This window comes from Chlorocebus sabaeus, chromosome X (genome assembly GCF_047675955.1).
Source record: "Chlorocebus sabaeus isolate Y175 chromosome X, mChlSab1.0.hap1, whole genome shotgun sequence".
Lineage (NCBI taxonomy): Eukaryota > Metazoa > Chordata > Mammalia > Primates > Cercopithecidae > Chlorocebus > Chlorocebus sabaeus.
Genome location: NC_132933.1, coordinates 25554102 through 25698280, shown reverse-complemented (window position 1 = coordinate 25698280; position 144179 = coordinate 25554102). Strand labels below are relative to the sequence as shown.

General features: G+C 35.1%; 1 protein-coding gene across 1 annotated transcript; it reads right to left on the bottom strand.

Annotated features, from left to right (window-relative positions):
- Window positions 1-50061: 50061 nt before the first annotated feature.
- On the bottom strand, window positions 50062-51498 carry ACTRT1 (actin related protein T1). The gene has a single exon (XM_007992638.3). The coding sequence runs from the start codon at window positions 51301-51303 to the stop codon at window positions 50176-50178; it is 1128 nt and encodes a 375-aa protein (XP_007990829.1). The 5' UTR covers window positions 51304-51498; the 3' UTR covers window positions 50062-50175.
- Window positions 51499-144179: the final 92681 nt, after the last annotated feature.

Below are 144179 nucleotides of genomic sequence, written 5' to 3'. Positions count from 1 at the left end.
GTAAATTTTCCAAATTTCTGTTTGTGGTTGATTAGAATGTAATTACATTGTGTTCAAAGAACATACTTTCCCTGATTTCAGTTATTTCAAATGTATTGAGTTTTATGGTCCAGCATATGTTCTATCTGTTAAATGTTTCTAAGAGGTAAAGATAAAAAGAAACAAAAATGGTTTTTTTCTCTCTCTCTACTCTGACACTGTATTGGTTAGTTATAACCTATGTATGTTTTATCTCCTTGTTTCTATTGTTTCTTTTTTTTGCCACCTTTTGTTTTAATTAAGCATTTTCGTGGTTCCATTTTATTATCTTTATTGACTTAGTAATGATAACTTGTTTTGTTAATGATCATTTTAGTGATATGTATCATTAACTTAACAAAATCTACCTTTATGTGATATGCCATTATATCTATACTACAAAAACTTTACAATAGTATAATTTCATTCTTCCCCTACCAATTATTGTGCTCAAGTTGTGAAATATTTCCTTCTTATTTATGCTATAAAGCAGATACTATATTGCATTATTTTTATATTACCGAAAATACTATTCTTACTTTTGTATTTTTATCAATTACCTTTTAAAGAGTTAGAAATAATAACAAAACACAAATATATTTACTCATGTTATTATCATTTCCAGTGGACTTCATTTTCTTGTTTAGATACACATTTTCATCTAAAATCATTTTTATTATGCCTAAAGTACTTCCTCTAACATGTCTTATTGTGTTAATGTGCTAGTAATTATTTCAGCTTTTGCATGTCGTAAAAGGCCTTTAATTCACCTTCATTTTTGAAAGGTATTTTTAGTGAGTAAAAAATTCTTGTTTGGACGTTTACTTTACATTTAGTACTTAAAACACATTGTCCCACTCTCTTCTCACATTGTTTCTAAGGAGAAAAATGCTGTCATTTTTGTGTTTCATCATCATTGTTGGAAGCTGCATACTTTGGCCTTTTTATAAACAAACTTTGTTCCAGGCTGCAGTAAAGTTACTTGGAAACAGATTGATCCTATCAGGTCTTGCTCATAAGATTTATCAGGATGACCAGAGATTTATTCAATATAGGATTATTTTCTACTAATGAGACACGTCATCATCAGTTTTCTCAGTCTAACTGATAAGAACTGGAATTATTCCTAGCCCTGTGTGAATATAATGTATGTTTACCTGTCATCCTTTTGTGTTTTCTCTCACCACTCTTGCATATCATTCTCATGTACTTATCATTACTTGTCTGAATGCTCTAGGGGACATGTCTGCAGATCTTCAAATTTCTCCAGGCAGCTCTCTCATCTCTGCTACTCTATACTACAACTCTCATTGCCTTGGTCTCTCCAGATGCTCAATTTAATTTCTTCAACTCATAGTTTCCATAATTGTCATTGGATTCTTCTCCCATTACTATGGTTTGGAAACACAAAAGCCTTCATAAGGCAAAACTCATCTGGTTTCTTAATCTGTGGTATTACTGTCTTTTGTTGCCTGATGTGCAGCATTCAAGATGACATCACACTGGGTGTTCTTCCAATTTCTCAAAGAGGGGCTCTCAAAATTTGAGGTCCCACCATTCTATGCAAAGTGATATGTCTGCCAGGTTAAAGGAATCCAAAACTAGATTTTCCAAACATATGATTATCAAGAGAGAAGGAAGAGAAAGACAGCAGAATACAAGGTTCTACCAATTATCCCACCTGCAAGGATACCAATTTAACAACTACACACACACACACACACACACAAACACCCCTTCATGAAAATCAAAAATCAGGTGAGCTCTAATACTACCTGGTTTTAATTTCACATCACTAAAAGATGTACTGAAGTGATAGAAAGGACACTCTTGAACCACAGATGCCATGCCTCTTCTTTCCTCTGGCAGTGGCAACATGTTGTAGAGAGCCTTCTGTGGGTTGGGAAGACAGAGTTTCACACCTCAGGTACCAGCTCATCCACAGGGATGAGGAGCACCAAGTAGGCTCTTGGAATCCCTGTTTCCAGGACTTGACTCTTAGACAGTATTTCTGGACATGCCCTGGGCCAGAGGGGTGCCCAGAATTCTGAAGGGTGAGTCTTGGATCAAGCAGAATTCACCACAAGCTGACATAAGAGCCCTTGGGCCTTAAGGGAACATTGATGGTATGTCTGGCACCAACCAACCCCCATGACCTGTGGTAGCAATGGCTATGGGATGAAGCTCCTCTGTCTTTGAAAAGGAAAGAGAAGAGTGAGTAAAACTGTGTCTTCTGATTTGAGTGCCAGCTCAGCCACAGTACAATAGAACACAAGGTAGACTTCTAAGGTTTTTGATTCTTGTCCCTAACTCTGGAACGGCACCTCTGGACCCATGCCCAACCTGGGGCAACTTGACACCTTGAAGGGAAGGGCACAGATTTGTCTGGCTTTGACATCTGCTAATTGTAGGGTAACAGGGCCTTGAGCAAACATAGGCAGTAGTAAGGGAGTGGTTATATCAGGCCTTGGGGGAGTCCCAGTGCTGTGCTGTCTTCAGATCTGACCCAGCACTTTTATAGTGATGGTGGTCACAGAGGTACTTGTCACTTAACTTCCATCTTTACATGCATGCCTCAGAACAGAGAGAGGGATTCTGTTTGGGAGAAAAGGAAAAGAGTACACAAAATTCTCTGCCTGCTAACCCAGATAATTCTCCCACATCCTGTCCAAGACCTCTATAAGTCAGCAAGAACCACAGCATTACTGGAATTTGGGTTTCTCCTAAAGCAGATACACCTTAGATCACAACACCCAAGTCCTTTTGAGTATGTGGAAAGTATTTGCAAGAAGGGTGGGTACAAACCAATGCAGACAGTGAAGACTACATTAAATGCCTAACATGTCAATGCCAAGACACTGGAGAATATCTAATAGCATCAACATCAGCCAAGAAAACATGACCTCACTAAGTGAACTAAGTAAGGCACCAGGAACCAATCCTGGATGAAGAGAAATATGTGACCTTTCAATAGAGAATTCAAAATAGCTGTTTTGAGGAACCTCGGAGAAATTCAAGATAAAGAGAGTAGGAATTCAGAATTCTATCAGATACATTTAAATGAAGAGATTGAAATAATTTTTAAAAATCAAGCAGAAATTCTGGAGCTGAAAAACACAATTGGCATAATGAATGCATCAGAGCCTTTTAATAGTAGAATTCATCAAGCAGAAGAAAGAATAAACTTCAAGACAGGCTATTGAAAATAAACAGAGGAGATAAAAAAGAATAAAAACAATAAAGTGTATGTAAAGGATCTAGAAAATAGCCTGAAAAGGGCAAATCTAAGAGTTATTGGCCTTAAAAAGGAGGTAGAGTAAGAGATAGTGGTAAGGAGGTTATTAAAAAGGATAATAACAGAGAACTTCCAAACCTAGACAAAGATATTAATATTCAAAATAAGAATGTTAAAAAACGTCTGGCATATTTAACTAAAAGAAGACTATTTAAGACATTTAATAATCAAACTCCCAAAGATAGAGGATGAAGAAATAATTCTAAAAGCAGTAAGAGGAAAGAAACAAATAACATACAATGGAGATAATAAAAGAGAAATTTCCAAACTTACAGAAAGAAATCAATATCTAAGTACAATAAGGTTATAAAACGAAGATTTAACCCCCAAAGCCAAGAAGGCTACCTCAAGGCATTTAATTATCAAACTCTCTAAGGTCAAGGGTAAAGAAAGTATTGCTAAAAGCAGCAAGAGAAAAGAGAAAAATAACATACACTGTAGCTTCAATATGTCTGGCAGCAGCAGACTTTTCATTGGAAACCTTACAGGCAAGGAAAGAGTGGCATGACGTAGTTGAAGTGCTGAAAGGGTGGGGGGAAAACTATTACACTAATAGTATATCTGGTAAAAACATCCTTCACACCTAAAGAAGAAAAAAATTTCACAGACAAACAAAAGCTGAGGGACTTCGTACAAAACTTACTGGTAAGACTAAGTACACAGAAAAGTCCACAGTCCAAAGTCTCATCTGAGAGAGGGCAAGTCCCTTCCGCCTATAGCCTTTTGAGTCTATTTTCTAGATCCTGGATACATGCTTTATTGTTTTTTATTCTTTTTTAAATCTCCTCTGTTTATTTTCAATTGAAGAGGACACTGTAACTGTAATGTGTAAACTACTCTTATCCTAAGTAGAAAGACTAAACAATGAGCCAATAAAAAATAATTACACAGCATTTCAAGATCCACATAAATGAAATAATAAACAAGGAGGTATTACAATTGATACTGCAGAATTTCAAACAATCATTAGTGGCTACTATCAGCAACTGTATTCTAATAAATTGGTAAATCCAGGAGAAATGGGAAAATTCCTAGAAACATAAAACCCACTAAGATTGAACAAAGAAGATATCCAAATCCTGAACAGACCAATACAAAGTAAAAAGAAAAAAAGCTGTAATGAAAATTCTTTGATTAAAGGAAAGCTCAGAACCTGATGGAGTTACTGCTAATTCTACAAAACATTTATATAAGAACTAATACCAATCCAACTCAAGCTATTATGAAAATAGAGGAGGAGGGAATACTTCCAAACTCATTCTACAAGGCAAATATAACCCTCATACCAAAATCAGACAAAGAGATATCAAAATATAAAAACTGCACATTAATATATCTGATCAATATTGATGCAAAAAACTTCAAGAAAATACTAGCACATCAAATTCAACAATACATTAGAAAGATCATTCATCGTGACCAAGTGGGATTTATCCGTGGGATGCAAGGATGGTTCAACGTAGGCAAATCAATTAACGTGATACATCATATCAACAGAATGAAGGACATAAACTATATGATCATATTAATTGATACTGAAAAAAAGCATTTGAAAAAATTCAACATCCCAGTATAATAAAAGCCCTAAAAAAAATGAGTATAGAAGGAACACACCTCATCATAATAAAGTTGTATATGCGAAATCTACAGTTAGTATCATATGGAATGGGGAAAAAGGAAAAATATTCTCCTAAGACCTGGAATACTACAAGGATGCCAACATTCACCACTATTATTGAATATAGTACTGGAGGTCCCAGCAAGACCAGTCAAACAGGAGAACAGAATAAAGGGCATCCAAATTGGAATGGAAGAAGTCAAAGTACACTTGTTTGCAGATAATGTCATCTTATATTTGGAAAAACCTGAAAGTTCCATTGAAAAATTATTAGAACTGATAAATTTGGTAAATTTTCAGTATATGAAATAAGTATAAAATTGATAGCATTTCTATATACTCACAGTGAAAAGTCTCAAAAAAATTAAAAAGTGATTATTTTTACAACAGCCACAAATAAAATTAAATACCCAGGAATTAACCAAAAAAGTCTAAGATCTTTATAATGAAAACTATAAAACACTGATAAAAAAATTGAAGAAGACAAAAAAAATGGAAAGATATTTCTTATTCATGGATTGGAAGAATCAGTATTGTTTAAATGCCCATACTCCCCAAAGTATTCTATGGATTCAATGCAGTCCCTCTAAAAATATCAATGACATTCTTCACAGAAATAAAAAAAATTCTAAAATTTATATGGAACCACAGAAGTCCTAGAATAATCAAAGCCATCCTAAGTAAAAAACAAAACAAAACAAAACAAAAAAACACACACCAAAAAAAAAAAAAAAACCCACAAAAAACAAAACTGGAGGAATGACATTACCTCACTTCAAATGATACTAATGATATATAGTAACCAAAACAGCATGGTACTGTCATAAAAACACACATAGGAAAATGGAACAGAATATAGAACCCAGAAACAAATCCACACATCTACAGTGAACTCATATTTGACATAGGTGTCAAGAATATACATTTGGGAAAAGACAATCTTTCCAACAAAAATGATGTTGAGAATACTGGACATCCATATGCAGAAGAATGAAACTACACCCTTATCTCTCCCCACATACAAAAATTAAAATAGATTTAAAAATAAAAATTGATTAAAGATATAAATCTAAGACCTCAAACTATGAAACTATACAAAAAATAATTGGGGAAACTCTCCAGGACATCAGTCTGTGCAAAGATTTCTTGAGTAATAACCCACAAGCACAGGCAATAAAAGCAAAAATGGACAAATGGGATCACATCAAGTTTAAAACCTTCTGCACAGCAAAGGAAATAATCAACAAAGTGAGGGAACAATCCACAGAAAGAGAGAAAATACTTGCAAACTACTCATTTCACAAGAGATTCATAACCAGAATATATAAGGAGCTCGAACAGCTTCATAGAAAAAAGTCCAATAATCTCATCCAAAAAAATGTACAAACGATTTGAATAGACATTTTCCAAAAGAAGACATACAAATGAAAAACAGGCATATGAAACAGTGCTTGGCATTATGTATCATCAGACAAATGCAAGTAAAACTACAACATGATATTGTCTAACTACGGTTAAAATGGCTTGTATCCAAAGACGGGCAATAACAAATGCTGGTGAGGATGTGGAGAAAAGGGAACCCTGGTACACTGTTGGTGAAAATGTAAATTAGTGCAGTCACTATGGAGAATAGTTTGGAGGTTCCTTCAAAAAGTAAAAATTGAGCTATTATATGATCCAGAAATCCCACTTCTAGGTGTGTATCAAAAAGAAAGAAAATCAGTATATTGAAGAGACATCTGCACTACTATGTTTGTTGCAGCACTGTTTAAAATAGCTAAGATTTGGAAGCAACCTGTGTCCATCAATAGATAAATGGATAAAGAAAATGAGGTACATGTACACAATGGGGTACTATTCAGCCATAAAAAAGAATTTGATCCAGTCATTTCCAACAACATGGGTGAAACTGGCAATCTTTAGGTTACATTAAAAAAAGCCAGGCACAGGAAGACAAACATTGCATGTTCTCATTTATTTGTGGGATCTAAAAATCAAAACAGTTGAACTCACAGACATAAAGAGAAGAAGGATGGTTATCACAGGCTGGGAAGGGTAATGTGAGAGGAGTTGGGGAAGGTGTGAATGCTTAATGGGTATAAAAAATAGACAGAATGAATAAGACCTACCATTTGATAGTACAGCAGGGTGATTATAGTCAATAATAATGTGCATTCAAAATAACAGAGTATAATTGGATTGTTTATAATACAAAAAATAAATGCTTGAGGGAATGGATACCCCATTGTCTATGATATGATTATTATGCTTTCCATGCCTGTATCAAAACAGGTCATGTATCTCATAAATATATACACCTATTATGCACTCATAAAAATTAAAAATTAAAATAGAAAAGATGACCAAAACTAACATGATTATCAATCAATTAGGAGCTATAATATAATAAAAAATTTGTATAAAGTAGTAAGAAAAAGAAAACCCTATAACATCCTAAAGACAGTAAAAGAAGAGAATTTTCAGTATGGGAACTATATGCTGTGCCTATAATAATTTGTTAATTAACAATGTTAATATCTGACAATCTTAAGGAAGATATAATATATCCATTATATTCTCTTTTATGTAAAATTGAGATATTTCACATGCAAAACAGTGACGTGAAGGCAGAAAAAATAGTGGGGTAATATAACATCAATTTTCGTCATATAACATACACTTAACTGATTGAAATATGGATGAATACATGATTTAACGAATGAGAAGTATATGAAAATTGAAAATATTGAAGTATAAAATTTAATGAAAATGTAATAATGCCCAATTTCTTAATACATTTTTGTATATTTCCCCCTTAGGCTTAATTTTCTAGGTATAATAAGACTGACAGTGCTGCAATATCAGAGCAAGTATATCAGTTTTTGACAACATACAACAGTTCTAGCCTTAGTTCTCAAGAGTCAACCTTCACACTAACTTTGCTTAATCTAATTTAAAATAATCATTTCCTAAGATTGTGTTTATAAAATATTCTATTTTACTAAAGAAGCCATGACTTAATATTTTAACGTATCAGTTTTTTTTTCAATTAGATATTCATTAATAGTGCCTATCAAAGATATTCCTCTATACCTACTGGCTAAGTTTTGATGAATTGAAAATCTTAAAATTATCAATTGAGCTTTGGCAGTATTCTATTTTTTTAAATTCCAGATGCTCCTTTCTTCAGTTTACTACCTTTCAACTCATATTACATCTTGTATTCATGACATCACAAAATCAAACAAATTCTATCATAAACATAATGTATTTAAAAGCTTACCTTTGAAAAATTCCAGTATTGAAGAGTCTTGTATTCAGTGAATTATGACATGTTAAAAAGGAAATTTAAGTCCTTATCTGCCAAAACTTTCTTTTCACACTATCCATGCATCACAGAGTTCCCTTCTCTCTGGTTGGAGATAGTATTAAAATTTTAGTGAAAAGTCACAATGAGATTTTTGATTTCTGGTTTGGCATGTAAAGAGTTTGCAAATCATTATTTCCATACTCATAAAATAAATAAAAGATGAACAAACTAAAAATCAATAACTCTACCTAAACTCATAAGAAAATTGAAATCACAGGACAAACTACTCCTCCAAATTTTGAAAAGACAGATGGAAGGAAACGGGAAATTATCACATACCAAATCAGAATCCCAAAAGCAGAATTGCTAGAGTCAGTACCAGGGAACACATTTGTAGACTGAACTGCCAAATTACTGGATGCTCAGGGTAGACAAACTTGGAAGTTTAAAACTCCAAAAAGACACAGTCTTAAGAGAGGTCCTCAATTTTGTGATTTTTTCTCTTTAGGAGTTCTATTCAATGTGCAGAAAATCAAAGACAAAAAATATCTTGGAATGATATGTGGAGAAAAAAGCTACTTTTGTATAGAGGTATTAATGAAAGTGGACCCCTATCACTCATCACATATAAAAATTAGGACGTATAAAGTCTCGAATGTAAAAGCTAAAACTATAAAAATTCTAGAAAAAAAAAAAGCTATGAAAAACTCTTCTGGACATTGGTCTACACAAAATAATTATGACAATGACTTCAAATGTAAATGCCTCAGAATAAACATTTTCAAAATGTACTTATTTAAATAAAAGAGTTACTGAACAGCAAAGAAAACAATCAACAGAGTAAACAATCAACAGAGTACACAAACCACCTACAGATTAGAGAAAATATTTGTGAACTATGCGTCTGACAAAGAACTTATATACAGAATCCACAGGAGCGTAAATCAGCAAGAAAAAAGAAAGACAAAGTAACCCCATTAAAAAGTGGGCAAAGGACATTAACAGATACTACTCAAAAGAAGATATATAAGTGGACAATAAACATATTTTAAAATGCTCAATATTACTAAATATCAGACAAATGCAAATTAAAACCCAATGGGATACTATCTCGCACTAATCAAAATGGCTATTAAAAAATCAAAAAGTAACAGATGTTAGTGAGGATGTGATGAAAAGACAATGCTTTTATATTGTGGGTGAAACTGTAAAGTAGCTTAACCCCTATGGCAAACAGTATGGAGATTTCTCAAAAGCAACAAACAGAGCTACTATTTGACCCAACTATCCCACTATTGGGTATCTACCCAAAGGAAAAGAAATCATCATATAAAAAGGAAGCTTGCATTTGTATGTTCACTGCAACACTATTCACAATAATAAAGCCACAGAATCAACCTAAGTATCTATAAATGGTTGACTGGATAAAGAAAATGTGGTATATATACACACCATGAAATAATATGCAGTCATAAAAAATAACAAAATCATATCTTTAGCAGCAACATGGATGGGGCTGAAGAACACTATTCTAAATGAAATAACTCAGAAACATAAAATCAAATATTTCATCTTCTTTCTTACAAGTCAGAGCTAAACAATGGGCACATGTTGATATAAAGATAGAAATAATAGACACTCGGGACTCCAAAAAAGGGGAAGGTGGCAGGAAGTGAGGGTTGAAATACTATGTTTTTGGTATTATGTTCACCATTTGGATGATGGCTTCACTAGAAGCCTAAACCTCGGCATTACACAATATACTCATGTAACAAACCTACATATGTACCCCGAATCTAAAATTTAAAAAAGAATTACATTTATCTTCAGTAACCATATAAGCAAGAAGAGAGTGTATTTTAATATTTAAAATGTTGAAACAATAAAAACACCAACTTAGAATTCTGTATACAGAAAAATTATCTTTCAAAGTGAAGAATAAAGATTTTATCGATATAAAAAGTGAGACAATTAGTCTACAAAAGGCTTTTCTGATGGAAAATGTTAAAACTTTTTTAGAAATAATGAAAATGATATACATTATAAATATGGATCTACATAAATAAATGGAGTTAGAGAAGAAATAAAGAAAAAATAAAATACTTTGTCCTAATTGATCTAACAGATAACAGGTTGTTAAACATAATGATACCAACAAAGAATTTAGCGAGTATATTTTGTGGATAAATAAAACCAAGAAGAGCAATAGCATAAAGGAAAGAAAGAAATAATTCATAATACTCTACTGTAAATTACTTGCCCTACCTGTGAACAAGTGTAGTATTATTCAAAAGTGGACTATGAGTAGCTATAAATGTATGTTGCAAACCTTAGAACATCCACTAAAAAAGGGTTTAAAAAGTAGTGTAATTGATATGTTAAGAAAACAGTAAAAATAGAGAATCATATGTTACAGAAGGCTCAATTAAAGACAGGAAAAAAACTAAGATGAAAAAGAGAAACAAAGTAAACAAAAAATGACAAACGTGGCAAGTATCAATCCAAATATATAAATCAACACTGTATATATGTCAATGACCTAAATGTATCAATTAAAAGACAGAAAACATCAAAGCAGATGATAAACAAGGCCCAACTATACATCTAAAAGAAAGACACTTTAAATATAAAGGTATAGATAGATTAAAAGTAAAGTGATGAAGAAAGATATAACCTACTAACACACATGCACACACACACACACATACACACACAGCTGGAGCAGCTATACCAATCACAGACAAAGACTTGAGAGAAAGAAAATTTATCAAGATAGATATTATTATTACATAATAATGAAGGAGTCAATTCATCATGAAAAAAAACCTTTCATGTGTATGTGCCTAATAACAGTGTCAAATAAATGAGAACAAAACTGATAAAATTGCAAAAAGAAGTAGATTAATTCATATTATAGCTTGGGACTTCACATCCCTTAAACATTAATTGACAGATTCAGAAAAAATCAGCTAGGGCTTACTTGAACTGAATGACACCATCAATTAACTGTATTGAATACAGCAACTTCAGAATACACATTCTTTTCATGCTCACATGGGACATTCACCAATACAGACTGGTCACCGTGGTCTGTAAAACACAGCACAACAAATTTTTAATAATAGAAATCATATAAACTATAGTCTCAGACCATAATGAAATTAAGCTAGAAAACAATAAGAGAAAGGTGGAAATTTTCCAAAATATTTGAAGATTAAACAATATTCTCCTAAATAACACGAGTCAAAGAAGTCTCAAGAGAAATTTAATATATACTTAACTAAATGAAAATGCAAAATACAACTTATACAAATCTATGAGATGTAGTGACATTGAGAGGAAGTGCCAGCTGGGCTTCCCGGGTCGAGTGGGGCTCAGAAAGCTGTGAAACTCACTCATTTCCTGCCTCATGATTTACTTCGGTCCTGGATGAATAATATTGAAGATACATGCTTAAAATATTCCTCACACCAGTATTTGTGCATGTGTTTTCTTCCCCAAGAAAGCTATAAACAGCGAAAATTTTTCTGTAAGCTTCCCAGTGTCCTCTCTCCCTTTCCCCTCCCCTAAAACTAAAAGGAATGTTAAAAGCCCATTTTTTCTATGACCAGTGGACCTTATCCATGCTCCCAATTCCAATTCCTTGTAAACATACTTTGTACAGTCCTGTAAGATCCTGTCTCCTTTGTCATGCTGCTGCAAGATCATAAAGTAGATAAAACCTAAGTTACAATTCCGGTTTTCCTCAAAATCTAAGATGTCACAAAATATTTTACTGCCTTTGTTTCTTGCTCTGAAACATCTTCCCGCCGCAAGTATTTCCCACGTTATAGAGTTTAAAAGGCAATCGCCCAAAACCAACAGTGACTACCCACTCAGGACCCCTTCTACCCTGTGGAAGCTTTGTACTGTCACTCTGCTCAATAAAGCCTACAGCTTTTTTTCTCTTGGTTCGTTTCTCCATCACTCGCCGCAGGCAGCCGCCACACCATTTCTTTGGCATGGCTAAGGCAAGAACCTTCAGCGTTACAAAATCAGTGTGTAGTTGAAAATTTATAGCATTGAATGCATATGTTAGAAAATAAGAAAGATCTTAAATCAATAATTGAGATTACACTTTAGGAAACTACAATGGAAGAGAAAATTAAAACTAAAATTGGCCAAAAAATTAATTATAAAATTAGAGTATAACCCCGTGAAATTGAAAACAGGAAACTGATACATCATGACCAAGTGGGATTGATTCCAGTTATACAAAGTAGGTTTAAAATTTGAAAATAAGTCAATGTAACCCACCAGTCAAAAAGACTAAAGAAAAAAATTATAAGATATAAATAGATGCAGAAACACCAGTTGACAAAGTTCAGCACACATTTATGACAAAATATCTCAGTAGACTAGAAATAGAAGGAAACTGCCTTAATTTGATAAAGAACATCTAGACGCCTTCTCACGAAGATCAGGAACAAGACAAATATGTTCCTTCTCACCACTCCTATTCAACATCCTACAGGAATTCTTAGCTAATAAAATAAACAAAACTAGAATAAAGTATATACTGATCAAAAGTATATGTATATTGGGGAGGAAAAAGTAAAACTATTTGTTGATGACAAACTTTTTATGTAGAAAATCTTAAAGAATCAACAAAAAAAACCCATGTGTAGCTATAAATAATTATAACAAGATTGTACGATACAAAGTCTTACAAAGATACAAAAAAATTGTGTCTTTTGCAGCAACATAAACAGAACTGGAGGCCATAGACAAATGTTGATTATTTTCTCACATATCATAAATGATTGAAATTTCAAATGAAAAACAAAATATCATTTAATTTTGCTCTAAGAAAGTGAACTGTGTAGGTATGAATCTAAAAAAAAAACATATCCACAAGAACTCTCAGTAGAAAACTATGAAACTCTGATAAAACAAAGGCAATCTAAATAAATGAAGAGATATTACATGTACATAAATAGGAAGATTAATATTGTCACAATGTCACCTCTTGCCAAGTTGATTCATTGTAATCCACTGAAAATTTCAGAAGTTAATTTGGGTATATTGAAAAACTTATTATAAAGTTTGTGTGGAAAGCAAAGACTCAGATAGCAAACACAATATTAAAGGAGAGGAACAAAGTCAAAGAATGGACAATACTTGACTCTGAGACTTACTACATTTGCATGTCTCTGATGATTGCTGATGATGAGCATTTTTTCACATGCTTGTTGCTCATTTGCATGTCTTCTTTTGAAAAATGTGTAGTCATGTCTTTTGCCTACTTTTTAATGGAATTATTTGGGAATTTTTTTGTTGAGTTGTTTGAGTTCCACGTAAATTCTGGATATTAATTTGCTGTTAAATGCATACTTGGCTAATATTTTCTTCCATACTTCATGTTGAATCATATCTTTTGCAGCCACACAGAACTGGAGGCTGTTACCTTAAGCAAAACAACTCAGACACAGAAAATCAAATATCATATTTTCTCATTTATAAGCAGGAGCTAAATAATGTGTACACATTGATGTAGAGTGTGAAAGACAATGGAGACTTGGAAGTTTTGAAGGGTGGCAAGCGAGTGGTCAATGAGCGATTACTTGGAACAGTACAATGAGTGTTATTCCAACGATAGATCCACTAAAAGCCCTGACTTCAGCACCATGAACTATATCCATGTAACAAAATTATACCTGTACCCCTTAAATTCATACAAATAAAATTTTAAAGAAAGAGTTACTATAAAGCTACATTAATCAAGACAGTGTGGTATTGGCAGAATAATAGACAAATAAAAGTGGGAAAAAATAGAGCCCAGAAAATAGACCTACACAAAATCATCAACTAATCTTTAACAAAGGAGCAATAGAATTTAAAAGGAAATTGGCTAGTCTTTTAAACAAATGATGCCAGAACAGAATAGCTAGACCTTCAAATCTAAAATCAAAACAGTATCTAAACACTGAACTACACTTTCATAAATATATCAAAATTGATGATTTAACTGTTAATTTCAAAGCTCTAAAACTTCTTAAACAGTAGAAAATTTAGGTGACCCCAGGTTTGGTGATAATTTTTTAGATATAATACCCAAAGCATGATCTATAAAATAAAAAAATTGATAATTTGGACTTCATTAAAATTAAAAATGTATGCTCTACAAAAGACACTGGGCCAATGGCAAGAGAATGTAAAGACCAGCCACAGTCTAAGAGAAAGTCATGGCAAAACATGCATCTGATAAAATATTAATATCCAACATATACAAACTCTTAAAACTCTTAATAAGAAAAAACCCCATTTTAAGAATGGGCTAAAGATCTAAAGAGACATCGCTAAAGAAGATATACAGATAGAAGATGAGAAGATGCTCAACATCTTATATCATTAGGAAATAGCAAATTAAACCAATGATGACTTGCCACTATATACCTGTTAGGATAGCTGAAATCCAAAACACTGACAATGCCTAAATGCTGGCAATGGAAACTCTGATTCATTGCTGATGGAAGTCAGCATAATAACTTCAGTGAATAATTATGTATTGCATATTGGAAATTTTCTAAGAGAGCAGATATTAGGTGCTCTTGCCACAAGAAAGGTAACTATGTGAGATGATGGATATATTAATTTCCTTTACTGTAGTATTTCACTATGTATATACATATCAAAACTTCATGTTTCATATCTTAAATATATACAATAAGTAATATTAAAAATAAAATAGCCATAATTTTTAAAAATAAAAATTAAATGCTGTTAATTAAAAATAATCTTAAAAGTCATAGTCATTCTTTTCAAAGACATCAGTAATTTTCATCATAAGGAAATCTATTCTCTCTCAAACCTGCATTTAACACCAATAACATTTCAGAAGAATCATGTGGTTTATATGTTTTACAAATTGATTTGATTATAAGAAAATAAATTAAATTTATAGAAACTGTATAATCCTCTCACATTTATAGTCCTTTCCCAAAAATTACCAGAATAATCAAATATATTTACTTCAAAGTTCTTTATTTTAAACCCCATACTTATGCATTAAACTTTGTAAAGAGTCATTAATTTCACAAATATATTCATAAACAGATGTTTTAAGGAATGAAATGACTCCTCATTTAGGAAAATATGCAGTTTGACTGCCACAGAGTATGGAATCTTGAGAATAAAGAAAATACATTAGATTCTGCTTCCAGGGAAGAAACGAAAAAAGAATTCTGGCTTTAATTTTTTTTTTATTTATTTTTTTACCACTGACCTAACTATGCTAATTCAGAAGAGATATCTACTTATTTTAAAAATTATGTAACTGTATAGCCAGATAATGAATTCTTATAAGAAACCAAGTTATATGTATCCTGTAAATTTAATTATGCTGTTAGGTTTGGGAAACAAATATAAGTATATTTTTGTATTGATTAATCATCTATACAACCACCCCACCCCCAACATCATTACCAGACTCTGGTGACTTATCATTCTACTTTGTATCTCCATGAGTTCATTTTAATTTTAGCTCCCATAAGTAACTGAGAACATGTGATGTTTGTCTTTCTGTGTCTGGCTTATTTCACTTAACATAATAATCTCTAGTTCCACACATGTTGCTGTAAATGACAGAATCTCATTCATTCTATGACTAAATAGTACTTTATTGTGAATATATACTGAATTTTCTTTATTCATTCATCTGTTGATGAACACTGAGTTTGCTTTGAAATCTTGGCTATTGTGAATAGTGCTGTAATAAACATGGGAGTGTGGATATCTCTTCAATATACTGATTTCCTTTATTTTGGGGATATAACTAACAGTAGAGCTGTTGGATGATATGACAGCTCTATTTATAGTTTTTTGAGGAAGTTCTAAACTGTCCTCCATAGTAGTTGTGTTGATTTACATTTCTATCAATAGTGTATAAGAGTTCCCTTTTCTTAAAATCCTCTCTAGCATTTGTTACTGACTGTCTTTTGGATAAAAGCCATTTTAATTGGGATGACATAATATCTCATTGTAGTTTTGATTTTGATTTACTTAATTATCAGTGATGTTGGGTACCTTTTCATATATCTGTTTTCCATTTATATGTTTCCTTTTGATAAATGTATATTCAGATATTTTGTCCATTTTAACTGAATTATTATTTTTTCCTGTAGAGTTGTTTGAGCTTCTTACATATTCTGGTTATTAATCCTTTACATGGTGGATAGTTTGAAAATATTTTCTCAATCATGCTGCTATAAAGACACATGCACACGTATGTTTATTGTGGCACTATTCACAATAGCAAAGACTTGGAATCAACCCAAATGTCCATCAGTGACAGATTGGATTAAGAAAATGTGGCACATATACACCATGGAATACTATGCAGCCATAAAAAAGGATGAGTTTGTGTCCTTTGTAGGGACATGGATGCAGCTGGAAACCATCATTCTTAGCAAACTATCACAAGAACAGAAAACCAAACACCGCATGTTCTCACTCATAGGTGGGAATTGAACAATGAGATCACTTGGACTCTGGAAGGGGAACATCACACACAGGGGCCTATCATGGGGAGGGGGGAGGGGGGAGGGATTGCATTGGGAGTTATACCTGATGTAAATGACGAATTGATGGGTGCTGACGAGTTGATGGGTGCAGCACACCAACATGGCACAAGTATACATATGTAACAAACCTGCACGCTATGCCCATGTACCCTAGAACTTAAAGTATAATAATAATAATAATAAAAGAATAAAAAAAAAAGAAAATATTTTCTCCCATTCTGTGCATTGTCTCTTCACTTAGTCAATTATATCCTTTGCTGTGCAGAAGCTTTTTAGCTTGATGTCATCCCACTTGTCCATTTTTTCTTTGGTTGCCTGTGCATGTGACGTATTATTTAAGAAATCATTGGCCAGTCCAATATCCCAGAGTTCCTCCAATGTTTCCTTTTACTGGTTTTATTATTTGAGGTCTTATAAATAAGTCTTTAATCTATTTTCATTTTATTTTTATATATAACGAGAGACAGTAGTCTAGTTTCATTCTTCTGCATATGGATATCCAGTTTTCCCAGCACCAGTTATTGAAGAGACTATCTTTTCCCCACTGTATGTTCTTGGAATATTATTGAAAAATAGTTCACTGTAGATATATGGATTTTTTTCTGGGTTCTCTATTTTGCTGCGTTATTCTTTTTTTTTTTTTTTTTTTTTTGAGACAGAGTCTCGCTCTGTCGCCCAGGCTGGAGTGCAGTGGCGCAATCTCGGCTCACTGCAAGCTCCGCCTCCCGGGTTCACGCCATTCTCCTACCTCAGCCTCCCGAGTAGCTGGGACTACAGGCGCCCGCCACTGCGCCCGGCTAATTTTTTTCTATTTTTTAGTAGAGACGGGGTTTCACCATGGTCTCGATCTCCTGACCTTGTGATCCGCCCGCCTCGGCCTCCCAAAGTGCTGAGATTACAGGCGTGAGCCACCGCGCCCGGCCTTTGCTGCGTTATTCTAAGTGTCTTTTTAAAATTATTATTTCACTTTTTTATTTTATTAAGACATTTTTTTTGGCCTAGCAAATAACCTAGCCTCGAGAATGATCCACGTGGTAAAGAAACATATTTGTATTCTGCAGCCATTGGATGAAACATTCTGTATATTAGGTCTATTTATTCTATCTTAAAGTTTAAATCTGATGTTTCTTTGTTGATTTTTCTTTCTGAATGATCTCTCCTATGCTGAAAGTGGGGTGTTGAAGTCTTCAGCTATCAGGTCTATCTCTCTCTTTAGCTCTAATAATATTTGCTTTATATATCTGGGTGCTCCAGTTTTGGCTGAATATATATTTAAAATTGTTATATCCTCTTGCTGAATTGAGCCCATTATATATAGCGAGCACCTGTGATGCTTCCTATAGTTTTTGTCTTAAAATTGGCTTTGCCTGATATAAATATAGCTACTCTTGCTACTTTTCAGTTTTCATTCACATAAAATATCTTTTTCTATCCCTTTATCATCAGCGTTTGTCTTTTAGGTGAAGTATGTTTTTTGTATGCAACAGATGAATGAATCTTGGGTTTTTTAAATCCATTCAGCCAGTCTAGGACTTTTGATTGGAGAGTTTAATCCATTTACATGCAATGTTATAACTGATAAGTAAGGACTTATTCCTACCATTTTGTTGTTTTCAAGTTGTTTTGTGGTCTTCTCTTCTTTCTTTCTTTTCTGTCTTGCTTTTACTGGAGGTAATTTTCTCTGGTGGTATGTTTTAATTATTTGCCTGTTATTTCTTATGTATCCATTGTATGTTTTTAGATTTCTTAACTTTTTCAAATAGGACTATGAATGTTTTCTCTGTGTTATCTTGAATTTTATTGAGCTTGCTCAATACAACTATTTTGAATTTTCTGTCTGAAAGGTAACATATCTCTGTCTCTTCTGAATTGTTGACTGGTTCTTTTTTAATTTCATTTGGTGAGTTCATGTTTTCCTGGATGATCTTAATGCTTGTGAGTGCTCATCAGTTTCTGGGCATTAAAATTATGTATTTAATGTATCCTGGCTTTACCTTTTATTTTCTAGGTTGAGCAATTGAAACAATACTTACACAGCAGAAATAGAAGATTTGGATAAAGTGTACATTTGTATTTATATATTCACATATATCTACACACACATACCTTTATATATTAACATACCCATTTATTTGAAGATATGTAAAAACTAACAAGACAAAAATGTTTGTTTTTTCTCATCAGGATCTAGGAAAAAGAAACCTGAGATGTCACCCTGGAATTTGGTCCACTAGGAAAATCTGCTAATTGCATAACACATCTGAATGGCTGTAACTGTAGAGAGAGATTATAAAGGACTCAGGGAAAAGGGGAACAAATGGAAGTTAAGGGATAATTAAAGAATAAAAAAAATTTAAAAAGCACAATCCTTCCTATGTCTTGAAATGTTATTAAAGTCATCCTGTTTAATTGTGTATAATTATAACATCATTTAGAACACCAAATTATATCTACAACCTCTTTGTTCAACATCCACTTCTCAATCATAAGCATTAAAACATGTCAGGAAAGAAGATACGATCAAATCTAAGAAATTGCTGAAGAAAATTAAAACAGATTCAAATACTATTGTAAATGTATTACAACTACAGGATATAATTAACAAGATAACGAGAAAACTGGGAGATTTGCAGATAACCTTTTTAAAAGGACAAATTGGGAATTACAGAAATAAACATAAACTATTTGGAATAAAACATTCATTATATAGACTTAACAGCATACAGAATACCATAGAAGAAGCAGTTATTTAACTTAATAACTGGATAGTATAGACAACATTGAAACTAAATCACAGGGGAATAAAGAAGAGACATGAAATGTACAGGTGATACCAGTATGAGTAATATCAAATATTTTAATACTGTATATGCATAAATAGATTATCAGCAGGAAAGGGGAGCAGCAATAAAAAAGATCAAATGTTTGAAGACATGATAGCTATGTTTTTCCTACAATTGGAGGGACACAACATGCAAATGTATAAAGCTCAGCAATTCAAAGAATAATAAATTTGGTGAAGACAATACCTAGGTATAGCATTGTCAAACTGCAGAAAACTAAAGATGAAAGAAAATCTTAATGAAAGACAAATGACACTGGATGCAGGGAATTAATAATAAAAAATATTGTTAAATTCTTGTGAGACACAATAACAAGAAGAAAGTATAACAAAAATTTTATAAATGTTCAAGTAGGGCAGAGTTGAGGGAGTATCAACTAAGAATTCAATATCCAGGAAAAGTACTCTTGAAAATTAAAAAAATAAAAAACATACAAATAAAACCTGAGAGAATTAATTCCTAAATTGCCACAACTAAAAGATAATTATGAAAGGCAGTCTTCAGTTTGTAAGAAAATGATCCATATTAAATTGTATCTAGAACAATTAATAAAGAGAACTAGAAGCACTATTTATGTGAGTAAATATAAAATAATATCTAAATGACATTTAAAGTGTTGTGAATGTGAAAAAAAAGAATATTCTGAAGATTATAACTTGCATATTTGGATATAAATATAACTATGGTGCATTTTTTATAAGAGGAAGAAATACTATAGTTATCTAAGGTTCTTACGTTGAATGCTATATTAGTCTGTTCCATGCTGCTGGTAAAGACATACCTGAGACTGAGTAATTTATAAAGAAAAGAAATTTAATTGGTTTACAGTTCCACATGACTGAGGCAGCCTCACAATCATGGCAGAGGGTGAAGAAAGAGGAAAGTCACATCTTACATGGCAGCAGGCAAGACAGCATGTGCAGGGGAACTCCCCTTTATAAATCCATCAGATCTTGTGAGACTTATTCACTATCACAAGAACAGCATGGGAAAGACCCATCTCCATGAACCAATAGCCCCCCACCAGGTTCCTCCCATGACATGTGGGGATTATGGGAGCTACAATTCAAGGTGAGATTTGGGTGGGGACATAGTACAACCATATTATTCTGCCCTGGCCCCTCCCAAATCTCATGTCTTCACATTTCAAAGCCAATCATGCCTTCCCAACAGTTCCCCAGAGTCTTAACTCATTTGCATAAACTCATAAAGTCTATAGCACAAAGTCCATACTCGAAAGTCTCATCTGAAACAAGGTAAGTCCCTTCTACCTGTAAGGCTGTAAAATTAGAAGCAAGTTAGTTACTTCCTAGAATGGAGGTACAGACCTTGGGTAAATACAGGCATTCCAAATGGTAGAAATTGGCTAAAACAAAGGGGCTATAGTCCCCATTCAAGTCCTAAGTCCAGTGGGGAAGTCAAATATTAAAGCTAGCTCAAAAGGAACTAATTTGACTCCATGTGTCACATTCAGGTCATGCTGATGCAAAATATGGGTTCCCATGATTTGGGATAGCTCTGCCCCTGTGGCTTTTCAGGTAAAGCTCCCTTCCTGGTTGCTTTCACCAGCTGGTGTTGAATGTTTGCGGCTTTTCCAGGTGCATAGTGCAAACTGTCGGTGGATTCACTATTCTGTGGTCTGGAGTATGGTAGCCCTCTTCTTACAGGTTCACTAAGCAGGGCCCCTGTGGAGACTCTGTATGAGGGCTCCAACCCCACATATCCCATCCACATTGCCCTAGCAGAACTTCTCTATGAGAGTCTTGCACCTGCAGCAAACTTCTGCCTGGACATACAGGCATTTACATACATCCTTTGAAATCTAGGTGGAGGTTCCTAAACCTCAGTTCTTGACTTCTGTCCACCCACAGGCTCAACACCACGTGAAAACTGCCAAGGTTTGAGGCTTGTACCCTCTGAAGCCATGGCCTGAGCTGTACCTTGGCCTTTTAGCCATGGCTGGAGCAGCTGGGATGCAGGGTACCAAGTTCCGAGGCTGCATAGAGCAGGGGGACGCTGGGCCTGGCCCATTAAACCATTTTTCCTCCTAGGCCTCCAGTCCTCTGATGGAAGGAACTGGCACACAGGTCTCTGACATGCACTGGAGACATTTTTGTCATTGTCTTGGAGATTAACATTTTGCTCCTCGTTATTTATGCAAATTTCTGCAGTCAGCTTGAATTTCTCCTTGAGAAATGGGTTTTCCTTTTCTATCACGTTGTCAGGCTGAAACTTTTCCAAACTTTTATGCTCTGCTTCCCTTGTAAATATAAGTTCCAATTCCAAACTGTATCTTTGTGAATACATAAAACTGAATGCTTTTAAAAGCACTCAAATCACCTCTTGAATGATTTGCTCCTTAAAAGTTTCTTCTGCCAAATGCCTGATATCATCTCTCTCAAGTTCAAAGTTCCACAAATCTCTAGGGCAGGAGCAAAACGCCACCAGTCTCTTTGCTAAAGTATAACAACAGTCACCTTTGCTCCAGTTCCCAACAAGTTTCTCATTTCTATCTGAGACCACCTCACCCTGGACTTCATTGTTCACAACACTATCAGCATTTTGGTCAAAGCCATTCAACAATTGTCTAGGAAGTTCCAAACTTTTCCACATTTTCTATCTTCTTCTGAGCCTGCCTAACTGTTCCAACCTCTGTCTGTTACCCAGTTTCAAAGTCACTTTCGCATTTTCTGTATCTTTACAGCAAGCCCCCTACTACCTTTTACCAATTTGCTGTGTTATTCTGTTATCACATTGCTAATAAAGACATACTTGAGACTGGGTAATTTGTAAAGGAAAGAGATTTAATTGACTCACAGTTCTACATGGCCAGGGAGGCCTCACAATCATAGCAGAAGGTGAAGGAAGAGCAAACTCACGTCTGACATGGCAGCAGGGAAGAGAGCATGTGCAGGGGAACTCCCCTGTGTACAATTATCAGATCTCATGAGACTTGTTCACTGTGAGAACAGCACAGGAAAAACTCACCCCTCTGATTCAATTACCTCCTACCAGTTCCCTACAATTCAAGATGAGGTTTAGGTGTGGATACAGCCAACCCATATCAAATGTAAAATTGAATAATATTAATTAATGACAAATTTTAAGTCAGGGTTAAGGGTGTATATTTTAAACCATAGAACCGCCAGTAAAAATAAAGAGTTGAAAGTAAAAAAAAGCAGTTGAGGTAATAAAATGGGATATCAAATCTTAATTATTGAGAATAACAGGAAACGGATCTTTCTGTCTTGCCTTAAACAGCTAAAACATAGGGTAAACTATAAGACACAATTATTTTCAAATCTTGAAGAATAGGCAACTCAAGATAGTGATTCCTGGATGAAGGAAAAGAAACAGGTAAATGCTACAGCTTATTACTTGGAGAAAGTTTCAAAGCCACAGTGCAAATAGGGAAAACACAGAAGGGTTCAGCACTCTCACTGAAGTGAAAAGACATTTGTGAGTCTGGGGAGGTCAAAGTAGCTAAAATTTTCGTTTGGAGTACTGAAGAGTAGAAAGCTATCCACAGATGAAGCTTAGGAGATCTGCAGAAGGTTCCTTTCAGGTCTTCAGCTAAGTACTAATCATGTGAGTAAATTACCCTAAGTCAGAGAAAGAACTACTGAAAATGCCCAGGCAAAAAAATTGGCAGAACTTTTTGTGGGACAGATTGATTGTGTTCCATTAAAGTGGAATGGTTTCCTGGGTTTAGTCCTCAGAAGGGTATTACACCACTAATGTGGTCAAAGGAAACCTAAAGTAAGTGCTTTCCTGAGACTTCCCTATAAAATCATAAAAAGAAGCCACAATAGCATAAAAATGATTATAAAAAACTTAATTGCATCCTGGCCTGAGAAGGGCAACTGTATTAACAAGGGTGCAATAACATTCAGTACTGTAAGCTTGGAAACTGAGGTGGAAGAATTGCTTGAACCCTAGAGATTGAGGCCAGCTTGAGCAACATAGCTAGATTTTATCTCTTAAAAAAAGTCAGCACTAAATTTGTATAAAACAGACAATTAATTTGTAGGGATTAACAAAAAGGCAGCATCTGAAAAGGAATGCAGTTACCTGGATGGGATTTACAGAGATCAGATCTTGTAGAATTAAATATTTGTGAACTTGAAGAAAGCTATCCAGAATGAAACAGAAAGAAAAAAAAAAGACTAGGAATAAAGACATACTGCATCTGTGAGATATGAGCCAATTTCACAGAGCATTACGTTTGTAATAGGAGTTTCAGGAAAAAAAAACAAACATTAAAGATAAAAATGTTTGTGGAAAGAAGAAAAACATTTCCAGATTTGATAAAAACAAAAACCTACAGAGCCAAGAACTCAACAAATTGCAAGCATGAGGAACATAAAGAAAAGCATATCAAAGCAAATAATAATCAAATTGCTGAGGAATAGTAATAAAAATAAAATCTCAAAAGCAATCAGAGTAGAAAAGCTGCATTATATATAGAATAGTAAATACAATAATGGCAGTTGACTTCCTGTAAGAATAAGATGTAATCCAGTGGACAACACGGTGATGTGTCTAAAGTACTGAAATAAAATTATCAACACAGAATTTTATACCTTGAAAATATATGTCAAAAATAGAGACTTAATTATTTTTCAGGCATATCAAGGTTGAGAGAATTTATTGGCAGGACACTGATTGTACAAGAATTTTCAGGTAGAGGAAAAATAATACCAAATGGAAATTTGGATGAACACAAATATATGAAGGGCATTAGAAATTGGAAATATGTAAAGGAATATGAAAAGTTTGTTCTTAACTTTTTAATCTCTTGAGAAGGTATACACTGTTTAAAGCAAAAATATTGTATTTTGGAGTTTATTGTATTGTATACTTCAAAGTACCACAAAGCAAAAATACTGCATAGGTGGGAGGGAGAAATAGAAATATATATGTTAATGCTTTTACAGTACCCATGAAGTGATGTAATAGCATTTCAAACTACACTGAAATAAGTCAAAAGTGTATTTTTAAACTCCAGAAAAATCATTTACAAAAAAAAGCTGTTATATGTAAAGTTAGTAATAGATAAAAATGACATAATAATTTAATCTTAAAGAATAGTGCCACAAATATATGGTCAATTTTAACTAGTGTTGTTGACAATTACATTAAAATATATACAATTAAAATGTAGAGACTGTCAGATTGGCTATACAATTGGTATTCAATTTTTTTGCTAATTATAATAAATATATTTTAAATAGGAAGACACAGACAGGTAAAACATAAAAATACCATGATATGGTAGCACTATTAAAAGAAATTGGAGTAAGTATATTCAAATCAGGTGACATAGATGTCAGAGCTGGCTATTTAACAAGAGATAGAGAAAGTCATTTCATAATGATAAATGGGTTAATTGAGAATGTGTAAAAATGTTACATCTATGCACTAATAACAAAGTTTCAATATTTATATAGCAAACATTAACAGAACTGAAAAAATGGACAAATCTAGAGGAATAGAGATTGCAGCATCCCTCTCTAACCTAATTGATAGTAATATTAGACATAAAATCATTAAATGTATAGTTGACTTAAAAACTATTACCAAATAAGTTAATCTATATGTGATTTCATATAAAAGTCTTATCCCAAAAAAGACAGAATACAAATTTTTTCACGGACAAATGCAACATTATCCAACATAAGCTATCTTTGGAGTCATAAAACATGCCTCAATAAATTTGCAGGAATTGAAATTATGTGACATAAAGTCTCTGTCCACACGAAAATAAATTAGAAATTAACAACAGTGTGTTATGAAGAAATCCATGTGTTTGGAAATTAAACACACCTCTAAATAATCCATGGGTGGAAAAGGAAATCACAAGGGAAGCTAGGGATATTCTCAACTGAATAAAAATAAAATCCCAACATCTAAAAATTTGTAGGATGCTGCCCAAAAGTCCGTAGAGAAAAATGTACAGCGTCAAACACATATATTTAAATAAAATCTCTCAAATGATATAGACTTCCACCTTAAGATAACTAGCAAAAGAAAACAACTGAATTCTAAAGTTAACAAATGGAAATAAATAATACCAATAATAGCAGAAATCAATGACATGGGAAACATAACGCACTAGGCAAAATCAATGAAAACAACAGCATATGATTTGAGAAGATCAAGAAAATCAGCAAACTATCCAGAGTAGTCTTGGAAAAACAGTCTGAGGAAAAAAAGAGAAAGGTATATATTACCCACATCAAGAAAGAAAAAGTATCAGCATACATATTAAAGATATTTTTAAAAGGTTGCTATTTCACGTCAATAAATGTACCAACATAGATAAAATAAAAATTCCTCAAATGATCAAAAATGCCAATGCCCACTAAGAAGAAATAGATAAAATAAATAGCCATACATATATTTAAACATTTGAATTTACAGTAAAAAAAAAAAAAAAAAAACTTCTTAGAAAGGAAAAAAGGAGGCCTAGATGACTTGACTTGTAAAATATGTGTGCTAAACATTTGAAAGATAAATAATACACATTTTATGTAAAGTCAACCAGAATATAGGAGAGGTGACAATTCCCAACTCATTCCATAGAACTATTACCGTTATATCAAAGGGGAAAAAAGACATGAAAAAAAACTGCAACGTGTCATGAACATGGATGCAATTTCTTAACAGTACACTTGGAATTTGAATTCAGCTATATACAAAGGATAAGACATTATAACCAAGTTGGATTTATTCCTAGAATGCAAGTTGGTTTTAGGTTTAAAGATTCAACCATCTTTGACAAACCTGAGAAAAACAAGAAATGGGAAAGGATTCCCTGTTTAATAAATGGTGCTGGGAAAACTGGCTAGCCATAAGTAGAAAGCTGAAACTGGATCCCTTCCTTACTCTTTATACGAAAATTAATTCAAGATGGATTAGAGACTTAAATGTTAGACCTAAAACCATCAAAACCCTAGAAGAAAACCTAGGTAATACCATTCAGGACATAGGCATGGGCAAGGACTTCATGTCTAAAACACCAAAAGCATCGGCAACAAAAGCCAAAATTGACAAATGGGATCTAATTAAACTAAAGAGCTTCTGCATAGCAAAAGAAACTACCATGAGAGTGAACAGGCAACCTACAGAATGGGAGAACATTTTTGCAATCTACTCATCTGACAAAGGGCTAATATCCAGAACCTACAAATAACTCAAACAAATTTACAAGAAAAAAACAAACAACCCCATCAAAAACTGAGCAAAGGATATGAATAGACATTTCTCAAAAGAAGACATGCACACAGCCAACAGGCACATGAAAAAATTCTCGTCATCACTGGCCATCAGAGAAATGCAAATCAAAACCACAATGAGATACCATCTCACACCAGTTAGAATGGCGATCATTAAAAAGTCAGGAAACAACAAGTGCTGGAGAGGATGTGGAGAAATAGGAACACTTTTACACTGTTGGTGGGATTGTAAACTGGTTCAACCATTGTGGAAAACAGTATGGCGATTCCTCAAGGATCTAGAACTAGAAATACCATATGACCCAGCCATCCCATTACTGGGTATATACCCAAAGGATTATAAATCATGCTGCTATAAAGACACATGCACATGTATGTTTATTGTGGCACTATTCACAATAGGAAAGACTTGGAATCAACCCAAATGTCCATCAGTGACAGACTGGATTAAGAAATGTGGCACATATACACCATGGAATACTATGCAGCCATAAAAAAGGATGAGTTCGTGTCCTTTGTAGGGACACGGATGCAGCTGGAAACCATCATTCTCAGCAAACGATCACAAAAACAGAAAACCAAACACCACATGTTCTCACTCATAGGTGGGAATTAAACAATGAGATCACTTGGACTCTGGAAGGGGAACATCACACACCGGGGCCTATTATGGGGAGGGGGGAGTGGGGAGGGATGGCATTGGGAGTTATACCTGATGTAAATGATGAGTTGATGGGTGCTGACGAGTTGATGGGTGCAGCACACCAACATGGCACAAGTATACATATGTAACAAACCTGCACATTGTTCACATGTACCCTAGAACTTAAAGTATATATATAAAAAAAAAGATTCAACCAAAGCAAAGCAGCTTATAAACTAAAAACTAAAATTATGATATTATTTAAATGATGCAGAAAAACATTACAAATAATATTTACTCAATAAAAAACTCTCAGCAGTCTCAAAATATAATAAAATCTATTTGAACTGACAAAGGGCATCTGTGAAAAACTACAACTAGGATGAGATTTAATGTCAAAACATTGAACAAGTTATACCTAAGATAAGAAGCAAGACAAAGACGTCTCCTGTCACCATTTCTATTCAGCATTGTTTTGGAGATTCTGACCAATGCAAAAGGCAAGAAGAAAAATGCATAAGATTATAAGAAGAAAGAATTACATTGCCTTTATTTTCAGATGACACAATTGTATATGCAGAAATTCCTGAAAACTAAAATTTCCAAAACAAAAACACTAGAACTAACAACTGAGATTTGCAAGATCATAGGATAGAGGATCAATATACAAAATCGATTTACTTTTATATACTATTGGTGAATAATAAGAAATTGAAATTTAAAATTTAAAAATATTATTTATATTACTATAAAAGTCTATGGAATACTAAGTAATATATTAAAAATATTTGTATGGTTTGTAGACTGAAAAACACAAAGCATTGCTGAGATAAATTAAGTATTTGGAGAGACAAAAACGAAAAGAAAACCAAACTCTGTAAAGTATTTCAAAGAAGTTTATTCTGAGTCAATATGAGTGACCATGGTCCAGAGAGAAAACAAACCCAAAAAGCCTAGAGTAGTGGTCTTGAAGTAGTCAGACTGCAATTCTGTTTTATACATTTTAGGGAAGCAGAAGTTACAGGCAAAGTCATAAATCCATACATGGAGGTTATACATAGGTAAGTTCACGGATTTCTTAATTTGCAATTGATTAAAGGAACAAAGCTTTGTCTAAAAACTTGAAGGCAGCAGAAAGAAATGTTTGAGTAAAGATAAGAAAATCTATCAGTCATCCTATGATGTTATTCCAGAGTCAAGTTGTGAAAGCAAAACAGTAAAATGAGTCAAAGTGGCCTCAAGGGGTTACCTGACTACACACTTGCCTGGTATGGCCTTAGGTCCTGTTTATAATTTGGTATCCTATTGCCATGAAAGATCTGTTCTATTCTATCAGTCTTATGATCTTTATTTTAACAATGCTGAGCAGTCATTGTGTCTAAACTGCAAAAGGAAGTGGGTATAATATCTATCTAAATTCCTGTCCCATCATAGCCAGGAACTCAATTTTAAGGTTTTTCTGGGGTCCTCTCGGCAAAGAGGGTATTGTGCAAAAGCAATTCTACGAGGGCAATTTACAGCAATAAATGCCTACATCTATAAAGTAGAAAGATCTCAAATGAGAAATACAACACTGCACCTCAATAAACTTGAGAAAAAGAACATAGAAAACCAAAAATTAGTAGATGGAAAGATAAAATAAAGATCAGAGCAGAAATAAATAAAATCGAAATAAAAATAATAACATCATCAAAAAAGATCAATGAAATGAAGATTTTTTTAAAAGAAAACCAACATAACCCACATTGACAAACTTTTACTTTACTAACAGAGAAAAAAATGATTCAAATAAAATCAAAGATGAGAAAGAAAATATTACAACTGGTACTAGATATAAAAAGATTAGAAGAGAATATTATGATCACTGATAGACATGCCAATAAATTTTGAAACCTATAATAAATGAATAGGTTACTGAACACATAAAATCCACAAAGAGTGAATCATAATGAAATAGAAACCCAAACAGAACAGTCACAAGTAACAACATTGAATCAATAATAAGAAGTCTCTCATCAAAGAAAAGCCCAGGTCCTGATAGGTTCACTGCTGAATTCTACAACACATTTAAAAACTTAACACCATTTCTTCTCAAGCTATGCCAAAATAATAATAGTGAATATGAGGAAATTATTTCTAACTTATTATTTGAGGTCAGCATTACCCTGATATCAAAACCAGACAAGGACACAACAAAAAAAGAAAACTACTGGCAAATATTCTTGATAAACAGAAAAACAAAATATTCAACCAAATAATAGCAAACTGAATCCAACAGTGCATTAAAAATATCATTCATCATAATTATGTGAATTCATCTCAGGGCTGAAATAATTGTTGATCATACACATCATAATACAAACCCTCGACAAAGTAATTATAGAATAAACATACCTCAAAACAATAAAAGCAATATGGGACAAACCAACAACTAATGTCATACTGAACAGGGTAAAACTGAAAGCTTTTTCTTTAGTATCTATAGTAAGACAAGGGTTCCCACTTTCATCACTGTTATTGAACATAGTTCTGGAAGCCAGAGCAATAAGGCAAGAGGAAAGGAATAAGGGGTATCCAAGTTTAAAGAGAGGAAATTAAATTATCCTTATTTGCGTATGACATGTTGTGATGTACAAAAATTCTAACTATTCCTTCAAAAACTATTAAAATTAATAAATTTAGTAAAGTTGCAGAATTTAAAATTAATATCTGAAGTCAGTAACATTTCTATACACTAATAGCAAACTATCTGAAATAAAGTCAGAAAGGCAATCCCATTTATAACAGTTACAAAAGAAATAAAATATCAAGGAATAAATTTAACCAAGGAGAAAAATGTCTCTAAATTAAAACTATAAAACATTGGTGAAAGAAATTGAAGAAGACACAAATAAATGGAGGTATTTCACATTTATGGATTAGAAGAATTAACATCTGTACTACCCAAAGCAATCTACAGATTCCATGTAATCTCTGTCAAAATACCAATGACATTATCCACAGAAATGGAAAAAATCTTAAATTTTGTATAGAACAACAAAATACCATAAATAGCTAAAGCAATACTGAGCAAAAGGAACAAAGCTAGAGGTATCATACTATGTGACTTCAAAATATACTACATGTCTATAATAACCAAAACAGCATGGTGTGGGCATAAAAAAAGGCATTGATCAATGGAAGAGAACAGCAAACCCACAAAACAAATTCACACTTCTACAATCAGCTGATTTTCAACAAAGGTACCAAGAATACACACTAGGGAAGGGACAGTTTATTCAATAAATGGTGCTGGGAAAACTGGATATTCACATGCAAAAGAAAAAATCTAGAATCTATTACTGTATGCACAAAGCAACAGAAAATGGGTTAAAGACTTACATGTCAGACCTAAGAGTGTAAAATTATCAGAACTAAATATAAAGAAAGTGCTTCCTGACATTGGTCTGGGCAGAGATTTTAAAAATAAGACCTGAAAAGCACAGTCAACAAAAGGAAAAATAAACAAATGAGATTTCATCAAATTAAAAAGATTCTTCAAGGATCTAGAACTAGATGTACCATATGACCCAGCCATCCCATTACTGGGTATATACCCAAAGGATTATAAATTATGCTGCTATAAGGACACATGCACACGTATGTTTATTGCAGCACTATTCACAATAGCAAAGACTTGGAATCAACCCAAATGTCCATCAGTGACAGATTGGATTAAGAAAATGTGGCACATATACACCATGGAATACTATGCAGCCATAAAAAAGGATGAGTTTGTGTCCTTTGTAGGGACATGGATGCAGCTGGAAACCATCATTCTTAGCAAACTATCACAAGAACAGAAAACCAAACACCGCATGTTCTCACTCGTAGGTGGGAACTGAACAATGAGATCACTTGGACTCGGGAAGGGGAACATCACACACCGGGGCCTATCATGGGGAGGGGGGAGGGGGGAGGGATTGCATTGGGAGTTATACCTGATGTAAATGACGAGTTGATGGGTGCAGCACACCAACATGGCACAAGTATACATATGTAGCAAACCTGCACGTTGTGCACATGTACCCTACAACTTGAAGTTTAATAATAATAAATAAATTAAAAAAAAATAATAATAATAAAAAAAAAAAAAAAAAAAAAAAAAAAAAAAAAAAAAAAAAAAAAACAGATCTGATCTGGAATAAAACCCTGAGGAGGAAAATAATTAACTATGATATCCAGGAACTGTTTTCATAAGCATTTTTATTTTTAAAATGTTAAATCAAAATGCTTTTCTTCCAAATGAGAAAACCCCTATTACATTTCCCATTGTTTCATCACAATTAAAATTGAACATGTGATCCATTTAGCAATTATGCATTCATGCATTTCATCATTCATTTAAAAAATAGTCAAACATTTGTTGCACACTTGCTATGTCTATGGTGCTAGAAAAACAGCATTGATTGTGGCAAGGGGTTGGGGGCAAGAAGTGGTTGAAAGATGTCGTCCCTGACCTCACAGAAATTGCAGGCCATTGTATTGGTCAATTAGGCTGCTCTTGTTAAAAAGAGAGTTGGTTATGATCCAAGCAACCAGCAGCAACCAAAGAGCCTAAGGAAAAACAATTTGGGCACTTATTTGACCATGGCCACGAGAAAAGTGATGATTCTCTAAGTGTGTTACAAAATAAACAGCTCCATTAAATTCAATGTTATTAAACATGAAAAAAAATAAAAAAATAAAAAAAATAAAAAAAAATAAAAAAAATAAAAAGATTCTTCACAGCAAAGGAAACAACAAGCAGAACAAATAAAAAACCTATAGAATGGGGAAAATATTTGCAAACTATGTATCTGACAAGGGGTTAATATCAAAAATATATAAAGTAATCAGGCAAATCAAGAGCAAATAAGCAAATATTTTGATTTTAAAAATGGGCAAAAGACCTAAATAATCATGTCTCAAAAAATACATATAAATGGCAAACAGTTCTATAACATATAAAGCTAAATATCATTAATAATCAGGGAAATACAAATCAAAACCAAAATGCTGTATCATCTCACCCCAGTTAGAATGGTCTATTAGTGCATTTTCACACTGCTGATAAAGACATATCCAAGACTGGGAAATTTACAAAAAAAAAAAAATAAAAGAAAGAAAAAAAGAAAGGGTTTATTGAACTTACAGTTCCACATGGCTGGGGAGGCCTCACAATCATGGAGGAAGGCAAGGAGGAGTCAGTGACATCTTATGTGTATGGCAGCAGGCAAGAAGAGATCTTGTGCCGGAAAATTTTCATTTTTAAAACCATCAGAACTCATGAGACTTATTAAATATCCTGAGAACAGCACAAGAAAGACCCGTCCCCATGATTCAATTACCTCCCACCAAGTCCCTCCCACAACACGTGGGAATTCAAGATGAGATTTGGGTGGGGACACAGCCAAACCATATCATTCTGCCCCAGCCCCTCCCAAATCTCATGTCCTCACATTTCAAACCAATCATGCCTTTCCAATAGTCTCCCAAAGTCTTAACTCATTTCAGTATTAACTCTAGGTCCACAATCCAAAGTCTCGTCTAAGACAAGGCAAGTCCTTCCACCTATGAGCCTGTAAAATCAAAAGCAGGTTAGTTACTTCCTAGATACAGTGAGAGTACAGGCATTGGGTAAATACAGCCATTCCAAATTAGAGAAATTGGCCAGAACAAAGGGGCTACAGGCCCCATGCAAAACTAAAATCCAGTAGGGCAGTCAAATCTTAAAGCTCCAAAATGATCTCCTTTGACTCCATGTCTCATATCAAGGTCATGCTGATGTAAGAGATTAGTTCCCATGGTCTTGGGCAGCTGTGCCCCTGTGGCTTTGTAGAGTACAGCCTCACTCTTGGCTGCTTTCATGGGCTAGCATTGAGTGTCTGCAGCTTATACAGGTGTATGGTGCAAGCTGTCGGTGAAGCTATCATTCTGGGGTCTGGAGTGTGCTGGCCCTCTTCTCACAGCTCCACTAGGCAGCACCCCAGTGGGAATTCTGTGTGGGGGCTCCAACCCCACATTTCTGTTCTGCACTACCCTAGCAGAGGTTTTCCATGAGGGCCCTGACCCTGCAGCAAACTTCTCTGGCATCCAGGCATTTCCATACATCCTCTGAAATCTAGGCAGAGGTTCCCAAACCTTAATTTTTGACTTTCGTGCACCCACAGACTCAACATCTCATGGAAGCTGCCAAGGCTTGGGACTTCCACCCTCTGAAGCAACAGCCTGAGCTGTACCTTGGCCCCTTTTAGTCATGGCTGGAGCAGCTGGGATGCAGGGAACAACATCCCTAGCCTGCACACACAGAGGGATCCTGCGCCCAGCTCAGGAAACCATTTTTTCCTCCTAAACCTCTGGACCTATGATGGGAGGGGCTGCTATGAAGACCACTTACATGCCCTGGAGATATTTTCCCCATTTTCTTGGTGATTAACATTCAGCTCCTTGTTACTTACGCAAACTTCTGCAGCTGGCTTGAATTTCTCCTCTGAAAATGGGATTTTCTTTTCTATCACATTGTCAGGCTATAAATTTTCCAATCTTTTATGCTTCCCTTATGAATCTGAATGCCTTTGACAGCACCCAAATCTCCTCTTGAATGCTTTGCTGCTTATACATTTTTTTCTGCCAAACACCCTAAATAATCTCTCTCAAGTTCAAAGTTCTGCAAATCTCTAGGGCAGGGGCAAAATGCAGCCAGTCTCTTTACTAAAAGATAACAAGAGCCAACTTTATTCCAGTTCCCAACAAGTTCCTCATCTCCATCTGAGAACACCTCAACCCGGACTTTATTGTCCATATTGCTATCGGCATTTGTGAGAAAGCCATTTGAAAAGTCACTAGGAAGTTCCAAACTTTCCCATATTTTTCTGTCTTCTTTGAGCCCTCCAAACTGTTCCAACCTCTGCCTGTTACCCAGTTCCAAAGTTGCTTCCACATTTTCGGGTATCTTTTCAGTAGTGCCCCATTCTACTAGTACCAATTTACCATATTAGTCCATTTTCATGCTGCTGATGAAGACGTACCTGAGACTGGGCAATTTACAAAAGAAAAGGGTTTAATGGACTTACAGTTGTACGTGGCTGGGGAGGCCTCACAATCATGGCAGGAGACAAGGAGGAGCCAGTCACATCTTACATGGATGGCAGCAGGCAAAAAGAGAGCTTGTGCAGGAAAACTTTCCTTTTTAAAATCATCAGAACTCATGAGACTTATTCACTATTGGGAGAATGTCATGGGAAAGCCCTGCCACCCCCCTCCCCCCGATTCAATTACCTCCCACCAGGTTCCTCCCACAACATGTGGGAATTCAGGATGAGATTTGGGTGGGGACACAGCCAAACCATATCAAATGGCTATTACCAAAATTAACAAAATAAAACCACAGGCAATCATGTGGAGCAAGGAGATCTATCATACACTGTTGATGTCAAGGAAAATTAGTACAGTCTTTATAAACAACAGTATGGATATTCCTCAAGAAATCCAAAATAAAGCTACCATAGGACCCAGAAATCCTACTACTGGGTATATATCCAAAGGTAATGAAGTCAGTCTAGCAAAGAGATAGCTTACTTCCATGATTATTGCAGCACTATCCACAAATGTCAACATATGGAATTAACCTAAATTTCCATTAATGGATTAATGGATAAACAAAAAGTGGCATATATAGACAATGGAACACTATTGGTCCATAAAAAATAATAAACTCCTGTCATTTATGACAACATGGATAGTGTATAGGGCATTATATTAAGTGAAATAAAGCAGGCACATAAGGGCAAATACCATGTAATTTCATATTTTGAAAAAAATAGAAGAGAGGAAATTAAATGTTTTTACCACAGAGAAATAATAAATGTTGAGGTGATGCGTATATTAATTACTCTGATTTGATTATTATACAATGTATAGATGTATCAAAACATCACACTGCACCACATATATATGTACAATTATTATACCAATTGAAAATGAAATAAAACATAAAGAACAAGATAGAAACATTAAACAACAGAGAAGATTCATAAATCTGGTTCTTTTAATCATTTAGAAGTAAAACCTCTGATAAAACTGATCAAGAATAAAAAAATAAGATACCAATGAATGTAAAGAAAATTTTAAAAATTTAGAGAAATCACAAAAGTTAAACTATATATAATACACAAAAATAGTCATTTTGAAAATAAGATTAAAATACTTGTATAAAAACAGAAACCTTCATAAATATAAAACGTGAATTGTCCTATTACTATTACAAAATTATATGACAATGAATAACTTGTCTATCAAAAAAATATTCAGAATAAATGCAAAAATAACAGAAATCCAAGTCCATACAATTTAAATGAAGGCTTACAAGCTGTTCCAAAAGATAGAAATCAGTATAAAGACTCCCAACTCATTCCATAAACCTCATTTAACTGATAATATAAATATACAATGACATTTTTAAAAAGCAAATGAGAAATAAGCAAAACCAGAAGACAGATACTTAAAAGTTAAATAACAAAGACCAAAGAAAAAATCCAAAGGCCCCTGATACCGACGGACACAGATGTGAAAAACATACATTAAATAATACATAACTGAATGCAACATTGAATTAAAATATGTATCTTGATCTACTCATAATTACCACAATTAAGCATGACTTTCATCATAAAAATGAATTAATATATCTTATATATTACTGAACCAAAGTATCAGAGAAGCAAGGAAAAAATAAATATATATATGTGTGTACCTTGGAGATATTGTAGGTTTTGTTCCAGATCTCTGAAATAAAGCAAATATTAAACTTAAGTGAGTCATATGATTGTACTGATTTCCCAGTGCATATAAAATTTGTGATTACACTATACTATAGTATATTAAGTGGGCAACAGTATTATTTCTTAAAAATTGTTCACATCTTCACTAAAATATACTTTAAATTATTGCTAAAAAATGTTAACAATCATCTGAAAATTAGTATCATTTTCTGGTGGAGGGTGTTGCCTTGATATCAATGGCTGTTGGCTGATTAGGGTGGTGGCTAATGAAGGTTGGAGTGCTGGTGGAAATTTCTTAAAATAAGACTAAAATAAATTTTGTCACATCATTTGACTCTTTCTCAAAAATATTTCTCTGTAGCATGTGTTGCAGTTTTACAGCATTTTACCCATAATAGAACTTCTTTCAAAATTGTAGTGAATCCTCTCAAACCCTGCCACTACTAAGTATATGTAATATTCTGAATCTGTTGTCATTTCAACAATGTTCACAGGATCATCGCCAGGAAGATTCCATTTCAAGAAACCATTTTCTTTGTTCATTCATAAGAAGTAAATTCCTATCCATTAAAGTTTAATTATGAAATCTAGCAATTTAGTCACATCTTCAGGTTTCACTTCTAGTTCAACTGCTATTTCTACCACATCTGCAGTTACTTCCCCCACTAACGTCTTCAACCTTTAAAGTCATCCATAAGAATTTGAATCAATTTATTTTAAACTCCTGCTAAGGTTTATATTTTGACCTTTTCTCATGAAGTATGAATATTTTTAATGGCATCTGGAGTGGTGAATCCTTTCCAGAATATTTGTTTGCCACTTATTTTGCCCAGATTCATCAGAAGAATTACTGTCTATGGCAGCTATAGCCTTATCAAATATATTTCTCCAATAATAAAACTTGAAAGTCAAATCTACTCCTTGATCTATGGGCTGAAGAACAGATGCTGTGTTAGCAGGCACGAAAGCAACATTAATCTCCTTGTACATCTCTATTAGAGCTCTGTGTGACTAAGTTCATTGTCAATACTTTAAAAGAACCTTTTTCTGCACAGTAGGTCTCAATAGTGGCCTTAAAATATTAAGTAAGCCATGCTGTTAACAGATGTGCTGTCAACTAGGCTTTGTTGTTTCATTTACACAGCACAGAAAGAGTAGATTTAGAACAATTTTTAAGAGTCCTAGGATTTTCAGAATGATAAATGAGCATTGACTTTAACTGAAAGTCACCAACTGCATCAGCCCCTAATAAGGAAGTCAGCCTATCTTTGAAGTTTTGAGGCCAGGCACTGACATCTGTCTAACTGTGAAAGTGCTAGATGGGATCTTCCAATATTACATTCTTTTCGAAAATCTATTTTTTATTGTAGCTGCCTTCAATAATTACCTTAGCTAGTTCTTTTGGATAACTTGATGTAGTTTATACATCAGCACTTGCTGCCTCATCTTGCACTTTTATGTAATGGAGATGGTTTATTTCATTAAACCCTATGAACCAAAGTACTCTAGCTTCAAACTTTTCTACTGTGGCTTACTCACTTCTCTCGGCCTTTATAGAACTGAAAAGAGTTAGAGTCTTTCTCTTGATTAGGCTTTGGCTTAAGAGAATGTTGTAGCTCATTAGATCTTCTATCCAGACCACTAGAACTTTCCCCATATTGGCAATGAGGCTTTTTCACTTTTTTATCATTTGTGTGTTCACTGGAATAGTACTTTTAATTTTTTAAAAACTTTTTCTTTGCAGTCACAATTTTTCTAACTGCCACAAGAGGCCTAGATTTTATCCTACTGGACTTTTGATATGCCTTCCTCACTAAACTTAATCTTATTTCTAGCCCTTGATTTAAAGTGAGAAACATGTAACTCTTCCTTTCACTTGAACACTTAGAGGCATTTTAAGTTTTATTAATTGGCTTAATTTCAATGTTGTTGGGTCTCAGGGGACAGGAAGGCCCAAGAAGCGGAAGAGAGGCAGGAGAATGACTGGTCCTTGGAGTAGTCATAAAACATACAACACTGATAAATTAAGTTTGCTGTCTTTTATGGGCATGGTTTGTGGCACGTCAAAACAACTGGAACAGAAATATCAAAGATCATTGATCCCAGATCTCCATAACAGATATAATAATAATGGAAAATTTGAAATATTATGTGACATAGAGATGCAAAATGAGCATGTACTGTTGTAAATTTGACACCAATAGACTTGCTCAATGCAGGGTTGCCACAAATCATCAATTGAAAAAAAAAATGCAATATCTGTGAAGTTCAATAAAGTGAAGTGCAATAAAACAAGTTATACATCTATAATGTTTCTAGAGGAAACCATAACTACACAGTATTTCAGTGTACTAATATTAACATGCTATTAAAAATTTTAAAAATTTGAATACATAAAAATGTAATTTTTCATGAATGGAATAACTTAGCATGTCAATAATATTTTTCTCTATAATAAATAAATTGCATTTATCTATACATTTTATTTTATCTCAATTGAATTTCTAGCCAGAAGATTTAGAAGCCTGACAATTTCAAGATAAAATGAAATGTAAAAATAAAGGTCCATAAATATCTAGACATCTTTGGAAAAGAAGACCAAATAATGGTGTCTTAACTTTCTAGTAAGGTATCATAATGCCACAGAATTAAAAACTGTATGAAACTGGCAGAGTAGTAGAGACTAATAAAAAGAATAGAGAATTTTAACAGAAACACTTGAATGTAGGAAAATAAAATATGACAAAAAGAGGTACCACAAATCTTCATTATATATATTATATATATATTATGATAAACACCAAACTACACAAAAAAACTGATGCCTTCTACTAACGGCCACATGAGTGAGGTTGGAAATGGACTCTCCACACCAAGTCAAGCCTTCAGCAACTGCAATCCCTCCCATTCAAAACTTGAATAGAACTCCATGAGTGACAATGAGCCAGAACCATCCATCTAAGGCACAGATTTATGAACCTCAAGCTATACAAGATGATCCATACTTACTATTTTAAGCTTCTAAGTTTGGGAGTAATGTGTTACATGGTATACCCAATTATTATACTGTAGAATGAAATGAGTATGAGTAGCTCAACTTTGCATTTAGTATTCAAATAAGTAAAAAGGAAGGAGTGAAGTACACTCATCCTCCTTCCTCCTCAATTCTCACAGGATAAATAGTAAGCAGAGGAGCAAAGTGGTTAAGAGTGGAACTTTTAAAGTAAGTTTTTGAATTCTGTCTCCACCACTTACTAACTGTGTAACACTGGACAAGTAACTTAGGTTTGCTGCCTCAGCAAAATGGGGATAATAGTACCTACCTAGAATGACTGTAATTTGTGAGTTTGAATAGTTTGTTTGTAAAATATGTATAACAGCAATAGCACATGGTAAGTATAATATAGTTGTTTTCTATCTAAAATTAGGTTGGTAACTGAGAGAAAAATACAACATTTCTTTTTAAATCACATACCAGGCTTCAAAAATGATAAAGTATAACAGTATAAAACAATCCAAGATACAGATTCTTCATATTTTTAATAAGAAATTATGAAATGCAATATTTTTGTTTTTTTTTAAAGTCAAGTTATACTTTATTAAATTATTACATTTGATATGGTTATACACCTTAAATATTGGTGGCTCTAAATTTGAATGAACTTGAGCACAAAACAACCATCATGAATTTCAGGAAAAGAAACCTACAATTGCTATCTGACTCTAAAGGGCAATTACTATAGACAATTTGGCCATTAAGACCTGTAAAAGCAGCCACAAAAATGACAGGTTTGTGACACTTTATACTTTGTTATTGCCATTTCTGTTTGTAGAAGTGAGAAATACCTTTTTCAACTGGCAAAATTTATTAATTAATGAGGCATACTATCATTAGGTAAATGTGAGAATTAAAGATGAACTGTTCTATTATTTCAAAATAGAAATAATATATGTCTGATACTAAAACTAATATATGCTGTTTCTAAATTTTAAAAATCAGATAATTAAGGGAACTATAAAATGATAAAAATTACTATTCATTTCATAAGATAGTGCTAGCCACTCTGAACATCGGCATGCATATTTGTTCAGGTATTCATCTATGTAAACAGATCTTTTGTTTTGTTTTACTTTCAAGTACAGATAATGCACTGCCTGGTCTCTTTTCTAACAATATAGTTAAGATATTTTCTACATCAGTGCATTTTTAGCATTCAAGAGTAATCTTGATGGCTCTAATGTATTAGCTAATTTTATATTCATGGATATTTATTCTTTCATTTATAATTATTTTATATTATAAAACATAGGAAAGAAAATCTTTATGCACATTTGTGATTCTGTAACATTATTTTCTTAGGGACATTATAGAGTTGAAACTGTGTCTGTGCAAATTTGTAACAATTTGATGCATAGTTTCTCATAAAATAATTTATAATATAATAATCAATGTATTCATTTTCTTCCAACTTACCATTAAAATATCAAAGTTTTTTCATCTTTATAAATCTTATAGAAGTATATTACATTATTACTTTAATTTATATCTCTTTAATTAATAAAGTTAAATAATTTTCATATCTATTGACATTTTCATTTTTTCATTGGTGAATTTCTTTTTAAAGAAATTTGTCTGCTTTTTCTAATGAACTGTCATTTTAAGTTTTAATGGTATTTCAGTTATAGCTTTTATAATATAAATATATGCTCATTAAAAATTTCAGCAATATTTCCAAGAAAGTAGATTTTAAGTGTTTTCACCACAAAAACGACAACTATGTGAGGTAGTGCATATGTTAATTAGTTTGATTTAGCTATTCCACAGTGTGTGTGTGTGTGTGTGTGCATACACATTTCAAAACATTATGTTTATGTGATACATATACATAAGTTTATCTGCTAATTTAAAGATTAAAATAAAACATTTCAGGGATAGAGGATGATAAGACGACAAATGTAAAACACTCCAAATTTCACCACCTACACATAGTTATTTCTATCATAACTGAACCATCAATCATAACAGCTATTTTCAAACATACAGGTAGGTGATTAACAAATATCTTGATAGAAATAAGGAGAAATTATGTCACACATGCTATATTTAAATATAATGCTTCCATTTAATTTTATGTGAATTAATTTAGCACAAAGAACCAATTTGCAAGAATAAATCTTAAGGTATTGCTAAACTTCAAATAAATGTTTATTCAGAGTGAGAGACATCCATTCACATGCAATTTACCTGCATTGTTTGTTAAAAAGAATATGGAAAAAATTCTAAAAGGTGTAGTTTCTCCTTGTTGCTCATGTATAAAAATATTCTTTAGGTTACAAATTTTTATCTATATCTAGCAATATGTCTAATTAGAAATTTACTTAAGTTTTTTGGAGTTTTTTAATATTAATGATAAAAAGATTTAATTATTTAATCCTTAAGCCATTTATTTATATTTGTCTTACTTTATTGCACTCACTAAGACCATCCCTATAATGTTGAAATGTAGTTCTCATGGCGGGCCAATCTTTTCTCACTCCAGATATTAAAGGAATAGAAGTTTCCCCTTTTGTGGCAGAGGCAATGCTATGTATCTATCACTTACAAATCTTTTCTGTTTACTGTGTGCACAGAAAACTATATTTTCAATCAGTCTTTGCAGTTAGGTTAAGGATATGTAACTAGATTCAGGCCATGAAGTATGGGCATAATCAATGTAAAACTCTCCATGATCTGGCCATTAGAATGATCTCTTGACCTTTAAATGATCTCCACTTGCTTTTCTTTTTTTTTGTGATACTGGTGTCCGTAAACTGCAGATGTTAATGCTATGGGATGGAAGCAGTTTCTGTCTCTGAGGTACTACATGAAGAGGTACTGTCCTGGAGAACTGTCAGACCTGAATTAGAATTCACCTAAAAGTGAAATAATGAATAAATCCACAATAATTTGGTACTCATCTATTGTTGAAGTACATCTTTTCTTCTTTGAACTAGTTAAATTCTATTATCTACAAATCAAATCTGAACAATACACTGTCTATTCTTGTTTGTTAAAAGGCTGCATCCATTTCAATTTATGAAGAATGTTTAATTTTACCAAATACACATTTTCTCATCTATCAAGATGATTATATTAATCCTTCAATTTGTTAATGTTTTGAATTGCATAACTAGAGTTTCTAACATTAAATCAGCCTTTCATTCCCCAGATAAATGCAACTTGATAATGTATGGTCATTTTTATTAAGTGATGGATCTAGAGAATGGAGCAATATGGCCCAATAGAAGGTTCCACCAATCATACCTCCTGCAGGAATACCAGTAGTAACAACTACCTACACACAAAGAAAGCAATTTTATAAGAAGCAAAAATCAGGTTAGAATTCACAGTACCTGCTTTTAACTTTATACCACAGAAAGAGGCACTGAACAGGTTAGGAAAGACAGTCTGGAGTTGCCAACACAACTTCATACCCCAGCAACAGCTGCATGGCACAGAGAGAGAAGCTGTGCATTTGGGAAAGGGAAAATGCAACGATTGTGAGGCTATGCATTTTTTTTTTTTTTTTTTTGAGATGGAGTCTTACTCTGTTGCCCAGTCTGGAGTGCAGTGGCATGATCTATGCTCACTGCAAGCTCTGCCTCCCGGGTTCATGCCAGTCTCCCGTCTCAGCCTCCCGAGTAGCTGGGACTACAGGCGCCTGCAGCCACACTCCGCTAATTTTTTGTATTTTTTAGTAGAGACGGGGTTTCACCATGTTAGCCAGGATGGTCTTGTTCTCCTGACCTCGTGATTCGCCCACCTCAGCCTCCCAAAGTGCTGGGATTACAGGCGTGAGCCACCACGCCTGGCTGAGGATTTGCATTTACTCAATGCTGCCCTGTCACAGCAGAAAGCAAAATTGGATGAATTCAGTTGATGCCCACCAATGGAAGGGGCACATAGACAAGCCTGAGATAGGGGGGAATCACACATTCCAGTGGCAAGAATTGAGTTCCAGCAGGCCTCAACACTGCCGACTAAAGTGCACTGAGGTCTTACATAAACTTGAAAGGCAATCTAGGCCACAAAAACTAGAACTCTTAGGTAAATCCCAGTGCTGAGCTGGGCTGAGAACCAGTAGACTTGGGGAACATGTGACATACTGAGACTGCAGCTAGGGCAGCTAAGGTAGTGCTAGCAGCATCCTTACGCCATCCCCAGGCAGAACAGCTCACCGCTCCAAAAGAGACTCTTTCCTTCTGATTGAGGAGAAGAGAGGGAAGAGTAAAAATGACTTTGTCTTGCATCTTGATTACCAACTCAACCACAGTAGGATAGGACACTGGTCAGAGTGGCAAGGCACCCATTCCAGGCCCCATCTCAAAAATGACATATCTATACACACCGTGGGCCAGAAAGGAATGTGCTCCCATGAAAGGAAGGACCCAGTCCTGGCAAGACCCATCACATGCTGACTAAATATCCCATGGGCCCTGAGTAATCAGCAGCAATCCCCATTTAATATGCCATAGGTCTTGGGTGAGATACTGAGATGTTCTGGCTTCAGGTGCGACCTAGCGCATTCCAAGCTGTGGTGGCAACAGTAACAGACTCCTTCTGCTTGAGAAAACCAGAAGAAAAATAAGGGTATATTTTCTTGCACCTTAAATACAAGCTTGGACACAGGATGTTAGGGAATCAAGTAGACACTTGGGAGTCCTGATTCCAGGTTTTGGCTCTGGAACAGCTTTCATGGACCTTCACTGGGCCAGAGGGGAGCACACTTCTCTGAAGGGTGAGTCCTAGGACTAGCAGCATTCATCACAAGATTATTGAAGGGCCTTGGGCCTAAAGTCAACATTAGTAATAGCCTGGCTGTACTCCCCATAGGCCTCTGGTGATGGTGGTCATGGGATTAGGCACTTCTTCCTGTGGAAAGGGGAGGGAGGAGTGAGAAAGAATGCATTTTATGGTTTGAGTGCATTTTATGGTTTCTGTTCTCAGAAATAAATGCAATTGAAACCAAGGAAACAATATAAAAGATCACTAAAAAGTGAAAAGCAAAAAAAATGTTTTTTTGAAAAGAAAAACAAAATTAACAAACCATTAGCCAAACTTACTAGGTAAAAAAGGGAGAAGACCCAAATAAATAATATCAGAGATGAAAAAGACATGACAGATACTATAAAATTTAAAGGATCATTAGTGGCTACCTTGAGCAACTATATGCCAATAAATTGGAAAGTATAGGAGAAAAGGACAAATTCCTAGACACATGCAACCTACAAAGATTGAATCATGAAAAAATTCATATCCTGAACAGCCCAATAATAAATGATGAAACAAAAAATGTAATAAAATGTCTCTTAGCAAATAAAAGTCAAGAACCCAATGGCCTCATTGCTCAATTCTATTAAACCTTTGAAGAACTAATACCAATCCTACTCAAACTATTATAAAAAATAGAGGAAGAGAAATTACTCTTAAACTCATTCTACCAGGACAGTATTATCCTCATACCAAACCATACTAAGATATATCAAAACAAAAAAACTACATGCCAATATCACTCATGAGTACTGATGCAAAAATCCTCAACAAAACACCAGCAAACTGAATTCAAGAACACATTAAAAATATATTTCATTGTGAACAAATAAGTATTATCCCAGGGATGCAAGGATGATTCAACATATACAAATCAATCAATGTGATACCTCATGTCAACAGAATGAAGGACAGAATTAATATGATCATTTCAACTGATGCTGAAAAAGCACTTGATAAAGTTCAACATCCCAACATGATAAAAACCTTCAAAAAAAAAAAACCGGGTATAGAAAGAACATACCTTAACATAATAAAAGCCATATACAACAGACTCACAGCTTGTATCATACTGAATGTGGAAAAACTGAAACCTTTTCTTTCAGATCTGAAACACTACAAGGATGCCCACTTTCGCTACTATTGTTCAATATAGTACTGGATGTTCTAGCTAGAGCAATCAGACAGGAGAAAGAAATGCATCCAAATTGGAAAGGAAGAAGTCAAATTATCCATGTTTGTAAATGATATGATCTTATATTTGGAAAAAACTACTCCACCAAGAAACACTTACAACTAATTGACAAGTTCAGCAAGGTTGCAGAATACAAAATCAACATACAAAAGTCAGTATACATTTTATATATCAACATTGAACAAACTGAAAAAGAAATAAGTTATCCCAATTTACATAGTTAGCATAAAGCATAAAATATGCTTACAGTAAATTTTCAGCTCTAGAAGTTCAGTTTGCTTCTTTGTTAAAATGGCTATTTCATTTTTCAATTCTTGTATAATTTTACTAGATTCCTTGCACTGGATTTCACCTTTCTCCCAAATCTCTATGAACATCCTTGCAATCCAGATTCTAAATTACATGTTGCCATTTTTGTGTGGTTAAGAACCATTGCAGGGAAGCTAGTGAACTTGTTTAAAAGTAAGGAGACATCTTGGATTTTTGAATTACCTGAGTTGTTGTGTTGGTTTTTCCTCAACTGGGAGGGTTGATGTTCATTTAACTGTGGTGTAAGTTGAGTATAGACAGTTGGCTTCATTTATGGATGTTTTCAGAGGGCCAAGCCTCTGTGGAGTATCTTGATTTGTGGCTAAATTATTGCTCTTGGTTTCACAGGGGGCTATATTAGCAATTTTTTTTTTTTTTGCTTTGTAATTTGGGTTGTGATACAGTAGATAGTGGTTAAGAGTAATGACTGGTAAATGGGCTCTTAGCATATGGCTTTTTTGTATTTTCTTTAATTTGTAGTTCTCTGTGGTGCAGTGAGAAGAAAGGTGACCCCTTCACCAGGTCCATTCCTGGGTCTTCGGGGAGCCCCCTCTAATCACTAGCACTGCATTGCTTCCTTTTTGTTATTGTTAGGTGTTCCAGTCTGTGGGGTTCCCTTGGGCAGAGGCCACATCAGAGAGATAGGTCACACCCCTTCTGGACTGGTCCTGTGGAGGTCGTCATATCCTCTTTTGACAGCAGCCCATGAACTTGCGCAGCTCACCCTTCTTAGCTCTCGGAGACTGTGGACTCCTCTCCCACTCAAGTGGTGGCCACAGACCTCAGTTCAGCACTCCTGAGCTGTGCATTGCAGCCCTGGAGTGAGCTCAGGCTTTTTGTTCCGTACACAACTTGGTGGGCAGAAGAGGCAGGAATCATGGTGGTGGCAATGGCAGAGAAACTATCAGTTGTCTCTGGGAGCTCCACTCCAGAGAAACAAAGAGCCATGGCTGATCAAAGTAATCATCCAGGAGTTGGGTGGCTGTGATGTAGTCCCAAGCCAGGGGGCCCTGCCTTGTGAAGGGCAGGTGAAGTAGAGTCTCCTGCAGAAGATAGTGTAGCCTCCTCTCTATAGGAGGCCACATTAGAATTAATTAAGGAAACAATGGCAACCCACAGAAAACAGAGAGAAGGGCCTTCAGTGGCCCCTGGGCACTCCACCCCAGTGAAGTAAAGAGCCACTGCTGATCAAAACGATTGGCTGAGGGTGGGGCAGCTGTACTGTGGGTCCAAGTCAGAAGGTCATGTTTGGTGAGGAGCAGCAGGAGCAGGAACTCATGAGGAAAACAGTAAGGCCAAATTTCTGTATAAGAGCTATGGCATGTTGGAGGCACACAACAGTTCTGTAGTTCTTTGCTCCCTCCTCAGCCTGAGGGCAAAAAGGGTAGGGTGAGACCTTGACAGTGCCAATCACAGAAGGTATGCTAATTACATCTGGGAGCTCCATCCCAGATAACTGCAGGGCTTCCACCAACTGGAGCACTCAGGCAGAGGTAGAGAGGCTGCACTGGGAGTCCAGGCCAGTCTGGAGGTTGTCTGCTCCTCAGCACTGTGGATGCAGACTCTATCCTTAGGGCATGTGAAAGGGGCTGGCCTCCCTTGATGGCAGGGCTATAGAAGCTAAGGCTGGGGTTTTCAGGGATCCAAGGATCATGAAGCTTCATGTGTGCTTGAGGCAGATCTTGCTAGTTAGTTTGGAGGTATAGGGGGTCAGGAGGGATCTCTCCTGTCCCAGATTGCTAAGGTCCGTGGCAGAAGTGCATATCCCCAAGGACTCTTGCTCACTCACCTTGTCCTCATGGTAGGAAACCTCCCCTGGCTCCATGCCAATCCCAGGGGGAGGCAGTGATGCCTCTCTTCTCTCTGTTCTCTGTGGGTTACCATTGTTTCCTTAATTAATTCTAATGTGGCCTCCTGGGTGATCAACTTAAAGAGCTAGTGTGTTTACTCATCACTTTGTCATCTCTTTGTGAGAACAACACACTCTAGCTGCTTCCAGTCAGTCATCTTGGTACTTCCTACTTTAGGTGTTTTGAAGAATGTTCTATAATTTCTGAGTAATGACAATTGCATTTATTCTTTCCTAATTATTATACTTTTCATTTCTTCTGTCTTCAATGATTTCATTAGTATGTCCATTTATTTTTACAAAGAACAAATTATTCTTTGTTTATCCTCCTTATCTTTCTGTGATAGCTCATTAATTTATCATGTTCTGCTTTTTACTTCCTAGTAATTTATCTGGGTTAATTCTGTTTGCTTTATTAAATTCCACAATTGGGTACTTAGCATATTTATATGCAGCATTTCTTTATTTACTAATAAACAATTTAAGTCTATACATTTCTTACTAATTTCAATTTTACCTGCATTCCATTATCTTGATATCTAGTATTTTGTTATTATTCACTTTTTATATGTAAATCTATTACAATTTCTTTTTTGTCTAGTTCTATTTAAAAGTGTTGTTTGATCTTTACATTATTTGAAAATTAACTTAATGTTTAAGGTTTTTACAATCAGAATTTAAATTAATGTAAAGGTAATTTAAGTTATTTAGTTATATTTAAGTTATTTAAATTATTAAGTAATGTAAGGGTAATTTAAGTATTTTTGTTAATATTTAAGGTTTTATAGTCAAAATTTCTTCAGTTTCAACATAAAGATTCTAAGTTTAATTAATACTTTTCTTTCTGAATAATGCAAATGTATTTAAATATTTTAAATTCAAACCGGTATTCATGATTTGTGGCTATGTTTGTAGAGTGGAAGATTTATTGTCTATTTCACTGCTATAAATTTATGCCAGCCAGACATGGTGACTCATGCCTGTAATCCCAGCACAGCACTTTGGGAGGCCAAGGTGGGTGGATCACCTGAGATCAGGAGTTCGATACCAGCCTGGCCAACCTGGCAAAACCCAGTCTTTACTAAAAATAACAAAAATTAGCTGGGTGTGGTGGTGAGTGCCTGTAATCCCAGTGACTCGGGAGGCTGAGGCAGGAGAATCACTTGAACCCAGAAGGCGGAGGTTGCAGTGAGCCACGATCGCACCATTGCACCCCAGCCTGGGCAACAAGAGCAAAACTCTGTCTCAAATAAATAAATAAATACCATCAATATTTTTTAATTTACCCCCATTTTCAGCATTTTAAAATTTTATTATTTTTTCTAACATGTCTTATTCTGGGGTTGTTTCTATATGCCTTAAGTAAATCTTATAAAATTTTCTGTGCTAATAGTCTGCTGACAGTAAGTACTTTTAGTTATTATTCAAAAATGTCTCTTATTTTATTACCATATTTCTTGTAATGGTTTTCCTGGGTATATAATACTATATTGACAGTAGAGTTTTTCTAGCTCACTTTGAAGGTGTTATTCCACTGTCTTATTTCTTTGTGGTTTTGATTAGTTACCTGTAAACAGAAGTTTGCTGTTAAGCCAACTCTCTCGAATAAATATAAAAATGAAAAGAATTGACTTATAGTGTCTATAGGGCTTGTCAATTTTCATGGTTGTATTTAGGCTAGCAATGATGAGTACATATGTAAAAAATATATTTTTTTAGATGAATGGTTTTATTTCATTCAGGCTGAAATTTATAATATAACAATTTCTTTTATTTGTTACACCCTTTCCTTCCAACTGCATTACCTCTCATTCCATTCTTCTTCAAGTTGCATAAACTATGTGGTGTCTTTACTTCTGTACTTTTCTCCAAATGCTTATAATCATATAAAATCACATTTATTAATATATGTATTAATGAGAAGAAATATTTCTGTACGCATAATTTATTCAAAGATTATTTTATTGATAACTATTGTTTCTAGTGTTTTATCCATAAAAAAGGATGTTATATAGAGCCTTGAAATTAAAAATGATTAAAAAAACAAAAATTTAGAAATACTGATTCTTAATGCTCCAACTGGGAACAAGGACCTTGAGCTTAGAAAGCCTTAGAAAATGGTGATTTCTACGCCAAATTTTTTTCCATTCTAATTAGCCTTTTTGATCTCATAACAGCAGAGCAAGAACCCTATTGCCCTAACTAAATGATAAACCAGGTAAAAGGACTTGAACCGTAAGACTAGTGAAGGATTTCTGGTTCTGCTTCATTTCCTTCCTTTTCCCACACTTTTCTTCGTGATTTATTCTCCTGGAAACTGGGTCTGTTAGAACCACCTAAGATAATAATTTAAAGATTCTTGAGATTCTACCAAATCAAGTTCCTAGGTATGAGTCCCAGGCACCATTTGCTACAAATCCTCTCTATGAACATAACCTCAACATATAACCTAAGATTTTCTTAGGAGAAAAAAACTTAACAGGCCCATGGGAAATAAGAGAGTAATAGAGTAATCTAAAGATTCATGACCTGACTCAATATATCATGGTGCTACTAAGAATAAACTGAAACTTGAAATGGCAAAACTTTTATTGAACATCAGGCTGAAGCCCAGAAGAAAATGCCATCTCCCACTGGTACTCCTGTAATCTGGGGCTTAAAGATGTCTCCTCTGCTCAAGGATCTTTAAAAGCACCTTCTTTGAACCACAGATGTCCCATACTCCTTGAAATCTGCAGAGGTGACCCACATCTGCTTGAAACTGCTCATAGAGGTCATGATGGATGCACCAATCCATGCAGAGAAGCATCTATCAGGAGAAGCCGTGATCTTGATGGGAGTACCTTTAGAAGCCAGCTGTTCCACTTCCTTCATGAGCCTTTCCTCCAGTCCAGGGAAGAGAGTGGTGCCCCCGGAGAGTACAATCTCTGCAAAAAGTTTATTCTGGATGTCAGTGTCACACTTCATGATGCTGCTGGAGACCATTTTTGAGAGTCCCGGGCTGTGGATGCCCAGCTGGTCAGGTGCAAAAAGAACCTCGGGCACTTGGTACAGCTCATCCCCAAAGTGGATGACATGTCCATCTGGCAGTCTGTATGCTCCCAGGACCTCTCCCCGATTCTTGCGTAGCTCTTTCTCTGGCTCCAAGGCGATGTAGCACAGCTTCTCTTTGATGTTATTTGCCACGGCCTTGTTGAGTATACAAGGGAAGTTAAACCCATTAGCAAAGAGGAGCTGGGTGAGGTGCTCTGTGATGTCCCTCCCTGCCATATAGAGTTTCGTGACTGCGTGAGGCAGGGAGTAACCCTCAAAGATGGGGACAGCGCAAGTGACCCCATCTCCACTGTCCACCACCAGGCCTGTGACACAGGCAGAGGCATAGAGCGCTGCCACTGCATGATTAGACAGGTAGAAACCAGGCACACTGAAGTTCTCAAACATCATTTCTGCTAGTTTTTCTCGAATTTCCCTAGGATTCAAAGAGGGCTCGGTCATGAGTACAGGCTGTTGGCTGGGTTTTACTCCAAGCTCCCACTCAAAGAGATGTTTCCAGAGTTTCTCCATGTCATCCCATCCTGTTACCAGTCCACGCTCAATGGGGTAGTGCAAATGTAGGGCCTCATACTTGTACAGGGCTTCTTGCCCCACGAAGTACTGATTAAGTCTTGCTGAAGGCATGTTGAATTTACGATGTCCCAAGACGGAGTTGATGACATGGCGGGGTCCAATCTCTCCAGACATGCCTGCTTTGCAGAGTCCTGAACCATTGTCAAAAATTACAGCAGGAACATCTAATACGTGTGGATTAAACATGCTGTAATATGCTCTCCTGGACTCCCCCCAAATAAAGACAGAACACTTATGTCACTCTCTGAGATGACAGGCACCTTTAGAATTTTTTAAACTTCAGGGTTCTGAAGTTATCAGGTTGTCACCCATGTAGTTAGTATACTGCCTTCAGTCCACCAGGACACCCCATCTTCAACCTCTGAATCTTGTCTCCATTCTGTAGGCTCAGGGCCTGCTGAGGCAACATGAGGGGTGATTGCCCTCTATGTCACAATCCAGTCAAGGCAACAATTGTCCTTGGTGAGCATCAGAGGGGCGGGGTCTCTTGAGCATCAGAGGGGTGGGGTGGGGTGGGGCCTCTGAGCCAATAGTACTCCCTACTTGGTCAGATATAAAGCCAAGGAAAGCAAATCATACCTACAGAGCTGCAAGAAACACTATTCTACATGCTTTTCCTTGGAATTATGTTTTCAGTTTTTAGATATATATTTAAGAATAGAATTGCTGAGTTATATGGCAACTCTATGTTAAATCATTTGATTTTAATTTCTGTAAGTTTTTTGTTCCAAAGTGGCTGTGACATTTAACATTCCCACAGTCACTGTAGGAATGCTCTTACTTCACCACATGCTTCTAAATTCCATTATCTGACTTTATGATTCTAGGCATTCTAGTGTGTGTGAAATGTTATCTTATTGTGGTTTTCAGCTTTAAGTATCAATGCTGAGAATCTTTATTAGGTGCTTATTGACCATTCTAATACCTTCTTGGGAGAAATGTCTATGCAGACCCTTTGCTCCTTTTTTATTAGGTTGTTTTTTGATTATTCCATTGTAACTGTTCTTTACACATTCAAGACTCTAGTGTTTGTCAGATACATTATGTACATACATGTTCTTTTATTCTTATATTGTCTTTTTACTTTTTTGTTAGTGTTGTTGAAATTACAAAACTTTTAAATTTTAAAGTAGTCCAGTTTCTCTGTTATTTGTTGTTCATATTCTGTGTCATATGTAAGCATTCATTATAAAATTTAAGATTCTTAAATTTATCTTGTTTTCTTGTAAGAATTTTAAACTTTTAACTATTACATTTAGTTTTTGTTAATTTTGAGTTTATTTTTATTTATGGTGTGCATTAAGTTTCCAACTTCATTCTTTTGAATGTGGTTCTATCTAGCTGTTCCAGCATCATTTGTTGAAAAGGATAATGTTTGCCCTATAGAATGACTAGTATCTTTTTCAAACAACAGTTGACTATAGAGAGACAGCTGGATTTATTTCTGGACTTACTGCTGTATTCCATTGATCTGTATGTCTATCATCATGCTGGTAGCACACTGCATTGATTTCTGTTACTCTGTAATAAATTTTGTAGTTAAGAAGTTTGAGTACTTCTTTGTTCTGCCTTTTCAAGATTGGTTTGGCCATTTTGGGTCCCTTGTGATTCAATATGCATTTTAGGATCAACTTTCCAATTCCTACGCAAATGTCATATGGAATTTTGATAGAGATTGCCTTGAATCATTAGATCAGTTTAGGGAATATTACCTTCTTAATAACACCAACTCTTCCAATCTATGAACATGTGATTTTATTTTGCCATTCACTTGCATATTATTTTAGTTTTTTCATGGAATATTGTCATTTTCAGAGTAAAACTTTCATACTAGTTTTGTCAAATTTTTATTTCCAAGTATTTTATTTTTCTTTTATAACTGGAGTTTTTGTTTTGTTTTGTTTTGTCGTTGTTTGTTTTGTTTTGTTTTGTTTTTTGAGATGGAGTTTCACTCTTGCTACCCAGGCTGTAGTGCAATGGTGCTATCTTGGCTAACCACAACCTCCGCCCACTGGGTTCAAGTGATTCTCCTGCCTCAGCCTCCTGAGTAGCTGGGATTACAGGCATGTGCCACCACGCCCGGCTAACTGTGTATTTTTAGTAGAGATGGGGTTTCCCTCGTTGGTCAGGCTCGTCTTGAACTCCCGACCTCAGGTGATCCACCTGCCTAATTTTATCTTTGATTCAGAGGGGTACATGTACTTATTTGTTACATAGGTATTACATGTATAATGGTGAGAGCTGGGATTCTAGAGTACCCATTAACTAAATATTGCACATTGTATTCAATAGGTTATATTTTATATTTCACTCTTCTCCCACTGTCATCCCTTTGGAGTCCCCAGAATATATTTTGCCCATCTTTATGTCCATGTGTATCATTTGTTTAGCTTCTACTTATAAGTGAGAACATATGTATTTGATATTCTGCTTCTATGTTAGTTTACTTAGGATAATGGCCTTCAGCTCCATCCATGTTACTGCAAGAGACATGACTTAATTCTACTGTATGGCTGCATATTACTCCATTGTATATATATACCACATTTTCTTTATCCAGCTAACTGTTGGTAGACTCTTAGGTTGGTTCCATGACTTTGCTATGGTAAATAGTGCAATGACAGACAAGTGCAGATGTCTTTTTTATATAATGAATTCTTTTCCTTTGCTTAGCTACCCAGTTGCAGGATTGTTGGATCAAATGGTAGTTCTATGTTTAGTTCTTTGAGATATCTACATACTGTTTTTCATAGTGGTCAAAGTAGCTTACATTCCTACTAGTGGTGTATGAACATTCCATTTTCTCCACATCCATGACAACATATGTTGTTTTTTGACTTTTTTTGACAGTAGGTATTCTTACTGGTGTAAGATGGTATCTCTGTGGGCTTTTAATTTGCATTTCTCTGATGATTGGTGATGTCCAGCATTTTTCACATGTTTGTTGGAAGCTTATATGTCTTCTTTTGAGAAGTATCTGTTCATGTTCTTTGCCCACATTTTAATGGGGTTATGTTTTTTTTTTTTATTTGTTTTAGTTACTTACAGATTCTGGATATTAACTTTTTGTTGGATGCATACTTTACAAATATTTTCTCCCATTCTATCAGTTGTCTGTTTGTCTTGCTGATGATTTCTTTTCCTGTGTATGTTTAGTTTGATTAAGTCTCATTTATCTACTGTTGTTTTTGTTTAATTTGCTTTGCGGGTATTTGTCATAAACTGTTTGCCAAAGCTGATGTTCAGAAGAGTGTTTTCTGTTTCCTCTGGAATTTTTACAGGTTTAGGTCTGTAACCCATCTTGAGTTAATTTTTGTATATGGTGAGAGATAATGGGTTTAGTCTCTTTTTCTTTCTGTACAGCCCCACTAGTTGTAAACTGATCACTCTACTGATTTTGAATATTGTCTTTAAAGTAATAGTTCCTGAAGTCAATTTTTGTGGTGTGCTATGATCCCAGGGAATCTGGTCATAGCTGTTTCTTTACCTAACCTAAAGTGTATCCTATATCTTCATAAATTTACCAATGTTTTCCCAATGACTCTTCACCAAAACATCAAGTGGTTTTTTTTTGTTTGTTTTGTTTTGTTTTTTATTTTTATGAAAGTGCCCTGTGGCTTGAACTTTTTCGCATTGTGTTTTAAATGAAGTAAGTTCCTTTTTCAAGGAATTAGGAGCTATCCATTTTCCAGACTGCTTCTCCCTTCTGGTATAACTAGTAGCACAGGCTCTGAAGTTGGGTTTTAAAAAATGGCATGGCTTTCTTTGAATGACCCTTCTGCTGTAGGAGCTGAGCATTCAACATGTGGGGAGAGTGGCTTCAAGCATTCTTAGCTTGCTGTGTCTGGTGTGCCACTGCTACCACATGAGCCGGGACATGGGTTATCATCACCCAAGTATTTTCAGCAGTACTGTGCTATGTTTGAACCTCTGTGCCACTGTGTGGGCTGAGCAGAAAAGAAGAAAGCCTACATTTCCTAGTCAGTGACATTCACTAACAGTCATAGAAAGAGGTAGCTGGGGGCAGTATAAGAAATTCTACTCCTCTTCTAGGAAGATAGTAACCTATCTGAAAGCTCTGAAAAAAGAGGGTTCTGTATTCTTGGCTGAAGTAGTCTGAAGTTTCTCTCTCACTGAGTTGGAAAGGGGAGGAAGGGATTAGGTCTCAGTTCGGATACCATAAACTCTCATTGCTATTTCCAAATTTCAGTAGATTTTCTTGCATAAATGTTTCATTTGCAGCATGTCTTTAGGACCATTTCCATTGACATTAAACAGTTGTTTTTCTTTTTCAAAAAATTTTGCAGTTTTTCTTGAAGAACTTTTACTCTGTCGTTCTATAAGTCCATTTGTACAAATCAGATCTGCAAAGTGACATGAACTGGCTCCATCACACCACTATCTGTAAATATGTTCCTCATTTCTTTATTCGGTAATATGTTTTTTTCTAACTCTCTTCCTTTTTTTTTTTTTTTTTTTTTTTTGTGTAGCTGAGTGGTCTACAATAATTTGTGAAACTATACTTTTCAAATAGGTTTTCCAGCTTTGTGTTCATTAGCTATTTGCATTTGTGGATTTGTCCCATTCGTCAGTTCTAGAAAGCTCTTCATTTCCCTCAGTGTTATTCTTTCCCATTATCTCTTGCCTCTATAGTATTCATGCAAGCCACATTTTAACCTCTATTTCAGTCCTTATTTTAACTTAATTTCTAGATGTTGCAGCCTTATTTTTTGCTGCTTCCTGGATAATTTTTGTCTTTAGGTTCACTAATATTCTGTATAGCAGTGTCAGTTTACATTTGACACATCTACTGGATATAGAATATTTATTTATAATATCAATAATCTCATTTCTAATTTCTAGAAGTTGGTCTTATCTTTTTCTAAATATGTTTAATTATGTTTAATGGTCAGATGTTTCTTTGTAATACATTTAAATGGTAACTTAATTTACTTAATTACAATATAATTTTATTTTGTATACTGTAAAGCATAATTTAAAAAATGTTGGCCGGGTGCGGTGGCTCACACCTGTAATCCCAGCACTTTGGGAGGCCTAGGCAGGCAGATCACCTGACGTCAGCAGTTTGAGACCAGCCTAGCCAACATGGTGAAACTCTATCTCTACTAAAAATATCTGGGTGTGCTGGTGCATGCTTGTAATCTCAGCTACTCAGGGGGCTGAGACAGGAGAATTCGCTTGAACCCAGAAGGCAGAGGTTGCAGTGAGCTGAGATGGCACCACTGTACTCCAGCCTGGGCAACAAGGGTGAAACTATGTCTTGAAAACAAACAAACAAACAAACAAACAAAACTTCAGTGTTTTCACGTCTAATACTGGGATTTGTCTTGTGTTCTGTGTCTAGCTGAATACAGCTTATACACATTAGATTTCTTTTGAGACAAGGTCTTGATCTGTTGCCCAAGCTGGAGTCCAGTGGCACACTCATGGCTCACTACAGCCTTGACCTCCTAGACTCAAGCAATCCTCTCATTTCAGCTTCTCAAAGAGCTGCAACCACAGGCACATGCCATCATGCCTGGCTAAATTTTTATTTTTATTTTTTTGCTTTTGTAGAGACAGGATTTCCCAATGTTACCCAAGCTGTTCTCAAACTCCTAGGCTCAAGCGATCCTCCCACCTCAGCCTTCCAAAGTGCTGGGATTATAGGCATGAGTCACTACACCCAACCAAGACAAGGTTATTAATGTTTTATTAATATTTTCATTATGAAATAATGTTCTTTCTTGTTATGGTTTAAAAGTCTAGGTGTCTCCAAAATTCATGTTAAAATTGGATCCTCAATGCAAGTCTGTAGTATGAAGAGGTGGAGTTTTGGAAATGATTAGGTCATGAGGGTGAATCCCTCATGAATGGGATTAATACCCCTATAAAAGGCCTTGAGGGAGTCTCTTAGTCCTCTTTACCCCTTTCCCCTTGTGCCATGTGAAGACACAGAAACAAGGTGCCATCTATGATGCATATAACAAACCTTCATCACTGAATCTGCTGGCTTCTTGAAATTTCCAGACTCCAGAAAAATGAGAAATAAATGTCTATTATTTATGAATTACCCAGTCTAAGGTATTTTGTTAAAGCAGACCAAACAGATAAGCCACCATCATCTGTAGAAATTAATTTAATTATGTACTTAAAGTGAATTCTATTAGAGAAAATTTGCTTTTGCTCTTGATATTGCAAAACTGGAACCATTTTAATTTAAAAATTTTTACTCAGTGTTTTACAAATCATATAGGTACATCAAATACTATTCTCAAACCACATTAAGAAAGTGTGAGATATGTTTAAGAATTCTCAGGAAAACTTTATCTCTTACTCACTGTATATGTCTCTTTCTTTGGAGGTTTGATTTTTATGTGTTGGATTCAAATGTCCATCTTTCACCATATTTGTGTCTTATATTTTCCTCTTGTTTCTGTTATATTATCAAAGATGTTGGCCACCAATACATAGCAAGATTCATTGCAAAAACATCATATCTAACTCTCTACCACTCTGGATCAAAGTTTTATTTTTACAGGCTTTTGGAGAATTTCCTTTCCTCAAGCTCAGTCATAAATGGAAATGTTAATACATTTTATATTGCATTTTCAATGTCCTATAGCTAATTAAACACATTATTTATTAAATATTACCCATATGCTTTCAAATTGGTATTAACCTCCATTTCAAATAAAGGTTTTTTACTTTGTTCTCACAAGAAATGGAAAGCTAGTAACCTTTTAATATATGCATTATGAACTCAAGGAACTCACTCTGTAGTGTCTACAGTGTCTCCAGGTAATTTCGTAAGTCTTTCAGTGTACATTATTGACTTATGATAGTAATTTATCTCAGTTTCTTGTCTAAATATAAAATAATCTTACAGCTATGATACTCAGATATTATGCCATCAAGCAGGATATTTAAAATGTTCTTGCAAGTTTTTAACTTTAAATGAAGTAAGTTTCTAGGAATGTTTCCAAAAAAATTAATGTCAGAATGATTATTTATTTGATCTGATTTAATCAAGCCAACATCTCCCCAAGTAGAGAAAGGGCATAATTTCTGACTAATATTAGACTTTCAAATATTCCCATCAAATTATTGTTTCATGGGAATTCTCCAATTGAATAATTTGTATAAATTGAATGAGACATTATTTAATAAAATTGCTGAATCTCAATATAAACAGCATGCTCTGTGTTATCTTTAACTTGCTCTGTTCCTACTCCCTCTCCTCACCTCTAGATCCACACTTGTACCAACAGATGACAATCACAGTAAAAGTTAGGAGACTGGTAGCACTTGGAGAGGGCAGATTTGGGTTAAAAGACTTATTTCCAAAAAAAAAGAAAGAAATATCATTATTACAATTGTCTATGCTTTCCTGGGAGACTCACTGCACAATATTGTCTTTAATCTATCTAAGTCATAGCTTTCCCAGAGTGAACTGATTTTTCCATAATGCATTATTGAAAAAAATCACAGGCCATTGTTAAACATCCCCGGTTCCTGAGATGATGGATAACAGCTGTGATAGACAGGATGGAATAGAAAGCTCCACTGATCATCCCCCACTGCAAAAACACCAATTTAACAACTATCTACACATGGAAAATAAACCAAAAACCTTCATAAGAATCAAAAACCAGATGAGCACTCGTAGTACCTGATTGTAACTTCCTATTGCTGAAAGAGACACTAACGAGGTAGAAAAAACAGTCTTGAACCACTGGTGCACCCTTCCCCCACCCCACAGAAGCAAGAGCATGGAAAGAATCTCAGAGCTTGAAGACTAGCTTTCAGAAATAAGACAGGCAGACAAGAATAAAGAAAAAAGAACAAAAAGGAATAAGGAAAACCTCTGAGAAACATGGGATTATATAAAAGACTGAACCTATGACTGATTAGGGTACCTAAAACAGATGGAGAGAATGGAATCAAGTTGAAAAACATACTTTAGGGTATCATCCAGCAGAACATCCCCAACCTAGCAAGACAGGACAACATTCAAACTCAGGAAATCTAGAGAATGCCAGTAAGATACTCCATGAAAAGATCAACCCCAAGACAATCATCATATTCTCTAAGGTCAAAATAAAAGAAAAAATTTAAGGGCAGCCACAGAGAGAGACCATGTCACCTACAAAAGGATGCCCATCAGACTAACAGTGGACAGTTCAGTGGAAACCCTATATGCCAGAAGAGATTGGGGGTCAATATTCAACATTATTGAAGAAAAGAATTTCCAACCCAGAATTTCTTATCTGGCCAAACTAAGCTTCATAAGTGAAGGAGAAATAAAATCCTTTTCAGACAAGCAAATGCTGAGGGAATTTGTCACCACCAGGCCTGCCTTGCAGGAGCTTCTAAAGGAAGCATTGAATATGGAAAGGAAAAACTGTTACCAGCCACTACAAAAACACACTGAAGTGCACATATCAGTGACACTATGAAACAATAACATAAACAAGTCTGCAGAATAACCAGCTAGCATTATGATGACAGAATCAAATTCACACATAACAAAACTAATCTTAAATCTAAATAGACTAAATGCCTTAATTAGAAGACACAGAATGGCCAGCTGGATAAAGAGTCAAAACCCATCAGCATGCTATCTTCAAGAGACCCATCTTACGTGCAAAGACACACATAGGCTTAAAATAAAGAGATGGAGGAAAACTTACCAAGTAAATGGAAAACAAAAAAGCCCAGATCACAATCCTAGTTTCTGACAAAACAGACTTTAAACCAACAAAGATGAAAAGAAAAAAAAAAAAAAAAACAGACAAGTTATTATATAATGGTAAAGGGTTCAATTTAACAAGAAGAGCTAACTATCCTTATTATATATCCACCCAATACAGGAGAACCCAGATTCATAAAGCAAGTGCTTGCTTAGAGACCTACAAAGAGACTTAGACTCGCACACAATAATAGCAGGAGACTTTAACACCCTACTGACAATATTAGATAATTGAGACAGAAATTTAACAAAAATATTCAGGACTTGAACTCAGCTCTAGATCAAGCAAACTTCACAGATATCTCCATAACTCTCCATCCCCAAACAACAGAATATACATTCTTCTCATCACCATAAGAGACTTACTCTTAAATTGGTCACATAATCAGAAGAACTGAAATCATTACAAACACTCTCCCAGACCACAGCACAATCAAATTAAAACTCAACAATAAGAAACTCACTCAAAATCACAAAACTACAAGAAAATTGAACAACTTCCTCCTGAATGACTCCTTAGTACATACTGAAATTAAGGCAGAAATTAAGAAGTTCTTCGAAAATGAGAGAATGAGAGCAAAGAGACAACGTACCAGAATCTCTGAGATGCAACTAAAGGAGTGTTAAGAAGGAAATTTATTGCACTAAATGCCCACATCAAAAAGCTAGAAAGACCTCAAATTAAAAACCTAACATCACAACTAAAGGAACTAGAGATCCAAGAACAAACAAACCCCAAAGCTAGCAGAAGATATGAAATAACCAAGATCAGAGTGGAACTAAAGGAGATAGCGATATGAAAAACCCTTCAGAAAATTAACAAGTCCAGGAATTGTTTTTTGAAAAAATAAATAAAATAGAGAGATCACTAGATAGACTAATAAAGAAGAAAAGAGAGAAGAATCAAATAGATCGACACAATCAGAAATGATAAGGGGGATATCATCACTGATACCACAGAAACAAAAATAACCATCAAATAACACTATAAACACCTCTATGCACATAAACTAGAAAATCTAGAAGAAATGGATAAGTTATTAGACACATACACCCTCCAAAGCCTGAACTAGGAAAAAAATGAAACTCTGAATTGACCAAGAAAGAATTCTGAATTTGAGGCAGTAATAAATAGCCTACCAACCAAAAAAAGCCCAGGACCAGACAGATTTACAGTTGAATTCTACCAGAGGTACAAAGAAGAGCTGGTACCATTTCTTCTGAAACTATTACAAAAAAACAAAAATTGAAAAGGAGGACCTCCTCCTTAACTCATTTTATGAGACTAGCATCATCCTGATACCAAAACCTGGCAGAGACACAACAAAATGTAAACCTCAGGCCAATATCCCTGATGAACATTGATGCAAAAATCCTCAAATACTGGTAAACCGAACCCAGCAGCACATCAAAAAGTTTATCTACTATGATCAAGTTGGCTTCATCTCCTGAAGGAAAGGTTGGTCCAACATATGCAAATCAATAAATGTAATTCATCACATAAACAGAATTAGACCAAAAAAAAATGATCTCAATAGATGCAGGAAAGGTTTTGATAAAATTCAATATCCCTTCATGTTAAAAATTCTCAATGAACTAGGTATTGAAGAAACATACCATAAAATAATGAAGAGCTATATATGGCAAACCCACAGCTAATATTATATTGAATGGACAAAAACTAGAAGCATTCCCCTTGAAAACTGGCAGAAGACAAGAATGTCCTCTCTCTCTACTCCTGCTCAACATAGTATTGGAAGTTCTGTCCAGGGCAACCAGGCAAGAGAAAGAAATAAAGGTATTTGAATAGGAAGAGAGAAAGTCAAATTATTTTTGTTTGCATATGACATTATCCTATATTTAGAAAACCCCATCACCTCAGTCCAAAAGCTTCTTAATCAGATAAGCATCTTCAGCAAAGTCTCAGGATACAAACTCAATATGCAAAAAAATGCTAGCATTCCTGTACATCAAGAACAGGCAAACAGAGAGACAAGTTATGAATAAACTCCCATTCACAATTGCTACAAAGAAAATAAAATGCCTAGGAATACAGCTAACAAGGGAAGTGAGGACCACTTCAAGGAGAACTTCAAACGACCACTCAAGGAAATCAGAGAGGACACAAACAAATGAAGAAACATTCCATGCTCGTGGCTAGGAAGAATAAATGTCATGAAAATGGCCATACTGTCCAGAGTAATTTATAGATTCAATGATATTCCTATTAAACTTCAATTGACATTCTTCACAGAATTAGAAAAAAAAAAAAACTATTTTAAAATGTATGTGGAACCAAAAAAGGGCGGGGATAGCCAAGACAATTCTAAGCAAACAAACAATGCTAGAGGCATCTTTCTACCTGAATTCCAACTATACTTCAAGGCTACAGTAACCAAAACAGAATGGTACTGGTACAAAATCAGACACAGAGATCAATAAAACAGAATAGAGAACCTGGAAGTAAGACTGCATATCTACAATCATTTGATCTTTAATGAATCTGATGAAAACAAGCAATGGTGAAAGGATTCCCCACTTATTATTAATAAATGGTGCTGGGAGAACTGGCTAGTCATATGCAGAAAATTGCAACTGGACCCCTTCCTTACACCTTATATAAAAATTTACTCAAGATGGATTAAATATTTAAATGTAAAACCTACAACTATAAAAACCCTAGAAGAAAATCTAGGCAATACCCTTCAGGACATAGGAATGGGCAAAAATTTCATGATGAAAACTCCAAAAGCAATTGCAACAAAAGCAAAATTTGATGAATGGGATCTAATTAAACTAAAGACCTTCTGCACAGCAAAATAAACTATCATCAGAGTGAACAGACAGCCTACAAAATGGAAGAAAATTTTTGCAATCTATCCAACTGACAAAGTCTAATATCCAGAGTCTACAAGGAACTTAAGCAAATTTACAATAAAAAACATACAACCCCATTAAAAAGTGGGCAAAGAACATGAACAGACACTTCTCAAGGGAAGAAATTCATGCAGCCAACAAACATATAAAGAAACCCTCAACATCACTGATTATTACAGAAATGCAAATCAAAACTACAGTGAGATACCATCTCACACCAGTGAGAATTGCAATTATTAAAAAGGTCAAGAAACAACAAATGCTGGTGAGGTTGCAGAGAAAAAGGAACACTTTTCCACTGTTGGTGGGAGTATAAATTAGTTCAACCATTGTTGAAGATAGTGTGGCAATTCCTTACATATTTAGAAGCAGAAATACTATTTAACCCAGACATCCCATTGCAGGGTATATACCCAAAGGACTGTAAGTCATTCTATTATAAAGATATATGCAAGCATATGCTCATTACAGTACTATTCACAGTAGCAATGACATGGAATCAACTCAAATGTCCATTAATGACAGACTGAATAAAGAAAATGTGGTACATATGCACCATGGAATCAACTCAAATGTCCATTAATGACAGACTGAATAAAGAAAATGTGGTACATATACACCATGGAATCCTATGCAGCCATTAAAGAGAATGAGATTATGTCTTTTGTAGGGACATGAATGGAGCTGGAAGCTGTTATCCTTAGCAAACTAATGCAGGAACAGAAAAGTAAACACCACATGTTCTCATTTACAAGTGGGAGCTAACTGATGAGAACACATGGACACATGGTGGGGAACAACACACGCCTGTTAGGGGTGGTGGGGAGGAGAGCATCAGGAAGAATAGCAAATGCATTCTGGGCTTCATACCTAGGCAATGGGTTGATAGGTGCAGCAAACCACTATGGCACACATTTACTTATGAAACAAACCTGCATATCCTGCATGTGTACCCCAGAACTTAAAAAAAGTGAAAAAAAAAAGAAAATCTAAAACCTAAACAGACCAATAACAAGTTAAGAGATCAAAGTCATAACAAGAAGTCTGCCTGTAAATAAATGCCTGAAATCCAATGGCTTCACTGCTGAATTCTACCAAACATTTAAAGAAGAACTAATACCTATCCTACTCAAACACTTATAAAAATAAAGGACGAGGGAGCATTTCCAAACTCATTATATGAGGCCAGTATTACCATGAAACCAAAATCAGACAAACACACACCAAAAAAAGCAACTGTATACCAATATTTCTAATCCATGCTGACGCAAAAATCCTCAAGCAAATACTAGCATACTGAATTCAACAATGCATTAGAAAGATCATTCATTGTGAACAAGTGGGATTTATGCCTGGGATACAAGGATGGTTCAACATATGCAAGGATGGTTCAACATATGCAAATCAATCAGTATGATACATCATATCAACAGGATGTAGGATATGAACCATATCATCATTTTAATTGATGCCCATAAAGCATTTGATAAAATTCAACATCCTTTTATGGTCAAAACCCTCAAAAAACTAGGGATAGAAGAAACATATCTCAACATAGTAGAAGCCATATATGGCAGACTCGCATACTGAATGGGGGAAAACTGAAAGCCTTTTCTCTAAGATCTGTAACGTGATAAAGATGCCCACTTTCACCACTGTTATTCAACACAATACCAGAAGCCCTAGCTAGAGTAATCAGACAAGAGAACAAAATAAAAGGCATTCAAATTTGAATGGAAGAAGTCAAATAATAAAATACCTAGGAATTAACTTAACCAAGGAAACGAAACATCGCTGCAACAAAAACTATAAAACATTGATCCAATAAATTTAAGATGACATGAAAATATGGAAAGTTATTCTATGTTCTTGTATGGGGTTAATCAATATTTTTAAATGACCATACTATCCAAAGAAATCTACAAACTCAATGCAATTGCTATCAAAATTCCAATGACATTCTTTTTAGAAATAGAAAAATAATCCCAAAATGTATACGGAACCACTAAAGGCCCAGAATTGTAAAAACTCCCAATCAAAAAGAACAAAACCGGAAGAATCACACTACCTAACTTTAAATTATGCTACAGAGTTTTAGTAACCAAAACAGCATTGTACTGGCATAAAAACGGACACCTAGACCGATGGAACAGAATAGATAACCCAGAATGTTATTCACATACCTACAGTGAACTCATTTTTGACAAAGGTGCCAAGAACATACACTGAGGAAAAAATAGTCTCTTCAATAGATGGTACGGGGAAAACTGGATATCCACATACAGAAGAATAAAACTGGACCCCTATATCTCACCGCATACAAAAATAAAATAAAAATGTTTAAATAGTCAAATCTTAGACTTCAAACTGTGAAACTACTACAAGCAGACATTGGGGAAAATCTCCAGGACATTCTTCAGGGCAAAAATTTCTTAAGCAATATACCACAAGCACAGCTAAGCAAAAGATAAAATGGACAAATAGGATCATATCAAGTTAAAAAGCTTCTGCACAGCAAAGGAAGCAGTCCAGAAAGTGAGGTGACAACCCACAGAATGGGAGAAAATATTTGAAAACTACTCGTGTGACAAAAGGTTAATAACCAGAAGATAGTAGGAGCTCAAACAGCTCTATAGGAAAAATATCTAATAATCTGATTTAAAAATGGGCCAAATATTTGAGTAGACATTTCGCAGAAGAAGACATACAAATGGCAAACAGGCATATAAAAAGATGCTCAACATTATTGATCATCAGAGAAATGCAAATCAAAGCTACAGTGACATATCTCACTGTAGTTAAAATGGCTTATATCCAAAATACAGGTGATAACAAATGCTGGCAAGGATGTGGAGGAAAGAAAACCCTCATACACTGTTGGTGGATATGTAAATTAGTAAAAACACTATGTAGAACATTCTGGAAGTTTCTACAATGCCTAAAAATATAGTTACCATTTGCTTCAGCAATTCCACTGCTGGGTATACTCTCCTAAAAAAGAAAAATGTTGTATAAAAGAGACTATCTGCACTCCTAGGTCTGTTGCATCACTGTTTACAAAACTCAATATTTGGAAGTAACCTAGCTGTCTATTAACAGATGAATGAATAAAGAAAATATGGTACATATACACAATGAAGTACTATTCAGCCGTAACAAAGAATAAATTCCTGTCATTTGCAATAACATGGATGAATCTGGAAATCATTATGTCAAGTGAAATAAGCCAGGCACAGAAAGACAAACATCACATATTCTCACTTATCTATGGGACCTAAACATCAAAAGCAATTGAACTAATGGACATAGAGAATAGAAAAATGGTTACCAGAGGCTGTAGAGAGGGTGGGAGTGGGGGCAGGTGGGGATGCTTAATGGGTATGAAAAACATAAAGAAAGAATAGTATCTACCATTTGATAGCACAACAGGGTGATTTAAATCATTAATAACTTACCTGTACATTTATAAATAATGAAAGGAGTATAATTGGATTGCTTATAACACAAAGGATAAATGCCTGAGAAGATGGATACCCAATTCTCCATGACGTGATTATTACACATTGCATGTCTGTATCAAAATGTCTCATTTTCTCTATAAATGTATAAACCTACTCTGTACCCATGAAAATTAAAAATTTTAAAAATTAAAAATCAGCTGTGACAAGCAGTAGGCTAATGAAAAACTTAAAAGATATATTGGAAAATCAAATATCTAGAGCAGGCTTTCAAAATCCCCAGCATACTCCTGAGGAAGTAAAAGGCCACACACCGTGTGTGGTGTTCTGCATATGCCCTGGGCTGTAAATACGCTCAGGAGATATTTGATAAGGTACTAACCTCCCACTTTTGAGCTAATCTTGAGGCTCTGTACAAGAAGAAAATGGAGACTAAGAGAGACCTGTAACTTGTCAGGATGAAGTTTGAAACTGTGTCCAACCCACATACAAAGTTCCTCAGCAGGTACTTGGAGCCTTATCCATTCCATATACCTAAGGAAAATATTCAATGATTATATGGCCACATATGACAATGAATACAGGCTTTACAATTTTTTTTAGGGAAAACTACTAAACTTACTATAACAACAATAACCAAACAACAGAGTGACAACAAATATAAGAGAGAAAGAGAATCTGATTTCCAGGTTTGCCACATATAATATTAAATATGACAAGGATCCAAAAAAAGTTATGCGGCATGCAAATATACAAGAAATTATGGCCCATACACAGAAAAATAATAGAAGTCAATTTAAATTATGTATCAGGAAGTCCAAACATTAAACTTACTAGAATAAGACATCATAACCATATCATTGAAAACCAAAGACAAAGGAAGAAACTTGGAAGCAGTAAGAGAATAGTGACTTATCATGAACAAGGTATGAGATCCAAAATAAACAGACGAGTTTCCATTAGGAGCCATGAAGAACAGAAGGCCATTGATAATTAAAGTGCCAAAACAAAAAACACGATAATCATAACAATGTGAATTTTCTTAACAATACTAAACTGTATACTGAAAAACATTAAGATAGTCAATTTTATTTTATGTATACTTCACTACCATAAAAATTTTGAAACAGATTGAAAGTAAAGAATTCTATATGAAACCAATCTATCCCCCAAAAACTGAAGTTTAAATCAAGACATTCTAAGACTAACGGAGACTGAGAGAATTTGATGATTGAAGAGCTGCCCTAGTAAGTCATACTAATAGAAGCTATCTAAGCCAAAATAAAAGGACACTAGACAGCAACTCAAACCTACTTTAAGTTATAGAAAGCACCAGTTGTGTTAACTACATAGGTGTATGTATAAAATTGAACATAAATGCATTTTGTATTTAATACATTATTTCTGTTATTTAATTCAAAATACAAATGTATGAAGTAATACTTATAAATATGTATTGATAACCATACAATTTATAGAGCTATACCTCTGTAGGTTTGACAATATTAGCACAAAGAAGAAAGAAATGTAAGAATATATAAACAAAGTTTTGGATACTACTCTAATTGTTTGTATTAATCTAAATTAAATTGCTATAAAATATGTCAATTTTAATTCTCAGTGCAACCAATAGAAAACTAACTCAAAAATACAGTAATGGAGGGTAAGGAAATTTACATGTTACAGTAGAAAATATGTATTTAACAAAAAAAGGTGCAGTAATGGGAGAGCAGTGAAACAGAAAAGACATAAGACATATAGAAAACAAATAGCAAATTGCATAGACTAAATCCTACCATAAAAGGAATAATATTTAAACAAGAAGATCAAACACTCCAGTGAAAACAAAGACTAGCAAAATGGATAAAAAATAACCTAACTATGCACTGTCTAAAAATATACTTTAAATTCAAAGACACAAACAAGTTGAAAATAAATGAGTAAAAATATATACACCAGAAACTGTAACCAAAAGAGAAATCCAGTGGCTATAACAATATCCGATTACATAGACTTCAAAAAATAAAAGTTTACCAAAGAACAAAAGGATATTTTAAATAATAAGAGGGTCAATATGTCTGAAAAATATAGCATGTGTGTGTGCATATATACATATATTTAATAATAGAGCAACTGGACAGATGATCAACAGGTTGAAAAAAAGCCTTGAAAGATATAAAATCAATAGACATAATAGAGATCTATAGAACATTCCAGTTGACAAGTATGCATAGAATATTGACCAGAAGAGAATATATATTAAGCTACAAAAATGCTAATAATATTAAAATGATTAAATTCATACAAAATATGTTCTTCAAACACAATGGAATGAATTTGAAATAGCACAAGAAAATTTGGAAAATTTACAAATATGTAGAAATTAAACAACACACTCCTAAATAATCAATGGATCAAAGAAGAAACAAAAAACTTTTTAATTTTTTTTTTTTTTTTTTGAGATGCAGTTTTGCTCTTGTTGCCCAGGCTGGATGGAGTTCAGTGGTTCCATCTCGGCTCACTGCAACCTCAGACTCCCATTGTCAAGCAATTATCCTGCCTCAGACTCCTGAGTAGTTAGGATTACAGGCACGCACCACCACGCCCAGCTAATTTTTTGTATTTTTAGTTGAGACACGGTTTCATCATGTTGACCAGGCTGGTCTCAAACTCCCGACCTCAGGTGATCCATCCCTTAAATTACTTCTAAATAAATGATAACGAAGACACAACATGCCAAATGTAATTACACACAGCTAAAACAGAGATGAGAGGAAAATGTACGGCTGTACGTGACTACTTTAATAAAGAACAGTCCCAAATTATTAACTTAATCTCCGCTATTTTTTTTTTACAGCGGAGATTAGATACATAGCTAGTTTATTACTAGCAGAAAAATACAAACTAAGAAAAGAACAAACTGAACCAAAAGAAAGAAGGAAATCATAAAAGTTCAAGTAGAAATTGTAAAAGAGAGTAGAAAGTCAATAGAGATAATCAATAGAATGAAGGTTGATTATTGGAAAGATCAACAATGGTCAGGCATGGAGGGTTTTGCCTGTAATCCCAGCACTTTGGGAGGCCAAGGCAGGAGGATGGTTTAAGCACAGAAGTTTGAGACCAGCCTGGGCAACATAGGAAGATCCTGTCTCTACAACAACAAAAAATAAATCCAGGCATGGTGGCATGTGCCTGTGGTCCTAGCTACTTGGGAAACTAAGGTAGGAGTATTGCTTGAGCCCAGGAGGTGAAGGCTGCAGTAAGCTGTGATGCACTCCAGCCTAAGCAACAGAGTGAGACTGTCTCAAAAACAAACAACAACAAACAAAAAATAACAAACATTTACTTAGACTTACCAAGAAAAAACAAAAGAGAGGACTCAAAATTATTTTTTCTTATCTTTTAATTTTTGTAATTTCAATAGCTTTTGCTGGTACGAGTGGTTTTTGTTTACATAGATAAATTGTATAGTAGTGAAGTCTGAGATTTTAGTGTACCTGTCACCTGAGTAGTGTACATTGTACCCAATACATAGTTTTTTATCCATCAATCTCCTCCACACTTCACCATTATGAATCTCCAATGTCCATTATATTATACCACTCTGTGTGGTTTTGCATCCTAATAACTTAGCTCACACTTATAACTAAAAACATACAGTATTTGGATTTTCACTCCTGAGTTACTTCACTTAGAATAATGGCCTCCAGTTCCATCCAAGTTGTTCCAAAAGACATTATTTCATTCTCCTTTCATAGTGGAGTAGTATTCCATGGTGTATATCTATTATTGGATCCCTGAGATAAAACCCACTTGATCATAGTGAATTTATATTTTTGATGTGCTGTTGGAGTTGCTTTGCTAGTATTTTGGGGGGAATTTTTCATCTATATTTATCAGGAATATTGGTCTGCAGTTTTTTGTTGTTAGGTCATTTCTTGGATTTGGTATCAGTATGATACCGGATTCATAATGTGGGTTATGGAGGAATCCCTCATTTTCAGTCTTTTGAAATACTTTCAGCACGATTAATACTAATTCTTTTTTGAAGGTCTGGTAGAATTTGGCTGTGAATCCAACTGGACTTAAGCTTTTTTTGTTGCTGTTGGCAATTTTTTTAAAATGACAGATTCAATCTCACTGCCTGTTCAGGATTTCTATTTCTTCCTGATTCATGCTGGGAGGGTTGTATGTTTCCAGGAATTTATCCATTTCCTGTAACTCTTCTAGTTTGTGTGCAAAGAGGTGTTCACAGTAGTCCTGAATGAACTTTTGTATTTCTGTGGTGTTAGTGGTAATGTCTCCATTTTCATTTTTAATTGAGCTTATTTGAATCTTCTCCATTTTCATTTTTTGGTTAATATAGCAATAGTCTATCAATTTTATCTTTCCAAAAAACCAACATTTTGTTCTGTTGTTCTGTTGTATTACTTTTTGGTTTCAATTTTATTTAGTACTGCTCTGATCTTGTTATCTATTTTGTCCTGCTACCACTGTGTTTGGTTTATTCTTGTTTCTCTAGTTCCTTGATGTGTGATGTTAGTTTGTAAATTTGAGATCTTTCTGACTTTTTGATTTAGACATTTAGTGCTATAAACTTTCCTCTAAGTGCCACTTTTGCTGCATCTGAAAGGTTTCAATAACTTGTGTTAGCAATGTCATTGATTTAAGCTTTAAAAATATTTCCATCCTGATTGCAATCCTAACTCAAAAATCATTCAGGAGCAGACTTTAATTTTCATGTATTTTATAGTTTTGAGGGTTCCTTTATGGAGTTGATTTGTAGTTTTATTCTACTGTGGTCTGAGAAGATACTCATATGATTTTGATTTTTAAAAATATATTGAGACTTGTTTTGTCATTTATGCTCTATCTTGTAGAATGTTCCGTGTGCTGATGAAAAGAATGTACATTCTACAGATCTTGGGTAGATCATTCTGTAATGGTCTGTTAGGTCCATTTGTTCTAGAGTGTAGTTTATGTTCATTGTCTCTCTGTTGACATTTTCCCTCAATGATTCTTATGTTTCTCCACTTTATATAATCTCATATTTCCTGGAGATTTGTTCATTTCTTTTAATTCACTTTTTAAAATTTTTGTCTGATCAGATTAGTTTGAAAGCCTTATCTTTAAGCTCTGAAATTCTTTCTTCTATTCTTCTATTATTAAAACTTTCATCTGCATTTTGTAATTCCCTAAATGTGACTTTTATTTTCAGAAGTTCTGATTTATTTTTCTTTAAAATATCTATCTTTTTGGAAAATTTGTCATTTATATACTAATATTTAATATTTTCTCTTTCTTTCTTTCTTTCTTTTTTTTTTTTGACGGAGTCTCGCTCTGTCGCCCAGGCTGAAGTGCAGTAGTGTGATCTCAGCTCACTGCAGCCTCCTCCTCCTGGGTTCAAGCAATTCTCCTGCCTCAACCTCCCAAGTAGCTGGGATTATAGGTATATGCCACCATGCCTAGTTAATTTTCATATTTTTAGTAGAGATGGGGTTTCGCCATGTTGTCCAGGCTGGTCTTGAACTCCTGACCTCAGCTTATTCACCCACCTAGGCCTCCCAAACTACTTGGAATATAGGCATGAGCCACCGTGCCTGGTCTAAAAATGTCTTTATGTTGGTTTTCACTTTCTTTTGTATCTTCTTAAGTAATTTAATAATCAATCTTTTGATTTTTTTTAAAATATCCTACTTCAAAGACTTTTTCTTGGTTTGGATCCATTGCTAAAGAGCTAGTGTGATTTTTTGGCGTATTATGAAACCCTGGTCTTTTTCATATTGCCAGTATCATTTTTCTGGTTCCTTCTCATTTGGATAGACTATTTCTTCTAATTATTTGTGAATTTATTTGTAATTCAATTTTAATTTTTTTTTTTTTTTTTTTTTTACCTTGAGGATGTAACTTTGATGATTATAGTTAGTATAACTTAATTTAACTCTGGATGCTTTTAGGGATGAAGACTCTGTGTGAGTTCCTTGCCTACAGCGAGTCTTTGTATGACGGCTTACTCAATGCTGATTGTAGTAGCAATGTGCTCAGTGTGTGAGCAGGTTCACATTCTCCTATGGGCCTGGAATGGCAGATGTGTCTTGAAGCTTGTGTTATTCCCAGTGTTGTGTACTTTTTATTTATTTATTTATTTTTCCCCAGTATTTTATTTATGGGGTTGAACAGATCTGGCTTTAGGTGAGTAGGGGAGGTGTTCATGAGTAAAAATCGGCTATGGCTAAAACAGTTCAATAAATGCAAAACGCAATAGTGTGCAGAATTGTCAGCCTTGACCAAGGCAGCTGAGGGAGCATTCAGTGAAATGTGCTGAAGTCTTTCCAGAAAGAAAGGTAGGGAACTACCTCAGCTCACCTGCCAGGCCAGGAGAAAAACCATCTGCCTCCCAGTCACATTCCTGACCCTGTGTTCCCATTATTCAGCTCAAAGAGGTACTTCTTTTCATCTGTAGGAATGCTGATATTCTATGCATAGAGAAATTGTGATTCTACCCCTCATTCAAGCCTGAACCTGGAGGGCACTCCTTTTGTGGGGATTCAGTTACCCTGAAGTATTCCAGAAAGGCTGTCTACAGGTGCACCCATGCTGATCTCCCATGGGAGAAGCCCCAGTTGTACTCTTAATGGTGGGTGATGGGGAGAAGAAGTCCCCTTCTCCAAGATCCTTCACTAGTACCAGGGCTGTCTCACTTCTGTGTTGGAAACACAGACTTTTTGCACTGAGCCCAGTACTGCACCTTTGTCTCTGTTGAAAGAAACTTCCCACAAGTGGAAAGTCCTGGGAATCAAGACCTGCTGTCTGGATTCTTCTGTCCCAAGAGGTTCTCCCTTGATGTGGTACACTCTCCCTTCCCCCAGGAGTGGAACACACTGAGGGTCAGATTACTGTGAATGTTGCTATTCTTCTGGGTCTAGCCACCTAGTACAGCTGCCACACTCCAGGCTGATGCTGGGGAATGTGTGCAAAGGATGTGGTGATGTGACCTGTTCTCAAGTCTCCCAGCAGTGGGTATGAACACCAGCTCTGAAGGGGATGGCAACTGAGTGACACGGACTGTAAAATTCTTTGGTTATATATAGCCTTAATGTGTTGGCTTTTTCATATGCCAGGTGTAGTAATAATGTACTGGTCATGTGGACAGACTCAGGACTTCCTGGTTAGCCATGGTGGTGCAGGCAAACTGTGGGTGGTACATGGTAGCTGAGAACACACACACAACTTTTCTTCTTCCTGGGTGCAGTGTTATTCTGCCTACAGATGCTGTAATGGACTGTGTCAGTTGGCTTTCAGTCAGGAGTTTGCACTTGCAAAAGATCACCAGTTATGGTGGTAGCAGTGCGATTTGTGCTTGCCTTATGTTACCCTCGGGAGGTACTCTGGTGTCTCAGACAATGGATGAGACCATCGGGTTTCAAAGTTTCTGTCATTTTTGTTAAGCTACCAGGGTTGGTGGAGGGGCAAAGCCAAGTAAGGACTGAATCAGGCAAGTCCTGTGCTCTGGCCCCTCATATGCTGGTGCAAACAGCAGCCTAAATAATAGGGATTGGAGGGCAGTTCTCTGGCCACTGAATTAATAATGTTACAGGAAGGAACACAGCTGCCTCTGCTGCATGGAAGAATCCACAGGGAAGCAGGTAGTAGCAGGTGGCAGTAAGCCCCACTCAGCTCCTACACACTTGGTAAGGCAGGTCTCAACAGCACAGTGTTTCACTAGCAACAGCTAGCTAGGTTTCAGGCAGTCTGTGCTCAGAATTGAAAACTTCCCCAGGTCATAAACCTTCCTCAGGGAGACAGAAACCACAGCTTACAGACCATGCCCATCCTTGTCTGCCCATGAAGCAAGAGCACCTAGCTCCTCTGTCCATGGCTACAGCCCACTTGCCAATCTCCCCTTGGTTCTAGACTATATCCTGAATCACATCTGGAAACTTTTCTTAACCTATGACTGCTGTCTGAATTAGCAGACAGCCTTTATCAAGATCTCCTGTGAAGTAGTATCAGGAATGACTTACCTCCGTCCCTTCTGGAGACGGGGAATGCACACCAAAAGCACGTCTCGATGCCACTCCTTCTCATATACTCCCCCACTGATCAGTAAATCAGCTCCAGCACTCGGTATGGTTGAGGCTTTCCCCTGTGATCTGGATTGTCAGGTTCCACAGTGAGGGTGTATATCTTGAAGGCAGGTTATCGTCTTCTCACACTCTGAAGCAAGTTTTCCACCTGATTCATGGTGTACACCGCAGACTGCTATTTCTTTCAAAGGATCCATGGTTTCTTTTAGTTTTCCTGTTAAGTTCCAGTGTTGAAAAAATCCCCGCATGAATCTCTGCACATGATTTTGTCTTTCCAAGTGGGAGAAGCATGTGAACAATGCCTCCAATCTGCCATCTTGGAAAAAAAGAAACTAAAATTTCTAAAATAAAGAATAAAGAGTGTATATTGTTACTGATTTTATACAAATAATGAGAATTACAAGAAAATACCATGAACAATTTGATGCCAACAAATTAAATCATCTAGAACAAGTAGGTAAACTAGTATACAAATATACACTATCAAAATTTACTCAAGAAGCAACAGAAAATCTGAATAGACTTATACAAGTAAATAAATTGAATTATTTAAAACAAGAAAAATAGAGCTTTCACAAAGAAAAGCCCAGGACCAAATGTCTTCATTGTTGAATTCTGTCAAACACTTACACAATACCAATCCTTCACAAATCATTCACTGTAAGCGTCAGGTCCCAATTCACTCAATTAAGCCCGTGTTTCCCTGGTTGAAAAAACAAAGACTTTATAAGAAAATAAAACTGAAACTAACATCTCTTACGAATATAGACGTGAAACTTCTCAATTGAAAAATTTCATTAAGATTCCCATAAAATTGGGATTTATCCAAGCTATGAAAGTTTGGTTTAACATGATAACATCAATCAATGTATATACAATATTAATAGAATGAAGAACAAAGTAGCATGATAGTCTTAATAGGCAAACAAAAAAATCTGTTGACGAAATCCAACACCCTCTCCTGATAGAAACACTCAACAAACTAGTTACAGAAATAAATATCTTCACTACCATAAAAGGCAACTATGAAATAGCCACAGCTAATATAATACATAATAGTGAAAGACTGCAGCGTTTTTTTGTAATATTAATAAATTATGAAGACAGATTTTCTTGTGATTTCTATTCAACATTATACTGGAGATTCTACCAAAACAGGTAGGTAAGGAAATGAATTACAAAACACTCAGATTAAGAAGAGAGAAGTATCTAAAAACATGACCTTGAATATAGAAAGTCTCAAAGAATAACCTCCCAACACATATACATGTACATACACACATAGTAAGTTTGCAAGACAAAACAATCAATTTACAATAGTCTATTGTTATTTCTCTATAATAGCAATGAACAATATAAAACTGTAATTTAAAGTATCCCAATTACAATAGCACCAAAACAGTGGACTGAATAAAGAAAATGTGATACACATAAACCATAGAATACTACACAGCAATAAAGAAGAATGAAATAATATCCTTTGCAGCAATATGAATCCAACAGGAGGCTGTTATACTAAGCAAATTAATGCAGGAACAGAAAACCAAATATCACATGTTCTCATTTATAAGTGTAAGCTAAACACAGAGTACACACAGACACAAAGATGTGAACAACAAACAGTGGGACTATTTGAACAGAGAGGGTAGGAAGGTGAGGGTTGAAAAACTATCAGATACTATACTCACTAACTGACAAAGTGATCGTTCACACACCAAACCTCAGTGACACGCGATTTACCCATGTAACAAACCTGAACGTGTACCCTCAGAACCTAAAGTAATAGCTAAAAACAGAAGAACAAAATACCTAAGAATAAATTTAACAAAGTATTTGTAAGACTTGTACAATGAAAATCACAAAACATTTTTGAAAGAAATTAAATAAAACCAAATAAATTTAAATGTATCCTATCTTCCTAAAATAGGGTTATTATTGCCAGATGGCAATACTTTCCAAATCTGTTTAGAGATGCAGCGTAACTCTTACCAAAATCTTAGCTTTCTTGTTGCAGCAGTTGAAAAGCTGATTCATACTGGAATGCAAGGGACTGAGAATAGGCAAAACAATCTTGCAAAATAACACATTTTGAGGCCTTAAACTTCCTGATGTAAAAATTTACAAAGCTACAATATTCAGGACAGTGTGGTACTGGCATAAAAATAAATATATATATCAATGTAATAACAATGAATATCTAAAAATAAACTCATAAATTTTTGGTCATTTGAGTTAAGACAAGAGTGTAAACTCAGGAAAAGATTGTATTTTAACAACTGATGTTGGATAACTGCATAACCACATACACAAGAATGAAGTTCAAAACGCTACCTTCAACTATATATAAAAATTAACTCAAAATGTATCAAAGATCTAAATGAAAAACTAAAACAATAACACATTTAGAAGCAACTCTAAGTATACATTTTTGTTACCTTAGATTCAGCAATGGTAATTTAAATATGACAAATGATTTAAGTGGACATTTGTAGAAAGAAAATATATAAATGTTCAAAAATCACATGAAAAGACAGTCAGCATCACTAATCATCAGGGAAATGCAAATTAAAAATAGTACTGATGTACTACTATTTTATACACACTAGGATGATTATAATAAAAGAAGATAGAAAATAGCAACTGCTGGCCAGGAGTTGGAGAAATCAGAACCGTAATTCATTGCTACTTGGAATATAAAAGAGTATACCCATTTTGTAAAACAGTCTGGAAGTTCCTCACAATATTAAACATGGAGTTATAATATAATTCAGCACATCAGTTCCTAAGTATGTACCCAAGATAAATGAAGACATATGCCCACATAAAACTTGTACATCAGTGTTCACAGCAACATTATTCATTATAGCCAAAGAGTAAAAGCAAATGAACGTATAACAGCTGAGGAATGGATAAGTAATATGTGCTACATCTAAGCAATGGGATATTCAGCCAAAAAAATGAATGAAATACTTACCATGCTGTAATATGTATATGCCTTGAAATATGCTTACTGGAAGTAGTGAGAAACCTAAGGTCCCATGTTATATGACTCGGTTAAAATTACATGTCAAAATTAGGCAATATATAGACATGAGGATCAGGGGAATAAGGAGTGACCACCAACCACTAAGAGATTTATTTTGAGGTTGATGAAATAGTCTGAAATTAGTGGTGACAGTTGCACAGTTGCGTGAACATACTCAAAACAGCTGAAACTCTATATACTTTAAATTGTATACTTCATGCCTGGTGATTACCTTTTCGTGTTGTAATGTTAAAAGGATATTTTCTCCATTGTATTTTCTAGTTTATGCTTGTTGATATACAAATACACACACATATGTAGTTACACACACACATACTATATATATATCTATATCTATATATATATATCTCACATTCTACTTTTTTCAAATACTGATTTATATACACTTTATCAGATGATGATACTTTATTTTGTATCACTCTTTATAATAGAGCAAGCCCCATAACTTATCCCTGTTACTTTGATTTTTCTCTATGGCATTTGTTACCACAAAAGGTAACCAACTCATCTTAATTTGCCTGAGACTTTTTGAATTTTAGCATTGAAAGTCCTATGTCCGGGAAATCTCCTCAGTCTCAGAAAATCCAGGAAGATTGATCTTTTTATTACTTACATTTGTATTTTTCTTTTATTCCTCTATAATGTAATATACAAGATGACAGGGATTTTATCTGTTGTTGTTGTTTTTTTTTGTTTTTTGTTTTTTTTGCTGCTATATTCTACATATCTTAAAATATATTGCACATGATTAGGTTATATTTGTTCCTTAAAAGTGACTTATTTTTTGTATATTTACCTAATAAGCACACAATACTAAAATGTTATTATTTTAACATTTTGTTTAATCTCCTTGATTTTAAGATGATAAATAATATGTGTGAAATTCTAATATTTGTTTTTCCTTTCCAATAATTTTGTCTTTTATTATGCTACTTTGCCATGTTTTATTGATTTCTACTTTCTGGTCATTGTAAAATAAGAGAAGTAATAGCATAGTTATATAGCACATACAGATTGAAATTTATCTGCCCTTTATTATCTATTGAAATTGGAATATTGTCTTTATCTTTTTTGCATTTATTCATTCAAAAACATGTACTATGTTCCAACTATGTGACAGTTGTGTCTATATGTTGTGGTAAAATGACCAGCTTATAATATAATGGGAGACAGATTTATAGGAAAGTCTTTCTCAGAATAATGGTAGGAAATACTGTAAGTGGCCTTCCCATTTCCACTCAATTTTTGATTTGGCAGCTCTAGGAAATTAAGTAAACAAAGTAAAAGAAGGGTGGTAGTGGAGTTGGGTATGATTGGAAAGATAAAATAGGACAACTCTTACATCATCTTGGGGCACATAATATACAATACATATTTTATCCTAAATGTGATAAGAAACTTTTGAAGAGTAGACATGGAATCAACCTAAAGTCTCATTGAAGGTGAACTAGATAAAGAAAATGTGGTACTTGTACACCATGAAATACTATGAAGCCATAAAAAAGAACAAAATCTTAAATACTTTGCAGCAACATGGATGGAGCCAGAGGCCATTATCCCAAGTAAATTAATGCAGAAACAAAACTAAATACCACATGTTGTCACTTACAAGTGGGAGCTAAACATTATGTACACATGGATACAAAGGAGACAATAGACACAGGGTCATACTTGAAGGTGGAGGGTAGGAGCAGGGTGAGAATCAAAAAACTACCTTGATATGGTTTGGGTCTGTGTCTCCACCCAAATATCACCTCAAATTGAAATCCCCATAGTCCCCACATGTCAAAGGTAGAACCTGGTGGAGGTAATTGGATCATCGGGGTGGATTCCCCCATGCTGTTCTCATGAGAGTGAGTTCTCCTGAGATCTGATAGTTTTACAAGCATTTGGCATTTCCCTTGCTTGCACTCATTCCATCCTGCCACCCTATGAAGACAGTAATGGCTTCTTGTTTGCCTTCTGCTATGCTCTGAAGATTTTGAGGCCTCCCCAGCCATGCAGAACTGTGAGTCAATTAAACCTCTTTCCTGTATAAATTACCCAGTCTCAGGTATTTCTTCAAAGGAGTGTGAGAATGAACTAATACAGTAAATTGGTACCGGGTAGTGGAGTGCTGCTGTAAAGATATCAAAAATGTGGAAGTGACTTTGGAACTGGGTAACAGGCAGAGTTTAGAACAGTTTGGAGAGCTCAGAAGAAGACAGGAAGATGTAGGAAAGTTTGGAACTTCCTAGAGACTTGTTGAATGATTTTAAGCAAAATGATGATAGTGATATGGATGATGAAGTCCAGGCTGAGGTGGTCTCAGATGGAGATGAAGATCTACTTGGGAACTGGAGCAAAGGTGACCCTTGCTATGCTTTGGCAAAGAGACTGGTGGCATTTTGCTCCTGTGCTAGAGATCTGTGGAACTTTGAACTTGAGAGAGATAATTTAGAGTATCTAGTGGAAGAAATTTTTAAGCAGCAAAGTATTCGAGAGGTGACAGAACATAAAAGTTTGGCAAATTTGCAGCTCAATGATGTGATAGAAAAGAAAAACCCATTTTCTGGGAATGTCTCTAGTGCATGCCAGAGAACTTTGTGGCAGCCCCTCCCATCACAGAGCCAGAGGCCTAGGAGGAAAAAATGGTTTCATGTAATGGGTCCAGGGCTCTGCTGCTGTGTGCAGCCTCAGGTCTTGGTGCTCTGCAACCTACTCACTCCAGCTCCCACCATGGCTAAAAGAGGCCATGGCACAGCTCAGGCCATTTCTGCAGAGGGTACAAGTCCCAAACGTTGGAGGTTCCCATGTGGTGTTGAACCTGCAGGTGCAAAGAAGTCAAGAATTGAGCCTCTGCCTAGATTTCAGAGGATGTATGGAAATGCCTGGATGTCCAGGTGAAAGTTTGATGCAGGAGTGGAGCCCTCATGAAGAACCTCTGATAGAGCAGTGTAGAAGGGAAATGTGGGGTTGGAGTACCAACACAGAGTCCCCACTGGGACACTTCCTAGTGGAGCTGTGAGAAGAGGGCCATTGTTCTCCAGACCCCAGTATGGTAGATACACCAACAGCTTGCCCTGTGTGCCTGGAAAAGCCACAGGCCCTCAATGCCAGCCATGGAAGCAGCCAGGGCAGTGGGCTGTACCCTGCAAAGCCAGAGGGGAGGAGCTTCCCAAGGCTGTGAGAAGCCATCCTTTGCATTAGCAGGCCCCAGATGTGAGGAGATAATTGTAGAGGTTTAAGACTTAATGACTGCTCTGTTGGATTTTGGACTTTCATGGAACCTGTAACTCCTTGCTTCTGGCCAATTTCTTCCTGTTGGAATGGGGGCATTTACCCAATGCCTATACTCCCATTGTATCTAGGAAGTAACTAACTTGCTTTTGATTTTACAGGCTCATAGGCAGAAGGGGTTGCCTTGTCTCAGATAAGACTTTGGTCTATGGACTTTTGAGTTAATGCTGAAATGAATTAAGACTTTAGGGGACTGTTGGGAAGGCATGATTGGTTTTGAAATGTGAAAATACAGACATTAGATTTGAGAGGGACTCAGGGCAGAATGATATGCTTTGGCTCTATGTCAACACCCAAATATCACCTCAAATCGTAATCCTCATAATCTTCACATGTCAAGGGTGGGAACAGGTAGAGGTAGTTGGATCATGGGGGTGGTTTCTTCCATGCTGTTCTCATGATAATGAGTGAATTCTCACGAGATCTAATGGTTTTGTAAGTGTCTGGCATTTCCCCTGTTTGCACACACTCTATCCTGCCACCCTGTGAAGAAGGTGCCTGCTTCTCCTTTGCCTTCTACCATGATTATAATTTTCCCAAGGTCTCCCCAGGCATACGAAACTGGGAGTCAATTAAACCACTTTCCTTTAAAAACTACCAAGTCTCTGGTATTTTTTCATAGCAGTGGGAGAATGGACTAATACATAGAGATTGGGTTCTATGCTCATTGCCTTTCTGATGAAATAATCTGCACACCAAACCCCTGTGTCACACAATTTACCAGTGTAACAAACCTGCACATCTAGGCCCAAACCTAAAATTAATGTTGAAAAGGAAAAAAAAAAAAAAAGAAGAAGTCTTTGAAAGAGCTTAGAAAGGTGGAAATATATTACCCAATGTATGTTTTTAAAGATTGATTTTTATTTTATGAGTAAATGCATTATGAAGTTGCATAAAGAGAGCAGAGAAATGTGATAGAAATCTAGTCCAGTCCAGTCCAGAGATATGGAAGAGGGGTTAGTGGAGATAAGGATATATATAATACTAGCCAAAATTCCTAGTACTTGTTGATAAATGTTTGAGCAAATAGAGAGATAGCCAAGCTATATAATTACATATAAGTATATTTCAAGTTTGGAACTCAGAGAATATCATGACTTGAGGGAAAATTCCACAATCTGTAGCATATAGATTTCAATTCAAATCTAGATTAATGGATAAGGTCACCTAAGTAAAGAGTACAGATACAAAATAAGATCTCAGGCACTCCTACACTTGGGTTCTATGTACAATAGAGAAAAGAGAGATAGGTTAAGCATATACTGTGAGAAAAGCTAGAAAGGGAACACCACTGCAACAACAACCAGAAATATGTTCTGCTCATGGTAGAATAATAGGTTCCAGATTTGACCACCCCAAACACAGTTAACAACTACAAAAGTAGACAAAATATATGAGGCATTTGTTGTCAGCCACTGCAAATATGTATCTCTGAACTTATATCTTTGAAATTAAATAATTAACATAACCACATTGATTTCTAGAAATTATCAAGTGGTCTAACAAATATGAAATTATAGCTTCAAAAGAGCAGATAGGAAAAATGGAACATAAGAAAACAAAATCAAAAGCACAAACACATGCAACTTGTGATTCCACCTCTATTATGTAAAAAGCTTGCTAATTGTCACTCCTGTCCCTACAGCAAAAAAAAAAAAAAAAAAAAAAATGGAACAAACTAAAAATAAGTGAGTTTTATTTGCCTTGTCAAAGAACTGAGGCTGCAGGGCAGACCACCACTAGAAAATTTAGAGAAACAGAAAATCCAGAGTTACAGCTGTGACCTGCTTACCTGCAGCAAAAGCCACTAGAGGCATAAATTAGTTGGAACATTCAAATGCTAATTTTGAAAAATTGTTGGGGCTGATTGTAAACTAGTGCAAAAATTAAAATAAATAAATAAACTTTTGTGGGTTTCTACCTCAAGGAATATCAACAGATTCTCACAGTGAGGATTTGAGAAAGATTTTCCTCTTGTATCTGACAGGAGGATGGAAAGAATAATCCTTGTAAAACATGTCAAAAGACTTTTATAAGAAAGATCAACTCTAGAGAGAAGAAGACTTTACCAGAGCCTTATCACCATTCCTTTTCTCCTAGGCTTCTGTTTCACCAAAGAAGGAAGGGCCATACCCCTGAAGAAACAATTGTGAGGGTTACAGTTCAGAGAAAAGTTTATTAAAATACTGAGATTTAACATAAGATAACAGAGAACTTTACATCCTCCACAGCTCACCACCACATCAACAGGCTCCAGTATAATAAAAAAGGATAAGGGAAAAATGAATTGCAAAATGCAATCATCTCTAAGGAGTACTCAGGAAAGCTGAAAGTCATGAGAAGAGACAAAAACAGAGACACAGGAGGATTTTAAAGCTTTTGCCTCCTACAGATAGAACAAACATTAAACATAGCCCAACTCCTAGCCATGTAATATAAATGTTTACACTATGAACTTACTTACTTTAATCCCTATAATTAATACAACGTGTGAAAGGAAAATAAATCTCCGGACCCCCAAATCACTAAGCCAAAGGGTATCAGGCAAACCTGCCTCCCATTTTATTCCTAAATAAGATAGTTACAAAGAGAAAAAAAAAGGCTACATATCTCCTTCACAATTTACCCACAAGGAAATTCCTTGTGGACCTCAAGATCTTTATCCTCAAACAGTTCTGTTGAATTTCACCCTGGCGATGTAAATTGATAGATTATCTTCACAGGTGCCAAACAAACGACTGCCAGAACTCAAAGTCATCCTTCTGCTCACCTGAGACAAATGCATATCTGATTGTTTCCGCTGCCCTATTGTTTATGTAAAAATGCATTTTCGCTGGAGTCAGACTAAGGCATAAGTGACTGTTCCTCTACTCCATTTCACATGTAAATTATGTATTCAGTGAAAGGCTGATCAAAGACTGAAAATAATGCAACCTGTTGCTTCTTATCATCTACCTGTGACCCAGAAGCCCCTACTTCCAGAGTTATCCCACCTTGCCAGACAGAAAGAATGTACATCTTACACATACTGATTGATGTCTCATGTCTCCCTAAAATGAATAAAACCAAACTGTGCCCTGACCACCATGGGCACATGTTCTCAGGATCTGCTGAGGGCTGTGTTGTGGGCCATTGGTCACTCATATTTGGCTCAGAATGAATACTTTAGATATTTTACAGAGTTGGACTCTATGTGACAAACATGTATAGCTTTCAACAAAAACATTACAAGACATATCAAAAGGCAAAAAAATGCAGTCTGAAGAGACAAATCAGGCATCATGATCAACTTAGATGTAACAAAGACTTGATAATTACCAGAAAAGGAATTTAAAATAACAATGGTTAATATGTTAGGGCTGTAATGGAATGGCAAAAACATGCAAGAATGTACAAATGATGAAAGGAGAGAGGAGAAATCTCTAAGAAATAATCAAAAGGAAATAATCATAAATAAAAATATCAAACAGCAATGTAAGAAAAACTTGTAAAGCAGGAAATTCCAAGCACCTTTTTCTCCACAGAAACACTAAAAAATTGAGCAAAAATGGTCAGAATCAACTTTGCTGGAATACTGAAAAATAGTAAAAAAATTACAGCAACCAAGCAGACACTGAATTAAATAAGGAGTGATGTGAAGAAAACAGTAAAGCTTTGTGGAATCTTAGGCCAGCTTTGCATAACCCTATCCTTAGTGTGGAAATAATCTTGAAGATGGCAATTAGTATTCTCAATAAAGGTACCTGACTCTAGAGAGAACAGAGTAGACCTCATTCACAAGTAATGGTGCTTGTCTGATATGATCCCTCTAGGGTTTCCTTGAAGAACACCTACAAGGTTCTTGCTATTGTTTTGGCTAATTCGGAACTCTCTGATGGCAGAAAAGCAGCTAAGCAGAGTGTATTCAGAAAAATCAAACAAACAAAAAACAGGAAAAGGCGAATGAACAAGTCACTGCTGCCCGGTGTAAGGTATTAGAGTCAAGGCAAGCAATGAAAACGCCTTGGGTGGAAAAGCTGGAGAGAGTGTTATTCTGGGGACAAAGGGCTTTGAACAACTCCTGAATATAACAGGATATTTAGAAAGCCATAACACAACCATAGCCATAGGCATGGTCAGAAAAGTGCTGAGAAGAAACAAAACTTTCACTTACAGCTGATTTTGAGGCTAATCATCATAAATGGGAAGTGAAAGCTAAGACATAATTATAAAAGTCCTGTCTGTGTGTTGAAGGAGTGCTTCAATAGACACTCAAAAGGCAAAGACTGGGAGAGTGATTAAATTCAATATTTTAAATAAAACTTACCTCAAATGTTTAAAGAAATCTTTACCTGACCACTAAGTAACCACAAGCCAGAGGAACTTCAGAGACCATATATGACAAAAAAATACAGTTTTCAAAAATAGTTTAGAAAAGTCACTAAACAAAAAAGTTAGTACGGACCCAGCAAGCAACAACAACAACAAAATCTTGAGGAGGATGAAATATCTGCTATCCCTGGGTACTACATTATATTATTTTAAATTTTCAGTTTTTAACAAAAATCTGTGAAACATGAGAGATGAGGAAAAAATGAGAGAATGTATGGCCCACTCGAAAAATAAATTAATAGAAATTGTTCATAACAAATCACACACATTGGACTTAGGGAAAAAAAAAACCTTTAAATTAACTGTCTTAAATATATTCAGAGATCTAAGAAAGTCACAGATGAGAATGCAAATAAAATAGCAGAATAATGTCTCAATTAATAGAGAATATCAATAAAGACAAAAGTTATAGAAAGGAACTGACAGGAATTCTGAAACTGAAAAGTACAATAGGTGAAAATAAAAATGTACTAAAAGATTTCAAAAGTACATTTGAGAGAGCAAAAAAGAATAATTAACCAACTTAAAGAAGAGTTAATTGAAAGTATCTGACGAGGGGAGAAAAGCATAAAAAACATTAACAGAAGATAGGAGATACAAGGTAGGTCACAAAGGCTACTTCAAAAAACAGTGGCGAAAAACTTCTCTTATCTTATAAAATACATAAATCTAAACATCAAATAAGTTCAATAAACTCCAAATAAGATAAATACATGGAAATCCACAACAATATACATTATAATCAAGTTACTGACTATGCAAACAGCCAGAGAAAAGCACCTTGTTATGCCTAAGGGATCCTCAATAACACTAACAACCAATTTCTCAGTAGCTACCATGAAAGTCAGAATGTAATGGGAAAATACTATAATTCTAGAAATTTAGAATTAAAAAAAAAAATCTTAAAAAATTTAAAAAATGTTTATTGACAACAAGTTCTATATTTGGCAAGATTATTCTAAAAAAACAAGGGAGAAATTAAGACATTCCCAGATAAACAAAAACTTCTTTTGTGTCCAAAGATACAAATAAGTTAAAGTGAAAGAATGCAAAAATAAAGTAAATAATTTTACGAGAGACAAATAAGGATATTATAGATTGAAAAAACTGTAAGTTTATTTAAAAGATATAAAAATTATAAACATATCTACACTTAAAAATAGAGCCCCCAAGTACATGAAGAAAAAATTGCCATAAGTCAAGAGAAAAATACAAAGTTCTACAATAATAGATGGAGACTTCAACATGATATTTTCAATAATAAATAAACTTATCAAATAGAAGACCAATAGAGGCAGTGGAAGATATACATAACACTATAAACCACACAGACTTAACTCATTATAGGATACTATATCCCAGAATAGTAGAGTACACATTCTTCTGAAGTTTGCATGGGAAATTATTCGGGATAAACCACATGTTAAGACATCAAAGTACATTTTAAAAGTTTCAAATTGTAAAAAGTATCTTTCTCAAACACAATAAAATGAAACAAAAAATAACAGATTGAAAACTTAAAAATTCACAAATAAGTGCAAATTAACAACACACTAGTAAACAGCCAATGGGTCAAATAAAAAAATCAGAAGGAAATTAAGAAAGTTCTTTAGACAACTGAAAATAAAAATACAACATATGAAAACATATGAAATTCAGTAAAAGAAGTGCACAGATATATTTATAGCTGTAAATGACATATTAATAAGAAATATCTGAAATCAGTAAACTGACAGTACACTTTTAAAAAGTAGATAAAGAGGATAAAAGTACATCTAAAGCTAGGAGGAGAGAAATAAAGATAAAGATTGGAGTGAGGTAAATGAAACAGAAAAAGAAAAATATTAGAGAAAATGAACAAAGACAAAGTTGAATAAGAAGCTCAACAAACTTGACAAAACAGCAAGAGGGACTATAAGAAAATGTATATAACACTCAAATCATTAAAATCAGAAATGAACTAAGGACATTAATTATGGCCTAACAGGAATAAAAAGAATAGTAAGGGAATATTATGATCAATTGTATGACCAACAATTAGATAATCTAGATCTAGTAGAAAAATTCCTACAAACACCCAAATTGCCAAAAATGTCTCAAGAATAAATATAAAATAGAGACAGATCTATAATAAGTAATGGGATTAATTTAGTAATCACAAGCCATCTAGCCTTAATAAAATTGATAAGCCTCTTGCAAGACTAATGATAAAAGAAAAACTTTAGCCAAGTTACATTTGAAGGAGTTTGAGTAATGAACGATTTGTGAATTGGGTAGCCTTTTGACCCAGGGTAGGCTCAGAGACTCCAGCACAGCCACATGGTGGGAGACAAATTTATGGATAGAAAAAGGAAAATAATGTACAGAAAACTGAAGTGAGATACAGGAACAACTGGATTGGTTACAGCTCAGCATTTGCCCTATTTGAATGCTGTCTGAACAGTTGGCTACATTTGGCCAAAATTCAGTAATTGGCACAGTTGTGGGCTACACTCTGTTTACACTTCCACTTATAGTTCACAAGGTACAGAAAAACCTTTTGGCTGAACTTAAAATATGTAAGGAGGCAGCTTTAGTCTAGACTCAAATTAACACTAAGAAAAAAAGAGAGGGCACAAATTACGAGTATCGGTCATAGAAGAGGGATCATTACTACAGGTTTAATGGACATTAAAAGGTTAATCATAACATATATTGAACAACTCTAGGCCAACACATTTCATACCCTGGATTCAATGGACCAAATTCTTGAAAGACATGATCTGGCAAAATTCAAACAAGAGCAAAATAGACAATATGAACAGGCATTATCTTTTAAATAAATTTAATAAAAAATGTAAAATCTTTTTAAAAAGAAAGAAACAGGCCTAGATGGGTTTACTGCAGAATTCTACCAAACATATGAGGAAGAAATTACAATTCTCCACAATATCTTCTAGAATATAGAAGCAGAAGGAATACTTACTCATTATATCAGGCTGTAGTGAACTCATTATTTTGTTTGCCTCAGCTTCCACTGTCATTACAAGTTTAACTTTCTCATACCAGAAACAGGGCTCAGTCACCTTTGACACAGTATCCAATTCCATACCACACTCACATGATGGTTGCCAGAGAAAAAACTGTAAATGAATCTCTTTCACCTGACAGATTAGGCTTGCCACTGTGCCTCTGATTGCTTACTTTAAATGGACTGTCCAGTTATTTGTCCATGAACTTAAACTGACACATAGTCTATTTCCTTAAATATATACTGCCAGTTACCATGACTCTTCATTTCTGCCTCTTGACTTGGTAACAGAAGACTGCCCTTCTGACTCATTATGCCTTCACTGCCCAGGATTTGTGAGTAAAAATATTCGAATTTAATTTCGATTATGGTGGTATTTTAAATTTGTGCTTTCCATCAGAAGAACCAGGGACTACACAAAGATGGCTTTTCCCTAGAACACTAGGAGAGGAGGAGGACCCAATATAAGGCTTCCAGTGCCAGACTTTGAATACCACCCACATAAGATGGTGAACATAATTTATAAATATGTATATGCTTACCACTCTACCAACTGGTCACTGCTCCATTCCTTTCCCTCTCCTCAGGCCTCCATATTCCCTAAGATGGGTTAATATTGAAATTATGCTAATTAATAAGCCTATAATAGCATCTGTGTGTTCAAGTTAAAGAAAGAATCACACTTCTCTCACTTTAAATCAAAAGCTAGAAATCATTAAGCTTACTGAGGAAGACATAGCAAAAGCTAAGACAGGCTGAAAACTAAGTCCCTTGTACCAAACAGTTAACCAAGTTGGGAATGCAAAGAAAAGTCCTTGAAGGAAATTAAAATTGCTGCTCCAGTGAGCATACAAATTGTAAGAAAATAAAATTGTCTTATTTGCTGATATGGAGAAAATTTTAGTTGTCTGGATAGGAGACCCACTGGCCACAACACTCCTTAAACTAAAACGTAATTCAGAATGAGGTTCTAACTCTCTACAATTTTGTGAAGGCTGAAAGAGGTGAGAAAGCTGCAGAAAACAAGTTTGAAATTAGCAAAGGTGGGTTCACAAAATTTAAGGAAAGAAGCCATCTCCATAACATAAAAGGGCAAGGTGAAGCAGCAAGGGCTGATATAGAGGCTACAGCAAATTATTCATAAGATTTAGCTAAAATAACTGTTGAAGGTGGCTACACTAAAAAAATGGATTTTCAATGTAGATAAAACACCCTGATATTGGAAGAAGATGCCATCTAGCACTTTCATAGCTAGAGAAGAGGTCAATGCCTCGCCTCAAAGCTACAAAGAGCAGGTTAACTCTCTTGTTAGAAGCTAATGTAGCTGATGACTTTCAGTTAAATCCAATGCTCATTTATCATTCCAAAAGTACTAGGGGCCTTAAGAATTATTTTAAATCTATTCTGCCCATGCTCTATAAATGAAACAACAAAGCCTGGATGACAGCACTCTGTTTAGAACACAATTTACCATTTTAAGCTCACTGTTCAGACCTACTGCCAAGAAAATAAGATTTCTTTCAAAATATCGCTGCTCCTTGACAAGGCACCTAGTCACCCAAGAGTTCTGATGGAAATGTACAAGGGAACTAATGTTATTTTCATATCCACTAACACAACATCCATTCTGCAGCCAATGGATCAAAGAGTCACTTTGACTTACAAGTCTTATAGTTTAAGATATATATTCCATAAGGATATAATTCTCATAGATATTGATTCTTCTAATGGATCTGGGCAAAGGAAATTGAAAATCTTCAGGAGTGGATTCAACATTCTAGGTGCCACTGAGAACATTTACGATTCATTGGAGGAGGTTAAAGTATCAACATTAACAGGAGTTTGGAAGAAATTGATTGCAACCCTCATGGATGACTTTTATTAGGAGTTAAACACTTCAGAGAAGAGAGTAACTGCAGATGTGGTAAAAATAGCATGACACCTGAAATTAGAAGTAAAGCGGGAATACATGACTGACTTGCTGCACTCTCATGTTAAAACTATAATGGGTAAAGAGTTGTTTCTTATGAATAAGCAAAGAAAGTTCTTTCTGAAGAAACAACCCTTTAAAGCTTTTAAAGTAAAAAGCTTTTAAAAACAGTTAAAGCTGTTAAAGGTTTAACATGAGATTGTATCAAGTCAGTCGTGTATTTAGGCCCTACTTCTAATTTCAATTGTCTTGCTATTTCCTTCCTTCCTTCCTTCCTTCCTTCCTTCCTTCCTTCCTTCCTTCCTTCCTTCCTTCCTTCCTTCCTTCCTTCCTTCCTTTCCTTCCTTTCCTTCCTTTCCTTCCTTTCCTTCCTTCCTTCCTTCCTTCCTTTTTTTCTTTCTGAGACAGAGTTTCACTCTTGTTGCCTAGGCGGGAGTGCAATGGGGCGATCTCCGCTCACTGTAACCTCCTCCTCCCAGGTTCAAGTGATTCTCCTGCCTCAGCCTCCCGAGTAGCTGGGATTACAGGTATGCGCCACCACGCTGGCTAATTTTGTAATTTAGTAGAGACGGGGTTTCTTCATGTTGGTCTGGCTGGTCTTGAACTCCCAACCTCAGGTGATCTGCCTGCCTCGGCCTCCCAAAGTGCTGGGATAACAGGCATGAGCCACCGCACCTGGCCTTGTCTTGTTATTTTTACCACATCTGCAGTTAATTACACATAAGTTTATTGCAGTGCTATTTACAATAGCAAAGACATGGAACCAACCCAAATGCCCATCAATGATAGGCTAGATAAAGAAAATGTGTTACATATACACCATGGAGTACTATGCAGCCATAAAAAAAGAATGAGACCATGTTCTCTGCAGGGACATGGATGAAGCTGGAAGCCATCATCCTCAGCAAACTAACACAGGAACAGAAAACCAAAAACCACATGTTCTCACTCATAAGTGGGAGATGAACAATTAGAACACATGGACACAGGGATGGGAACATCATACACTGGGACCTGTCGGGGAATGGGGGGCAAGGGTAGGGAGAGCACCGTGACAAATAGCTAATGCATGTGGGGCTTAAAACCTAGATGATGGGTTGATAAGTGCAGCAAACCACCTGACACACCTATACCTATATAATAAGCCTGCACGTTCTTCACTTGTATCCCAGAACTTAAAGTAAAATAAAATAAACTAAAAACTAAAAAAAAAAAAAAAAAAGATTGACCAAGAATATCATATTTCATTGACTAAGATGCCAGGGATTGTTAAATACCCCATTATTTAAAAAAAAAAAGAAAGAAAGAAAGAAAGAAAGTGGTTTCTCCTGGTTAAAATGAAGTGAACATTGTTGAAATGATAACAAATAATTTAGAATATTACATAAACTTAATTGACAAAGCAATGGCAGGATTTGAGAGAATTGACTACAGTTTTAAAAGAAGTTCTGCTGTGGGTAAAATGCTTTCAAACCACATTACACGCTACAGAGAAATCTTTAATAAAAGAAAGAGTCAATTGATGCAGAAAACTTGACTGTTGTCTTATTTTAATAAATTGCTTCAGCCATTCCAAAGCCACCACTACCCTGATCAGTCAGTAGCTATCAATATTGAGGCCAAGCCCTCCACCAGCAAAAAGATTATGACTTCCTGAAGGTTCCAATGATTATTAGCAATTTTACTAATAAAATATTTTAAATTAAGGTATGCTTATAATGCTATTACACACTTAATAGACTGTAGTGTAATCATAACTTTTATATACACTAAGAAATCAAAGTATTGATGTGACTCCCTCTATTATGATGGTCTTGAACTGAACCCACAAGATTTTCAAGGTATACCTGTATTTTACTAAGTGATTTGAAATGTTATGTCCACAAAAAAGCTGCAAGCTGAACAGGAATGTTTACCGCTACTTTACTCAGCTTTTTGGAAGAAATCAAAATGCCATTCAATGAAAGAAGAAATAAACAACAGCGGTATATCTATGCATGTATAATATTATTCCATGATGAAAATCAATATTGTTACATCATTGAAACACGTGGATGAATCAAGTGCCTATTTTGGTTAAAGAAGTCAATGTGTTTGGATTGCGTACTATATAGTTTTATTTATAGGACATTCAGGAACAGGAAACCATAGAAAATGTAAAAAGATCAGTGATTTCCAGGGCATCAGGGGAAAATGGGAGAGTTGACTCAGTGAAGCACACATAAATTTTTAGGGTGGAGAAACACCCTACAGTGTGCTACTGTAGTGGTGAATACATGACATTATGTATTTGTGAAAACACATAAGACTTTATAGCACAATTAATGACTTTCAAACGGATGTAAATTTTTGGAGAAAAACAGTATCCTAGGAGATTGGGGGAATTTCCAAATTGGTTACAGAATGTTACTAAACAACCTCACTGTGTTATTAATGTATAAAACACTGTCATCTTAGAGGGTGGAGGTAAATATTGCTGACCTAGACAACTTTGGAAATGAGTTTGTAAGACTAAATGCAAAAGACACTGTACATAAGTTCTGTAATCTAGTCAATAAGGTTGTTTCCTTCAGAAGTACAGGTAAACAATTCTGATACCACTTTATATGTATGCCAAAGTTGAACAATTAAATGAATGAATACTAGATAGCAGGCACCAGGTTTCTCACTGTTGAAGTGAGAGGTTACCAATAAGTAAAGGCAAGAGGCTAGTATGATCTGTGTGGTATTAATTGGAGTTTAAGACATCAGTATAAACTACTATTTAGCTTGATGTAGATACAAATGATGTTATATAGAAAGACATACACGTGCATAGTTAGCATATAAACATATATTTTCTTGATCTATCAGCTGAGAGGGCCTAGAAGTAATGACGTCTCAGTAGCAAAGTGGAAACGTAGATCTTAGATCTTGGTTTCTAATATCATCCTCCAGTTAAAAGAAAGAACTCATATGTGGGAGCTAAGCTATGAGGACGCAATGGCATAAGAATGATACATTGTACTTACGGAGTGGGGGAAAGGCTGGGGGTGGTGAGGGATAAAATACTACACATTGGGTACAGTCACACTGCTCAGTTAATGGGTGCACCAAAACCTCAGAAATCACTACTAAAGAACTTATTCATGTAACCAAATGCCACCCGTTCCCCCAAAACCTATTGAAATAAAAAAATAAAAAATTTAATTAGAAAAAAGAAAAGAGTAAATTGATGGTAAAAGGTGGCAATGTGTGATTTGGAAAAAAATAAATACATGTTTTAATTTTGATTTATGAAGCTTTGAATGATAATTTATGTTTCTCTGAACTCATTAAAAATAATTACAATGTATAAAATTTTTTATTTTAAAATTAAAATCAGATAATTATTTGAATAAAAAAATAATAAATAAAGGACTCAGAGCACATTTGAAAAATGTCTGATTTTAGGACTGGGGAAGAAAATATAAAAAATTATCTTATAGTGCCAAAACATAAAAACAGTACTAAAAATGCAATTCAAAATGTAGGGGGTATGTCAAATGAGGTGACTGATAGAATGAGCTAGTTGCCAAAATTGGTAAATTTAAGCAACAAAATAAATAAAGCTGTATGAGATTAAAACCTAATATGTAAATAAATGCCTTCAAGTACATACTGATATCAATAAATAGTTGAAAAACAATTTAAATAAGGAATAAAGGACAAATCTGTCTTGCACAATAATTCCAGATAACTTATGTAGATACTCTACATTCAGTGAAGTGCCTCCACTTTTCACATGAGTGCCACGTGTAATGACCTGTTTCCAAAGAGTACAGTATGGAAAGAAGAAAAATAGTAACTTTTAAAGTGGAAAGGCCAGTTGCAGTGGCTTACACTTGTAATCTCAGCACTTTGGGAGGTAGAGGCAGGCAGATCGCTTGAGCCCAGGAATTAAAGATCAGCCTGGGCAACATGGTGAGACTCTGTTTCTACAATTAAAAAAAAATTAGTGTGGTGTGATGGCACACACCTCTGTTCCCAGCTACTCAGGAGGCTAAGACAGGAGCCAAGGTGGTCAAAGCTTCAGTGAGCCATGTTCATGCCATTGCACTCCAAACTTGTTGACAAAGAGAAATCCTGTCTCAATTAAATAAATATAAATAAATAAATAAATAAATAGTAGATAAACATAACAAGCCCTTCCTTAGCCAGATAATCACAGTGAACATCATCAGCAATAAGTAATATTGATAATAGGTATACTAGATATGTTATAATGAAAATGAAAATGTATATCTGTAGTATTCTTCCCCGAGAAACATAAACCCCAGTGTAATCATTTATTTATTTTCTATAAATATACATTCTATATTAATATTTCTCAAAAGTTCCAAAGTCATTAAACACCACGAAAGTCTGAGAAACTGTCACAATTAAGAGCCTAAAGCAACATGATGACAAAATGTAAAGTGTTATCTTGTATGGAATATTGGAGATGAACAAAGAATATTAAGTAAAAACTGAGTAAATCTGAAACATTTATAGGCTTAAATTTTAATAAAGCATCAATACTAGTTTATTAATTATAAAAAATATACTATACAAAATTAAGTCATCAATAATAGGTAAAAGTGTGTGTGTAAAATATGGGAACTATACTGTCTTCCAATTTAAATTTCTTATAAAGAATGTATCAAAAATATATCTGAAATAATTCAAAATTTGATTAAAAATATCAGCCTGTAGTAAACTTTAAAACCATCAAACACCAGTAAAAACTCTAAGACATCATAGTAAAACTACTGAAAATAAGAGATAAAGAGAATTTTTTTTTCTAGCTTCATTGAGGTATAATTGACAAAAATTGTATGCCCTTAAAGTATATAGAACAATGTTTTGATGTACATATATTGTGAAATGATTGCCACAATAAGGCTAATTTACATGTACATCACCTCACATAATTATGGTGTGTGTGTGTGTGTGTGTATGTGTGTGTGTTGAGAACCTTTAAGACTGACTCTCAGGAAATGTCAAGTATACAATACAGTATTATTAACTATTAATATAATTACCATTAATACAGTATTATTAACTATACACAATACACATTCTACTCTGTGTCATGCATTCTAGTTTTTTAGATTCCATACATAGGGAGATTATGCAGAATTTGTCTTTTTATGTCTGGCTTATTTCACTTAGCGTAAAGTTATCCAAGTTAATCCGTGTTTGAAAAACTGACAGGATTCTCTTTTTTTTAAAGGCTGAATGACATGTCATTGCATTCATATACTACATTTTTTAATCCGTTGATTTGTTGATGGACATTTAGGAGGAATCCATATCTTGGTTATTGTAAACACTGCTGCAATAAACATGGGAGTGCAGATATCTCTTTAAGATACTGATTTTGTTTCCTTTGAGTATATACCCAGAAATGAAATTGCTGAATCATATGGCAGTTCTATCTTTTATTTTGGGGGGAGCTTCCATACCATTATTCATAATGGCTAAATAAATGTACATTACCAACAGCAAAGTAAAAGCATTACTTCTTTTCCACATCCTCACCAACACTTACCCTATTTTATCTTTTTGATCATAACTATTCTAACAGGTTTCAGGTGTTATCCTTTTGTGGTTTTCATTTGCGTTTCCCAGTTTTCCTATACCTTCTGGCCATTTAGATGTCTTCTTTTGAGAAATGTCTATTCAAGTTTTTGCCCTTTTTAAAATTACTTTATTTTTTTTCTGACTTTTGAGTTGTTTGATCTCCTAACATAGGTTTGTATCTTCTTTTCAGAAATATCTATTCAGGCCTTTTTCTCTTTTTAAAATAGGGTTATTTGGTTTTTTGGGGTTTTTTTTTTGCTATTGAGGTTTTCGAGTTTCTAACCTATTTTGGATATTAACCCTCTATCAGATGAATAGTTTTCAAATATTTCATCCTACCCCATCGGTTGTCTCTTAATTTGATTATTTTCTTTGCTATGCAGAAGCTCTTTAGTCTCATGTAATCCCATTTGCCTATTCTTCCTTTTGTTTCCTGTGATTTATAGTCATATCCAAAACAATAATTGTCCAGACCAATATCAGGTAGCTTTTTTCCACAAGTTTTCTTCCAGTAGTTTTACAGTGTCAGAATTTAGATGATTAAGTTGTTAATCCATTTTCAGAGAAAATCTTGAAAGCAGACAAAAAATGCCATATTTTATATAGGAAGGAAATTATAAACAATTTTTCTAACTTCTCATTAGAAACAATGGAGGACAGATGACTATGGAATGATGAAATTTTTATCCAGTGAAAAGATTTCTCATAAATGAAAAAAAGTGAAGACATTTTCAGGTAAACAAAAGTTGAGTGAATTTATTGCCAGCACACTGTCAATAAAATAAATACTACTGGGAGTTTCTCAGGCTGAGGGACAATGTTAGATTTAGAGGAAAGAAGTAAATATACCAGAGATGGTAAATGTATAAATAAAAAATATTGTATTTCTTCTCTTAATTTTTGTAAAAGACAACTGACTTTTTAATTTAATTTAATTTTTTTGAGATGGAGTCTGGCTGTTGCCCGGGCTGGAGTGCAGTGGCACCATCACGATCTTGGCTCACTGTAAGCTCCACCTCCCAGGTTCACACCATTCTCCTGTCTCAGCCTCCCGAGTAGCTGGGACTACAGGCGCCTACCACCACGCCCATCTATTTTTTTTTTTTTTGTATTTTTACTAGAGATGGGTTTTCACCGTGTTATCTAGGATAGTCTCGATCTTCTGACCTCGTAATCCACCTGCCTTGGCCTCCCAAAGTGCTGGGATTACAGGCATGAGCCACCACAACTGGCCTCTGACTTTTCAAACAAAAGCATTTTCACTACAAAGTATTTCATTGTGGATTTCAAAATGTTCATCAAAGTAAATTAAATCAAAACAATAATATAATAAATGGAGATAAACTGCATTATATCTTAATAAGTATTTTACATTTTATGTGAAGGGCCAAGATATTAATTCTGTAAAGATGCTAAGGGGCATATTTTATCAGGGAATTGAAAACTAAAGCAACAGTGAGATGCCTCTGCACATCTACTAAAATATCTAAAATTCAAAACACCGAAAACACCAAATGCTGGCCATTGTGTGGAGTAACAGAAGAAACTCTCGTTCTTTGCTAATAGGAATGCAAAATGATATGACCATTTTGAAAGAGAGTTTAGCAACCTCTTACAAAACTAAACAAACTCTTACAATATAATCTAGCAATTGTGTTTCTTATTATTTTCCTAAATGATTTGAAACCTTATGGCCATTAAAAAAATCTGCACATGAATATTTATAGTAGCTCCACCTGTAATTTCAAAAACTTGGAAGAAAACAAGATGTTATTTATTAGGTAAATGAAGTGAACTATGGTCCACCTGTACAATAAAATATTATTAAATAATAAAAATATGATTAAAATATAGATATTATTCAATGACAAAAATTGACAAGTCACCCAAATACATGAAAGGCCTTAAATGTATATTGCTAAGCAAAAAATAGCCAATCTGAAAAGACAATATACTGGATAATTCAAACTATATGACATTGTGAAGATAAAATAATGAAGATAGCAAAAAGATCAGTGGTTGCCAGGAGCTTGAGGTTGAAAAGGAGAAATAAATACCCTGTGAAACACAGCAAAATGGGCAACTAGAAGCCCCCAGTGCTCTCCTCTCCAGAGAGAGCCAAAATAATGAATAAACAACTACAGTATATTTTAATGAAAATAACTAAAAAACAGCATGAGAGTACATCAAAGGAGTAGGAAAAAACCCTTAGACCATAGAAATTCAGATAGCTTCATACAGAATGGAAGGAAACACCTTGCCTCAACCACCTTATCCCTCAGTTGGGATCAGTGCACAACCAAGAGGGACTTCTCCCTAAGGAAAAAAAAAAAAAAAAGGTAATCAACAGGACCCTAGAAACCCCCATCATCACTGGAGATTTCTGCAGTCCTCACAAACATTAAGCCTAGCTCAGGGAGCTGTATGGAGTCTATATGACTGCCTTCTCCCTAGAGAAGGAGTTGACATTGTGCTCTGTCACATTGGCCCACACAGCTACTGCACTGCACATCTTGGAACCAGAACAACTGCTGGAGTGTGTTCTGCTCTGCGGGCAAGTAGCCACCGCATCCTGCCATCTTTGAAGCTTTGTTGTTTCTGAACCACCTCCACCTGGTGGCCCACCATCCCTGAGTTGAGCTACTGCTACAATCTACCCTGTGGGACCAAGATAATGTGAAGCCAGTTCATGAGTCCCTCACGGTTGTTGCTGTACCCTGCCCCTTGATACCTGAGCTGAAGTGACACCCAGTATCCTAAGGAAACATTGCCTTGGTGGCCCAGACTAGACATGACAATCTGTGCCTGAGCAACTCCGGGGAATTGTTGCCTTTCCCACTCAGAACAGTCATTTCCTGCTGTACTTCAGTTGAAGCAGCACCCTGCTTCCTGGAAAAATGATGCCTTGGTTGCCAAGAACAATCACATAGCTCTGGGACTAAGTTAAAGTGGTGCCCTGTCTCCTGGGGAAAGCATGTCTTGGCTGCCCAGAGCAATAACACACTCCTGTGCCTAGCCTGAAGTGGCACCTTGCCTCTCCTGCCTCCCAGGGAAATAGTGACTTAGTTGCCCAGAGCAGTTATGTACCTCTGTGCCTTAGCTAATGGAGGGCCCTGCCTTTTGGGAAAGCAATGCCTTTGCTATCTAGAATAGGCACAACACTCAGGCCTAAGCTGAAGAGGTGCCTCACCTCCCAAGGAAACAATGTCTAGGACAAGCCAAACACCTATGTATCCTAAGGCTAACTTGCCACAGTATCTCATGTCCTAGGGAAACAGAGCATTGGTTAAACAGAAACATCCCACCCTACAGGCCAAAAAACTCTACTGCCCTGCTTTCCCGGAACTGGACTAGCAGCCTAGAATCTAGCTGAATTGAATCTAGATTGAATTCTAGCTGAATCTAGCTGACCTAGAAACTAGCTGCTCAGACAAGCCTCTCTTTGAAGAGTGGAGTCATTGCTGTGCTGCTCTCTATTCCCCATGGCCCAAGTGAAAGTTGTGCTCTGCCATTATAAGGTCCTTATTGCTAGACCTCACAGAGTCTGAAATACTGCTGTATACCACCTTCCTAGGGTCCAGAGTCACCATTGTGTGGTGCCTCATCCTCTGTGGGCTGAGTCGTTACTGTGCCTTATGGACTCTGGTTCCTGAATTGCAGCTGTGCCCTGTTCCCTACACCCAAACATTTAGAGTACTTCTTTCACAGAACTGGGCCAGTGTGGTATCCTGCCCACTAGGGTCAGAGTCATAGTTAATACCCAGCCTCATGAACACTAATTGCTAGGATGTGCACTAAAGTCACAGACTCCAGTTTTTTGGGAAACCTGCATCCAATTCTGGCTTGAAGAGTTAACCTGCACCTCAAGATCCAGGTGCCACAACAGGTTCACTAGACACTGAGCCCCGGATCCTAGCTCCACATTTGCTCTGAACACCTGCACACTGGATCCCAGCATGGCTGCAACTGCTTGTAGGCTGTGTCAGGCTTGACCCTAACAAACATCCCTAAAACTCCTCAATGTGGAGAAAGGAGAACAGGACAACCCCAAAGCTTTTGCCACTGAGGATCCTAACAACCTATGCTGTTTTCACCTCTACCCAAAAGTCCTATAGCGTAAATCACTGAGGCACACACAGTCATTGCTAAAATTGATCACATGTGAAGGTGTTTCACAGAGGCTATGGCACTATATCTACTTGGAACCAGAGTCACTGCACTCTTCCCAACCATCACACTAAGTTTTATCTACAGGCGAGAGTAGTATTTCTTTATAAATGTGATTCTGTAATATTTAGAAAAGGTGATTGTTCTATTAGATGCACAGGCATCAACACAGGGATTCAAGAAACATGAAAGAGCAAGGAAACATGACGCCACCAAAAGAACACAGGGTCATTCCCGGTAAATAGTCCCAAAGAAAAGTTACATATTGACTGAAAAAGAATACAAAATACTGATCCTAAGGAAACTCAGCAAGATATGAGATAATAGAAACAGACAATTGAATGAAGTTATTAAAACAATCTATTGCCTAAAGGAAACATTCAACAAAGAGAGCGATATAAAAAAGAACCAAACAGAAATATTGGAGCTCAAGAATTCAATGAACAAAATAAAAACTAAAGTCATGCATGGTGGGTCACATCTCTAATCCCAGCACTTTGAGAAGCCAAAACTAGAGAATCACTTGATGCCAGGAGTTCAAAACCAGCCTTAGGAACATAGAAAGACCACATCTCTATAGTAAATAAATAAATAAATAAGATAGGAAGTTTCAATAGAAGACTAGATCAAACAGTAAAAAATAACCTCAACTTGAAAATATGACATTTGATATTGTTCAGGTAATGGGAAAAAAGAAAAAAAAAAGAATAAAATCTATTATATCTAAGAAATAAATTCAGTGAAGGTGCAAGATATAAAGTTAACATGGAAAAATCTGTGGCGTTTCTACTCACTAATAATGACCTGGTCAAAAAAGAAATCACGAGAGCAATCTAATTTACAATAGCATCAAATTTAAATGAAATTCATATAAATAAATGTAAACAAGATGAAATATCTATATACTGAAAACCATACAACATTGATGAAAGAAATTAAAGAGGACAAAAATAAATAAAAAGATGGTCAATGCTCATGGAACAGAAGAATTAATATTGTTAAAATGTCAACACTACCCAAAGCAATATATAGATTTAATGCAATCCCTATCAAAATTTCAATGGCATTCTTTTTTTTTTTTTCATGGTTTTTTTGTCTTTTTTATTTGTTTTACAGAACTTGATGTTAGTAGCCATTCTCATATTTTAAAAAGTATTATATTGTCTTATTGGCAGCTAGTTACATCTATTCCAATTTCCCCATATAACAGACCCATTTTTTTCCTTACTTGTTATTGACTGAAAAATGTTGAAATTCACAAAAACACAAGAACTTGAGTTAAGACTTCATTGTTCACTTCAATGGCATTCTATAAAGAAATAGAAAAACATCCTAGAATTTGCAAATTCTTAAAAAAAATTGAAAGCATCACACCTCCTTACTTAAAATTGTATTTTTTTAAAAAACCATCATAATCAAAACTGTATGGTACTGGCAAAAGAACACACATATACTAGTGGAACAGAATAGAGATTCCAGAATTAAATCCACACATTAGCAACAATTTTGATGGAGTTGGAGACCATTATTCTAAGTGAAGTAACTCAGGAATGGAAAACCAAATATTATATGTTTTTACTCAAAAGTAGAAGCTAATCTAAGAGGATGCACAAGCATAAGTGATATCATGGACTTTCCAGACTCTGAGGGAAGGGTGGGAGGGGGTGAGAGATAAAAGACTACATATTGGGTACATCGTATACTAACTGGGTGACAGGTGCACCAAAATCTCAGAAGTCACCAGTAAAGAACTTATACATGTTATCAAAACCACCTGTTCCCCAAAAACTATTGAAATAAAATAGAAAAATAAAAAAATCAAAACTAAATAAAAAATAAAAATTAGATAGATTCTTTCATAGGAAAAAATTAAAAATATAATATCCTTAAAAACTAGAGGGTAATGGAAAGTGGCATAATAAATTCATTATAAACATTGCTGGAGGAGGGAAACAAAGGAACCAATTTTAAAAAGTAAGATAAAATGAAAAGCAAAAATTAGATGATAAATAATAATTTTAAATAAAATGATGACAACTTAACACTCCTTACTAAGAAAAGCAAATATAAAAACAAATACGCAAAGAGAAAACTAGTTTGTCTTTTTCTTTCCAAGATGGTGGATTAAGGATTTAGGATGCCTCAGTCACTTGGAAACAGCAAGAGAGTACATAAAGATCAACTCAGTTTGCTTCAATTTAAGGAGGAAAATGAGAATCCACCAGAATGGTGAAGAACACCCCAGATTCTGAGGAGGAGAATGTGAGCAAATAACCACTGTGACAGTGTCTGACTGATAAAAGTGAGTGAAGTGAGTGAAGCCTCAGTATGTGAGAGAGGCAGAGACACTGCCTCTGTGACTCACCTTTCCATTGGGGAACCCAGCAACCCAGGCTGAAGGAAAGTACTTGGTTTCTCCCAAGCCATAGAGCTAAATTGCCAAGATGCTTGGTGACACTGAGAGGGAAAGACACTGGGGAAAAGCTGCAAACATTTTCCCAGACACAAGAGTGAGAGCAGGACACCATTTTAAAGCTAGGTACATACAAAGTCAGTCACTCCTTGGTGACCTGGCATTGTGGGGCCACAAGACATTATAGCCTTAGGAAAGAAATTGGAGTGCTTCCCCTGGAGCAGAATGGGACCTCCACAGCCAGATTTGCGGAGAGTGCCTTAGCAGTAGGTGCTGGAATTGTACATTCCCCCATCATAGGCTTCGAGAGGGAGGTGAGCTACTATAGCTATGGTTTCTCTTAGGTGATGAGACTTTCAGCCAGGGCCAGATTAGAAAGCTGGAACTTGTCTGCATGTGTCATTGATAGATGCCCCAGCCTGCTTCCCTGAGATTGTGATGCAGTGGGGCCCTCTCCACTCCACATCCACACAGATCTCCTGGCATTTGAAGAACCTACTCACTTAGATTAGCAACCTGAGTCACCCCACCTTTCCTGTACAGAGATATGGGTGCAGGAGAGCCCTCTCTGCTTTATGCCTAGTCATACATTCAGGCAGTTGAAGCACCTGGTGGCCTAGTTCAGTAGCCTGAGTAACTCATCCTTCCTGTGCAGAGACAGTGGTGCAGTTGGGCCCTCCTTGCTCTATACCTAGGCAGGTATCGGTATCCAGGCATTCTGAGCACATGCTCACTCGAATTGGCAGCCTGAGCTGCCTCACCCTCCCTGTGCAGAGATCATGATGCAGTGGGGACTTCACTCCATGCCCATACAGTTCTCCAGGCAGCTGAATACCCTCTTATTCAAATCAGCAGCTGAAGTCAACCTACAGTTTCTGTGCTTAGATTGCACTGAAGCAGAGCCCACTTCACTCCATGCGCAGGCATCTCCTGGATAGATATGTGGGCTGCCTCCCTCTCCATGCAGAGAATGTGAAGCCAAGAAGTTTTCCAGCTCCACATCTAGTTATACAACTGGGCTCTTGGTGGCTACCCATTGTGTTCTCCTTTGGTGCTGGTGTTTTTGCCTGACATTGGGGGACATGTAGGCCCATTTACCTGGTCTGGCCCTACCCATCTTGCCCCCTGCAACCCTAGGGATATGTAGGGAGCAAAGACCACTGTTCATGCCACAAATCATCCTGTTGGCTGATACAACAGGGAGCTTCCACCAGTAAATTAGGATCAAGTATATACTAAGCTGCATTGGCCACAGCTGGCTCTTAACTCCTAAGTGCCATCTACAGGCTTGTAGGTTGAACCACACAGACCAAGATAAAACCTGCTTAAAGAAGTGCATAGGGCTATAAAAGCAGAGCCAAAAGACCCTCCCCAACATTCTCAACAGTCACACATCCTAGGGAGGAGGGGAAGAGAATGGGAAAGAGAAAAAAATATATTACAGCAAAAGAAAGAAAGAGAAAAATCCTATCCACTTGAAAATAATTACAGAAAATAGAAATGCCACCATTTCTAGATGAGAAGGAACCAGAGCAAGAATTCTGGCACCATGAAACATCTGAAAGTAGTGAAACCACCAAAGGATCACACTAGTTCTCCAGCAATGGAGAACAAACCAAAATGTAAACTCAGAAATGACAGATAAATAATTAAAAGTATGGATTGCAAAGAAGCTACATAAGATGGAAGACAAGGTTGAAATTCTACACAAAGAAACTTCTAAAGCAATCCAGGACATGAAGGAAGACACACAAATCTTTAAAAGAAATCAATCAGAGCTACTTGAATTGAAAAACTCACCTAAGGAATTTTAAAGTATAATTGAAAGTTTTATCAATAGACTTGACCAAGCAAAAGAATGAATTTCAGTGCGTGAAGACCAATCTTTTGAATTAACCCAGTCAGAAAAAAATGAAATAATTTTTAAAAAATGAATGAAGTCTTTAATAAATATAGGATTATGTAAAGTGACCAAACCTGAAAATTATTGTCATTCCTGAGAGACAAGGAGAAAAAGTAAGCAACCTGGAAAACATGAGAGAATAATTAAGAAAATTTACCATATTTGTTTGAGAGGTAGGCATCCAGAAATAAGAAATCCAGAGAACACTTACAACACACTATATAAAAACAACACCAAGGCATATGGTCACCCAACTGTTCAAGGACAAAACTAAAGAAAAATGGCTTAAAGGCAACTAATGAGAAAGCTCTGATCATTTACAAAGGGAATCCCATCAGTATAACAGTAGATCTCTCAGCAGGAACCTTATAAGCCAAGAGAGATTGGGGGCCTATTTTTAGCATGTTTCAAGAAAAGAAATTCTAATCAAAAATTTAATATCCAGCCAAATTAAGATCTATAAGCAAAAAAGAAACATGAGATTTTCCAGAGAAGCAAGCATTAAGAAAATTTATTGCTACCATATGAGCCTTACAAGAGATCCTTAAGGGATTTGTAAACATGGAAATGAAAGAACAATACCTGCTATCACAAAAATACACTTAAATGCATAGCCCACAGACCCTATAAAGTAACTGCACAATAGAAACTATGAAGCAACCAGTTAGCAGCTGCATGATAGGCTCCAAACCTCCCATTTGGAAAACAAACACACAAACAAAAAACCCTCACATATGAATATTCACCTTGAATTTAAACAATCTAAATGCCCTACTTCAAAGGCACAGAGTTGTAAGTTGGATGAAAACACAGGACCCATCTATCTCCTGTCTTCAGGAGACACATCATCACACACATAATGACATCCATAGGCTCAAAGTAGAGGGCTGAAGGAATATCTCTCACACAAATGGAAAACAAAAGAGAGCAGAGGTCACTGTCCTTGTATCGGATTGAACAGAGTTTAAATGCACCACACTTGAAAAAGACAAAGAACAGCACTACATAATAATAAAGGGTTTAATTCAACAGGAATCTTTAACTTTCTTTAATATATATTTAAGAACATTCCACATTGGAGCACACAGATTATTTCTAGACCTATAAAAAGAATTACACAGTCACACAGTAATATTAAAGGCCATCATCACCCTAGTGATACTGTTAAATCATCAAGGAAGAAACTCACAAAGAATTTCTGGACTTAAATGTAACACTTGACCAATTGGACCTAATGGACATCTACAGAAGACTCCACCCAACAACAAAAGAATATATATTCTTCTTATCTGCACACAGAACACACTCTAAGATCACACACATTTTTAACCATAAAACAAGTCTCATGAAATTCGAAATGATTTAAAATCATACCAACCATACTCTCAGAAGACAGTGGGATAAAACTAGAAATTAATACCAGGGTTTCTAAAACCAAACATTTACACTGAAATTAAACAACCTGCTCCTGAATGACATGGATAAACAACAAAATTAAGGCAAAAATCAAAAAATGTTTTGAAATGGGTCAGGCATGGTGGCTCACTCCTGTAATCTCAACACTTTGGGAGGCTGAGGCAGGCGGATCACCTGAGGTCGGGAGTTCGAGACCAGCCTGACCAACGTGGAGAAACCCCATCTCTACTAAAAATACAAAATTAGCCAGATGTGGTGGCTCATGCCTGTAATCCCAGCGACTCGGGAGGATGAGGAAGGAGAATCTCTTGAACCCAGAAGGCGGAGGTTGTGGTGAGCTGAGATGGAGCCATTGCACTCCAGCCTGGGCAACAAAAGCAAAATTCCATCTCAAAAAAAAAAAAAAAAAAAGTTTTGAAATGAATGAAAAGAGAGATACAAAATATTAAAATCTCTAGGATTCAGCACAAGTAGTGTAAAGATAAAAGTATATAGCACTAAATGTCTACCAAAAATCGTTAGAAAAAATCTCAAATTAGCAGCATAACATCACACCTAGAGGCACCAAAAAAAAAAAAAAAAAAAAAAAAAAACAATAACAAACTAACCCCCAAACTAGCAGAAGAAAAAAATACTAAAATCAGAGTAGGATTGAACAAAATTGAGACCCAAAATTCAACGCAAAGAATCATGGAAATGAGAGAATAGACAAAGAGAAAGAGAGAGATCAAAATAAGCACAATCAGAAATTACAAAGGTGACATTACAACTGATCTCAAAGAAATACAGAAGATCCTCTAAGTCTACTATGAAAACCTCTATACACACAAACTAGAAAATCTAAAGGAAATGGATACATTCCTACAAACATACAACTTCCCAAGATTAAAATAGGAAGAAATTGAAACCCCAAATATCCAGTTTCTAAACTGAATCAGCAATAAAAATTTTACCAACAGAAAAACAGTCCTAGACCAGAAGGATTTACAGCCAAATTCTATCAGACGTACATAGAAGAGCTAGTACCAATTCTACTGAAACTATTCCGAAAAATCAAAGAGGAAGGAATCATTCCTAATTAATTCCCTAATGCCAGCATCACTCTGGTGTCAAAAGCTTCCAAAGACGTGACAAAAAAGAAAACGATTTTCAATATTCCTGATGAACATAGACAAAAAACTCCTCAACAAAATTCTAGGAAACTAAATCCAGCAGCACATCAAAGAGTTAATTCACCATGATCAAGTAAGCTTCATTCCTGAGATGCAAGGTTGATTCAATATATGCAAATCAATACATGTTATACATGACATACAGAGAAGTAAAAAGAAAGACTGTAAAACCATCTCAATAGACTTGGAGACAGTTTTTTATAAAATTCAAAATCCCTTCTTGATAATAACCCTCAACAACTAGGTATCAAAGGATCATACTTCAAAATAATAAGATTCATCTATGACAAACCAACAGCCAACATAATACTGAATGGGAAAAAATTGAAAGCATTCATTTTAAGACATGGAACAAGACAAGATTGCTCATAGCCATCACCACTATTCAACATCGTACTGGAAATCTTACCTACAGTTAGAGTCCTAGCCAGAGTCAAGATAAAGAAATAAATGGCATCTGTATAACAAAAGAAGAAGTCAATCTATCTCTTTTTACTGGTGATATGATTATATACCTAGAAAACCTTAAAGACTCCACCCAAAGGCTCTTGGAATTGACACACGAGTTTAGTTTGGGTTCAGGATGCAAAATTAATATAACATTTCTATACACAAAAGTCAGTGGCATTTCTATACACCAATAAAGTTCAAGCTGAGAGCCAAATCAAGAATGCAATCCCCTTTACAACAGACACACACAAATAAAATAACTACAAATACATCAAGCCGAGAAGGTAAAAGATCTCTACAAGGATTACTATAAAACACTGTTGAAAGAAATCATAAGTGACACAAACAAGTGAAAAAATATTTCATGCACATGGATTTGAAGAATCAATACTCTTAACATGGCCATACTCCCTAAAGCAATCTACAGGTTTAATACTATTCCAATCAAACTACCAACGTCATTTTTTACAGAGTTAGTAAAAAACTATTCTAAAATGAATGTGGAACCAAAAAAAAGCCCAACTAGCCAAAGCAATTTTAAGCAGAAAGATTAAATCCAGAGGCATCCATTACAGTATTTCAGACTATACTATATGGATGGTGAACTAAAAATATCTGAGACAGGTCTCAATCAATTTAGAGAGCTTGTTTTACCAAAGTTATAGATGTGTCTGTGACACAGCCTTGGAAGGTCCTGATGACCTGTGTCCAAGTTGGCTGGGGTATAGCTTGTTCTTATACACTTTAGGGAGACATAAGAGATCAATCAATATGTGTAAGATCTACATTGGTTAGGTCCAGAAAGGTGAGACAGCTCAAAGCAGGGGCTTTCAGGTTATAAGTAGACAAGAGATAAAAGGTTGTAATGTTTTCGGTCTTTGGTCAGCTTTTAGCTGAATACATAATTTACATGTGAGAGGGGGGTAAAGGAATAGTTACTTATGCCTTAGCTTGGCTCAGTGAATCTGCATTTTTACATAAACAATAAGGGAGAGAAAGCAACACATACACATTTTTCTCAGGTGACTTTGAGTTCTGTCCTTTGTTCAGCACCAATGACGATAAGCTATCAATTTACATTGCCAGGGTATAAAACAACAGAACTGTTTTAGGGCAAAGATCTTGAGGTTCATGAAGAAATTTCCTTATGGGCAAATTGTGAGGGAGGTATGTACATTTTTATACTTGTAGCTATCTTATTTAGAAATAAAATGAGAGACAGGTTTGCCTGACTCCGTTCCCAGCTCAGCTTTTCCCTTTGGCTTAGTGATTTGGGGGTCATGAGATTTACTTTCCTTTCACAGGCTACAGTAACCAAAATACCATTGTACTGATATAAAAACACATAGACCAAAGAAACAGAAGAGGCAATACAGAAATAAAGCCACTCACCTACAAGTAACTGACCTATGAAAAAGTTGGCAAAAATAAACAGTGGAGAAAAGGCTCTCTATTCAATAAATGATGCTGGAAAAACTGGCTAGCCTTGTAGAAAAGAATAAAACTACCCTCCATTTCATCATATACAAAAATTAACTGAAGTTGGATTAAAGATGTTAATATAAGACCTCAAACTACAAAATCCTAGAACAAAATCTAAAAAACAGTATTCTGGACGTTGGGCTTGGGAAATAATTTATGACTAAGTCCTCAAAAGCAAATGTAACAAAACAGAAAACTGAACATGGGACCTAACTAAAGATCTTCTGCAAGGTAAAATAAACTATCAATAGAGTAGACAGACGACATACAGAATGGGAGAAAATGTTCACAAATCATGCATCTGACAAAGGTCTAATATCCAGGATTTATCAGGAATATAAAAAAGTTAAGAAGAAGAAAACAAATAATCCCATTACAAAGTAAGCAAAAACATAAACAGGCACTTCTTAAATGAAGACATACAAGCAACCAACACATGTATGAAGAAAAATTCAACATCATGATCATCAGAGAAATACAAATGAAAACCACAATGAGATATCCTCTCACACCAATCAGAATGGCTATTATTAAAAAGTCAAAAAACAGTAGATGGTGACAAGGCTGTGGAGAAAAGAATGCTTAGGCAGTTTGTAGGAATTTAAATTAGTTCAGCTACTGTAGAATGTATAAAGCAAAAAGTATCTGAGACAGATCCCTGTACATTATGAAGTTTATTTCCCCAGAATTTAGGAAATGCCCAAGAAAAAGGAACACAGTAATCACAGAAACAGTCTGTGTTCTGTGCCTTTCTTCACAGATGATTTTGAGGTCTTCAGTATTTAAAAGGAAAAAGGAGAATTGAGGAAGAAAAGGGAGGGTACAGTCACATTACTCAATCCACATGGTGCAAGAGAAAAGGAGCAGAGAATGGAATAGTCAAGTATGTATTAGTCTCAAGCTCAGTAAATCTGCACCTTACATAAGATAAGGTGAATATAGAGTAGCTACCTGTGAAGCTACCTGGCCTTTTATCTGTAGCTATTTGCTTAGGAACAAAAGGAAAGGCAGTTTCTTGCATGACTCAGCTTTCAACTCAATTTTTCCTTTGGGCATAGTATATTGGGGTCCTAAGACTGTATTTTCCTTTCACATTTTTCCCTCCTCTCTTTATTAAATCTTTTGGAGAAAGCACTGAGAATAAAGTGAGTTTCTAGGCTAGGATGCTTTATTCCTAGACGGATAGATTCCATGTTTTAAGGAAAGCTTATTTTTAGCAGGTTATGGAGTCTCACATCTCATGAAGACAAATTAGGATGGGAAGAAAGACAGAAAACAGCAATGAAGGAGGAGTAACCAGAAAGGGAAAACAAGCCTGGAAAACTGACACAAGCCATATGTGGTTTATGTATATAAATAAGTTGCTCTTATTTTCTTCTGAGTTTTAACTTGTCTAGCTTCTATTTACAGGGCTTAAGACAAGCACAACTTTGATGTTTAGTGAGTTTAAATCAGCAAGAAAAATGGAAAGAAAAATGAAAAAGTAGAAAACATTACTCTGGAGACTTGTAGCTGGAAAAATTTTAGAATTCAGTTCAAATTGCAGAAAAATAATAAACATTGAAACATATTGGATAAAACTAGGGTCTAATAACTGGTATACTGTAGTTTTTTAGAAACATACTTTTCTCTATTAAATTCCCCAATTTTTAAAAGGCAAACTCGTAGAAGGATCAATTTATTTTTAAAATAAGGTTTAGTCTCATATTTGTCATGGTTATTTGCATGAAATGCAGCAATAATAATAATATGCCATGTAAGCTCTTTTTTTTTTTTTTTTTTTTTAAATAAATGAGTTTGCTGGAATCTTTTTAATAAGGGATCTAAGATTAAACCTTTTTTAAAGCCTTAAGATCAGTCAAGGATTTATCTGTGCCTGCAAATACCTTTATGAATTGGGTGAATTTCTCTCTTTTTGAGGTCCAAGAACATTTGAAGTTTCTGGGCCTGTCAGAAAGTAACATTCTTTACTTTCCACAGGTCAGGACCCTGTAAAGGACAAGGAATGAGGCGTTTTTCCAAGGGGCTTTTATTGTCTCTGTAAGTCAGCCTCATTTTCTCAAGGCCATCTGAAAATATGACATTCCACTCCAAGCTTTGGTAAAATAACCTGTGTCTCCAACATGTCCTGTTATATGAGAAATCAGAGTTTTATTTAACTTACGTAAGTAACTATATTGTCATAAATTAAGAATTCTCACAAAAAACTCCCACATTTTGAAGCTGACAAATTATGTTTTACATTTTGGTCATAAGAGCATATTTTACTCAATTGTTAAAAGCTGTAAGTAGCTTAAAAGAAGAAAAAATTATCTTGGCTCTGAAAAACAAAATAAAAAGTATCAGCAAATGTTTTAAACAAAAAGTCATAAAATTTTTTTTTTCACTCTTCTATTTATTCAATTCATGCAGTTTACTACTATTGTGCTCAGTATTGGATTAGCAATCCTGATGAATACATTAGTTATCCATGAGAGTCCTGGAAGGTTTTTCTCTATTCCAATGACACAAACTCTAAATTTATCAGGAACCTATATTTATGAGTGCTCCTCGGACTACTATAGCTTATTATTAACTTCCCTATAAAAGTATCAAAGTAAAGCAATTGTAGATGACAAAAGTCTTAGAACAGCCATAGTTAAAGACAAAATTCGTGAGAAAATTTGGTTATTTCTGAGGCATACAACAATTTAACATAATAATCATAATTACTATAATACTTCATAGTATACATTAAGAAATATCAGAATCACAGGAATCTCATACAAGTTTGCAACAAAAATTAATAACACATATAAATACAATTCAAAAAGGGTTGAACATTGTTTTATATTTGACAATAATTTCTGTATTATCTTATTATATAAAACAATAGAATATTATTATACTACAAAATAAAATAATGAAGTAAGAAACATTGAATTTAGAATTTGATTTTGGAAAGTTTATCAAATGTCAAAGGTTGAAAACACTTCATGTCAAAAAATAGAGTCACAGGTCATTGTAAAATAAATCATTCATTTAGCTAAGGTGATAACTCTATGATTTCCAAAAAAGAGCAAAAAACTTTACTCTTCGAAAGAGGAGACTTACTTTCCCAAACAATGTCATAATAAAGACAATGTGAGGCTAATTAAATCTGTCTCTCAAATCTTGCAAAGAAATCAATTACATTTTAATCATCTTGACCATAAGATATAATTTTCATAAACCTTTTTATAATCTTTTACAATTGTTTATGAAATGGTGGTTTAATGTTCAAAGAAAACCTTGTTAACCTGGCACAGGGGTCCAGACACTGGTTTGCATTAGTGTGCATTTTATGTTAGTGTTTAATTTATAGAAAAACTCTGAAATAATTTTATCTCTCAAACTTGGCCCTTACAATCTCATGCACCCAACTCTTTTGTAATAGTACACGGGCCTAAACATGTTGAATAGTTGTATGTTCATGTGTCTCATGAATGCAGTTTATTTTGATTGTCATTTTCTCTGGGGTTTGAAGATGAGGCTTTAACTGCTGTCAATATTTAAGATTTAGCAAGAGTTGATGTCTTTTTTTAGACCCAGGTGTCAAAGCCCTGTAACTTGACAGCACAAGGATGTTGAAAGAAACACACAACGGTGCATGGATGTAATAATCTTATTTTTAAAAAAATTTTAATCTCAGTTTTGCTAAGTGAATCAAAAGCTTAACAATGATGACATAAAAAATTATTCTGATAATTAGGCTATTTACCAAAAGGAAAAAAAAAAAAAACACCTATGGCAATGTGATGACTTTTCCCTATGGGGAGTCCTTTTAGATTACCTGCAAGTCAAAACGAATGAAAATGGTACTTGAATTAATTAGACATTGGAGGAGTGCATCTTGGGTAATAAGTGAATATTTTTGGTTTCATAGAACAATTTAGACATATTAAGAAAAGACGAGTACAGAAAGTTATATTGGAAGAAAACGTTTTCTTTATACTTTTAGAATAAAACATTTTTAACATCAGGCTACAACAGCAGTTAGAACCTAAGGAAAAAATTATGGGAGCTGATGAAAAAGTTGAAGGAGAAAGTTATTATCTCAGGTCTTCTCAAAAAGGAGAAAAAACCTGAAAAGGGTAAGAACCAATAAAAGTTGAATGTTTGGATTAAAATTAAAATATTTTATAATTTTTTGAGTAAATTAATACCTTGTAAAAATTTTGTTTAACCAATTTTTAGTGTATTACTGTATTTTTAATATCAAAACTCAGTCTCTAGAAAAATTATTATAAATGATATTCTTTTAATTATAGCCAACTTAATCACAAAGATGTTTTTAATTCCTCTTTATTCAAACATTATTAGTACTTAAACAAGTAATTGACAATAAACTTGGACTTTGTGTTTTATCTTAAATATAATCTTTCTTAAATAGCTACTTATTTCATTTTAGGACAGAAATTTACTGTACAAGATTTGTTCTCATATAAAATTACTTTTCTTTAATAAGAACATATTTTTTAGAAATTTTTTTCTCTAATATATATATTTTTTAATTAGAAATGACCCAGATAGTTAATAAATGTCTATTATTTAATTTAATATAGCCTTAGATTCTAAATTATTTGAAAAACTTATTTTCAAGCATTTATTCATTTATTCATTTACATTTACTTAATTGATTTATTATTTAGTAATAATTGACCTAGTTTTTTTTAAATGAAAATTGCAATAGCCATTGTTTGGAGTTATTTCTCTGTTAATCATATTAGAGCTTGTGAATTTCTGGTGTTTACCTAAGTAAGAAACTTAAGGTTGCATAAATGGGTCTTTTACTAATAGCTCAGGATTTAGCTGTTTTTATTAAACCAACAATATTAAAATATCTTATTTATCAAAAAAATACACAAATATAATTCTGTTTTGGGAGGCATTTATAGCTTTATAACCCTCATGCCAAATTTTGACAACTTATCATATTTAGTAGAGATAAAATAAAAAACTGTTTGACCAATATATCTAAACAATGATGTATGCTGACCAATCTGAAGACATTTCTAATTTTATTTTACCAAAAATTTTAAATTCAGCTTATTAATTAAAAATTTACTTAAGTCACATGAACTTGAAAAAGCATTTAGGATTAAAGTTTCTACTTTTTGATAAAAATTTTTTTTACTAGTTAAGCCAACTAATTAGAACATACATATATATATCTATATTGAGCAGTGAAACATTATATACAGAACACATAAATACATACACAGACACGTAGACAGGAGATCTTATAAATTTATAAGACTGTTTTTTTCTTTCTTATTTTAGACTTCCAATTTTTTGATAACTTATTACACTATCCAAGGCAATTGTCAGCTAGATAACCCTAAATCTGCATACTAATGAAACAGCTCTAAGGTGAAACTCAGATAGCAAAAATTTACATATCAAAATATATAGAGAGAAAGTCTGGTTGTGTTAGAAGAAGATTAAAAATGTATGCCAAGTCAAACATAAAATTATAAAAATCTACCAAAGGATTTTATAATGGGACCAATTTTATTTAAATAGGTAGTTCTAAATTTAGTTTTTATGTTTTAACTGGACCACTGAGCTCTCAGAGGAGCCCACACTGACTGCTGGGTCTCCAAAAAGAGAGAGATATCATGGGACTATGCCATGTCATGCCTTTACAGTGTACTTTGCTATAAAAATATTTCTTTACATGTCTGAACTGCACTCTTTCTTATCTTAAACATACAAAGAGTAGCCCCTGTAGCAATAACTATTTACTGTAAACAACTGCCATTTAATCATTTATAAAAATTTATCAATTACCATGCTATTACAAATACCAAGATAAAAAATTTTGTCATAACGCAAAGTGATTTTTGATACCCTCATAAGCTAAAAAGATCAGGTAACACAATGCAAAAGAGCACAGAGTTAGAACTGAGGGGAATTTGCCTTTGGCTCTAGTGACTTCACAAAGAAAGCAGAAGACCCTAAAAGAGGGGTGAGTGGCATCTTTTTTCTGAGTTACTGAAGGAGTCTGAGTGATTAGAAGCATTCTCTAGGTCTTTTCACTTGGTACAGAAGATGGCAAAGGGGAAGGAGGAATAAAGTGGAAGAAAAGCAAATGAAAGAATAGTTTTTCAAGAAAAGAAGTTAAAAAAGAAACAAAGCACATGGTGTTTTCTTGAAAAAGGCTTCAGTCCACTGGAAAAAAAAATTCCCAAAAGCAGGATAAAAAGAGAAGAAACATAAAGATAAAGCCTGTGTATATGTGTGTGTGTGTGTGTGTGTGTAGTGTGGATACCAGCTTTTAATTAAGTTTACTTTAACTATAAAGCTCCTAAAAAATTCTTTCAAATCTCTCACTACTCTATTTTAGCTAGAACTAACAGCTGATATACTAAATTAACATAAATATCAAACCAGAAAGAACTTTATTTAACAGCCAAATCCAGGCTGCCACAGTGAAAAGAGCAGAATCTTAGCTACTGAAATACAGCATGAAATGGCCACTACTGTTCTTCTCAGAAGAAAACCAGACAAACTAGAGGCAGCTTGGTTAGTAAAAGGCAACCTTCTTATGTAAATGAAATCCCTCAAGAAATCAAAAAAATGTTTTTGATCACTGTTTGTTATTTGTTATTTTTGCAGCTGCAGGGAATTTTAGCCAATTCAAAACCCTGGTTCCGCATAATTTGGAATTCTCATTTGGATTTGACCTTGTTGGGTGGAGTTGGTCAAATCCAATGCAAGAAAGATGAAAACAACAACAAAACACTCTGAAGGTAAGCAGAAATTAATTCGTGGCTGGTTGTGAAATCTTAACTTGTAGTCTTTAAGGAGAATTTTCAAGACAGAATGCCAGTTTAGCTAATTACCTACGAATGGTGCCCTGGCTGAAGACTGCTCTCTACCATCTCAGAAGCAGGAAACTTGCCTTCCCTGTTGTAAGTGAGCTGAAATTCCAGAAAGGAGTTGCCTGTCCTCCATCATGATGGAGGTGGGAAAACTCGCTTTCCTTGTTGGAAGTGAGTAAAACTCCAAGAGGAGGAGCTGTACAGCAAAATAAACCTTAGCTCTCAACCGAGTTTAGTGAGATCGTGGATTCTGTGGAGGGGGAAACTCCCAGAATTTGGAAAATTGTCTTTGAGCAATAACGACAATTTGAGATTGAGCAATAAACATAGTCCAGGCTGTTGCCATGAACCCATAGGAGATTTGTCAAACCCACCTCCACTCTGAGTCCCTTCCATTAGTGGCCATTTTGTAAACTGAAAAGGATCTAAGACAGGTCTCAATCAGTTTTGAAGTTTATTTTGGTAGAACTAAGTACATGTCCAGAAGAAAGGAAAACATAAATCACAGAAACAGTCTGTGGTCTGTGCCTTTCTTTAAAGATTATTTTGAGGGCTCCAATATTTAAAGGAAAAGTGTGCCAGAAGGAAAAGAGGGAGAGTATGGTTACATTACTGAATCCATATGTTACAAGATAAAAGATGCAGGTAGGAAAATAGTCAAGTATGTATTATTCTCATGTTCCGTAAATCCACACTTTACATAAGGTAAGCTGAACACAAATTCTCATTCAGATTAGACCTAGTTGGGTAGAGTTGGTCAAATCTAAAATATATTCAAATGTTGATCGAAACTAGAGCTCTTAAAATTACATCAAAAAACATGAAGAAACCATCTGAGGCAAATCATAATCAAATTTCTGGAAACAGTGAGGAGAAAATTTTAAATATAGACAGAGAAAGAAGATAATACATAAAGATTACCATATATATATATAAAAAAAGATAATAACAATAGTAGGCTTCATGTTAAAAATAATTAAATCCGTGAGAGAACGTATGACATTTTTAAAGTAAATTACTGTCAACCTAGAAATATATACCCAACAAAAACAGCATTCAGAAATTAAAGATAAATATTTTTAAGATAAAAGATAAAGTGTTAGTAATTACCAGACCTTCACACACACAGATAAATGTTAATAAAATGTTCAGAAAAATGTAAAATTATACATGTGGAAATCTGGGCATTCATAAAAATATAAATAGTACTAGAAACTATATACAAAAACATATAAATATAAAGATTTGTGGGAGGTAAGTATAAAACATTTTCATTTTAAAGATCTCTTTACAAGATAGTTGACTAAAGTAAAATTATACAGATTATAAAATTAAAATATATAACCTGGTAACCCGAAGGACAAGAAGGTGAAATAGAAATTTTCAATTGTAAGGCAATTAAGCAGTATAATATTAACCAAAGGTTGGCTATAATAAACTAAATATGTATATTGAAATTTCTATAGCAATCAATAAAAAGCAAAACAAATATAGTTAGTAATACATTTGGTGGGAAAAAATAAAATTAACTTTCCATTATTTCCAAATAAAGCAAGAAATGAGGTAAACATAAATGAACAAATAACATATGAAAGAGAAAATAAATAGTAACATAACTGATTTAAACCACAAAATATCAATAAGTGCATTAAATCCCAATGGTAAAACAGGCATTGTCTCAAAGAACTATTATGTGAATCATATACAGCATTTTAAATTTTCTGGTATTCATATTATTCATGTAAACATAGAAGATTAAATTAACTTCAGAAATATATTTTATTTAACCTAGTATATTTAAAATACTATAATTTCAACATATAATCAGTGGAAGAGTGTATTAATAAGATATTGCATATCATTTGTTTCCAGACTAAGTCTCCAAAATCCCATGTTTATTTTATACTTATGACACATCTAAATTGAGACTAGTCATATTTCAAGTACTCAATAGGTACATGTAGCTAGCAGCTAACATATTGTAAAGAACAGAGCCAAACTTTCTAACTAAAATAGATTATCATAACGTATATGAAAGCAAAATTCAAATGCATGTGGTTTACGTAAAACAAACTTTAAATATAGGAACACTAGTATGTTAAAAGTAAATGAAAATAGTATGTTATACAAACACTAATCAAAAGGAAGCTGGAGTGGCTATGTTAATATTAGAAAAAATAGAGATAAAAAGTGCTATTTCATAAGGACATAATATTCTAAATGGGTTCATAATTTAATCATAGAGTTTCAAAATGCATGAAGCAAAAACTAATAAAGGATAAACACACAAATTTGAAATAATAGTTGGAGATTTCGATACTCTTCTCAAATAATTAACAGAATAACAGAAGGAAAATAATTTAGGTAATTGCATTAGTTAGAATTTATAAAATTTATTTTTAATATATCCAAATACATGTCATTTTCTAGCTTATACAGAAAAAGTCACCATGATAGATAATATTTGGGGTCATAAAATGCCACAATAAATGTAAAATCTTAAAATCAAAGTGTATGAATTAGATTGTAAGGCTACCTTAACAAAATAGTACACACTAGATAGCTTAAACAGCAGAAATTAATTTTCCCACAATTATGGAGATTATAAAGCTGAGACTATGGTGTCACCAAGTTGGATTTTTACTGAGGCACCTGCCCATAGCTTACGAATGCCCTCTTTTTTGCTGTGATCTCATATGGTTTTCCCTCAGTTTGTGTGTTGTTGATATTCTAATATCTTATTCTTATAAGGATACCAGTCATATTGGATTAGGGTCCATCCACATGATCTTTTTACCTTAATCATCCCCTTTAAAGCCCTATCACCAAATATAGTCTTATTCTGAGGTATGGGAATATAGGGCATCAATAAAATAATTTGAAAAGGGATACATTTTGACCTTTTGACCTATAACAGTGTGTCTACTAACCAAAATACATTTAAGCAAGATTAAATAACTCAAAGTTACCTTAAATAATAATAATAAATAATAAACAAAGAAAAAGGGTAAGGACTATTAATACCAGCCACCTGGTAGGGGCCACCGTAGTATCCAGTGGTCTGATCTGTAGAGGACATTGGCAGTCCAATAGCCATTAAAGTTGTGGAACCCCTTTAAGAGAGAATGCTGGCGTGTCCATCCCTCCCAAGAAGGCAATGCTATTGTGCTGCCCTGGAATTGGAGCAACCATCTCCCAAACCCCCTGTGCACCCCAGATCCCAGAACCACAATCTTCCCATGATTACTTATGCCTAGGACACCAGGGCCACCCTGGAGCAAGAGCACCCATGCTCAGGAACCAGAGCCAATATAGTCTGTGAAAACCCATGCTCTGGGTTCCAGATCCCCAGCGGTACCACAAGCACCCATACTTTGTACATTATTACCAAAGCAGCAGTGGGGTTGCCTGTACCCTGTGCACTGGTGCCACTGCTGCATTAATTCCAGTAGTTGTGGTCTCTCCATGCATGCCAGTATTCCTGATCCCAAGTCTATGGCTGCTCAGTGAGCTTCATGCGTAGACCCTAGTGACATTACTATCACAAATCTACCCATGTGGTGTACCTGGCTTTTAGAGGGATACCCTGGGCTCCAGCTTCCTTGTAGGAGAAAAAGAGATCAAGAGTATGTCAGTAGCTTTTGCCACAGAAGATTCCACCGGTCCTTACTGCCACCACAGACAACTACCATCTTATGTGCTGAAGACCCCCAAAATCTTCATTGACACTGACCTCAGATGACAAACCTACATGGAGACAACACTGATGCACCCTCACCAGAGCTGGAACTGCTGTACTCCCCCACTCTCCACTCACCCAGCCATCACTCACACCTACAAGTACGTGAAGGTCGTTCCCCAATTAAAGCAGTGCGAGAAGTTTGGAAGAGGTGATTTCTCAATAAATTGCACAGACATCCATGCAAGGCAACAAAATTATAAAAAACTAAGGACACATGACACTACCAAAGGAACACAGTAATTTTCCAGTAATTGATCTCAAAAAAATGGAGATCTGTGGATTTTCTAACAAGGAAATCAAAACAATTGTTTTAAGAAGCTCAGTAAGCTACAAGAAAATACAGATAAACAATTCAGTCAAATACAAAAACAATATGTGAAGAAAAATTAAGTTTAACAGAGAGAAACCATAACAGAGCAGAAATTCTAGAGCTGAAGAATACAATTAATTAAATAAAAATATAATATGATAGAGAGTATTAGCAAAATTGATCAAGCAGAATAAAGATTCTGTGAACCCAAAGGTCATGTGAAAATGTTCTATCACAGGAAATAAAAGAAAATAGAATGAAAAGAAATAAATAAAGCCTACAGGATTTACTGGACACCTTTAAGAATAGCTAAATGGTTTAAAAAATACTCAAGTATATGCTCCCTACAAAAGACTCACATCATTTTTAAAGACACACATAGACTGATAATGAAGGGAGATATTTTATGCATCTGGAAACCAAAAGAGAGCTGGGATACCTATATTTGTATTGGAAATAATAGACTTCAAGTCAAAAACCAAAAAAAGAAATAAAGTTTATATATATATATATATACACACACACACACACACACACACACACATATATCTATATGTACAGAGAATGTTGGTAGAAATAGAGAGAGAGACAGCAATACAAAAATAGTAGGGCACTTAAATAACACACTTTTATCAATAAATAGAACATCCAGATAGAGAAATAAAAACAAAATATTGGACTTGTTACTTTATGTTAGATCAAATGGACCTAAGAGAACACTCCAACTAATAGCAACAGAATACAGAATCTTATCAAACACACAGAGAACATTATTCAGGGTAGGTGCATTAGGTTACAAAACAAGCCTTAAGAATTAAGAAGATTGAAATTTTATCAATATCTTTTCTAACAACAGTAACAATAACAATTGGATTGGAAAACAATTGGATTGGAAAACTTCCAAGTATGTGGAAATTAAAACACACACCCCTGAACAACCATTGGATCAAATAACAAATGAAAAACAAAATTTTAAAATATCTTGAGACAAAAAAATGTAAACACAACATATCAAAACTTATGGAACTTAGCAAAATCAGTTAGAAGAGGGAAGTTCATAGGCATAAATGTCTTAAAAAAGAAGAAAGCTCTCAAATAAGCAAATTAACATTACATCTCAAGGAATTAAAATAAAAAAAATACTAAGCATAAAGTGGGTAAAATGAAGGAAATAATATATGTCAGGGCAGAAATAAATGAGAGACTAGAAAAATAACGCGAAAATCCTCAAAATTAAGAGTTTATTTTTTCAAAAGAATCACAAAATTGGCAAATATTTAGCTAGAATAAAAAAGAAGAAAAGGAAAAAAAAATCAGCAATGAAATGGGGAATATTACAACTGATACCACAGAAATACCAATGGACATAAGAGACTATTGTAAAAGTTATATGTCAAAAAATTGGATAACATAAAATAAATGAATACATTTCTGAAAACATAAAACCTACTGACACCAAATCATGAAAATAGAAAATCTAAACAGACTCATAATGAGTGAGGAGATTGAATGAATAATTAAAAATATATCAAATAAAAGCTCAGGACTGGATGGCTTCAATTCTAAATCCTACGAAACACTTAAAAATAATATCATTTCTTCTCAAAATGTTCCAAAAAGATAAAGCGTGAAAAATACTTTTAATAAAACAGATGGAGTAGAGACATTTTTTGAAACAGAAAGAATATCAAAGCTCACACAAGAATCAATAAAGTCACAGTACTCCTTTTCTAAAAAAATTCAAAACCGCATTCATATTTAAAATATATTTCATCAAATTAAATGCTTGGCATAGGTGGCTATTGGTAAATTCAACCAAATAATTAAAGAATGAAAGTACTTATTTTACCCAAACCAAAATTTCCAGAAAAGAATAGTGAAGACAATTATCAACACATCTTATAAGACCAGAGTTATTCTAATAACAAAACTAAAACATATAAGAAAAAATGTTAATTCAATATCCAGCATGATAGAAAAGAACACGTTTTTAACAAATTTTAAAGAGAAAAGTCTAGCAATAAATACAAAAGGTCATTGCCAAGTAAGTTTTATCTTGAGACTATAAGGATATCTGTTCTCATTATAAATATTGGGTCTTACACTGTCAGTCATAGTTCTAAAAGGCAAGAAAAATAAATGAAGGGCATAAAGTTTGGAAATGTAGAATATGTAATGTTACTTACAAGAGACACGACTGTTTACATAGCAAAGCCTAAAATACCAACCCTGCCAAAAAACAACCTATATAAACTTTGGCCACAATGAGATATCACATAGCACCCACTAAGATGGCCATAATCAAAAAAAGATACACAATAAGAAATATTGGCAAGAATCTAGAGAAATCTGAACTCTTACACATTGCCAGTGAGAAGGAAATCTAATTAATAACTTTAAGAAACAATTAATCTAGATTTGCCATATGACTGAGAAATTCTATTCCTAGACATGTAACCAAGGAAAATGAAATGATATGTTCAGACAAAAACCTGAACGTGAATGTTTATAACAGCATTATTTACAACCAAAAGGTGTAAATAACCCAAATATCTATCAACTGATAAATGGATGAACAAAATTTGGCAGCTCCATAAAGTGAGCAACAGTTCATAGCCATATATAAGAATGAAGTACTGGGCCAGGCACGGTGGCTCACGCCTGTAATCCTAGTACTTTGGGAGGCCGAGGTGGGTGGATCACGAGGTCAGGAGATCGAGACCATGGTGAAACTCCGTCTCTACTAAAAATACAAAAAATTAGCCAGGCGTGGTGGTGGATGCCTGTAGTCCCAGCTACTCGGGAGGCTGAGGCAGGAGAATGACGTGAACTCGGGAGGCGGAGCTTGCAGGGAGCAGAGATCACGCCACTGCACTCCAGCCCAGGCGACAGAGTGAAACTCTATCTCAAAAAAAAAAAAAAAAAAAAAGGAATGAAGTACTGATACATGCTATAACATGGATGAAACTTGAAAACATGATACCTATTTAAAGTGTCAAGACACATAGGATATAATTCCTTTTATATGAAATATCCTGAATAGGCCAATTTATAGACACAGAAAGTATATTAGCAGTTCACAGGGGCTAGGGTAGAGGGAAATGAGAGTGATTTTTAATTGATATGGAAATTATTTTGGAGTTAACAAAATGTTCTGCTATTAGTAATGATTGTTGTAAAATTCCATATATATAAAAAGTCAGTGTATTCTATAACTTAGGATTATGAATTTATTGTGTGTGAATTATATCTCATAAAAATTAAAAACAAATTTTTCCAGGTCACAGTATACAAAGTTAATAGACAAAATCATTGTAGTATATTTTATAATTAATTTTTTAACTTTTATTTTATTTCAGGGGTACAGGTGCAGGTTGGCAGTGTAGGTAAATTGTATGTCACAGGGGTTTGGTGTACAGATTATTTAGTCTCCGAGGTGATAAGCATAGTACTTGATAAGTAGCTTTTTTTTTTTTTTTTTTTTTTTTTTTGATCCTCACTTTCCTCACTCTTTCTACCACCAAGTAAGCCCTGGTGTCTGTTGTTCCCTTATTTGTGACCATATGTGCTAAATGTTTTGTTTTCACCTATAAATGAGAATATGCGGTATTTGGTTTTCTGTTCCTGCATTAGTTTGCTTAAAATAATGGCCTCCAGCTCCATCCATGTTGCTGTCAAAAAAAAAAAAAAAAAAAAAAAAAAAAAAAGTGTAATCTTGCTCCTTTTTTATGGCTTCATAGTATTCCATGGTGTACATGTACCACATTTTCTTTAGCCAGTTTACCACTGATGGGCATTTAGGATGTTTCCATGCCTTTGCTTTTGTGAATACTGCTGCAATGAACATACAGGTGCACGTGTCTTTATAGTAAAATGATTTATATCCCTTTAGGTACATACCCAATAATGGGATTGTTGGGTCGAATGGTAATTCTGCTTTGAGTTCTTTGAGAAATTACCAAACTTCTTTCCACAATGGCTGAACTAATTTGCATTTCCGCTAGCAGTGTATAAGCATTCCCTTTTCTCCATGGCATTGCCGGCATCTGTTATTTTTTTGACATTTTTAGTAATACTCATTCTTACTGTGTGAGATGGTATCTCATTGTAGTTTTGATTTGCATTTCTCCAAAGACTAATGATGCTGAGAATTTTTTCACATGCTTGTTGGCTTCTTTTGAAAGTGTATGTATGTCTTTTGAAAGTGTATGTATGTCTTCTTTTGAAAAGTGTCTGTTTACGTTCTTTGTCCACTTTTTATCTGGTTGTTTGTGTTTTGGTTGTGGATTTGTTTAAGTTACTTATAGATTATGGATATTAGACCTTTGTCAGATGCATAGTTTGCAGATATTTCCCCACTCTGTACATTGTCTGTTTACTCTGTTGATAGTTTATTTTACTGTGCAGAAGCTCTTTAGTTTAATTTGGTCCCATTTGCCAATTTCTGTTTTTGTTATGATTGCTTTTGGCATCTTCATCATGACATCTCAGCCAGTTCCTATGTCCCTGACAATATCAGATCATCATTCTGTTTTTTCTTTACTTTGGATTATTTCCAAAGACAGGTCTTCAAGTACTTAGATTCATTTTCCTTCTTGACCCAGTGTATTCTTGAAGCATTAAAATGTATTTTCTCTCTTGTTCAATTAATTCTTCTGTTCCAGAATTTGTTTTTTTGTGTAACACTTATCTCCTTTGTAAATTTGTCATTAATATTTTAATTTTTTTGTGATTCATTTGTACTGCTTTTTGGAATTCTATCTTGCTAAGGTTCTTTAGTTTCAAATTTTAAGTCGTTTTCTGTTATTTTCTGAATTTCTACTTGATTTCGGTGTGTTGCTGGAGAATTATTGTGTTCCTTTGGAGGTGCCACATGTCCTTGCATTTTCATGTTTCCTGTGTTCTTACATTCATATCTTCATACCTGGTGTAATAGTCACTTTCTCTAATTTTTTAAATTTACTGTCATAGGGGAGGATGTTTTCCTGAAGCTGTATCAATGGTGTTGGTTAGGTACAGCTTTTTGGATTTGATCCCAGATGCATGTGGTAGTGTGTAGTCTCTATAAAATTTCTTCAGTTGTAAATGGCATCAATGGTATCTTTGATTTCCTCAATGGCTTGGAGTGTGGTTATTATTAGTGGTGGCTGTGGTTAAGTTTTGTTGTGGATAGAGATGCCAGGTGCACTGCTGGAGGCAGGGTCTCTTCTCACAGGCCCAGTCAGAAAGATCTCAGGGTCTGGAAATCATCCTCTTGTTTCCTCTGTCCCAGGGGTCTACCATCTTCGTATGCTGCACTGTCCATTTTTTGAAGAAGTGGTACTCTATATAGGCTAAAGTACTGAGGACTTTGCAGCACATTTGGGTCCAGATTGTGTCATGCCACTTTAGTTCTCCAGGTGAATGCTGCGGAATGTCAACAGGGCCTCCTAAAATTAGGAAATATGAGGGCTGTGGATCTCAGAGTCTAATGAAGTTTGGTGACAGTTATGTTCTCACAATGGTGCTGTTCTACAGCCGCGTAATTCTCAGGGGATTGTGTGACCCAGTGTTAGTTACCTGTCTAGTGTAATGCCCTCACAGAGCCTCCAGATCATCACTGAACCTCGTCTCAGAGTTTGTATGGGTTCAGGAGCTCTCTTGTGCTTCAAATTGCAGCAGTTTGTGATGGGGATTTGGACAACTGAGAATCCTTCATTTACCCTGCAATATGGAGCCTCATGGGGCTCCCAGCCAATCTCAGCCAAAACGGATGCTCACTTCCTTCTCCTTCTGTGCCTCGAGTGTTTCCTGTGACATCTCTGTTGAAATCTAGTGTTCTCTCCCAGATGTTCTATTCAAAGTCTGATGATCCATTTTCAATTTGAATCTTTCCTTGTAGAGAGGGCAAGTGTCTAATGTCTCTAGTCAGCCATCTTAAAACTATCACTTCTGCTCCGTCCTCCATAAGCCACCTATATGTGATTTCATTCAATAATTTTCCCCATTTGATGGGCTCTCTTTTTACTTTCTTAATGGTGTTTTCTGAAGTACAAACTTTTAAAAGAAATTAATAATGTATAATTTATGTATTATTATTTTTTTCCTTGTGTTTTTGAAGTCATATATATAACATAATTGCCTAATCCAGGTTCAGAAGTATTTGCACCTATTCTTTCTTCTAAAAGTTTTATAGTTTTACACTCTACATTTGGGTCTTTTGTTTATTTTGAGTTAATTTTTGTATATGAGGTATATTAGTCCATTTTCACACCACTGATAAAAACATACCTGAGACTGGGTAATTTATTTTAAAAATATACATTTCATAAACTCACAGTTCCACATGGCTGGGGAGGCCTCACAATCATGGCAAAAGGCAAAAGGCATGTCACATGGCAGCAGACAAGAGAGAATGAGAGCCATTACTTTTTATTACTTTTGCAAATTTCTGCAGCTGGCTTGAATTTATTCTCAGAAAATGGGATTTTATTTTCTATTGCATTGTGAAGATGCAGATTTTCCAAACATTTATGCTGTTTTCCTTTTAAAACTGAATGCTTTTAACAGCACCCAAGTCACATCATCAATGTTTTGCTGCTTTGAAATTTCTTTCACCAGATACCCTAAATCATCTGCCTCAAGTTTAAAGTTCCACAAGTCTCTAGGGCAGGGGCAAAATGCTATCAGTGTCTTTGCTAAACCGTAGCAAGGGTCACCTTTACTCCAGTTCCTAACAAGTTCCTCATCTCCATCTGAGATCACCTCAGCCTGGATTTCATTGTGCATATCATTATCAGCACTTTGATCAAAACCATTTAACAAGTCTCTAGGAAGTTCCAACCTTTCCTACATTTTCCTGTCTTCTTCTGAGTCTTCCAAAGTGTTCCAAACTCCTCCTGTTACACAGTTACCTGAAAATGTTGCTTCCACATTTTCAGGTAACTTTACAGTAGCACCTTTTTCTACTGGTACCAATTAACTGTATTAGTTCATTTTCATACAACTGATGAAGACTTACCTAAGAATGCGTAATTTACAAAAAAATGTAAGTTTCACGGACTCACAGTTCTATGTGACTGGGGAGACCTCACAATCATGGCAGAAGGCAAAAGGCACGTCTCTCATGGCAGCAGACAAGAGAGAATGAGAGCCAAGAGAAAGGGATTTCCCACTACAAAATCATCAGATCTCACGAGATTTATTTACTACCACAAGAACAGTATGGGGGAAACCACCCCTATGATTCAGTCATCTCCCACCATTCCTTCCAAAACATGTGGGAATTATGGTAGCTACAGTTCAAGATGAGATTCAGTGAAGACACAGCCAAACCATATCATGGTGTGAGGTAGCTAGGTTCCTACATTTGCGAGTGGATATCAAGTTGTCCCAGAATTATTTGTCGAAAACTATTATTCCCCACATTGAATGGTCTTGGCATCTTTGTCAAAACTCAATTGACCATAATGTAAGGGTGTATTTCTAAACTTTCAGTTGTATTTTGTTGATTTAGATGTATGTTCTTATGTCAGTACCACACTTTTGAGTACTGCTGCTTTATAGCAATTTCTAAAATCAGTAATTTTAAAAATTGAAAAGTGTGGGCCCTTCTATTTTGTACATCTTTTTCAACACTGTATTGGCTATGTCCCAACAATTTCTATATAAATTTAGAATCAGCTTGTCTATCTCCGAAAATTGCAGTAAATATTATATCCATTTGCTATCATAAGAAAAATTACTATTACAATTCACTAGCATGAGATATATATTCACTTAGGTAGATTTTCATTAATTTCTTAACACTTGTCATTTCAGAGTACAAGTTTTGCAATTCTGTTAAATGTATTCTTAAGTATTTTTATTAATGGTACTATGAATTTAATTAGTTTTTAAAGGTCATTTTCAGTTTTCTTACTGCTTCCATATAGATATACATTTGATTCTGCATATTCCTCTTATATGTTGCAACATTTATGACTTCATTTATCACTTCTAATAGTTTTTCAATAGACAACTTAGGACTTTTTACATACCAGATGATATGGTTTGGCTGCATCCCCACCCAAATCTCATCTTGAATTGTAGCTCCCATAATCCCCACATATTGTGGGAGGGACCCTGTGGGAGATAATTGAATCATGGGGCAGATTTTTCTGTGTTGTTTTCATGATAGTGAATAAGTCTCACGAGATCTGATGGTTTTATAAAGGGCAGTTCACCTGCACAGGCTCTCTTGCCTGCTGCCATGTAAGACTTGGCTTTGCTCCTTCCTTCTTCACTTCCCGCCATGATTGTGAGTTCTTCCCAGCCATGCGAAACTGTCAGTCCATCAAACCTTTTTTTTCTGTATAAATTGTCGAGTCTCAGATATATCTTCATAGTAGTATGGAAATAGACTAATATACCATATTGTGCCATGTGAAAATAAAAATCGTTTTATATTTTTATATCTGTATGTTTTCATAATTTTTTCTTGTCTAATTACCTTGGATAGAAATTCAGTGTAATGTTGAATAGATATAGTGAGAGTAAACACCTTTTTTGTGATCTTAGTTTAAAAAAAAAAAAATCAATCTTTGCCCATTACTTATAACGTTAGCTGTTGGTTTTTTATGCATCTACTTTATCAAGTCAAGCAAGGATCTTTCTATTCATAGTCTATTGAGTGTTTTTTATGTTTACTTTGTATTTAAAAAAATAATTTGTAACATTTACGTCATTCTTTGAATATTATAACTTTGATTTCTATTATACCTAATAAAGGCTAAATGATATCTGCAGTGTTTTGATATCTATTAGGTTTACATGTTTACTCTCAGCAAATTTTTGATGCATAATGTAAGTGTATAGTAGTCTGCACTTATCCATGGGGATATGTTCCAAAATCTCCAGTGGATGCCTGAAACTGTGGATAATACCAAACCTGATTGCCGTTAATTAGAACATGTTTCCATTCATGTCTTCTATCTATAAATGTAATGTCTTTTTTTTTTTTGTCATAACTAGGCACTTATCATGCACTCTGGCCATAACTTTTGCAGGATGAGATGCAACAACAAAACTAGCACAGGTATCAAAATTAGAAGTAAATTCCAATACACCTTACATCTCTCATCTTTCTTTCTTACATAGCCTCTATTTTGACTATGAATGTTTAAATTATGTTTTGAACATCTTCCCCATGAATAATATTTAAAGAGTCTTTGTCTTATCAAAAACAGTCTGTTCTCAGATAAATGATTTTTCTACATCTTCCGCATTCTTGACCATTTTAATCCTTCAGTGTTTCTTTCCTATGAGTGCAGCTTACCACAGAGTTTTATCTGGGCTTTCTTTTTAGTAATCTATCTGCTCATCAACTTGCTAGATTTTGGGACAGATCTTCATTGCATTTCCTCCATCTACCATCCGGGACTTTTTGCCCAGTCCCAATCTGAAGATAGCATCTGGTTTGGCAACCAGATACCCCTTGGACACCAGGTGGCTTTAGTTGCCAAGCATGACATTCCTGTAAAGATTCTTATGAGGAGAGTCCATTTGCTGCCTTTGCTCCAGGACAAAGTCCACAAACATGTCTTTGAAGGTCAATAATTCCCAGGACATGGCCATCCTGTTATTCTCTGGAAAAAGGATGGAGATCTCCTCCTGAGACCTCAGCCTGGGTTTTCTTAGACTAAGTGAGGAAGCACAGGCAAAGATAAGCTGGGGTCTGAATTTGTTCAGCAGCATTCTCAGTTATGTATTCTGTCCTTGATTGCCAAAAGCCTAAAAACTCTAGTGCAGATGACAATAGATAGTGTCTATTGAGTATTTTTAACATGAAGTGTTGGGTTTTTCAAATAATTTTTCTGCAACTATTACAGAAATTACATAATCATATAATTTTTATTTTATTCTATTGATATGGTATATTACATTAATTAATTTTTGGAGGTTGAAACAATCTTGAATTTCTAACTAAAGTTCCATTTGATCATATTGGGTAATTCTTTTAAACATTGGTGAAGTCAGGTTGCTAGTATTTTTCCGAGATTGTTTTCATTTATATTCATAAGTGATACTGGCCAGTAATATTCTTTTCTTGTAATATATTCATCCGATTTTGATATTTATCAAACACTGGCCTCAGAATTAGTTGGGAAGTATTTTCTTCTCTGCTATTGTTTGATAGAGTTTGTAAAGAATTGGTATTAATGCCTTAAATGTCTTGTAGAACTCAATGAATCCCCTTGGTGAAGGGTTTACATTGCTGGAAAATTTTGATTCAATCTCTACTAAACATAGGTCTTTTTGGCTTTAATTTATTATTTTTTATTGATAAAAGAAGTTGGATATATTTATGAAGCACATGTGTTTTTTGATAGCTGTTGTATTAGTTCATTTTCATGCTGCTAATAAAGACATACCTGAGACTGGGAAGAAAAAGAGGTTTAATTGGACTTAAAGTTCCACATGGCTGGGGAGGCCTCAGAATCATGGTAGGAGGCAAAAGGCACTTTTTTTAAAAAATTTTACTTTAAGTTAGGGATATATGTGTAGAATGTGCAAGTTTGTTATATAGGTATACATGTGCCATGGTGGTTTGCTGTACCTATCAACCCATCGTCTAGGCTTTAAGCCACACATGCATTTGGTATTTGTCCTAATGCTCTCCCTCCCCTTGCCCCCAACACCCTGACAGGCAACAGTGTGTGATGTTCCCCTCCCTGTGTCCATTTGTTCTCATTGTTCAACTCCCACTTATGAGTGAGAACATGCAGTGTTTGGTTTTCTGTTCCTATGTTGGTTTTCTGAGAATGATGACTTAAAGTTACATCCATGTCCTTCAAGGACATGAACTCATTCTTTTTTATGGCTGCATAGTATTCCATGGTATATATGTGCCACAGTTTCTTTATCCAGTCTATCATTGATGGGCATTTGGATTGGTTACAAGTCTTTGCTATTGTGAATAGTGCTGCAATAAACATACGTGTACATGTGTCTTTATAGTAGAATGATTTATAATCCTTTCGGATTATAATGGGATTGCTGGGTCAAATGATATTTCTGGTTCTAGGTCCTTGAGGAATCACCACACTGTCTTCCACAATGGTTGAACTAATTTGTACTCCCACCAACAGTGTAAAAGCGTTCCTATTTCTCCACAGCCTCACCAGCATCTGTTGTTTCCTGACTTTTTAATAATTGCCATTCTAACTGGCCTGAGATGGTATCTCATTGTGGTTTTGATTTGCATTACTCTCATAACCAGTGATGATGAGCTTTTTTTCATATGTTTCTTGGCCACATAAATGTCTTTTTCTGAGAAGTGTCTGTTCGTATCCTTTGCCCACTTTTTGATGGTTTATTTTTTGTTTTTTTCTTGTAAATTTGTTTAAATTCCTTGTAGATTCTGGATATTAGACTTTTGTCAGATGGATAGATTGCAAAAACGTTCTCCCATTCTGTAGGTTGCCTGTACACTCTGAAAATACTTTCTTTCACTGACAAACCTAACAAAAACAAGCAATGGGGAAAAAATCCCCTATTTAATAAATGATGCTAGGAAAACTGGCTAGTCATATGCAGAAAACAGAAACTGGACCCCTTCCTTATACCTTATACAAAAATTAACTCAAGATGGATTAAAGAGTTAAATGTAAAACCTAAAACCATAAATACCCTGGAAGACAACCTCAGCAATACCATTCAGAACATATGCATGGACAAAGACTTAAGGACTCAAACACCAAAAGCAATCCCAACAAAAGCGGAAATTAACAAATGGGATCTAATTAAACTAAAGAGCTCCTGCACAGCAAAAGGCACTTCTTACACGGCAGCGGGAAGAGAAAATGAGAAAGAAGCAAAAGCGGAAACCCCTGAAAAACCTATCAGAACTTGTGAGACTTATTCACTATCATGAGAATAGTACAGGAAAGACTGGATCCCATGGTTCAATTACCTCCCCCTGGGCCCATCCCACAACACGTGGGAATTCTGGGAGATGCAATTCAAGTTGAGATTTGGGTGGGGAAACAGCCAAACCATATCATTCTATGCCTGGCCCCTCCAAATCTCATGTCTTCACATTTCAAAACCAATCATACCTTCCCAACATTCCCCCAAAGTCTTAACTCATTTCAGCATTAATCCCAAAAGTCCACAGTCCAAAGACTCATCTAAGACAAGGCAAGACACTACACCTATGAGCCTGTAAAATCAACGGTAAGCTAGTTACTTCCTACATACAATGGAGGTACATGGATTGGGTAAATCCAACTATTCCAAATGGGAGAAATTGGCCAAAACAAAGGGATTACAGGGCCCATGCAAGTCCGAAATCTAGTGAGGTAGTCAAATTTTAAAGCTCTAAAATGATCTCCTTTGACTCCAGGTCTCTCATATAGGTCATTCTGATATAAGAGGTGGGTTCCCATGGTCTTTTTTTTCTTTTCATATGCAAAATATTTTAATTGCTGAAGAGCTAGAATAAATTTTGGCTCACTTGCATTAACATTTCTCTTCTTGGGACTTTTGCTTCATTTTTCACAAAGTTTGCATTATTAATGCTTTGACAACTTTTGCCTAAGATTTCTTTCTCTTGATCCCCTGAACAGTAGATAGACAAAAAAACAAGCTCACACTGAAATTGAATTTCATAATTAGTCTTCAGGCTGTAAGAATGTTCTTAGAAGTTTTATGTAATAACTGATAAATCAGCAAATCAAGTCTATTCCATTTTGAAGTGTCAGGCTTTTAAATTCTTAGGAAATAGTCTTGTGATATGAAACCTGAAGAGACATGAAGACATAATTAATACAGCATTTTCCCCAGAAAAAAAAAATTTCTAATATTTATTGTAGCATCAATTACTAGCAACTTCAATACTGGTGATCTCTAGTATTTGTGTTTCTCTTCTTTTCCAGTGAGTTAAAACTAAATAACTTTCACAGCCTCATTTATAATTTTAGATGAGGTCACGAGACATATTTCTGGCCAATACAAGGTAAGCTGAAATATGTATGTAACACAAAGGAATAGCCCATTAAAAAAATCCTGTGTGATTTTAGTTCTATCTTTCCTCAACTCCCAGTCAGAGAAAGAGGCACCAATAGGGGAATTCTGGGACTGCAGGACATAACAAAGCCACAAGATGGAAGGTGCCACAACTCCTGCATTTCCTTGCATATTATAGAGTGAAAAATAAATGTATATATAAAACCCACTTAGATTTTGGGTTTGATAGCAACTATCCTATTGATAGCAATTATGCAGACTCCCTTTCTTTGATTATTCTGGCTATTCTTGGCTCTTTAAATGTTCATAAAAATTTGGAATCAGTTCGTAAATTACCACACACACATACACATTTGTGCATACACACACAGGAAACACCTTATAGAATTAAAATTTCAAGTCTGTTGAATCTATTTACAGGTTAATTAGAGAAGAATTTACAACATCACATTATTTATACCTCCAACTTAAGACCATCAGATATTCCTTAATTAACTTGAACTTACCTTTTTACCAATAATACATTGTAGTTTTCTTTTTTTATTTATTTTTTTAAATTATACTTTAAGTTCTAGGGTACATGTGCACAACGTGCAGGTTTGTTACATATGTATACTTGTGCCATGTTGGTGTGCTGCACCCATCAACTTATCAGCACTCATCAACTCGTCATTTACATCAGGTATAACTCCCAATGCCATCCCTCCCCCCTACCCCCTCCCTACAATAGGCCCTGGTGTGTGATGTTCCCCTTCCTGTGTCCAAGTGATCTCATTGTTCAATTCACACCTATGAGTGAGAACATGCAGTGTTTGGTTTTCTGTTCTTACGATAGTTTGCTGAGAATGATGGTTTCCAGCTGCATCCATGTCTCTACAAAGGACACAAACTCATCCTTTTTTATGGCTGCATAGTATTCCTTGGTGCATATGTGCCACATTTTCTTAATCCAGTCTGTCTCTGATGGACATTTGGGTTGATTCCAAGTCTTTGCTATTGTGAATAGTGTCGCAATAAACATACGTGTGCATGTGTCTTTATAGCAGCATGATTTATAATCCTTTGAGTATATACCCAGTAATGGGATGGCTGGGTCATATGGTGTGTCTAGTTCTAGATCCTTGAGGAATCGCCATACTGTTTTCCATAATGGTTGAACTAGTTTACAATCCCACCAACAGTGTAAAAGTGTTCCTATTTCTCCACATCCTCTCCAGCACCTGTTGTTTCCTGACTTTTTAATGATTGACATTCTAACTGGTGTGAGATGGTATCTCACTGTGGTTTTGATTTGCATTTCTCTGATGGCCAGTGATGATGAGCATTTTTTTATGTGTCTGTTGGCTGTATATGAATATCTTCTTTTGAGAACTGTCTGTTCATATCCTTTGCCCACTTTTTGATCAAGTTGTTTGTTTTTTTCTTGTAAATTTGTTTGAGTTCTTTGTAGGTTCTGGATATTAGCCCTTTGTCAGATGAGTAGATTGCAAAAATTTTCTCCCATTCTGTAGGATGCCTGTTCACTCTGATGGTAGTTTCTTTATAGGTCATTCTGATATAAGAGGTGGGTTCCCATGGTCTTGAACAGCTCCACCCCTGTGGCTTTGCAGGGTACAGCCTTCCTCTCCGCTGCTTTCACAGGCTGACATCGAGTGCCTGTGGCTTTTCCAGGTACAAGTGCAAACTGTCAGCGGATCTAACATTCTGGAATCTGGAGGACGGTGATCCTCTTCTCCACTAGGCAGTGCCCCAGTAGGGACTGTGTGTGTGGGAGCTCCCACCACATATTTCCCTTTTGCACTGCCCTAGCAGAGGTTCTCCATGAGGGCCCTGCCCCTGCAACAAACTTTTGCCTGGGCATCCAGGCATTTCCATACATCTTCTGAAATCTAGGTGGGGGTTCCCAAACATCAATTTTTTACTTCTGTGCACTGGCAGGCTCAGCACCATGCACAAGCTGCCAAGGCTTGGGGCTTTCACCCTGTTAAGTCACAGCCCGAGCTGTATGTTGATCCCTTTCAGTCACAGCTGGAGCAGCTGAGACACAAGGCACCAAGTCACCAGGCTGCATACAGCACAAGGACCCTGGACCCGGCCAACAAAACCACTTTTTCCATCTAGGCCTCCTGGCCTGTGATGGGAGGGGCTGACATGAAGACCTCTGACATGCCTTGGAGACATTTTTCCCATTGTCTTGAGGATTAAAATTCAGCTCCTCATTACTTATGCAAATTTCTACAGCTGGTTTGGATTTCTCCTCAGGAAATGAAATTTTCTTTTATATTGCATTGTCAGGCTGCAAATTTTCTGAACTTTTATGCTCTGCTTCCCTTATAAAACTGAATGCTTTAACACCTCCCAAGTTACCTCTTGAATGCTTTGCTGCTTAGAAATTTATTCTGCCAGATACCCTAAATCATCTCTCTCAAGTTCAAAGTTTCACAAATCTCTAGGGCAGAGACAAAATGCCAGCAGTCTCTTTGCTAAAACATAACAAGAGTCACCTTTGCTCCAGTTCCCAACAAGTTCCTTATCTCCATGTGAGACCACCTCATCCTGGACCCTATTGTTCATACTACTATCAGTATTTTGGTCAAAGCCATTCAACAAGTCTCTAGGAACTTCCAAACTTTCCCACATTTTCCTCTCTTCTTGTGAGCCCTCCAGACCGTTCCAACCTCTGCCTGTTACCCAGTTTCAAAGTCCCTTCCACGTTTTCTAGTATCTTTTCAGCAACACCCCACTCTATTGGTACCAATTTTCTGTATTAGTCTGTTTTCATGCTGCTGATAAAGACATACCTGAGAGTGGGAAGAAATTCAACTTATGTTTGCATATGGCTGGGGAGGCCTCAGAATCATGGCGTGAGGCAAAAGGCACTTCTTACATGGCGACAGACAGAGAAAATGAGAAAGAAACAAAAGCAGAAACCCCTGATGAACCCATCAGATCTCGTGAGAGTTATTCACTATCACGAGAATAGTATGGGAAAGACCAGCCCCCATGATTCAGTTACTTCCCCCTGGGTCCCTCCCACAACATGTGGAAATTCTGTGAGATGCAATTCAAGTTGAGATTTGGATGGGGACCCATCCAAACCATATCAATATGTAATGATCAAGATAATTGAAATGCCTATCACCTCAAATATTTATAATTTCTTTGTGTATGGAATATTCCAAATATTCAAAATCTTCTCTTTCAACTATTTTGAAATGTATTATAAATTTTTATTAACTATTCTCACCTCATCCTCCTATAAAACACTAGAACTTATTAATTCTGTTTAAATATATTTTAAACCCATTAACTAACTGCTGCTCATCTTCCTTTTGCCCCATACCCTTCTCTGTCTCTAGTAAACACCAAACTCCTCACTACCTCCAATTCTATGCTACTGAAAAATTACAGGATTTATTCGTTATGGTTGAATAATATTTCATTGTGTGTATATATCATATTTTCTTTATCCATTCCTCTATGCTGTTTTTCATACTTGCTGTGCGAATTTACATTCTCACTAAACATTTTACTTTCTCTGTATTCTCTTGGCATCCTCACCAGCATCTATTATTTTCTGTGCTTTTGATAATAGCCATTCTACTCAGCACCATTTACTGAAGAGACTGTTCTTTCCCCATTGTTAGTTCTTGGTGGTTTTGTCAATAATGCATTTGCTTAAGTGTGTGAATTTCTGTTTTTTTTTTTTTTTTTTTAAATTCTGTTCTATTTGTCTATGTGTCTGTTTTTATGTCAGTAATGTGATGTTTTGGTTCCTGTAACTTTGTAGTATATTTTGAATTCAGGTAGTATGATGCCTCCAGTTTTGTTGTTGTTGTTGTTGTTGTTTTTTGTTTTTGTTTTCTTTGCTGGGGATTGCTTTGTCTATTCAGGGTCTTTGATGGTTTCATAAAACATTTAGTATTTATTATATTTCTGTGTAGCATATGATTGGTATATTGATAGGGAGGGAATTTAATATGTAAATCACTTTGCATAGTATGGGCATTTTAATGTCATTAGTTCTTTCGTCTGTGATCACAGAATATTTTCCCACTTTTTTGTGTCCCCTTCAATTTGTTCAGTGTATAAGATAATACTTATACATTGTTGGCAGAAATGTAAATTAGCTCAGCCACTGTATTTCTTTAACTAAATCAGTGAAAGGTGTTACATATAAAATATGTATATATAGCAGCTATTGTAAAAAATATTACTGTCTTCATTTATTTTTCAGATTGTTTGCTGTTGGCATATATAAATCCTACTGATATTTATATGTTGACTTTGTATCCTACAACTTTACTGAATTCATTTATCAGTCCCAATATTTTTTTGTGTGTGGAGTTTTTAGGTTTTCCTAAATATAACATTGTGTCATCTGTGAAAAAGGACAATTATATACCTTCCATTCAAATTGGAATGTCCTTTATTTATTTATCTTGCCTAATTCCTCTGGCTAGAACTTCCAGTACTATGTTGAATAAAAGGGAATAATAAAATTGTTATTTTCCTTTCCTGAATTATCTTCTTTATATAACTTTTCCATCTCTTTATACACAGTTTTTACTAAAATATATTTTATCTGATAAAAGTATAACTACTACTGCTCTTTTTAAATTTTCATTTGCATGTAATATTTTTTCCACATCTTTTTATTTTCAAGCTATGTGTGTCTTTTTAATAATTTCAACTTTTATTTTAAATTCAAGGCATACGTGTGCAGATTTGTTACTTCGTTATATTGCATGATGCTGAAGTTTTGGATACGAATGATCCCATCACTGAGGTAGTGAGCATAGTACTCAACAGTTAGTTTTTCAGCCTTTGCTCCTTTCCCTTTCTGCCCCCTCTGGTAATCCCAAGTGTCTATTGCCCTCATCTTTGTGTCCATATGTATCTGATGTTTAGCTCCCACTTACAAGTGAGAACATGTAGTATTTGATTTTCTGTAAGATAATGGGCTCCAGCTGCATTTATGTTGCTGTAAAGCACATGATTTCGTAAAAGTAAAAACAATAACAGATGCTGGTAAGACTGTGGAGAAAATGGAACACTTATACACTGTTGGCAGAAATGTAAACAAGTTCAGACACTGTGGACAGCAATTTGGAGATTTCTCAAAAACTTAAAACAGAATTACCATTCAACCCAGCAATGCCATTACTGGGTATATCCCCATGGGAAAATAAATCATTGTACCAAAAAGGCATGTACTCATATGCTAATTGCAGCACAATTCACAATAGCAAACACATGGAACCAACCTTTGCATTTCTTTCTTTTTTTTTTGAGACGGAGTCTCGCTCTGTCGCCCAGACTGGAGTGCAGTGGCCGGATCTCAGCCCACTGCAAGCTCCGCCTCCCAGGTTCAGGCCATTCTCCTGCCTCAGCCTCCCGAGTAGCTGGGACTACAGGCGCCTGCCACCTCGCCCAGCTAATTTTTTTGTATTTTTTAGTAGAGACGGGGTTTCACCATGTTAGCCAGGATGGTCTCGATCTCCTGACCTCGTGATCCGCCCGTCTCGGCCTCCCAAAGTGCTGGGATTACAGGCTTGAGCCACCGCGCCAGGCCCTTTGTATTTCTTTATAAGTGAAATGAGGTTTTTTTGTAGCAATCAAATAGTTGGGTCCTGTTTTTCTAAACTTCTTTCAGCCATTCTATGTCTTTTAATTTGATAATTTAGTCCATCTATATTTAATATTATTTATAATTAAAAACTATTGCCATTTATTGTTTTATAGTTTTTGTAACTGCTGTCATTGCTTCTTCCTTTCTGCCATTTTTGTTTACTTAATTTTACTTAAAGTAATTTTCTCCAGTGGTTTAATTAATTCCTTCTTTTTATTTTTAGTATAAACACTATAGGTTTTTGCTTTGTGGTTACTATGAGGCTTACAAAAAATATTCTACAGTTACAAGTTATCTTAAACTAATGACAACTTTGATCACAAAGAAAAGAAACAAGCAAAGAAAAAACTAAAATATTCTACAAATTAAATCCATCTCTCCCTTTATGACATTTTGTTGTCTCAAATTTTATTTTTATGTAACCTATTTCTTAACAGAATTGCATAATTATTATTATTTTTGACAGATTTTTTAGTCTTCACACTAAAGATATGAATGGATTACACACCAAAAATACAGTATTAGCCTGTTCAGAATTGTCTGTGCATTTGCTTTAACCAGTGAGTTTTACACCTTCAGATGACTTCTTCTTGTTGCAGATTAACATCCTTTTATTTCAGACTGAAAGCTTTCTTTAGCATTTCTTATAAAACGGGTCTGGTGGTTATAAATTTCCTCAGCTTTTGTTTGTCTGGGAAAGTCTAATTCTCCTTCATGTTTGAAGGATAACTGTGCTGAGTACAATATTTTTGGTTGAGAGTTTTTTCCCCCTTTCAGCACTGTGAATATATCAACCTACTCCCTCCTTGTCTGTAAGGTTTTCACAGAAAAATCTGCTGCCAAATGTATCACAGCTTCTTTATATGTTATTGGCTTCTTCTCTCTTGCTCCTTTTGGTATTCTTTCTTTTTCTTTGACGTTTGAAAGCTCGATTATTATATGCCTTGAAGTCATTTTAATTGAGTTAAATTTGCTTCGTGTTTTTTGACATTCTTGTATTTGGATATTTTTACTGGAAATTTCTCCATTACTGTTTATTTTAAATAAACTTTCTACCCCTATATTTTTCTCTATGCCCTCTTTAAGACCAATGTCTTGTAGATTTCGTGTTTTACTCTATTTTCTAGATCTTATGAACATTTTTCATTCTTTCTCACTTTTTTCATTTTTAAATTTTCTGACTGTGTATTTTCAAATTGCCTGTTTTAGAGCTCATTAATACTTTCTTCTGTTTGATTAATTTTGTGGTTAAAATATCCGATGCATACTTCAATTTCTCAATTGTATTTTTCAGCTCTAGAATTTGTGTGATTTTTAAAAAATTATTTCAATCTCTGTTATTCTTTTCTAATACATTTCTGAATTGTTTCTCTGGGTTTTCTTGAAGTTCACTGAGCTTCTGCAAGACAGCTATTTTAAACTTTCTGTCTAAGAGGTCATGCGTCTTTGTCATTCTAATGTCAGCTACTGTGTGCTTTATTTAGATTTTCTGATGAGGTCATATTTCCCTGAATGTTCTTGATGCTTGTAGATGTTCATCAATATCTGTGTATTAACAAGTTGGGTCTTTATTCCAGTTATTACAATATGGCCTTTTTAGTACCTTTTTGTTCAGAGAGTCTTCCAATAATTCAAAGAGGATTTACTATTGAATTTCCTGAACCTGTGAACACTGTAGCCACTTTAGCACTAGAGGATGCAGTAAGACAGAAATGTCGTGACCCTTGTAGACTCACAGATACCCAGCCCTTACGAACTCGAGGAAGCTAACAGAGACACAGGCACACCCATGGCCACTAGAGCTGGCACTGTACTGGGTTGCACTTGAATCCCACACCCTTCCATATCAATGAAGTACCAGACCTCACCTAAGGCCCATGGCTGTTACTTACTGACTACTGCTGATGTTTCCTCAAGGCCTGAGGCCACATTCATCAGCCTGTGGTAAGGTGGACCATGACATGAGTCCATCTCACTGTGGCAGGGGATTCCTTCCTCATCTTAGATTGGGATCTAGAAATGCCATTCTGAAGCGACTGCCTGAAATCTGGGACACTGGTGCTCAGTGCTATGTTTTACTGCAGTAGGGCTGGTACTATATTGCAAGGCAATGTCCCTGTACTGTTCTCTCTCCTTTTCCCAAGTAAAAGAAGTCTCTCTCCACACTACAATGTCTGTAATTGAGGGAGGGGTGATGTGGGCGGCAACAGTTTTTGTCACAATGGGGTGTGCCCTGAGCATACAGCCTCCCAGACCAGCACAGCACTGGGGCTCATCCAAGGACCAGGGTCACTATGGCCTCGCTGAAACCAGACCACTTTATTCACCTATTGGTGAAGTGAGTCAGGTTTTGGTTTCCTCCCACAGGGGTGGTAAATTTTCCTCTGGACCAGGCTAGGTATTAAATGCTTCCTTTGTGGGCACCAGCCTAAAGTTAAGGACTGAGAAATTCTGCCCAGTTCTCTGTTAGACTATAGCAAGACCAGCATAATGAATTCCAATGCAAAATCCCATACTCACTTCCCTTACAGTAACACTGCACACAGATTCTTTCTCCACACATCTAGCTTTTTTTTTTTCTGAAATTAAATTCAATAGTTTGTGTCTTTCTTCTTCATAGTATTCCCTAATAATTATTTTTATATTTGTAAATTGGTATTCATACTCTCTCTTTCCTTTCCAATTTCAGTAATTTACACATTTTTACTTTAAGTCAGTTCAGCTAAAGTTGTGCTATTTTTAAAAGCCAACTTTTGTTAGTACTGGCTTTCTCTATTGTTTTTTATTTCTATTTTATTTATTTCTGCTCTAATTTTTATTTCTTCTTTCTACTAATTTTGGTGTTGGTTTGCTCTTGTTTTCCCAGTGTCTTATAGTAGGTATTAGGTTGTTGATTTGAAGTTTTTCTTCTTTTTTATAAATAGAAGTGTTCAGTTACAAGTTATACTATAAGCATTGCTTTATCTGCATTTTATATGCTGGTATATTGTATTTTTATTTTAGTTTGTCTCAAGGTATTCTCTTGTGATTTCCTCTTTGATGCATTTGTAATTTAAAAGTGACTTCAATAGTCCCCAAAGATTATGAACTACCCAAGTTTCTTTCTGTTATCAAATTACAATTGAATTTCAATGTGTTTATAGGGTATAAATTTTGAGATAATAATCCTTTTAATTTTGTTGAGTTTGTTTCATGGCCTATAATAGAGAAAGTTTCTTGTACCCTGAAAAATAATGTGTACTCTGTTGTTGGCTAGTGGAGTGCTCCATAGATATGTTGTCTAGTTTTCATACAGTGTTTTAAAATATTTTCTTTTTTGTTACTCTTCTGCTGAGTTGTTTTATTCATTAGAGTAAGTGGGGCCATCGAAGTGCCTGGTTATTACCATTGAATTGTCTATGTTTTTTCTCAATTATGTCAGTCTGTGCTGACAAGCCTCTGATGACATGTTCATATACATTTTAATTGTTATAATTTCTTGATGGATTGACCTTTTCATCATTATACAATGCTATTCTTTATTTTTATTTATTTTTCATTTTTATTTTTGTGGGTGTACAGTAGGTATATATATTTATGGTATATGTGTGATAGTCTGGTATAGGAATCCAATGCTTAATAAGCACATCATGGGAAACGGCATCCATCCACTCAAGCATTTATCTTTTCCATTACAAAAAAAAATTCAATCATACTCTTTTATTTATTTTAAAGTTCACAATTAAATTATTATTGACTATAGTTACTCTGTTGTGCTATCAAATGCTAGATCTTATTCATTCTTTCAAGTTATGTTTTCATAGCCACTAACAATCCCCACCTCCCACCCCACGCACCCACTACATTTACCAGCCTATGATAACAACCTTTCTACTCTCTATCTCCATAAGTGTAATTGTCTTGATTTATAAATCTCACAATAAGTGAGAATATGTAATGCTTGTCTGTCTGTTCCTGGCTTATTTCGCTTAACATAATGATCTCCAGTTTCATCCATGTTGTTGTAAATAAAAAGATCCCATTCATTTATATGGTTAAATAGTACTCCATTGTGTATAAATACCACATTTTCTTTAGCCATTCATCTGCTGATGAACACATAGGTTGCTTCTAAATCTTGTCTGTTGTGAAGAGTCCTGCAACAAACATTGGAGAGAAGATCTGTCATTGATATATTGATTTCCCTTCTTTTGAGTACATATCCAAGAGTGGGATTGCCAAATCATATGGTAGCTCTATTTTTAGTTATTTGAAAAACTTCCAAGTGTTCTACATAGTCATTGTACTAATTTACATCCCCACTAACAAGGTCTGAGGATTGCCTTTTCTCCACATCCTCTCCAGCATTAGATGTGGCCTGTCTCTTGGATAAAAGCCATTTTAACTCGGGTGAGATGATACCTCATTGAAGTGTTGATTTTCCTTTGTCTGATAATCAATAAACACCTTTGCATATGCCTGTTTGCCATTTGTATATCTTCTTTTGAGAAATGCCTATTCAAATAATTTGCCCATTTAAAAACAGATTATTAGTTTTTTTTCCTATAGAGTTGTTTGAAATCCTTATATATCATGGTTATTGTCAGATGCGTAGTTTTCAAATATTTTATTTCATTCTGTGGGTTGCATCTTCATTTTTTGGTAGGTTCTTTTGCTGTGAAGAAGCTTTTTAATTGATGTAATTCCATTTGTCCATTTATGCTTGAGCTGCCTATGCTTACAGGGCATTACTCAGAAAATTTTTGCCCAGAAAAATGTCCTGGAGAATTTCACAAATGCTTTATTGCAATAGTTTCACAGTGTGAGGTGTCAGATTTAAGTCTTTAATGCATTTTGATTTGAGTTTTGTATATGGTGAGAGATAGGGGTCTAGTTTTATTTTTCTGCATATGGATAACCAGTTTTTTCAGCAGCATTTATTGAAGGCACTGTCTTGTCACCAATGTATGTTGTTGGCACCTTTGTAAAAAATGAGTTTACCATAGGTGTATGGATTTTTTTCTGGGTTCTCTATTCTGTTTCATTGATCTATGTGATTGTTTTTATGCTATAATCATACTGTTTTGGTCACTACAGCTCTGTATATAATTTGAAGTCAGGTAATGTGATTCCTCCAGTTTCAGCTTTTTTTCTTTTCCTTTTTTTTTTTGGCTCATGATAGCTTTAGCTATTCTGGGTCTTTGGTGGTTTCATACAATATTAGCATTGTTTTTTCTATTTATTTAAAGAATGTCATTGGTATTTTGATAGAGATTACATTGAATTTGTAGATGGCTTTTGGTAGTATGAACATTTTGACAATATTGATTCTTCTAATCCATGAACATGGAGCATCTTTTGTGTCCTCTCCAATTTCTTTCATTAGTGTTTTATACTTCTCACTGTACATTTTTTATTTATTTCTCAGTTATCTAATTTTATTTGTTGCTATTGTAAATGGGATTAATTATTTTATTTCTTTTTCTAATTGTTCTATCTTGGCATATATAAATTGTACTGATTTTGGTACATTTTTATTTTTAGCAACACTTTTTTTTACAGTCTATTGTTTACCTTTATTTTTATAGACTCACCATCATTCTTATTGTTGCTGTTTGCATGACATATATTTTTATTTCTTTTCTTTCAACCCGTTTCTTTCTTAAAATATAACCTGTGTCTTCTCTAGAAAGTATATAATTGCATTTTGTTTTTTTCATTGTGACAATCTTTCTTTACATTGATCAGTTTAATATATTTACATTTCATGACACTGCTGTCTGTGTGAACACACCCAATCAACCCCCATGATGCTGATACATGGGCACCTGGCTGCACAGCCATCACCAGCACAAAGATGTGTAAAGAGGCAGACAAACCTCTCCCCCTCCCCCTACCCCCACATGTCACTGCCATTGCCAGTATAAAGGCATCCATGGAGGCTGATGACCACACCCTCACCAGGACCCTGCCCCCACTGCCACCACCACTACCAATGTAATCACACACAGGAATGCTGCAGCCCCACTCCAGTCCTACCTAATGAGCATGCACCCCACTGTACTGCTGTGGCTGCTGACTCACCTGAATGACCCACAGATCCAACAACCACTGCTCTGATAAAGCATTTTGGTTAATATCACCCATTGGAGTGTTGTGACCAACATACCA

Coding starts and splice junctions, on each gene's coding strand:
- ACTRT1 (XM_007992638.3), bottom strand. CDS start 51,303: ATGTTTAATCCACACGTATTAGATGTTCCTGCTGTAATTTTTGACAAT.